General features: G+C 41.6%; 2 protein-coding genes across 4 annotated transcripts; one reads left to right on the top strand and one right to left on the bottom strand.

The window, feature by feature from the left end:
* Window positions 1-67,825: 67,825 nt before the first annotated feature.
* Window positions 67,826-87,419, top strand: LAS1L (LAS1 like ribosome biogenesis factor). 3 transcript variants are annotated; one of them, XM_047764147.1, is made up of 14 exons: window positions 67,826-68,157; window positions 68,926-69,051; window positions 70,051-70,120; window positions 70,920-71,001; window positions 71,812-72,096; window positions 72,363-72,409; window positions 73,241-73,350; window positions 75,129-75,214; window positions 75,553-75,603; window positions 75,891-76,097; window positions 76,453-76,600; window positions 81,618-82,153; window positions 85,022-85,172; window positions 87,079-87,419. In XM_047764147.1, exons 1-14 carry the CDS (start codon window positions 67,967-67,969, stop codon window positions 87,200-87,202), a joined length of 2,214 nt encoding a protein of 737 aa, XP_047620103.1. In that variant the 5' UTR covers window positions 67,826-67,966; the 3' UTR covers window positions 87,203-87,419. The 3 variants fall into 3 exon arrangements, with proteins under 3 accessions (XP_047620103.1, XP_047620105.1, XP_047620104.1); XM_047764149.1 differs by lacking the exon at window positions 68,926-69,051; XM_047764148.1 differs by lacking the exon at window positions 75,553-75,603 and having other exon boundaries at window positions 67,827-68,157.
* Window positions 87,420-95,305: 7,886 nt separating this feature from the next.
* On the bottom strand, window positions 95,306-143,815 carry ZC3H12B (zinc finger CCCH-type containing 12B). The gene is made up of 5 exons (XM_047765594.1): window positions 143,062-143,815; window positions 100,803-100,942; window positions 98,651-98,885; window positions 97,889-97,995; window positions 95,306-96,731 (listed from the first exon to the last, which is right to left on the bottom strand). The coding sequence occupies exons 1-5, from the start codon at window positions 143,667-143,669 to the stop codon at window positions 95,311-95,313; spliced, it is 2,511 nt and encodes an 836-aa protein (XP_047621550.1). The 5' UTR covers window positions 143,670-143,815; the 3' UTR covers window positions 95,306-95,310.
* Between the last annotated feature and the right edge of the window lie 364 nt (window positions 143,816-144,179).

Genomic DNA, 144,179 nt, shown 5'->3' with positions numbered 1-144,179 from the left:
TATATATACACAATTGAATACTACTCAGCCATAAAAACGAATGACATCATGCCATTTGCAGCAACATGGATGGAGCTAGAGAATCTCATCCTGAGTGAAATGAGCCAGAAAGACAAAGACAAATACCATATGATATCACTCATAACTGGAATCTAATATCCAGCACAAATGAACATCTCCTTAGAAAAGAAAATCATGGACTTGGAGAAGAGACTTGTGGCTGCCTGATGGGAGGGGGAGGGAGTGGGAGGGATCGGGAGCTTGGGCTTATCAGACACAACTTAGAATAGATTTACAAGGAGATCCCGCTGAATAGCATTGAGAACTTTGTCTAGATACTCATGTTGCAACAGAAGAAAGGGTGGGGGAAAAATGTAATTGTAATGTATACATGTAAGGATAACCTGACCCCCTTGCTGTACAGTGGGAAAATAAAATTAAAAAAAAATTTAAAAAAGCAACACAATTAAAAAAAAAAGAAAGAATGTTGGTTGAGGGACAGAAAGGATAATAATAAGATACAAAATGAAGAGCCTTTAGTAGTGACAGAAGCTTAGGACTATTTTGTGGGCTGGGGGTAGAAGTTATACAGGTAGAAGTTACACAGCCAAATGACATTTAAATGAAATGATCTCGAAAACTGATATCCTAGTTGGTTTGAAACTCCTAGGAATAGAGCAAGACACCCTTCCTCAAACCAAGGAATCAGACTACAATTTCCTCTTCCATCTTCCCTCCTCCTCAGGACCAGAGCACAATATGACATCATTCCCTGGAGTTGTCCCTCCACCCCCAGAGAGGTGCTGATTCTGGGTCTGGGGTGATTTTTTTTTTTTTGTCTTTTGTCTGTTTTTAGGCCCACACCCACGGCATGTGGATGTACCTAGGCTAGGGGTCTAATCGGAGCTACAGCCGCCAGCCTATGCCACAGCCACAGCAACGCAACACAGGATCCGAGCCACGTCTGTGACCTACAGCTCATGGCAATGCTGGATCCTTAACCCAATGAGCGAGGCCAGGGATTGAACCCACGACCTCATGGTTCCTAGTCGGATTCATTTCCTCTGCACCATGGCAGGAACTCCTATCTGGGGTGATTCTAATACATTGTCTAAGCTTTTTACATCCATGGAGTATTCCATATACTTCAACTACCTTTCAACATCTAGCACTCAGAACACAGGGGCAATTCGACCATGACAGGTTGCCACCTGGGTGGCCATCAAATCAACACCCCATAGCTCTGTGAGGTTGGTAGGACAGGAAGAGTTATTTCCATTTTAGAGATGAGGAAATTGAAATTCAAAGGAATGAAGTTAACTGACTCAGGATCTCAGTGCTGGAGGAATTTAACAACACTCTAGTTAAAATCACCTCTTGATGCTCAAGTCCCAGGTCCACCTCCTACCCCCTCAGGCAATGCCCATGTCCAATGACTGAGTAGTAGTACTTGAGCACCTTTAGCAACTTGCAAATAACTCTGATCTGAATTGAGACAGACTTTATCAAAAGCCCACAGCCTATTGGTATGGGCCCTGAAGTATGAATGAACAGCTTAGGCTGAGTTTAGAGAAGAGCTTGCACCTGAGCTTGAGACAGTTGCTGTTTCCCAAATTGGGGGCTCTTACATAGATTTAGCTGGTTTGCATCATATATCCTCACATGTAATGGCAAAATCAATACCCAAGCAGGGAGAGGAACAAACCCATCTAAGCAAAGAGAAGAAATAAACATGGAGTCCTGAAAATAAGCCTTTATACTGAGCAAGGATGAGAATGGGAGGGGTGGAGTGAGGCTAGTATGGGAGGGAAAATGGAAATCGAGCCAAATCCATGGAACCCAGAAGACTTGAAGAATATCCAGCTAGCGTGAAAAGATTAGGAATTTGGATGCTGGTCAGAAGTGGCTTCATGTGGGTCTGATTCCAATTTCAGGTGCTACACCAGTTGGACCAATTTGTAAAGCCCACCCTGGTTAGCAATTTCCATGTTGCAGATAGACATATCCTTATCCTTTGCCAAAATGTCAAAGATTGAAATAAAAAAGGGGACTCCAGCTCTCCTTCTAGCTCTGAACTAGTTTTGGAGTTGAGTATAGGGATGAAGTCATCCAGAACCAGAGAAGCTAGTCCTAGAAATGATTTTGTTAGTGTTGTTATTATGTAAGCAATAGTCATTATACATAGAAATACTACTAATAGAATAACCAGAGCCCAGAGGGAAGTTATGATGTACATTAACATTAAAACTGAGCAGACTATTTGGTCAGTTTTGGTCAGCTTGATTCACTTGATTGATTTCGTGGAAAACAATTAGCTAGTAGAGCTTCTTGGCATGAACTCGACCATATAAACAATTTTTCCAGCTGAAGTTTTTGCTTCCAATCCCTTATTTTAGATTTATGGAGACACTATGTCTGTGCCTGATTTGGTTTTCAGGTGTTCTCACCTCACCTGGATGCTCAGGGTACAAAGAAAAGAGGCACTCTTGTGTCCATCCCCTGCCTACAGCAGTTCCCTCTGCCCATCCTACCTTTGCCAGGCCAGGACCTCACCTGAAAACAAGAATAGAAGCCTGTGGAAAACAGCTTGGAGCCTCTCTCTCTCTGTCTCTCTTCATTCCTTCTTCTCTCCTTCTCTCTTTCCTATGGGCCTGTGAAGAGCCATAGACTCTTAACCCAGGGACCATCCTTCTACACACTGCTTCCCCTCTGCTAGCATGGGCTCCATCTTATCAAGCCCACCCATTCATCACCCACTCACTTGTTTTGGCAGTAATCATCTGTTCCTAAGGAAACCCAAGGAAGCGGTGGGAATTGAAATGATTTTCCTTTCCTTTTCTTGACTTAGGGAAACACTGGGGGAAGGGAGAGCCATTTCCTTGCTGTGAAAAGCAGCTCTCTAGTTCCTTACACCGCCTCCCTCTTGAAAGGCACCCTCTGGTGAGGGAGTCTTTGTTGAACTTAAAGGAAACCAAGGGATTTTATAAGGAGCAAGAACTAAATGAAAGGGAAGGGAAAAGAAGGGGGTGAAGTTGGTCAGCTAGATCTCTAGACTCTCACTGGGACCTTGGTTGAGTTATGGAGACTCTGGGAACAATGACTTATTCTACATTTGCATCCTCTCCACCTTGCTTGGTTCCCCCCCCCCACCAGGAGTTAGAGAGAGACATATTTTGTACAACTGATGCAACTGAAACATTTGTGAAAACTCATTTTGGATACGTGGGGCCAGGGAGTGACAGGCAGAAAGCTAAACAATGAAAGAATGGTAGGGAGAGCTGTTGGAGAAAGAGAGAGGTAACAGTAAAGGGAGAAAAGAAGTTAAGGGGAAAACAAAGGAGAGTAGGTTGTGTAGAGGAAGCTAAAAGAAAATCATGGGGTTGAATCTGCAGCAAGGCACCCCCACCCCTTGTGAGGCTAGATATAGTCCAACTAGAGGATGTAAACCTCAACAACTAGATTGATAGGGCCTACCTCCTCAGTGACTAGGGGGCAAAAATGTGAAGACTCTTCAAATTTCCATGAAAACACTACACCAAAAGGGCACCTAATAAATACGGCCCTGCTAAAATATGAATTAGTGCGATAGACCCATACCTGGAAAAGGGACCTCAGGGTTCATTTAGCCCATCACCCCTCTCCTCTCGACCATCACCACCTTGAGGCTGAAGAAATCTAAAGAGTAGGTACACCAGCAAGTTAGCTATGGCTATACTCCCCTAACTTGGGGGAAGAAGGGAGAAAAAGGCTACCAGTGGTTTTTTGGTAACCATGAATCCTTAACACAAAGGAACAATTTCTGAAAATGGATTTTCAGGCACTCCTGTGGTAGGCTAGTGGTAGATAGATTGGGGATAAAGGGCCCATTCAATGACCCTATACCCCCCTCAGAGGATGCTTGAGTAGACTGCCCTGAAAAAACAGACTCGTTGTCCCCATCCTGGCAATCCAGATTACCCACTGCTAAGGCCTTAATTCCAAAAAAAGAGGGCCATTCCTTTTTTACCCAGAACCCTGGAAATAGTACAGGACAGAAAATTGACAGTTTGTTCTGGAAAAATTAAAATAAAAACAAGGAAGGAAAGGGTTTAGTCATTTTCCTCCAAGCCAGAGGTTCCCAGATGTTATTTGAGCAACCAGAGCCAGCCTCAAAAGCCCCAAAGAATGCAGTAATAATTTGAGAAGGAGCTTAGGGTTAGAATTAAGGATTTCCCTAAAAAGGCAATATTCTGTGAGAAGAGCTATATGGAATATTTCAAAATTCATCTGTGCTGCTAGCTCAAGACCAAAGCAATAATTTGTATATTGCTATGCAAGTACATCCACCATCCAAATACAACATTCAGGGCTCTGATTTCCACACTCTAATTTCTCCAAGAAATCAGGTCTATAGGTCATCTTGCTTATTTCGCATGCAGATATGCCTCTGTGAAACCCTGAAAGACCTTCTTCCAACTGCCTTGGGAAGAAGGCAGAGCAAGTTACAGTAAATCAATTTTAGAGCTGAAGGAAACTAGGGCCATAGTGGCAAAGAGATTTGTTTAAGGTGGCAGAATTGGGAAGAACCAATCCTAAATTTTTCAAACTCCCAAGCCAGTGCTCTATCTCCTGTATTTTCATTCCTATAATAGAGGAGAATATAAGACCATCCAGAACTTGGACTCAACTCAAAGAATAGGAGAAGGAGGGCTATAGGTATAAGGTCCTGAAAGGTGTAGGTGGTATTAAGGAGGAAGCCCTTGGGCCTAAGTACCTATGTATGTATAAGGCTGCAGCTGTGTAAATTGAGCTGTTTGCAATGGATATAGCCGATGGCCTGGGAGAGGAAAACATCCATTTTGCAGAACATGTTTTCTATATATGAGAAGGAAACAAGGTAAAATTGGACCAAGGGTTAAATCTCAGCTTACCTTTGAGACAATCCAGGGTGCCATCTTCCATGCCATGGGTCCCTGGCATGGGCTTCAGGGTGCCAAAGAAGTTTAAGATAATCCAAAGTTCAAATTCTTACTCAAAGCTTTATCCAGTCCCAGCCCTTAAATTCACCCTTACAAAGTACTTGCAGACATTTTACAGAGACAACAGACCTAGATCTCAGGCCATCTGGTGAAGGAGATTCTGGAGTTCTGACGACTAGAGGAAATTGGTGCATTGGAAGAAGGCGGGTTGGGCATCTGTACAGCAAGTAAAGGGGGCCAAAGTGAGGGAACTGGACAACTGCTGTGGCCCCAGGCAATGAGAATCCTCTAACTCACACAGACCTCCTTCCCCATCTTCTGAGTAAGATGAGCCTCTAGGCCAGATCTAACCAAGGGAAGTGAGATGGGGAGAGAGGAAAAGGAAGTCCTTAGACAAGAGGACTTTGGGTCCTGGAGGAGAAGAATAGGCCTCAGTTAGGTGGGCCTCAGACAACTTGGGTTTTTATTTAGGAATCTATCTAACTGAGTCCCCAGGAGGAGGGCCAAGATTTTCATGGGACTCCCCCCCCCACCTTCCACAGCCTTACCTGCATGAAGAAACAGACAACAGCCCGCCAGAAGGAAATAAAGTATCCAGTGACTCTAGAGGCCAACTTGGAGATTGCTGCTAATAGAAATTGGGTGGTGTTGCTAGGAGGAGAAAGGGTCAAGAAGAAGGGAACATAAGGGAAACTAGTTTATAACTAGTTCAGCTTCACTGCCTCCTTACTCTTGTCCATGAGGTAGAAGAGCAAGTGAATGAAGGTGCATGAAACCTGATTGTGGAGAAAGGAAATGTCCTTCTTGTCCTCCTGACTACCTACCAAATTTGCAAACATAGTGATGGCTCTTCCATAGACACAGTCTAGCTCCTGTGAGGAGTAAGTACTGTATGCCCAGGACCTTTGCATGTCTCAGCCCCAGCACAGCCATGCTAGCCCATATCCATAGCAATTAACCTCTGCCCCCCAGGACAGAGGAATAGGACGTAGTATCCTTAGACTCATGGCCCTGAGTGACAACATTCTCCTGGCATGCACACACATTGAGTCATCCAAATTTACCAATACACATTCACATTTAAATTGCTCCTTGATCAGACACTTGCACCCCACAGATGTGTGTGTAGTGTGTGTAATATGTGCATATATACACAGAATAATAAATATCCACAATTTACACCCCTGGACATACAGACTCTCACACAATCACATATACACACACTTACCTAAACCCTTCCATGCACATGAGCCATACTCACAGTGTTTACCCTCATCCCTTTTAGGCATCCATAATCTGTCACACTCATACCTCCTTTGCATATACACACAACTATATCACTCTATAAACCCATAATCTAGGTATGCCCATTCTCATGTACTCTCACCCTCTGTGCTTACCTACACACATCCAGCAATTCTTTTACACATACCCAGCATACTGGTTTCCAAGTACTAGTGCTTTACACTGCTTTGTAAACATGACTAGGTCTTTTGGATGATATTCTTGTTTTCTGCTTCTTGCTGCTTGTCTTGTACATTTTTCTTGTTCTTTTTTTGAACTTTTCTACATGGAAATTTTCAAACATACAAAAGTAGTAAGAACAGTAAAATGAACACTGTGAATCCATCACTCAGTTTGAACAATTAATTATACATTTAAAAAATTTTTATTTATTTATGTAATTATTTTGATTTTTTTCATTATAGCTGGTTTACAGTGTTCTGTCAATTTTCTACTGTACAGCAGGGTGACTCATTTACACATACATGTATACATTCTTTTTTCTCACATTATCATGCTTCATCATAAGTGACTAGACATAGTTTCCAGTGCTACACAGAAGGATCTTTAATTTTATGGACACACCCATAGAATATGGATTTTCCTGAGCCAGGGATTGAATCCAAGCCACAGCTGCGACCTACATTGCACCGTGGCAGGCCATGCTGTGGCAGGCAGGGGATCAAACCTGTACTTCTGCAGGGACCTGAGCCACAGCAGTCAGATTCTTAACCCACTATGCCATGGCAGTAACCACTACTTATGCATGTTTTAAATTCAAAAATTCAACAGATATTTACCATGTGCTAGTACACTGCCTGTGTATGCTGTTGGGTGTAGTAGTGGGCTAAAATATTAATAAATATTTGTTGAATTGAAAATACCCAGGCAGTAGGCAGACATTTGGGATTAAAGAAAACATGAACAAGTTACTGCCCCTGACCTTGGTCTGATAGAATATAGAAATATGAACACCAAAATGCCTATAATTCATATGTCTCAGTGTTACACTAGAACAGGAGTTGGCAAACTACAGACTAGGGGCCAAGTTAAACTGGTTGCCTGTTTCAAAAATAAAGTTTTACTGGTACATAGTCATGGTTGTTTATTTACATATTGTCTGTGGCTGCTTTTGCTCTATAACTGTAGAGTTGAGCAGCTACAATAGAGACCATATAGCCCACAAAGACCTATCTGGTGTATTTACTCTTTGGCCTTTTTCAGAAAATGTTTGACAACACCTGAACTAGAGAACTGTGAAAAAGACTCTGGGAGCTCATTTAATTCTGCCTTGGAAGGGGGGCTCTAAAGGAGAGGGACAGATGAAGACAGCCAAAGTGGCATAGGAACTTGCAGAAAACCTCTCTGAAGCAGAGTGTGAGTCTCCATTTCTCTACTACATACTTGCATACTTGGGCTCTACATACTTGGGCCTTTGGGCAAGTGCTAGCTAAACCCCCAAGGAACATTCTCACAGAGCTCCCTGAACCTCTATGTACACATACAGTCATTCCTTTCCCATGTTTTTTCCACATCAAAGAAGGACCTTACACAGAGAGGTGTATCAAAAACCAAGTGCCCATGCAATACTCGCCCAACTGGTAGAGTGCTTACCCAACTGGTAGAGTACTCACACTTGCTCAAATCACCTTCTCATTGGTCTCAAAGAGCCCATTCAAGAGGGCTGGCAGGTAAGCCTGAAGGAGTTTACACTGGATTACCCCTCAGAGATCCGTGGATCTAAATGCATCCCTTTCTATTTACACATGGTAAAACTAAGGTCAAAGGAGAGGTTGAGATTTCCCAAGGTCACACAACCTTGTGATGGCTGAACTAGGTGTCTTGACTCTTTTTTTTTTGTGTGTGTGTCTTTTTGCTATTTCTTTGGGCCGCTCCCGCGGCATATGGAAGTTCCCAGGCTAGGGGTCGAATCGGAGCTGTAGCCACTGGCCTACACCAGAGCCACAGCAACGCGGGATCCGAGCTGCATCTGCAATCTACACCACAGCTCACGGCAACGCCGGATCGATAACCCACTGAGCAAGGGCAGGGACCGAACCCGCAACCTCATGGTTCCTAGTCGGATTCGTTAACCACTGCGCCACAACGGGAACTCCTGTCTTGACTCTTGAAACAAAGTGCTAGGCATCTAGTGCAAACCCTTTACAGATAGGGAAAATAAGTTCCAAGGAGATTAAGAAACCTGTCATGGTTACATTGCATGTTAGGTACAGATCTTGGATAAGAATTCAGGGTGGCTGCATCTCAGATCAGATTTCTTTCAAAACCCAGAAAGTTTTCAAAAGCCCAGAGAGAGGCCCGAGATCCCCAAGTCTTAGTGGAAAAGCCAAGGGTCTTTCTATTAAGCCATACTGCCTGCCTATCATGGAGCACTCTAGTGCCTCCCCAACAAGGAGAAGGGAGTGATAAAGAACCTTACCATCCCATCCTCCCTAGTCCCAGAGGATGGCCTATGCCAAGAGGGGAATGGGCTAGTGGTGCCAGAGCATTCATACCTCATTTCCTCCCTCTACTTTTCTTCTCACTCTATATTTGGGTTCTCTGCACTCACCTTCTCCAAGGTGTGGTAGATGTTGCTGAAGCCATGCAGGCTCACCACTCTTATCATCAGGCTCCTGTCAGACATACATTTATAGGTAGTTCAATTCTAAGTCTTGAGGCAAGAGCTTAGACACCAGAGAGCTTCAAAAAACTCAGTCTCTGAAGTCTTTGGCCCCATTAACCACCTTTGCCAGGTTCCTTCACTCAGGCCTCTGTTCTTACCTTGATTTTTAAATTTTCACCAAGGAGACACAGATCTCAATTTAGATTACAAAAATCAAGTAGTGAGTGTGGGAGTGTGCAAGTGTGCAGTACAGCTCTCCTTTGAATAGAAAACCTTGGGAACAATGAAAGAGAACTGATTTTAGAATCAGGGGATTTGAATTCTAGTCCAGACTCTGCCACTGAGTCCCTCGGTGATCTGAGCAAGCCATTTTTCCTCTCTGGAACTTAACATTGACCTGCAGAAGACATCACCCTCTCTTTATTCCTCATCATTCTAGTAGTGCCCATTCACCAGTTGGCCACAAAGTCTCTCATCCTACTTGTCAGGACAGGCATGCAATTCTGGGAAATCAATAAAATCCTTCAGAGAGAGAAAGCTATCCAGAACATTGAGCTCAAAGATGCAATGGATCTGGGTGGTCAGAGTAAAGATGTTGTGGGAGTACATAGCCTTCATGACTTCTTTGTACCTTGGGACAAACTTCATCTAAAACTTGATATTCATGACCTGCAGGAGATAGGTAATCAGAGGGATAAAGCAGTCCCCCTGACTTGGTGGAGTGAGGGCTTCCTGGGCAGGAAAGCAGAAGGGTAAGTGCTGTCTTCGTGGGCTGCATAACTGAGAAAAACACCTAATTTCTCTGGTTTTCTCTGGACTCTGGACTCTGGACTCTGGAACCACTCTGGAAGAGTGGTTGCTGCCTAGCCTGCCATAGCTTTCCAGGTTGTTATGCAAAGTAGGAAAATGACATCTGTGAAGAGTTTAGAGTTCAGATAAGAGAAAGTCTGGCTGGCTGGTATAAGAGGGGTTGGCCCAGATGCAGGATCTTCCTTCCTCAAGAGATTCCCTGGATTCTGTCAGAACTCAAATATCTTTCTCCTATACTGTATAGAAGACATTTTTTTCCTGTACCCCTCTAGATTCTTTTGGCTGGTCTAATAATCAAAGTTACATAAGACAGATTAATGGGGGGGGGAACAAGCAGATTTAATTTCAGACATATTGAGGGCCCATAGGTATATAACTTAAGAAGTGACTGAGCAGACTGTTTATATACCTTTTTAGACAAAGAATCAATTATTTGTGAAGATTTTACAAGACAAAAGGGTTTTTGCTTGGGGTAGCAAATTAACTGAAAAGTAACAGTTTGTTTACTTAGCTTTCTCAGCCTCTAATTCCTTATCTCTGGTGATAAGAATGTCTATCCTCCCAGCATAGCAAAAAATACCTTCCCAAGGGAGATTTGGTCCTTGCTTTCAGAGGAACAAAGGAGGGTCAGAGTATTCTTCTTGTACTGCCTATTTCTAAAATAACTTTAATTCAAAGTAATCAAAATGCTACCTTGGTATATTGTGGGGAAGCCTGCCCCAAACCCCATCGTCACCAATTTTTATCTCCCAGCAGTTAGGAGATAACTTTTTTCCCAAGCTGCTCATCAGCTTGAGGAAGGGAGCACTGGCAGTAACTCATAGCCAGAGACTGAGTAAGGACTGTTGGCCTCCTGGATCTCCTCCAGGGATAGCCTTTTCTTCCAGTTTCTCCAGCAGCAGCTAGAGGACCTTGGGGCAGACCTAGGAGTTGGTATCCATTGCCTTTCTCAGCTCTGCTTAGTCACCATGGGGGCTGGCAGCACCCTCCAGTGAGTTCACGCCAGGTCCAGTGAGCATCTAGGAACACAAACAGGTCGTAGGACTGTTTCTTCATTAATTCATTCCACAAATATTCCCAGAACTCCTACTCTGAGCCAGACACTGTAGCCAGCATCAGGAACACAATGGAGACTAAGACCCAGTCTCTACTATAACACATAATAAGCAAATGCTCATTAATATCCTACATATCTTTGTCACATATCCTTTTTGGGAATGTGGCAGTGTTTGAATTAATACATACTACATGGAATATGCATATGTAAATATGTGTTCTGTTAGAGGGATGCACAGAGTGCTGGTGAATTTCAAAGGAGAAGAAGACCAGAGGTCTCAGAGACAAGAGGAAGTTTGAACTGGATCTTAAATGATGAGTAGTTTTCCATGAAAGGGGGATGAAGGAAAGTCTAAGTAGGGGAAATGCCATGTGCAAAAGCAGGCACAGAGCTTGGCAGTTTTCAGAATAACAAAAGATTCCATGGATCTATAATATGAAAGACAGTGTAGAGGTAGAAAGTAGAGGTTGGTTGAAAAGACTGGTAAAGGCTTAATTATGAAGGGGCTTGAATGCCATGCTAAATTTAGAATTTTTTCCTTTTTTTTTTCTTTTTACCTCACCTGTGCCTCACCTGTAGCATATGGCAGTTCCTGGGCCAGGGGTCAAATCAGAGCTGTAGCTACGGCCTTTGTCATAGCCATGGCAAAACCAGGTATGAGCCACATCTGTGACCTATGCTGCAGCTTGCAGCAATGCCGGATCCTTAACCCCTGAATAAGGCCAGGGATCAAACTCACATCCTTACAGAGACAACATCGGGTCCTTAACCCATTGAATCACAAGGGAACTCCCCAATTTTTTTTCCTGATAATAGCAAGGAACCAATAGAAAATATTTATTTAGTTTGGTTTTTAAAGCAAAGAATTATTTGAACAAAGGGGTTCCAATGTCTTTAATCATGACCGAATTCTTAAGCCCTCCTTAGAATGATGTTTCTCAAACATGGGTTTGAGAAATAGATGGGTGCTGAAATAGACTTTTAAAAGGTCAGCCTTTTTGAAAAAAGGAAATAGGAAAGAATAGTTAAGTTCAGAGTACATCACACATGGTGAGGATAGGTATTGTTTCATGAAACATTTGTTTAAGGTGTGTGTGAGTGTGTGTGCGTGTGCATGCACGCACATGCTCATGAAAGGGGTGGTATGAAAAGTATATTTTTTAGTGTGTGTATCTGTCAAAAAGTATGAAAACCACAGCCAAGCTAGGCTCTGAGATATGAGGAATACCAGCCCAAATCCTGAGGGAAGCCTTTCCATCATTCCTAGCCATCTCTAATCTTACTCTTTCCAGGAAGCCTGCTCCAACAGGCTGTGGCCAGTCAGACCCCAAGTCCAGTATCTGTTCATAGTAGCAGAGAACTTCAGAAAGGTATGGAAAAATTCGTGAATGTGGTATCAAGCCAGATGGGAGATGGCCTGAACATAGCACAGTCTCATTGCTTTGGTGATTGGATGAGGGAGAATTTTTGGTAAATCTGCTTGTCAATGTCAGTCACTTGGAGGAGGGAACATGAGCTGGATTTGAGGAAGATGCTTATCACCATCTACCCTCAGCCTTGCAGTTCTCTGAGGAAAAAAAAAATTGGATTTTTAGAAGTGCTGTGTGAAAGGGCATAGCACAGAGGATTTTTAGGGCAGTGAAGATACTTGTTAAAAAAAAGTGTACCATTCTGGAGTTTTGGCGGTGCCACAGTGCTTTAAGAATCCGACTGCAGTGGCTCGTGTTCCTGCAGACGAAAATGTTCAGTCCCTGGCCCCGGAACATCCATATGCCAATGCTGCATCCATAAAAATAATGTGCCATTTTTCATCATTCTGTGGTGAGTGATATTGATATGCAGAAGGCTATCCAGTGTGAGGACAGGGGGGTATATGGGAAATCTCTGTACCTTCCTCTCAATTTTGCTGTGAACCTAAAATTGCTCTTTTTTAAAAAGAGCTTTTTGCGAAAAAGTGATTTTTTTTTTCTTCCAGGAGAGAAATTATTCTATAAAAGCTTCTGGCATAAACTGAGAGTGGCAGAATTCTATGCTTATTGTCAGAAGCAACTTTTTCCAAGTCCATGATTTTCTTTTCTGTAGAAAGGTTCATTTGTGCCACTTATTAGATTCCAGATATAAGTGATATTGCATGATATTTTTCTTTCTCTTTCTGACTTACTTCACTCAGTATGAGAGTCTCTAGTTCCATTCATGTTGCTGCAAATGACAAGGAGGAGGGGGAGGGAATGGGATGGATTGGGAGCTTGGGGTTAATAGATGCAGACTATTGCCTTTGGAATGGATTAGCAATGAGATCCTGCTGTGTGGCACTGGGAACTATGTCTAGTCACTTATGATGGAGCACGATAATGTGAGATAAAAAAATCTATACATGTATGTGTAACGGAGTCACCATGCTGTACAGTAGAAAATTGACAGAACCCTGTAAACCAGCTATAATGGAAAAAAAAAAACAAAAATCAATATATATATATATATATAATGATTTTTATTTTAAGTTGTATAAGCAACTTTTTGAAAGTGGCTTGTTCAGAAGAGGATTAATAAGAAAGATCTCATTTCTTAGAAGATTTGACTAAGGAAATAAAAGTTAAGAGAGCAGTCTGACTCAAAGATAAGGTTTCAGGGAGTGGCTAGAAGAGTTCTTATGCTTAGGTGCTAATAGTTAAGGATTTGTGAGGAAGTACTAGTACCTTCCATACACATTCCTTGTACATTGCTCAAAAATTTCTGATATTAGTAAAAACATCAATTCATTGAAATGTCTTAATAAACTGATATATTATATTTGGGAAATGTGAACACTGATATGCTATTTGATGATATAAAGGAACTATTTAACATGTGACAATGATATATATATTTTTAAACGAGTCTTTATCTTTTTTTTTTTTGGCCACACCCATGGCATATGAAAGTTCCTGGGTCAGGGCTAGAACCCAAGCCACAGCTGCAGCAACACTGTTCCTTAACCCACTGCTTCGGGCTGAGGATCCAACCTGCTCCTCTGCAATGACCCAAGCCGCTGAAGTCAGATTCTTAATCTATTGCACCAAAACAAGAATTCTGTGTCATTATCTTTGAGAAATACACAGTGAAGTGTTTGTGGATGAGGTACTAAGATGTCTAGAATATTCCAGTGAGGAGGGTGTTATAATTAAGTCATTAAAAGAAATGGCTGAATCACTATACTTTACAGTAGAAATAGACTCGATACTGTAAGTCAGCTATACCCTAATTAAAAAAATAAATTAAAAAAGAAATAGAAATGGAGATGAGAACTATACAACAAATGTTAATAATGATTATCATTTAAAGTATAATTATGGTTAAAAATAATAATTGAATCATTAGTTGATAATTATTGACGATAGGTGGTAGATATATGAGGTTTGTTATGTTATTCTCTTTACTTTGATATACATTAAATTATTTCCACAATAAAAAGTTTTAAATAAAAATTTTAAAAGAGGGTTTTGATGGGAACATATAATAAATGGCCAGAAAGATATGACAGGCGTAACCGAGGGTCACCCTGTTTTTTGAACCAGTTTCTTATAACAAAGTCCTTGTGCTGGATTTGATAGTGTTCCCTCAAATTCATATATCTCCCAGAACCTCAGAATGTGACCTTGTTTGGAAATAGGGTCATTGCATATGTAATTATTTAAGTTAAGGTCTTACTGGAATAAGGTAGACCCTTAACCCAATATGCTTGGTGTCCTTAAGCAGAAAAGAAAAGAGGCACAGAGACACACAGGAGAATGTCATATGAAGACAGAGACAGTAATTGGAGTTATGCCACCACAAATCAAGGAATGCCAAAGATTGCTAGCAACCACCAGAACAGGAGAGAGGCATGGAATAGACTCACCCTCTAAGCATCCAAGAATGAACCACCACTCTGATAGCAGATTTCTAACCTCCAGAACTGTGAGAGAATAAATTTGTGTTATTTTAAGCCACTCAGGTTATTGTACTTGTTTACAGCAGTCCTAGCAAATTGACATAGACACCACTGGCTGAATGTGCTCCCCTGATGGCAGCATAACCTGGCTGCAGACCAATAGCCTGAGCCTTATTTCTCCAAAGTGTGGCCAACACACCTTCCAGAGAACACAACGGCACTGCATGTGCATGGCACGCTAGGGAAGGGAAATGAAATCATAGGCTAAACATGACCCATCTTTGGAGGACATTGATTTCACTCTGTGGATAAATAATTTAAATTTCTATTTTTATACTAAAGGAAGCATAGATATAGCATGGAGTATAATGAAAAATTGGCATGATAGTTAAGATAAAATAAGAGAATTCAAAAAAAAAATGTTGACACCTCAGCTGGCACAAAACCTCCTTCCCAGATCCCTAGGGTATCAAGGATATTGCCTTCTCCTCTGAGATGCCCTTTCATGGAAATGTTTGAAAATTACTGGCTTGAGGGAAATAAATAGATTTAGAAGTGTTAAGCTTGGAAAATTAAGTACAAAATTAGTACATACCAGATTCTAAGATTTAAATATTAAGAAAGAAAGAGAAAGAGACTTTAAATTACAAGAAGAAAGCCAGGCAAAATTTCTATAAATTCTTAAGTGAAGATACTCCTTTTTTTAGGTTTTTATTTTTCTATTATAGCTGATTTACATTTTTCTGTCAATTTCTGCTGTAAATTAACCCAGTCATATATATTTTTTTTTCTCAGATTATCCTCCATCGTATTCCATCACAAGTGACTAGATATACTGTGCTATACAGCAGGATCTCACTGCTTATCCATGCCAAATGCAATAGTTTGCATCTACTAACCCCAAACTCCCAATCTATCCCACTCCCTATCCCTCTTCCTTGGCAACCACAAGTCTGTTCTTCATGTATATGAGTTTGTTTCTTTTCTGTAGAGAGGTTCATTTGTGCTGTATATTAGATTCCAGATACAAGTGATATCATATGGTATTTGCCTTTCTCTTTCTGACTTATTCCACTTAGTATGAGAGTCTCTAGTGCCATCCATGTTGCTGTAAATGGCATTACTTTGTTCTTTGTTATGGCTGAGTGGTACTCCATTGTGTATATGTACCACATCTTCTTATTCTATTCATCTGTTGATGTATATTTAGGTTGTTTCCATGCCTTGGCTATTTTGAATAGTACCGCAATGAACATAAGGGTGCATGTATTTTTTCAATAAAGTTTTGTCCAGATATATGTCCAGGAGTGGGACTGCTGGGTCATGTAGTAGTTCTATATTTAGTTTTCTGAGGTACCTCCACACTATATTCTGGAGTGGTTGTACCAGTTTACATTACCACCGACACTGTAGGAGGGTTCTCTTTTCTCCACACCCTCTCCAGCATTTATTATTTGTTGTCTTGTTAAAGATGGCCATTCTGGCCAGTGTGAGGTGGTACCTCATAGTAGTTTTGATTTGCATTTCACTAATAATTAGTGATATTGAGCATTTTTTCATGTGCTTGTTGTCCATCTGTCTATTTTCTTTGGAGACATGTCTATTCAGGTCTTCTGCCTATTTTTCAATTGGGTTGTTTGGTTTTTTGGTGTGAGTTGTGCAAGTTGTTTGTATATTTTAGAGATGAAGCACTTGTCTATTGTATCATTTGAAAATATTTTCTCCCATTCCTTAGGCTGTCTTCTTTTTTTTTGGTTTCCTTTGTTGTGCAAAAGCTTGTCAGTTTGATTAGGTCCCATTGGTTTATTTTTGTTTTTATTTCTGTTGCCTTCTTTCTAAACACTAAAATTCAAAAGCCATCAAAGAAAAGATAAAAACATTTTACTACATAGAATTTACAACTTCTGCATAACATAAATGTATAGGACATAAAATAGGGACACAAACAACAAACTAGGAACATATATTTATGTAAAACAGGGAAGGAAGGGACTACTTTCCTCCACAACAATGAAATCATATAAATCAATAAGAATAAAGTGGATAACAGTACAAATGCAAAAGGGGTATGGACAGAGAGTGCACAGAGAAATGACTAATAAAAATGTTCATCTTCAATGTCTTGGCTATTGTGAATAGAGCTGCAATGAACATGCAGGTGCATGTGTCTTTTGCAAGGAAAATTTTTCCGGATATATGCCCAAGAATGGGGTTGCTGGGTCATATGATAGTTCTATGTATAGTTTTCTAAGGTATCTCCTTACTGTTCTCCACAGTGGTTGTACCAGCTTACATTCCCACCAACATTGCAGCTCTATTCACAATAGCCAAGACATGGAAACACCCAAATATCCATCAACAGACGATTGGATTTGGAAGATGTGGTATATATACACAATGGAATACTACTCAGCCATAAAAAAGAACAAAATAATGCCACTTGCAGCAACATGGATGGAACTAGAGACTCTCATAGTGAAGTAAGTCAGAAAGAGAAAGACAAATACCATATGATACCCCCTATATCTGGTATCTAATATACAGCACAAATGAACCTTTCCACAGAAAAGAAAATCATGGACTTGGAGAATAGACTTATGGTTGCCTGGGGGAGGGGAGGGAGTGGGATGGATTGGGAGCTTGAGGATAATTGATGCAAACTATCACTTTTGGAATGGATTAGCAATGAGATCCTGCTGTGTAGCACTGAGAACTATGTCCAGTTACTTATGATGGAGCATGATAATGGGAGAAAAAAGAATATACATGTATGTGTAACTGGGTCACCATGCGGTACAGTGGGAGAAAAAAAATATACATGTATGTGTAACTGGGTCACCATGCGGTACAGTGGGAAAAAAAAATTGTGTTGGGGAAATAACAATAAAAAAAGTCCATCTTCAATCATAATGAAAAAATTCTATTTAAAGTGAGATATTTTTCACCTATCACACTGACAAAGATTAATAAGTTTGATAATATTCAGTGTGAGTGACAGTATGAAGAAACAGTCACTCATTCATAGCTAGTAGGACTACAGATTGTGCAATCTCTTTAGGGAGGCAATTCATCAGTATCTATCAAAAATGCTGGTGTGCATACTCTTTGACACAACAATTATACTCCTAGGGATTTAGCCTGAAAGTGTATCACATCTGTGCATGGTCCTGAGCAAGGAGAGTTACTATAGCGTTTTTTCTAGTGGCAGTGATTAAGGAAGGCAATCCCTAAATATTCACCATTTGGGGGCTGGTCAGTTAAATTAAGGTATAAACCTTACCTCCAACTACACCTTCATTAAAAAGAATAAAGTAAATATGTTAGCACAGATATAGAAATCTGTCCAAATACAGTTAAGTAAACAAAGCAAGGTAGAGAACTGTTCTAGTATTAGTCCATTTGTGTAACAAAAATGTTTTCTTCTACATAAACCATCAACATTTTCTGAAAAAAACACATGATAAACTATTACCAGTGGGTACCCCCAGGGAGTAAACTGAGAAGTCTAGCTGTTTGCACTGTTTAAATGCTTTATTATGTGTATATACCACTTTTAAATTAAAAAGAAAAACTAGTTAATTTAAAAATAAGTTTTGCCTACTGCAAAAAAAAAAAAAATTAAGTGAGTAGAGTCATTCCAAAGTGTTTTAGTGATTGTTTTTGCCACTTCCACTGGGAGATGGGTAGGACTAAAGTCTAAGTGAACCTTGGTTAAACTGAAACAGCTTTACTTGCTCCGGCCAACCGGTATAATTTAGCAGGGACTGGAGGCAGAGCACTGCACATAGCATCCTTTACAGATGCATTCTAAAAGACAAGAAAGTCCTGTTTTACGGGACTCTCATCCATGTTGGCACAAATGAATAGAGCTGTTGCTGAACTCCTTGTAGTATGTGACTTCATCCCTTATAGTGAGGGGAGGTGTCTCTAAAAAGAATATCTCACCCCATCTGGTGGCACCCAAATACCTTAAAGATTCTGTCTAGCATCTCAGCAGCTGTATGGGTATAGAAGATCAAGCTGTCCAAATTATCATTTTTTATTTTTTTTTTATTTTTAGGGCTAACACCTGCAGCATATGGAAGCTCCCAGGCTAGGGGCTGAATCAGAGCTGCAGCTGCTGGCCTATGCCACAGCCAGAGCAACACCAGATCCTAGCTGCAAGTATGACTTTCACAACAGCTTGCTGTAATACTGGATCCTTAACACACTGAGTGAGGCCAAGGATCAAACCCACATCATCATGGATCCTAGTAGGGTTCTTAATCTGCTGCCACAATGGGAACTACATATCCAGATTATCAAGAAATATTTTCATGAAACCTCTCACCTGGAGCCAGACGAAGTGTTCTCCAAAAGCCTGGGACACACAGGAACATTGCTTGTATGTGAGTAAGCAGGAGTAGTTGAGGTCAGTGGGCCATTCCTTGGGAGGAAGAGGTGAAGGGAGTAGTGACCTCTCTCAGGCTTATTGGTCCCAACCTTAAGAAACAAGGTTGCAAGGTGAAGATGTAAGGCAGAGGCTGGTCTGTTTCCCTACCCCTCTTCACCCTCACTGACACAGAGACTCAGAATGTCAGAATGGAAAGGATCACAGAGTTTACTTCCTCCTATATAGGTCAGAGAAGGAAAGAAACTTGCCCATGTGATACAGAGCTGGATCTAGAGCCCACAACTTCTGGCTCCAAGTCTAGTGCTCTTTCCATAATAGCAGGTTGCCCTAGCAACTCAAGAGAAGACAGAGAGAATGTCCCACAAGTTTTCAAGGGAGTCTAGCTAAGATTCTACAGTTCTACCAAAGAGGGGATAAAAGACTGAATCACTCCAGCCTCCCCACTTCATCCTAGCAAGTTTTGATCATAACCACTATATTTACAATCTGGGTGCTGTTTGTAAACAACTACCTAGATGGTTCTGAGATCCACTTTTCCACTTCTAAAGCCACCTCTGACTGGCTACCAACATGATGAGGATTCTTCTTCTGTTTCTCTCAGTTTGGACTCAGCTTTCCAGAAGAGCCTTGCTAAATAGCCCCAGGAATGCTGAGACTCTGAAGCTGACTTCACCCTTCATTCAGGTCCTACTAAATCCTGAGGCTTGGCATCAACAGCCTGCCCTGAAATATCACATTTTCCTTTCTTGGCCTGAGTTCCCATTAAGGAGCCCCCATTCCAAGGAAAGGCTCTACCCTCACATCCCCTCAACCCTACCACCAATTCAGAGATGGGGTGAGACAAGGTTCAGGAGATAGTGGTCTGTGGACAGGGCTGTGGCCTTCAGTCAAGTAACAAGAGGCAGCCTACACTTGCTTCCTTGCCCTAAAAGGACTCCTGAAGGACCCTGAGAATGAAAGGGAGGTGTGATAGAACAAATCCCAGGGTCAAGAGAGAGTCTCCTAAGATGGAGATGGATAAGTCCTCTAACTTAACAACTATGGTTCAAGTTCTTTTCTGCTTCACAGCAAAGGTTTTCACAGAACATTGGACAGTCCAAATCCTTGTATGACAGAGGGAAGAGTGAGGTCCACCATGGCTGAGTAGGTAACTAAGCCCAGACTTAAATCCTACCCGTCTAATACACCACAATGGTGTAGACATAAAACACTCCTTCCAAGGCATATAGATGGTGTCTTCCTTAGGATCCCTACAGAGCATCACCTAAGCAGCCACCAGCCATGTGTTATCTTGATGAACACCATGGTATACTAAAGAGAGAAGAGCTCTTTAGTCTTAGGAAGATTTTTGAGACCCTACAATTGAGTCCTGTGGAATTTCCTTAGAGAAATCAAGTGACTCTTTAGGGAGGAGGTCAGCATTCCTCTGTGTGGAATTAGATTATGGATGTAGGCATTATGTGTTTGGGACTGATATTTGGGTACTATGCACAGGTAGAGCTTTAGAGGTTTTTAAAATATTGAAAAACCTCTGTACTGATTGGTATCACCTTTCACTCCCACCACCACCCTGATCCCTCCATTGGGACACTGCCCCACTCAGACCTCCTGAAACAATCCAGCAAGCAAAGGGTTAATGCCTAGCATACCAAAGGGCCTCTAGGACTCTGCTCTAGCATTAAGACCACTAAAATGTGAGCTTGGTCAAAATCCCTGCCAGATGTTAGATATTTTAAGTATCATCTCATTATTTCCATTTACCCTGAGGAGAAACTGAGGTTCAGAGGGCGAAATGACTTGGCCAAAGCCACGCACTTAGTGTTATGGGTTGAAATCTGTCCCCCTAAAGTTCATATCTTGAAACCTTAATCCCCAGTACCTCAGAATGTGACAGTATTTGGAGATGTGATTAAGTTAAAATGAAGCCTTTATGGTGGGCCTTAATCCTATCTGATTGGTGCACTTACAATAAGAGGAAATTTGAACAGAGATATCAGGTAGGTGCTTGCACAGAGAAAGGAAAGTGTGAAGACACAAAGAGAATGTGATTATCTGCAAGCCAAGAAAAGAGGTCTCAGAAGAAACTAAATGAGACAACACCTTGATCTTAGACTTGTACCCTCAAAAACTATGAGAAAACAAATGTCTGTTGTTTAAGCCACCCAGTCTGTGGTGTTTTGTTAGGGCAACCCTAGCAAACTAATAAAGCCAGAAAATAGCAGAGCTAGGAATTCACCCCTGACCCCTCCCCCAGGCTATTTACCTCTAAGGCCCAAGTTCTAAGCTGCTCTTGCTTCCTCTGCTCCTACAATGAAGAGAATAAGCTCTTAAGAGAATCCAATGAGACAAAGGGTTTGGGACCCATCGATCATGTCAAGAGATATGACTCCTCAGAAGCTATTCCTATCTGCCAGGAGCAATACTAGAGCAGTGCCTTGCACCATAGTAAGTATTCATGGAATGTGTGTCGAGCTAGATGAGGAAGCCCTTTGGCACAGGGCCTAAGGAAAGAAATAGCAGTTTTCTTAAAGAAGGAAAGTTATTTCTTTTTTGAGTGCCCGCATCCCAGAGACTGGTGCTAAAAATAATTCAAAGAAAGGGGTTCACTGAGCAGTATGAACTAAGGGGTATAACTAGGGCTGCCCAAGTAATCCTCAACTAATTCACTCTCCACATTCACATACTCACACTTACCGACACATGAACTCCCTTAACCCCATCCCTGAAACTTTCCTCAAACTTTCACATGCACTCTTACTCATATACAGATATACTCAGAGCACACATGAGCTTTTATAGACACATCTTGCCCACTCTTTCACACATATTTCCCTGCAGTCTTGTTCCCCACACTCTGTTACAAATGCTTTCTCCCATTCATTCACATATATTCCACATACAAAAATATCCACTACACCTGTCTTTCCTTTGTTCACATTCACACACACACTGTCACATACCTGTGAATATTTGTACATACAAAGAAAGTTGTCTGGAATCCTGCATGTCAAACCATTTCCCTATACCCATGGGAAGTGGGTATAGGGGGTGGGTGGATGTTCTATATTTACATCAATCTTTTCCTTATTGTTTGAATTTTTCCCCAATGAGTATGTGTTTCTTTAACAATTCAAAAATATATGAAATTTTGAAGAAGATTATACCACATCTTAATCCAATCATCTGTCAGGGGACATTTATATATACACACACACAATGGAATACTACTCAGCCACAAAAAGAATAAAATAATGCCATTTGCAGCAACATGGATGGAACTAGAGACTCTCATACTGAGTGAAGTAAGTCAGAAAGAGAAAGACAAATACCATATGATATCACTTATATCTGGAATCTAATATATGGCACAAATGAACCTTTCCACAGAAAAGAAAATCATGGACATGGAGAACAGACTTGCGGTTGACAAGGGGGAGGGAGAGGGAATGGGATAGGACTAGGAATTTGGGGTTAATAGATGCTAACTATTGCCTTTGGAATGGATTAGCAATGAGATCCTGCTGTATAGCACTGGGAACCATGTCTGGTCACTTGTGATGGAGCATGCTAATGTGAGAAAAAATAATTGTATACATGTATGTGTGACTGGGTCACCTTGCTGTGCAGTAGAAAATTGACAGAACACTGTAAACCAGCAATAATGGAAACAATAAAAATCATTATAAAATTATATGAAATGTGATAAATAACTCACTATACTCTAAACTCCTAGTATAGCATTCCAGGACCTCTAAGATCTGGTCCCCACTTAGATTTAAAAATCTATGTCCAAAACAACCCAAATCTATATCCCTCATCTTTCTCATCTCACTTGATCCTCATAACACCCCCTGGAGACAGGCAGGGCAGGAATCATTGTCCCCAAAATCAATCTCGAACTCCCTGACCCCAATTCTTTATCCATTTTTCCTGCTTCACCATGCTTTCCCACTATCCATTCTGCAGTGGTTAGAATTAATTCTCAATTCCTTTTTTTTTCTTTTTACGGCTGTGCCTATGGCATGTGGAAGTTCCCAGACTAGAGGCTGAACTGGAGTTGCAGCTGCTAGCCTATACTACAGCCATGGCAACACTGGATCCAAGCTGTATGTGCAACCTACACAAGAGCTTGGGCAACACCTGATCCTTAACTCACAGACTGAGGCCAGGGATCAAACCTGAATCCTCACAGAGACAGTGATGGGTTCTTAAACCCATTTAGCCACAAAGGAAACTCCTCAATTCGACACATTCTTTAAGGCCTACTTTAAATACCACTTGTATGGAGTTACCTTCGTGGCTTAGGAGTTAATGAACCCAACAAGGATCCATGAGGATGTGGGTTCGATCCCTGGCCTTGCTCAGTGGATTAAAGATCTGGTGTTGCCATGACCTGTGGTGTAGGCCACAGACATGGCTCCAATCCCGTGTTGCTGTGGCTGTGGTGTAGGCCAACAGCTGTAGCTCCAATTTGACCACTAGCCTGGGAACTTCCACATACTGTGGGTGTGGCCCTAAAAGGAAAAAAAAATTTCATTTGTTTCAAGAAACTTTCTCTGACTTTCAGAGATCGGAATGATTTTTTCATTTTTTGTGTTCCTTTGGCCTCTCTTACAACACTTATATTTTGTCTTGAATTTCAGTTCTGGAGGAACCAAATTCCAGAAATATTAAAAGACTTCCCAAGAACACATTGCTAGTAAGAGGCAAAGACCTAAGTGGGAGAGGTACTTATCTCATTGAGGGCAGGGACTCCATCTGATTCATTTGTTTTCTTAGTGCCCAGCAAAAAAATTTGGCATGTAGAAGGAAAGCAGGAGAGAAGAGGAGGAAAAGATGAAAAGCAAATATGTTTCTGGGCTTAGCTTGGCATTTGGCACTAGTTGCCTGCCCTGCCTACTTCTCTAGCATGACGTGAGTCTTCAGGAAGGGAACTAGCAGACAGAAGGACACTTTACAAAGATCACGAACCAGATCATATTAAGGCATCCTCAACCTAATAAAATTTAGCAAGTCAAGGAGGAGGCAGCAAAGCAAAGTGAAGGAGATTCCAAAGGAAGCAGAAGGTCCCAGAGGGGCCTGAGAGTGATGAAAAGGCAGAAAGAAGCCTGAAGTACAAAGAGGCTCAGCCAGATTCACATTATAGCAGAAGTGCTCTGTGACAGGCTTGAGAAGGAATGTATCACCCTAGCCATGCACCAGCACTCAGAAGAGTGCAGAACTCATCCAGTGATTCAGTTGCTAAAAGTGAGGGGAAAGAGAATCAAGAGAGAAAGGCCCGAATTTCCCAGCACCTTAGGCCCCAGTCAGGCCAATGCAAGCAACTCAGTCCTGCCTGGTACCCTGAAGCAGCTGGAGCCAAGCTAGCATGGGCCCAGAGGAAATTTAAGCTAGCTAGAGCCAAGCTAGCATGGGCCCAGAGGAAATTTAACCCAAATAATGAAAGGCTTGAGATAGGCTCAGAGTACTTGGTCAACTTTTAATTATCTGTATGCTAATAACCAGTGGATTATCCACAAAGGTTTATGTTGTTGGTTTTTAATTCAAATCTAGTTTTAACCATTTTACCTTTCCCCCTCCTATCATCTCTAATAGACAGCCAGCATCCCCCAGGAGTTTAACTGTGACTCCTACTGGTTCAGGGAGGCCTTGTCAGGTATGAACCTGAACCTTGCTAAAGTCAAGATTCTCATGGGAAGAAGTCTTGGAGTTCCTGATCCAAGACCTTCATTATCTACTCATAAAGAGTCTGACAGGGAAAGATGGATGATCCAGGGAATGGTTGGGACCTCAGGCCCTCAGCGGAGTGACCCTAGGTGTGGGATAGGATGAGAGGACAAAAGGAAAAGGAAAGGGTATTAAGTTACTGAGTTCCTGTCAGATGCTAAACGCACATTTTCTCTTTTCAAGTTTTCCTCACAAACCACCCTAAGAGTTAGCATGTATTTAACCCCATTTTACAGGTGAGGAAATTGAGATATAGAAGGGGAAATAATTTCAGCCAAGGTAATAGAGCATTTAAATAGGAGGTGAATTTTTTCTTTTTTTTTTGTCTTTTTGCCATTTCTTGGGCCACTCTCATGACACATGGAGGTTCCCAGGTTAGGGGTGTAATAGGAGCTGTAGCCGCTGGCCTACACCAGAGCCACAGCAACGCAGGATCTGAGCCGCATCTGTGACCTACCCCACAGATCACGGCAATTCCGGATCCTTAACCCACTGAGCAAGGCCAGGGATCAAACCCGCAACCTCATGGTTCCTAGTTGGATTCATTAACCACTGCGCCACAACAGGAACTCCCAGGAGGTGAACTCTAAACCCAAGTTTCTCTAAGTTCCAAGTTCAAGTTCTTGCCATTATATCTGCTATCTCTGAAAGGACTTTCAAATCACAGAGAATCCCTCTTTAATCAGCCCATATGCCAATGTATATTGTTTATTTCTGTCCTTTTATTTTTATTTTTATTTTTTCCAAACTTTTGATTTTTCAATCTACTTTTTTTTCTTATCACCCACCTTCCATCCATCTTCTTTCCTCTCTTACTTTACATTTACATTCATTTCTTACTATGGCAATGCCTGCTGTAAGAATTCTGGAGCTCAGGTAACTCTGTTCTCTAGGAGTTTCCAGTGTACTACCCAAAAATACATGTCCATATGGTCAAAGAATCACATGAAATACAAATAAATATACCCTGCTGCTTTTATTATAGCATAGTGAAAAGAGCACATGAGATGGAAATCTTGAAACCTGGGTATCTGTCCCTGCTTTGTCACTTACAGTATAACCTTGGGAAAATCACATAACTTTCTTGAGCTTATCTAGAAATCCTTATATAGAAAGTGGAGACAATAAATCTTAGTCTGTATACTTCACAAGGGGGCTATATATGTATATACATGAAAATATTTCTTTCCTGTTCTTCCTTTCTTCCTAAACTTCCTCAAACCAAAATGACTTGGGACAGCCATTCATTCACACAACATGTTAGGTGGCCTTAGTCAACACAAAATACATATATAGAAATATACACATTTACACATAGTATACACAGTATTTATATACATGTGTTAATACTCATATAAATATACACATTTATTTATATACTCACCACTCCTACTTATAAGCTCTACCACTTACAGTGTGAATAGATATTTGCATTTATCATGCATTCCTATCCCACAACTCACCTCCTGCCAAGCAGAGAATCTGATAATTGGATCTTTCTACCTCAGTCTTGAATGAATTATCTCCATCAAGTGTTAAACGAAGGCTACAGGTTTCCCTGAATTTCTTTCTAGAATCCTAGCACCAGGCGCCCTCCCTTCCCCTCTTGTCCCTCCCTGCTCTAGGCACAAAGGAGTCATTCCTTGACTCATCAAGCCTATACATTAGCATAGGACTGAAGTATAAAAGGATTTCAATCTAAAATGGAACCAGAGGGTATGAAATGGAGAATCTCATGTGTGTGTCTTAAGAAGAACACAATCTAGGAGTTCCCATCGTGGCTCAGTGGTTTAACGAATCCGACTAGGAACCATGAGTTTGCAGGTTCGATCCCTGGCCTTGCTTCAGTGGGTTAAAGATTCGGCATTGCCATGAGCTGTGATGTAGGTTGCAGACTCGGCTCAGATCCCGCCTTGCTGTGGCTCTGATGTAGGCTGGTGGCTACAGCTCCGATTCGACCTCTAGCCTGGGAACCTCCATATGCCGCAGAAGCAGCCCTAAAAATGGCAAAAAACGACTGAAAAAAATGAAGAACACAATTTAAGAATGGAGAGACTGATCTCCCATAAATGCATGATTGACAGAAAACTGATACTAATCTCCTGACCAATGAACATCTATCAAGAATCTCTCCCCATCCTCAAGCCAATGAACTTAGCTGCTTCAACTCTGCCTGGACTTCTCCCTCTTTGCACTCCTTGCCGTTAAATTCAGCCCCAAAACCTCAATGGACTCACATGTAGCTTGATACATCATGCATTTCCCAAGTTGCAATTCTTTTGCTATTCCTGAATAAACTCAATCTCAGGTAATTTGGGCTTGCTTCAGTTTACTTCTTTATTTAAGTTGACAGAAACATCCCCCAGAACCCTATCCATTTCCACTTCTACCTTACCCACCCTCAGAAAAGACCTCAGAATCTTCCAAAGTTACATTTCAATGAAACTGAGGCTTGTATGGCCTCAGTCATGGAAAATAGGAGACTCTAGCTCTATGAGTATACACCACAGGCAGCCGAGGAAAGACCAAAACTCAGAGGGGTCTGAATTTTAGAAAGAGATGGCCAGCCTACCCATGGTCAGGTCAGTCAGCTAATTAGAGAGTTTATTTTGTTTGGAGAGGTTGCTATGTGCTTAGTCAACTAGTCAATATTGAAGGCTTAGTTTATGGGTAAATTAGTTAGGCTTAATGAGTCAGGCTTTAGTAAGTCATTACCAGTTAATTGAACAGTACGTTCCAACTCAGTGAAAGGTAGTAATTTCAATAGGATATCCCAAAATATGCCTCTTTGGCATAAGAATTATTTTGAGAAACTGTAGATACAGAAGAAGCTCTGAAAATAGTGTAGAAGAGTAGGAGTTACCCTTTTGTATGAGAAATTTACATTATAAAGGGAGCCTGTACCAGGAAGAATGCTATTACCAGTGATAACTTTTTCATCTGAGAGACTTACCTGCATGGCAGGGTAATCTTTCTTTACCATATATTTCTTCCTCTTGCCTTCCTGTGAATTGCCTTCCTCTCCTTTGAAGCCTCAGACCCCATCCTTTTCCTTAGCTCAGGATGAGCCTCAATTGCCCGACTGCCTTTTGGGTCTTGTATTTATGTGGGACCCCTGTATGGATGTTATTAAATTTGTTTTTCCTCCTGCTAATCTGTCTTACAACAATTTAATTATTGGACCAGACACAGAACCTGAAAGGGAAAAAAGGAAATTTTTTTTCCTCCTCTGCATCACCAGTCTGTGTTATCAGTTGGTTTGAGTTAGTTAATTGGTCAGTTCCCAGTGAGGACTAAGCCATCCAAATTAGTCCAAGCCAGCCAATTGTAATCGTCGGTTTTGTTAGGGTTAGTCAGGCCATGAGTTGTGAGTCAGTGAGATTGTGAGTCAGCTATTTAGTCAGCCAGCTTGTTTGTCAGCTGAGGATTACTCACCTGTGTATTGGGTGGTGTGATATTGTGATTTATAATAAAAAAAAATACACATTTGGTCTTCTTCTCCATTTCTAGAACAGAGCTTCTAAAACCTTCGGAGCTTCCTAAGTGAAAAGAGCAATAAAAGTGTTTTGATATTCATAACAAACCCCTTTCAGCTACAACTGAGTTTGTATTAATGACGTGACTTCTGGACCAGTCTGGTTGCCAGGGGAACCAACCTTATAATTAGAGGGCTGGAACTTTCAGTACCACTTCCCCATGACTTCCAGGTAAGGTAGAGAGGCTAGAGTTTGAACCAATTGGCCAATGGCCAATGATTAATCAATCATGCCCATGTATTGAAACCTACATAAAAATCCAAAAGGACAGAGTTTGGACACCTTCCAGGTACTTGAGCATATGGAGATTCCAGAAGAGTGGCACACTCAGGGAACATGGGAACTCTACACCTCTTCCCATAAATCTTCCACCTGGTGGTTCCTGAATTATTCCTTTATAATAAACCAACCAGCAATCTAGTAAGTAAAATGTTTCTCCGTGTTCTGTGAGCCATTTTAACAAGTTAATCAAACCCAAGGAGAGAGTGTCATGGAAACAACCAATCTTTAGCCACTGGGTCAGTTATACAGGTGACAACCTAAACCTGCAATTTGCATATAAAGTGGGGCAGTTTTATAGGACTGAGCCCTTAACCTGTGGGATCTGATGCTATCTCTAGTTAGATAATGTCAGAATTGTAGGACACCCAGCTGGTGTTGAAGAATTTCTTGATGGTATGGGAAAAAAGCACACATCATAGGTGTGTTTATCCTAAAGCAATCTTGTTGCTACAGGATCTCCAGTGGTGGCAGTGTCAGAAACCACTGGATGCAAGAGGCCAGAAGATATTGGTTTCAAGTCCCTGATTTGCCACTTAATAGTTAGACAGTCTTGGCAAGTCACTTTGCTTTTCTCAGCTGTTCCAGAACTCAGGTTCAGCTGCTCACCACTCAAATGCCAAAAATTGAGAGGCAAGTATCAGAAAAAGGAAAGATGCTTTATTCAGAGAAGCCAGAAATCTGGGGAGAAGGTGAACTCATTTCCCAAGACCAACTCTGAAGATTCTGTTTAGCCATGACAGTTTTTGAAAGGAAGAAGGGAAAAAGAATGTTAGTGAATCATTGAGGCAGGAGGTTAGGTTCTACATCATTCTCCATTGCATGCAGACTGGCTGACTCTTTCTACAGATTTTATCTTGCCCATGTGATCTGCCTGCAGGATTGCTAAGGGGGCTATCGGGGATAGAGAACTAGTCATTCTTTAACTACTTAATTCTTCATTCTTCTTTTGATCTAGGAAAAGAATCAACAGGTCAGGCAAGGCATGGTGTACATTCAGGAGAGCAGGTCAGGTGTTAGGTTAAATTGCCTAGTGATCTCATTCCTATAATTTGGTTCTTTTAAGGTTAGAGGGGAACAGAAATGGGCAAACAGGAAAGTAGCAAAAAAGCTTCTTTCAATTCTCCATTGTCAAACATAATTCTATTTCTATGGGATTAGGGGCTAATGTCCATTTTCAGTAAGTGCTTCATGCTGAGATAGGGCTTTGAAGTCTTGAAGTGGAAGATATTGATTTGGATTTGAAGCATTTCATTGTTGACAATTTTGGTTGCCCACTTACATATATGGGTAGAACAAGCTATAATTATTTTGATGCCCACAAAGATATAGATTATTATGGGAGTTTGGGGTTAATAGATACAGACTATTTCCTTTGGAATGAGTAATAATGTTAATCCCCTTCTCTTGAGGCCAGTTCTTTGAATTGTACTAGACATAGAGTCAGTACTACTCAAGAGGTAGCAGCTTATGCCATGGCTATAGTCTGACCATCATGCAGTTACCTTTTTTCCTCTGGTGGCAGTTATACTATCTGTAAAACAACTAAGGAATGTACATCAGACGCTGAGTCTGTGACTCTATTGTCCTAATCATTAACTGCTGAACCTGCTCTTTTGAGACTCAGGGAGGCCTTGGAGACTTCAGCTTTTCTACCATCCAGAGGCAGGGGACATAGAGGGGTTATTGTACTTAGTGTGGGGGAGGGAACTGCAGGGCTCTTCTTAGTTCCAGCACCTCTGTTTCTTCCTTGTAAAGTGGATAGAATAAGGTCTTTAGTCATTACTTCAAAATGTCATTGTGAAAGACAAATAAAATGATGGATTGGAGAATGGTTTGTTATTGGACATGTTCTATAAACGAGTGAGAAGGATCAGTATTATTGCTGAAATGGGCTTGAACAGCTAAAATGGCAGGCTATAAATTTGTCTGCAGTCCCTAACTGCAACCAAAATACTTAACAGTATCATGTTCCTTTTGGAAATCCATTCTTTTTTCCAAACATTCAATGATACTCCAATTTTGACCAAAGATGTCTAACCAAATTCATTAACTACTCACCCAGAAAATTTTCCCTATTCTCTTCCCATTCCCATTTTGATAAATGCCTTCACCAGGCTCAAAATTGGTCATTGGAGACACTGCCAAATCATCTTCAGTATTAGATAATATTAAGGCATTATTACCTTTATTAAATGTAATTAAATACATGTGTTATGGAAAAACTCATATTTAGAAACACATAATGAGATAGTTATTGGTGAAATGATAAGAAATCTGGAATTTTCTTTAAAATGTCCTTGCCAGGAGTTTTCTTATGGTGAAGCAGGTTAAGGAACTGACATTGTCACCAGAGAAACTTGGGTTGTTGCTGTGGCATGCACGAATTCAGTCCCTGGCCCAGGAACTTCTATATGCCACAGGCATGGCCAAAAAATAAATAAAAACCAAAATGTCCCTGCCATAACACAAAGAATGTTCCTAATCCCAAAATGTAGAGAGGTAGTTGAAACAAGACTGTCAAAATGTTGGGAAGTTCCCATTGTGGCTTGGCAGGATAAAAACCCAACTAGTATCCATGTGGATGTGGGTTCAATTCCTGGCTTCTCTCAGTGGGTTAAGGATTTGGCATTGCTGCAAGCTGTAGCATAGGTCACAGATGCGGCTTGGATCTGGAGTACCTGTGGTTGTGGTGCAGGCCTGAAGTTGCAGCTCTGGTTCAACCTCTAGCCTGGGAGCTTCCAGTAAGACAAAACAAAACAAAACAAAACAAAACAAAAACAAAACAAGGAATTCCCATTGTGGCGCAGAGGAAAAGAATCTGACCAGGAAACATGAGGCTGTGGGTTCAATCCCCGCCCTTGCTCAGTGGGTTAAGGATCTGGCATTGCTGTGAGCTGTGGTATAGGTTGCAGACGCAGCTCAGATCTGGTGTGGCTAAGGCTGTGGCATAGGCCAGCAGCTTTAGCTGCAATTAGACCCCTAGCCTGGGAACCTCCACATACGCGGGTGCAGCCCTAAAAAAAAAAGCAAAAAATCTATTGATAATTGTTAAAGCTGGGCGATAGGTACATGGGGATACATTATACCGTAGTTTTCACTTTGTGTGGATGTGAAATTTTCAATAATAAAAGTAAAAATAATCCTTTTCAACATATCCTTCCCTTCATTCTCTAATTGGTTGTAATAGGCTGAATAATGCCCCCTTCCAACAAAGATGTCCATGTCTTAATCCCCGCAAACTGTGTGGCAAATGGGATTTGCCTATTTGATTAATGATCTTGAGCTGGGGGAGATTATTATTTCAGATTATCCAGGTGACTTTAATGTAATCACAAGGATCCTTACAAGAAAGATACAAGAGGGTAGAGTAAGGGAGAGTGGAATATTCTGCATACTGTCTTTAAACATGGAGGAAGGAGCCAGAAAACAAGGAATGCAGACAGCCTCTAGAAGCTGAAAAGTTAAAGAAATGGAATCTCCCCTGAAATCTCCAAAAGGAGTGCAGCCATGGCTATACCTTGATTTTACAATTCTTTTTTTTTTTTTTTTTGTCTTTTTGCCATTTCTTGGGCCACTCCTGCGGCATATGGAGGTTCCAGTGCTAGGGGTCAAATCGGAGCTGTAGCTGCCAGCCTACGCCAGAGCCATAGCAACGCAGGATCTGAGCCGCGTCTGCGACCTACACCACAGCTCATGGCAACGCCAGAACCTTGACCCACTGAGCAAGGGCAGGGACCGAACCCGCAACCTCATGGTTCCTAGTCGGATTCGTTAACCACTGCGCCACAACGGGAACTCCGGTTTTACAATTCTGATCTCCAGAACAGCAAAGTAATAAATTTGTATTGTTTTGAACTGAAGAGGGGCAAAATATGCCACCCCCAAATTTACCACTTCGGGAAATGGATTATTTTGAGCCAGATCAAATCAAGGCTTAGCAGATTCAGGAAAAGCTTTTTACCTGCCCTTTAACTGTCTGAAATAATTAAATAGGGGTCCTGTGTAAGGAAGAGAGCTATTATTGTAGATAACTGTTTATATCTGACTTATCTGAATGGCAGGGTAAACATCTGCTCTACTCAACTTCTTGTGAATTGCTTTCCTCCCCTTTGAATCCCCAGGTCCCTATCCCTTTCCTTAGCTCAGGGTGACAAATAAGCCTTAATTTCCTGACTGCCTTTGAATCTCATATCTTTGTTGGGCTCCCATACATAAGCAGGAAATCAGATTTGTTTTTCTCTTGTTAGTCTGTCTTTTTGTCACAGGGAAAGTTCTCAGCCAAGAAAGTAGATATATTTCCTCCCATACAAAACCACTAAGTTTGTAGTAATTGCAAGCAGTAATAGGAAACTAACACATTGGTAGTTTTGTATATTTTTCTTTGTGGATACATTTCTGATCTTTCTAGCATCTCCCCTCCTCTCCATTATCCCTACTGATAATACACTGGGCCAGGCAGTTTTCACCTCTAATCCATTTTTCTTCTTCCTCTCTCTTTTTAGTATACTTTTCTTTACTGCTACCAGACTTTCTTTCAAGGAGCCTTTTATTTGATCATATAACAACTTCTACTTAAAAACTATCAATGGCACCTCACTTAGAGATACCAAATTTATACTAGCCTAGCCTAGAATTACCTGACTAGTTTCATCTCCTGACATTCCTGTCCTCTAGCTACCAGGCATGAGTCTTCAGCTACAACCAGCCACTCCACACTTCCCAGGCTCCCATGCCCTTCCAGGCCTTGGAACTTTGGTAACAACTTTTCTCTCAGACTTGATTGCCCCTCCTCATACTTTTATCCACTGGGCCAGTTTGTGCTCATCCTTCTAGATCCAGTCCAAATGTCATTTATTTGGAGAAACCATCATAATCAGCCTTTCTTCCACCCCCAACTGAGCTATCGGTCCTTCCTGGTTCTTCCACAGGCCCCTGTATTTCCCATGATCATACTATTTAGTCACATTGCAGTGAAGTTCTCTATTTGTCTACGTAACTATGACCCTATGAACTCTCTGAGGTCAAGGACTGTGTATAATTCATTCTTGTGTCCCCTGGGTTTGGCATAGCATTTAACACTTGATAAGCCTCATGTGTGACTGGGTCACCATGCTGTGCAGCAGAAAATTGACAGAACACTGTAAATCAGCTATAATGGAAAAAATAAAATCATTATAAAAATACTTTATAAGCCTCAAAAGTTTGTTGAATATTTTTTTAAAATAAGTGAATATTATTGCTCCAGTTTTATAGTCCTGGTTTGGGACTATAAAATCTGCTAAGAGGTACAGGGGACCTCTTCTGTCTAAACAAGGCCAGGAGAGGAAAGAAAGCTTGCCCATTCAGAGTGATTCTAGGTTTGGGGTGAGTGCACTTTAGACATATAGAAAAATGAGTCCTAGAGTAAGGAAACGGGTCAAAACCCAGGATTTCTGGCTCTTCAATCTCCTGCAAGCCAGAGGAATGGGGAGATGTAGACTGGGGAAGGTTAAGGGGGAAAGGGGCAAGTGGCTGTTCTGAAAGTAAAAAAAATATATATATAGGAGGTGGCCAGGTGGCCAGCCAGGGCTGAGAGGATGTCCTGGAGGCGTGAAGCCATGTGGCTGTAGTGGACCAGTAGGGCGCAGCCATTCTGGGGCTCTGTGGGGGACAGGTCCTAGTGAAGGGAAAAATGCCCACTGATAGGCTCATGGCCACAGCAGCTGATATGCTGGATGGCAAAAGGGCCAGTATCCTCCCACCAACTGCCCCCCTTGACTTTTCCCCATAAACCTCTCCAGGTAATTCTACAGAGCTCATACCAAAAGGAAACTTGGGTCACAAGTACGAGTTCAGAATCTATGAATCCTTGGAAAACTTATTTCCTCAGACATGAAGAAGGTCAAGGGCCTCAGACCTATGTGCCTGTCCCTAAGAGCTGGCAATTTACAGAGGCACAGAAACTGTGCAGGTCCTAAATATGTCCTAGAATCTCAGCCATTTTCAACTTCTAAGTGAGAGCTATGGTTGCAGAGCAAACTATCTTTCCCTCATGAGCAGGAAGGAGGCCATTGTAAATACCCTCTTAATTAGGATATAACTAGATGGTCGATTGGAAGAACTCAAGCCCTCCCCATCCCCAACTAACAATGGGAGCCCTCTTTGGGACTAGCTCCAGGATAGGCCTGAGTGAAGATAGGAGGTGGGGCCTGGAAGGACAGGATGTTCCCAGAGGTCAGTTGTCCGAAAACTCCCCTCCCCCTGGCAATAGTGCACACTGTGAATCCATGTAGGTCACCTGGTTTAGAATATTCCTGCTAAATTCCTCTACCACAACACAAGTCAAATCCAGATATCAAGAAGCTTTCAATTCTACAGTGAGGGCAAAGCCCAAGGTGGCAGAGAGAGAAGGGAACCAAATGAGCGCATGGACAAGAGTTAACTTCTGGCTCCCTTTCCCGCCATACCTCTCGTGATGAAACAAGCTTGGGTTTGGGACTCATGTATTTTCAATGTTTTGACCTTGGGAAAATCACTTTCATTAGGAGCCTCTGTTTCCTCAGCTGTAAAATAGAAGAGAAGATCCTCTGCCCTGGGTAATTGGGAAGATCAAGAGGTATGTGAGAAAATGCTTTGTAAACAGCTAAAAGAGTGCATATGAAAATTATTACTTGCTTATAAACCTATAGGATTATTGTTATTATAAAGAGAGGACAAGTGGAGCTGCTTAAAGACCTGGATGTATCAAGCCTAGCTGGGGGCTTTTTGCACTGACACTTGCTACCTCTGTCATCTTGGGAAAGTGAACTATCTGCTTTGAGCCTCATTTATTCCACTTGTAAAATGGTTATAAATATGGTCCCTACATCATAGGGTTGTTATGAGAAATAAATGGTGGCTTATGTAATAATATATAACTTCTTAAATGCCAGGCACTGTGCTCAGCACATTATTTTTTCTTGAGTTACAAATGAAAGAAATTGAAGCACAGAGAGGGAGTCACTTGCCCAAAGTCACACAACTAATAAGTGGTAGAGCTGGATTCTAGTCCAGACCATCCAGTTCCAGGGCCCAAGCTCTCATCTGTTCTGCTGGTTTGGTGAAAGTCCAGTGTTCAATAAATGATCGTTACTATAATTATTCTTAATAATCACAATCACTTTTGAAAGGACAGAATCCCAGAGGCTAAAAATCAGAAACTAGAGCAAAATTTTTATGCTGACAGACATCTCAGGGATCCTGTGAAGCAGTCCTTGTGTTTTACAGAGAAGGAAACTGAGACTCTGGTAGGCAGAGTGGCTTGCCCAAAGACATGCAGAAATTGAGGGCAGAGCTAGGGTTTATCTACGTTCTGTTGAGTCTCAAATCCATTCTTTTTGTACCATCTCAGGCCTCTTCCCCCAACCCCCAAGCCTAGAAACCATTGATAGAGTATAAAGAGGAATGCCAGAAGGTGGAACAGTCTGGAGTCCTCACCCTCTCCCCGCCCAGTACTCACTTCCTACTGGCACACCTATTGGAGAGACATCTTCAGCAGGCTGCTGATATGTTCCTACACTAGGTGGACATTATTTGACACACCAGGACAATCACATAGTACATACAAATGCTGTCCTAAAAAGACACCCAGAACTGTAACATAAGCCCAGGGGCAGGGGAAAAGGAACAGAGAAGGACAGGCTACCTGCAGACAGAGAGGGATCTCAAGGCTCCCAGAGACTTATAGAATGAGTCACTCTACAAACAAGTTCCCAGAACAAGTGAGATGCCAGCCTTCTTCCATTGCTCAGTCCACTCCCATGCAAAAAGACACCATGTGGGTAGACAGCACTCTGGCTGAGGATGCAGTAAATGCACAACCCTGGCCTCAGTCCTTACAGGAGAAGTCCCAAAAAGTTAAGAGTATAGTCACAAATCAAATTTTGAGGGGTAATGGGGATTGCCATGGGAAATACATTGAACCTAGTGTCATAAGCCCTGGTTTGCTTATCCATCCCTGACCCATGCACCATGGACAAACATGGATCTAAGGCAAGCTATCTAATCTTCCTGAGTCATGGATACCTTATTTGTAAAATAGGCTGATGATTATCTTCCTCCCAGGGCTAAAGGGAGTATTAAACCAGATAATGCCTACAAAAACCTTTTTTTTTAAAGTGATTTATAAATACAAAGATGCAATGCTGGTGAAACATGCCAGTCTCAGGATTAAAAAATGCAGATTCTGTTTCCTCAAGAAGTAATATCAACTGTCTGAAAACTTGAGGTTCCCAAGGGAGTACAAATGGTGACAGGAAAGAAGTAGGAGAACTAGGATGACTAAAAGTTCTGGTTGCCCAGGACAGAGAGGGTTTCCCAGGACTCAGGATTTTCAATGCTAAAGCTGGGAAAATCCTGGGGAAACCAGGACAAGTTGGTCACCTTAAAAGAACCCTGTAGAGAAGGTCAGAAAGAAGAAAGGAGAAGAATATTTGAGTTCCTACTGTGTTGGGTACTGTCTAGACATTTTTCCTTGTATTCAAATCCCAGAAATTTACCTTAGACAAGTTTCTGGACCTCATGAGGGTTAAGACCTATGAAGTCCCTCCCAGTTTTAACTTTCTGGGAATCCTTTCCTTTAAACTCAGGTGGCATTTGAGGCCTAGGGAGGTACAGCCCACCCAGCAGACTGGAGATAGTTGAGTATGGCCATGCCTCTCCAACCCCTACCCCCAACCATCCCATTCCCATGCCCCCTGCTCCCCTTGACTAACAACTCTCTGGTAGAGTTGTATCCACATTTGTTGAACTCCTATTGGAGTTCTGTCATCTGGATTTTCTCCATAAGCATCTTCAAGGACATTTCATCAACCTGAGAAAACACGCTTAGATTTCAGGAATCAAGGCAGGCTAGAAAGGATCTCACAGGTGTGCAGGTCAGCTTCCTGCAGTAAAGTATAGGGATGGAAACTGGGGCTAATGTATGGTGGTTAGGAGGCTTACTTGGAGTCCTAGCTTAACTCAACTGGGAGCAGTTTCAAAGGCCCTTCATTTAGGGTGGAGATTAAAGTGCCAAGACTGGGTTGCTAAGGGCAGAGGTAGAGTCGATTGTGGTTGTCTCAGGAACATAGGCCTGCCCCCCACACGGGAGATTGAGATAACCTGAAATGGTGCAGAATCCCTTCCCAATTTCCTGGATAGGTACTTCAAGGGGAGCTCTCTTTCTGACAAAGTTTACTGGTCCAGGACCAGCTGAACCTTATCTAAAGTGAATTACTCTCCCCAGATTTGGAAAAGAAATAGCTCCAGGCCCCTCTGGTCATGTTTTTTCCCCCTCTGCTCCCTCTGGGCTGACAGATCCAAGGCCCTCCCTCCTCAGCTCCCCATCTACCACCATCCCTACTCCCCAACCTAAGCCCCAGGGGCCAAGAGTAAATAGGGGCATAGTTGGGCACTTTTCCTGGGAACATTACATCCCTAAGAGCAAGAACGGCAATTTAGGCTTTGTAGGGAGGACAGGGCTCAGGAAGTGAGGGATAGACAGTGGATTTAAGAAACTTTAGGCCAGAGGCAAGGTACTTATTGGCTGTGTGGACTTGGATGCATCACTTGTACTTCTCTGAGTCTCAATTTCTTCCTCAGTATAATAGGAGGTGTTGACTTAAAAAATATGCACAACCTAAAAGTTGAGAGTTAAGTTTTATTTGAGACAAAATGAGGACTATAGCCTGGAAAGAAGCATCAGCTCTGAACTACCACTCCAAAAAGGCAAGGGGAATTCAGTATACATGAAATTTTGGTGAAGGAAGAAGGTACATGCAACCAAACACACATTTTTACAGAAGTTTACTGCTGGTCTTGTGAAGGTTATTGCTAGTCACAAGGAGTAGACATCACCATGAAGGATTTTAGTGCTTTTCTAGATATGAGGAGATACAAGGATTGAGCTCATAAAATCTCCTGAAAATATCTAACTATCTGAAGACCTGTTCTTCCAGTTTTCCCAGAGCACAGATGAGCCCCACTCATCTCCACCCTGAGCTCCTTTCAGAAGGTGTTGAGGATCAGCAGCTGCAGTGGATCATGATTCAAGCCTTATAGAGGCAGATGGCAAGTGCCAATCTCCAGTTCACAGTCTATTCGCTTCAAAGTGCTGGTGTTAGCAACAAAGATGTAATAGACATGGATTTTGTAAACTGCCAAGTTCTCTACAGATGTTTGCCATTTATTTACTTCTCCCTTATAAACCAATTGAATAGAACATATTGATTGAGTGCTCACTAAATTCCAGGTACTGTGGGGACTGCAAATATGAATAAGACAGGATTCTCTGAAGATACCCAAAGGCCAAATATTATGTTAAGGTAGTGGAACTATGGATAATTTTTCCTTTTTTTCCTCTATTTTCTACATTTTTTTGCTGCAATATGGCAATTTTAAATTTTATTTATTTTTTGGCCATGCCCATAGCATGTGGAAATTCTTTGGCCAGGGATCAAACCCAAAACAGCAGTGAAACTCTCGATCCTTAATCCACTGCACCACAATAGAACTCCTAATATGGTAATTTTTCATATAAAAAATGAATAGCTACTATGTGCCAAGCACTATGCTGGACATATACCACACAATATTATATTTAATCCTTGTGACAAATCAAACCCTTTATAGGATTATCACAAAGATTAAATGAGATTTTTACAAATCTCTTACACCATTTTACAAATACTGGACTCAAGATATTAAGCCACTTGTTGAAGGTCATATAGTTTAGCCAATAAATGAGTGGTAAAGCCGAGTTTCAACCCAGCCAGACCTGTAAATTCCAAAGCCAGTGCTCCAAAGACAAATCCACCCTCCAGGAGTTACCACTCTTAAGGGGTAAGTAAAATATACAACACAATGTACTCTGATACTGACAGTGCTAAGTTTCAGAAAAAAAGGTGCAAATTTGTGTGCACACAAAGAGGAACAAGAAGTAAACACAAAGGGGATAAGTCTGGGAAAGAGAAAGAATTAAGAGAGAGAAATAAAGAAAGAAAGAAGAGAAAGAAAGAAAGAAGCAAAAAGAAAATCTCAAAACATTTTGGAATCAATCCTTTTAGGGGAAACAACTGACACTTTTACTGATGGTAATCTAAGGAGAGAGGTGGGTTCTTTATAATCAAAATGAGTTTGAAGGCTCAGTCTTTAGCATCTGGGGCTCATTCAATTGTTAATTTATCTAAATAGTCCCTGAGGACCTGCTCTGCTGTGAGTTTAAAGCCTGTTCCTGGGGGATCAGAAAGGATTAAGACAGTTTTTGATTGATCTCATTTAAAGTCCTTTTTTTTTCATTTTTTAAGTTTTATTGAAGTAGAGCTGATTTACAATGTTGTGATAATTTCTGCTGTACCACAAAGTGATTCAGTAATATATATTCACACATATATTCTTTTTCAGAATATTTTCCCATATAGATCACCACAGAATACTGGGTAGAGTTCTCTGTGCTATGCAGAATGTCCCTGTTCACCTGTCATTCCATACACCACGGTGTGCATATGCCAATCCCAAACGCCAAATCCATCCTTCCCCCCAACCTGTCCCCTTTGGTAACCATAAATTTTTCAAAGTCTGAGAGTCTGTTTCTGTTCTGCAAATAAATTCATTCATATCCTTTTACTTTACATTCTACATTTAAGTGATATCATATGATGTTTGTCTTTCATTGCCTAACTTCACTTAGTATGATAGTATCTAGGTCCATCCATGTTGCTGCAAATGGCATTATTTAATTCTTTTTTATGGCTGAGTAATAGTCCATTATATACATTATACATGTGTATGTATATATATATATATACACATACACCATATTTTCTTTATCCAGTCCTTTGTCGATGGGCATTTAGGTTGCTTCCATGTCTTGGCTAAAGTCCAGCTGGAGGGAGAGTGTCAAAGATGGTGGAGTAGGACGACCATGAACTCAACTCCTCCCAAAGGCACACCAAAATTACAACTATTTAGAGAGCAACTATCAATGAGGAAAATTGGACGACTAGAAGAAAATTTTCCTACAACTAAGGATATAAAGAAGATGGGTAGGAAGGACAGAGATGCAGTAGAGGTAAGACCCACACCCCTGGGCAGGCAACCCTCATGAAGGAGGATAATTACAATTTTAGAGGTTCTCCCCATAGAGCAGGGAGTGAGAGCCCCACATCAGGCTCCCCAGTCTGGAGGTCCTGAACCAGGGAAATGAGCCCCTGGAATGTTGGCTTTGAATGCCAGTGAGACTTACTTTTGGGAGAACCAGGAGGCTGTGGGAAATGGATATTCCACTCATAAGGGGCGCACACAAAATTTTACATGTTCCATGACATAGGAGAGAACCAGTAATTTGAAAGGAGCCTAGGTTAGACCTACCTGCTGATCTTGCAAAGACCTCCAGTGAGGCAGGAGGCAACTACAGCTCACCCTGGGGTCATAGACGCTTTTAGTAACCCTCTTGGGAACTCATTCCACCACATGGACACTGGTGCTGGCAAGTGCCATTTTGGAAGCTTTTTTCTAGCTTATTAGTACAGGGACCCAGCCCCACCCAACACAGGGACACTTCAGGCCTCTCTGAACCAACACAGGGACACTTTAGGCCAAGAAACTAACCAGGCAGAGACTAGACAGGAAGCCTCACCCACCAGCAGACCTGTTGCCTTAAGACCTCCTGAACCCACAGCTACCCCATTACATGGCCCTGTCCATCAGAGGGCCCAGGACTTGGCCCCATACATTAATGCACTGGCACTAGAGACCTGCAGCCAGAGACCCTAGGACCTGGTTCTGCTCAACAGTGGGCCAGCACTAGCCCCAGGATCATCCTCACCTACTAATAAACTAACACCAATTCCAAGATGCAAGTGCTCTGGAGGCAGAGACTCCAGGACCCAGCTGTGGCCACCAATGGGCTGACAATAGTCCCAGGACAGCCTCATGCACTGGCAGTAGGACACCAGCCCCAGGATATCCTAGACCACCACAGCTCTGCAGCCTGTGACGCTAGGACTAGTCCACTCACTAGCAGGCCAGCACCAGTCCCAAGACACCTGAGTCCCAGGCTTGCCCACCAGCAGGCCAACACCAGCTCTGAGACATACTGGGTCCCTCATAGAGCATCCAAGGATCCAGTCCCACCAACCAGCAGACCAGGATCACCTTTGGGAGTCATCAGATATCGTAATAAGCTACATCAGGAACTGGCCCCATCCACCAGCAGGATGATACCACTTTGGACTGCCAGGGCACCGATTCCACCCAACAGTGAGCTGACACTAGCTCTGGGACCTCTTGGGCCCCAACCTCACTCACCAGCAGGCTCTGGTCTGGCCCACCAGCAAGGCAATATCAATTTCTAGACACCTTGTATCCTCCAGTCTGCTGCCCTGGGATCCAGCACCACTCACCAGCAGGGCAACAGCAACTCTGGGACACCCTAGACCCCACAGCTAACCATGTCAGGAATTGACCCTGCCCACCAGTTGGCCACCACTAGATCTGGAAACCCTGGGTGTGCAAGCACCCATTCCAGAACTGAGCTCTACCTACTAATAAGCCAACACTAGCCCAAGGACACCCCCATCCAGAGCCCCACAGCCAGCAGCCTCATGAACAGACCCTGCCCACCAGCAGCTGGCGACCACCACACAAGGCATAGCCTGGCAACCAACAAGATTGGGGTCCAGTCATGCCTATCAGACCACCCCCAGTAGTCAGCCAACCACAACAGAAGGACCCACACAGCCCAAGTAGGGAGTACTCCTAGAGCATATAGCTCTGGTGCCCAGAAGGAAGTGCTCTGCTAGAACACATAGGAAGTCTCCTAGAGAAGGCCTCTTTTCCATGGTTAGGAAACATAACCAACCTACCAGATAGAAATCAAAATAGCAAGTTAGGCAAAGTGAGGTGACTGAAGAATATGTTAAGACAAAGGAACAAGATAAAACCCTAGAAGAAGAACTAAATCAAGTGGAGATAGGCAATCTAACCAAAAAAAAAAAAAAGAGTTCAAGGTAATGATAGTAAAGCTGTTCAAAGAACTCAAGAGAAGATTGGATGAACAGAGTAAGAAGTTAGAAGTTTTTAACAAAGAGTTAGAAAATATAAATAAAAAGCAAAGATGAAGAATAAAAGAACCAAAGTGAAAAATACACTAGAAGGAATCAAAAGAAGACTAAATAAAACAGAAGAATGGATTCGCAAGCTGGAGGGCAGAGTTGTGGAAATCACTGACTCTTGAATAGAAAACAAACAAAAAAAAATACTGAAAAGAAATGAGGACAGCTTAAGAGACCTGTGGGACAACATCAAGTGTACTCATATTCCCATTATAGGAAACATTATAGGAAATACTAGAAGGAAAATAGAAAGAGAAATTGGCAGGGAACATATTTGAAGATATAATAGCTGCAAAATTCCCTAACTTGGGAAAGGAAAAACATCCAGGTACAGGGAGAACAAAATCCAAAATAGGACCAACTCAAAGAGGACCACATCAAGACACATTGTAATTAAATGGTGAAAATTAAAGAGAGAATATTAAAAAGCAGCAAGGGAAAGGCAACAAGTTGTATACAAAGGAAATCCCATAAAGCTATCAGCTGACTTTACAGCAGAAACTGCAGAAGGGAGTGGCATGATATATTTAAAGTGATGAAAGGGAAAAACCTACAACTAAGGCTTTCATTCAGATTTGATGGAGAGGTCAAAGTTTTACAGACAAGCAAAAGCTAAAAGAGTTCAAAATCATCAAACCAACTTTAGAAGAAATGTTAAAGGGACTTTTCTAAGCAGAAAGAGCCACAGCTATAAACATGAAAATTACAAAAGGGAAAATCTCATTGGTAAAGGGAATATACAATAAGGTAGTAAGTCATCCATGTATGAAGCCGGTGGGAAGGTTAAAAGACAAGAGAAGTAAAGTCATCTATACCACAATAAGTAGTTAAGGGCTACTCATACACCAAAAAAAAAAAAAAAAAAAGATGTAAAATATGACGTCAAAAACAGTAAACATGGGAGCAGAATCCAGATGGTGGAGGAGCAGGATCTGGAGCTCACCTTCTCCCACAAACACTGCATAACTGTTTTATTTTTGTTTCTTTATATTTTTTTTTCTACTGCACAGCATGGTGACCCAGTTACACATACATGTATACATTCTTTTTTCTCAAATTACTTGTTCCATCATAATTGACTAGACAGAGTTCCCAGTGCTACACAGCAGGATCCCATTGCTAATCCATCCCAAAGGCAACATTCCGCATCTATTTATCCCAATTTCCCAGTCCCTCCCACTCCCTCTCCTTCCCCCTTGGCAACTAAAGTCTATTCTCCAAGTCCATGATTTTATTTTCTGTGGAAAGGTTCCTTTGTGCCATATATTAGATTCCAGATATAAGTGATATCATATGGTATTTGTCTTTCTCTTTCTGGCTTACTTCACTTAGTATGAGAGTCTCTAGTTCCATCCATGTTGCTGCAAATGGCATGATGTCATTCTTTTTTATGGCTGAGTAGTATTCCATTGTGTATATATACTACATCTTCCTGATCCAATCATCTGTCAGTTTTCCTATTTATTTAATTTTGTATCTACACGAGATGATGGATGTTCACTAAACTTAAATTGTGATAATGTATGTAATTCAAATCATTATGCTGTATATCTTGAACTTATAAAGTGCTATATGTCAATTATATCAGTAAAACTGAAGGGAAAAAAAGTCTATCTGTACAGACATAGTGACATAGATAGATAATGTCTATGTTGTTACAAAATAATGCAAAAAGGCAGAAGCAAAGACACATAGCAATGATATTAGCAAAGTACCCAGGATAGTAGAGGACAAGGGGAACTTACCTTTAACCTAGCCACATTCCAAAATTGGTTTTGGAGTACAGAAGAGGACAGAGGTGGGGTAACTGGGAATGGTTTATTGCTTCCCTGATGAGTTGCTACAACATCCCTAGAGGTCCCAAAATTCTTAGAACTTTGCAGAATGTAACAATGATTTTAATAGATCCTAATAGCTAAGCACACCTTCAGTGTATGTGCCGGCACTAAGCTAAGCACTACCTACATTATATCACATAATCCTCCCAATAATCCAGTGAGGTGAGTGTAATAGCCCCCATTTTGCCAACTAGAGAAATTAAGCCTCAGAAAGATTAAGCAACTCATTCAAGTTTACAGAGTTAGTTCAAACTGGAGGTAGAATTTTCATATGTTGGTCTCCAAAATTCCTGCTCTTTATTTCATTCTTTCATGAAAACCACACACAAAAAAAATCCCAACAAGCATATCATACACATGGTGTCTAAAATCACAAACCATGGGACACATGTCCTGGAAAAAAAATGAAAGAAGCTGCTTGGACTTTTCATCTAAACACATGCTGCTGACGTGTAGCAGTAGCTTGACACTTAAAGAAAAAAATGTAAAATAAAAGTCAATTATTTAATTATGCCAGGCTAGGCAAGTGAGTTACATTCAGGCTCACACCTGAAAATGAAAGCCACTGAGGCATCAGTCACCTCACTAAACCCTCTGATGATCTCGCTTCCTCTGTTCCCACTCCAAAGCTGTCCCGCTGGGGTTGGGCACTTGGGTGAAGGCACTAACCTTTCCAAGGATCATCAAACTGCTTTTCAGCTCAAGGTATCACATAGCTAGACTCCTGGCTGGAACTTACAATCCCTTCATCTACATCAGGGCTAGGTTAGTGTTTGGGAAGTAAGAAGTCTTCTGAATGATCATTTAGATCCCAGCAGCTGTGGATTCTAGTATCAGGCTCAGTCCCAAACTTAATAAGAGATCTTGTGCTAGGCAATTGGCCTTTATGGTTACCCTTGTCTATCCTTCTCTAAGCTTAGGGAGTTAAACTGGTGATTTTCTGAAGGTCCTTCCAGCTTCAACAGTCCATGCTTCTAGGAGAATTTACCTCAGAAGTTCTAAGTTAAGAGTGAATCCATGTGAGCATGCTTCCTCATCCCTTCTGAGGTCTCTCTGGATAGCCAGGGGCCAGAGAGTAGAAATGGTAAAGAGATACACAAAAGAACATAATTCTATGACAGCCTTGGACTTCAGAGGGGAACAAGTAAAATTGTGATGAGAGTGGGCAGTTTCTATTAGGCAAACATCAGCACTAATAAATCATGGCCTTTGATCAAAAGATACTCATGGGAAAGATGTGAGAAGTTCAGTTCTACTGTAGGTACTAGGAGAAAATGCAAGTTTATTTTCACGATGCTAAGGCTAGAGTGAGGATAGATGTTTAGGACATCAAAATGAGGGCAGGAAGGAGAGCAGAGAATATGGATAAAATATTTTCTAGCAATTATCAGAGAAAGTCACAGACTTCCCTAAAGAAAATTCCTCATCCCAGAAATGAAAGCTTCCTTCCAAAAGGCCTGGTGGACCACTAAGAACTCCTGATGCCAGACCACTAAGCAAAGCTTTCCAGGGGCAATTTCTTTTTGGCAGGAGTTGGGGTAAAGTGTTGAGGATTCCTGGGAAATTATGGTGCACCAAGGAACTATAAGTTCCAGAATGGCATAGTGGATTTGCTGTCTCTTTTCTGCCTCAAGTTATCCAACTCACCTCTCTTTCCCCAACTCCTCCTACTCAAGGGTAGTGCCTCAAAAGGAGCCAAGACAGTCTTGCAGATGCACCTTCCTAGGGCTACCCCATTCCTTAATACAATCTCCCTATTCTTGGAGAGTATCTTGCTGCTGCAGAGTATACTTTGAAGAGGCTCACTCAAGCCCATTTGATGCTGAAGGCTTTGGGCATGACACATTCAGAATCATATGTCCATACTCTCATCAGCAAGCTATTGGCTGTACCTTGGGCCAAGGACATAGAGAGAAGACCCCAGTGGGATGGGAGTCTGGACCATCGTATGAGGTTTTTGGAAGGGCTGAAACAATATTATCTCCTTTGAGTTGATTTTCCCAAATGCTAGACCACCCTACTGCACTGAGTCTCAGTTGCCTATTCAAGGAAATAAGGATATTACTTTTGTAAAAAATTAATATACAGAAACTTCAATTAAATGGAGTCAGGAGACCAGAGGGTGAGTTCTCACACCCTATGACATGGCAGAGCCCAATAGGAAGAGGTAAAACTCCCTCTTCTTGCCTGGCAAGAGCTCAGTCAATGAAAGCCAGCCACAACTCAGCCAATGAAAACCAGCCATGGTCTGTTGGTTTAACACAGCCCTACCAACTTCCTTCAGCCCTCTAAAAAAGAGTTATCCTCTCTATATTTGCTAAGGACTTGTACGTGTATGGTAACAGACCCCAAATTGTAAATCTTTGCTCAACCCAAATGAACCCTCCCTTTTCTTTTTCTCTTTCTTTTCTTTTTCTTTTTTTCTTTTTCTTTTCTTTTTTTTTGCTGGAGAAATAACTGGTAATCTATTTGTTTTCGATCAGCACATTTGTCACAGGCCTGCTGCCAGGATCAAGTAATATGTGTAAAGTGCCCAACACAGTACCTGACATGTAGTACATACTGGTGGTGTCTTTTTTTTTTCTTTTTTGCTTTTTAGGGCTGCACCTGTGGCATATGGAAGTTCCCAGGCTAAGGGTCAAATTGGAGTTGCAGCTGCTGGCCTATGCCCCAGCCACAGCAATGACATATCCAAGCCAAGTCTGTGACTTACACCACAGCTCATGGAAATGCCAATTCCTCAGCCCACTGACCAAGACCACGGATCAAGCCCACATCCTCATGGATACTAGTCAGGTTCTTAACTCACTGAGCTACAGCAGGAATTCCCTGGTAGGGTCTTCTTTGACTAGAGTTACATGCTGAATTGCCCAGGACCTTCTTGATTTTAGCACTGTAAGTCTCACATCATAGGAAACTCCTTGAATTCTGGCAGACCAGGCAGTGACCACCTTATTTTCAATCCTTTCCTCTCAATTCACCAAATGAAGGCATAATCCAAAACATCTAATATCCTCATTTGTTTGACTCACAAAGCAATCTTCTGTATTTCTCTAATCGAAACTCAAAAAATTGGAGTTCCTGCTGTGGCACAGTGGAAATGAATCTGACTAGTATCCATGAGGATGCAGGTTAGATCCCTGGCCTCGCACAGTGGGTCAGGGATCTGATGTTGCCGTGGGCTGTGGTCACAGATGCAGCTCAGATCCCATGTTGCTGTGGCTGTGGCTTAGGCAGGCAGCTGCAGCTCTGATTCAGCCCCTAGCCTGGGAACTTCCATATGCTGTGGGTATGGCCATAAAAAGAAAAACATATTCTAAAACTTTGTAAAAAATTACGTAGGCTCAACAAATTGCTATGTGCTTCTAATGTCCATTCCTCCTAATAACTCTATGTTCTAGGACAATGCTTCTCAGCTGAGGTGATTTTACCCACAGGGGATATTTGGCAACATCTGTAGGTATTTTTTATTGTTACAACCTAAGGGGAGAAGAGTGCTACTGTCATCTAGTGGATGGGGGTCAGGGATGCTGCTAAAAGTCCCACAATGCACAAGACAACTCCAACAATGAATTATTTGGGTCAAAATGTCAATAGTGCCAAGGTTGTGAAGCCCTGGTTTAGTGGATATTATTAGATCAATAGTGCTACAAATGAAGTCTCTGAATCTGAGTGAAATAAGTAGCTCAAGGTCAAAATGCTGGAAAGGGGCCCAGATAGGATTTAAACCCAGACTGGTTGACACAGGATCCAATTCTTTTCTTACAATAATACAACCTTCTGAGAAACATTTTGTTTCTCACCTCATATGGGTTTATTGCATTCCTGGTATGATAAGGCACAGCCCTTGTTAGAGATGGGAAAGTGGAATCTTCAAAACTCAGGTTGTTTGCTTCTTAATTATTTTCAGCTTGTACCCTGCAGCCTACCCCCCCATCCCCCACCCTCACACACAAGGCACAGGATATGATGGCAATGAGTTTGATCATGGACTGGGGCCTCTGAGAGGCCTGGAGGTGAATGATAGCTGGGGACCAGTGTGGTGATGCAGAGAGAAGAGTGAAAGGTCCATCCCTATGAAGATAGTAGTTAGACATGTGGAGACAGAAAGCTCATTCCTACAGCTTCTTGGAATCCTCAAGAGTGTCCCTAGGCCCTGTTCTAAAACCAGTTCCCAAGGGCAGCTACATCTTACATTATAGAGCACATAAAGGTGGCCTTTTGATGTAATCTAGCCCAAAGTTCCAATTTTACAGATAGAAAAAAAATGAAATCCACAGAATATTCTGGCTGTCTTGAAGGAGAAGAGAGACAGGAATACTAGGGTGTCCTGCCACCTAGTACAGAGCTCATGTCACTACATTCTTTGGAATCAGGCTTGCAGGCCAAGCAGGCCCTTCCACATTAGTGCTAAATGCAGGCCAGTAATACACCTCCTCACACCTCTGTCTCCTTAATTCTCACCCAGCAGGTTCTCTTAATACACTGGAATTTGAGGATTCTGAGACAGATATTAGGATGTGGAAGTGATCTCAGAGAGACAGCAGTGAGTGATGGTTGAAGTGAGATCTTAATTCCCTGATTAGGAATTGAACCTGGGAAGCCTGAGCGAAAAGTAGGAATCCTAGCCACTAGACCAGCTAGGGGCTAAAAGCAGAGTTGTCCTGATTTTTGCCCTTGTTGAAAGCAAGAATATTTCAAGGAGGCAAAGACTGTAAAAACAGGTACAGAACTTATTATTAGAGACATAGTACAATACGTGGGAGATCACACAGAGAAACAATTTATTTATTTAAGACAAAAGCAAAGCAGTAATACACACCCAAATGAGGAGTACAGGTGCAGGTGTCCTCCTGAATGAGTGTACCAGAGAGGTGATTTAAATCCCTTATATGGGGCAGTTCTTCTAAGTGTTTGTTTTCCTTTGGTCAATTATCTTGTTTTATTTCCCTTACCAGACCCATCCTAGGGCCCTCCCTGATATGCGTGCACATCTTTTGGCCAAGAGAGATTCCAGAGCAAGGGCCTATGAAAAGGTTACTAGGACTTATTATGGCCTGGTGCCCCCTCCCTTCCTGACCCTGAGGTCTCTATACATGTGTAGTTGGGGTCTCTTGATCTTTTGTCCAAGCAGGTCTTAGCCCTTCTCTGCCCCTGCCATTACCATTGTTTAAAGTGTCCACAGAAGGAAAAGTCTATTTACCTAGTTCCTGTAGTTATTTCTATCTCCAAGTATAAATAGGTGCTGGTTCTAAGTGTCTACCCTGGAGCCTACCTGTCTCCTGCCTCAAAAAGTATAAACAGGAGGCTAGTTGTAAATGACTAGTCTAGACCCCATCTATCTCCTGACTCAAATCTCCCCAAAGAGACATAGACCCTTCCTACCAAAATCTTTACTGTGAAGATGATGGACAAAGGTCTATCTTCTATAGCTTCTTTAGGCTGGCATGGGGATGTAGACCCTACCTAATTGGGGCTACAGAGTTCTTGCCCTGTCTTATCAAGGGGCCCCAGGGTGACTTCTATTGTAGTTCCTGTAAGATCTGTTATGAGTGGCTGGAGTTGCCATTATCTTGATGTGAAACTTGAAATCTGGAAGAGACAAACTTAACAAGTAGATTGAAAAGACAGAGGCCAAAGAACTATTGTAACTAGAGGCCCAAACAAGGTTAAGAAGAACTAGGTTATGTTTGGTAACATTTTTATCTATAGTCTAGATAGGGTCAGCACTTGGATTACCCTGTATAAAGGAATGAAGCCATTTAGCATGGTCATATATATTTTGATGTCTTTTATTAGGCCACTGGAATTGATGTAGGTGTAACAGACTGAATTAGAAGTAATTGGGAGAGCGAATGCTAATAGACAAAATAGACCTCATTTCTTTTCAGGAGAATCAGCCTGAAACCCAGTATGGACCTAGCATTTCAGAGAGACTTGTAGCCAGGTAGTCAGTTGTCTAGTTTTATCTAAGTAAGTTTGAACCTTTAAATGTGGTATTAACATAAAAATAACAACAGCCACTGGTCATTATATATGTCTCTTTTCTTTTTGTTAATATATGCTCAAAAGCAATTTCATTGTCTAAAAATGCAATAGTTAACAAGAGAAGACCTTACAACATAAGGTTTCAGCTATCAGCTGATACTCCTTTGAGCATGGCTGGTGGCATCAATTCTAATATAGCTCATAAACTTAAGTTCTCAGCAATAAAAAGACTTGTGTTAAATCACATCCCTACTCTCACCTAGTATTAGTTTGGATGTCTCAGCCACAGCTACTCCATTGTAATTCTAACTTATTTCCCCCTAATGGCCAAGGTAGGTGTCACTGTTAATGATTTTAGTGCTTTTCTAGGTGTAAGAAGATGCAAGAATTTGGGCAGGAAAATATTCCCTCTTGTTGCTTCTTCCCATATCTACAATTACACAATTATGGTCATTGATCTCATATGGGACTATATACTATCATTTTATTAGAGGCTCAGTCATATGTTTGGTAACATAAGAAAAAATTTTGCAAAACAGGCAATATAAAAAATATAGCTAGCAGTATGAGTAAAGTCATAAGTGAGACTTTAAGTCAAGAACTTTCATTAGGTATGGTCCAGTATATCCCCAGGTTGTCTGGCTTAGTCTGTTTTGTACCAATCCTTATCTTTAAGGGAAACTATATATATTGGTACTGTTCATAAGGCATTCAGTCCAATTTCCTAGTGTTACTAGGGTGGTTATCCCTGGCGTGGTTTAATTGTTCCTAACATAAGAGAGTCTTTAACTTAAATGACCATAGCCTGGTGTTAACCACATAAATTTATACTGTAATTGGGGAAGTTATATTCCTTGGCTGAAGTCTTGCTTAGTGAGATGCAGTTTGAGTAACTTTAGAAAAAAAATATATTTATGGCCAGGGTCAGAGCAGATATTAATAATTGGCCAAGTGAGGGGATCCCACCTAGTAATAGTGGCTTGAACAGACTTACATTTTTTTCTAGAAAAAAAATTTCCAATGGGCCAACTAATAAGAGCTTTGGAGGGGAGAAACCCACCAAAAGTAAACCCCAAAACTACTTGAACTGATTAATAAATTCAGCAAAGTAGCAGGATATAAGATTAACATTCAGAAGTCAGTTGCATTTCTGTATACCAGCAATGAAATATTAGAAAAGGAATACAAAAATATAATACCTTTTAAAATTGCACCTCACAAAATCAAATACCTCGGAATACACCTGACCAAGGAGGTAAAGGACCTATATGCCGAGAACTATAAAACTTTAATCAAAGAAATCAAAGAAGATGTAAAGAAATGGAAAAATATTCCATGTTCCTGGATTGGGAAAATCAATATTGTAAAAATGGCCATACTACCCAAAGCAATCTACAGATTCAATGCAATCCCTATCAAATTACCCAGGACATTTTTCACAGAACTAGAACAAACAATCCAAACATTTAGATGGAACCACAAAAGACCCAGAATTGCCAAAGCAATCCTGAGAAACAAAAACCAAGCAGGAGGCATAACTCTCCCAGACCTCAAGAAATACTACAAAGCCACAGTCATCAAGACAGTGTGGTACTGGTATCAAAACAGACAGACAGACCAATGGAACAGAATAGAGAACCCGGAAATAAACCCTGACACCTAGGGTCAATTAATCTTTGACAAGGGAGGCAAGAACACAAAATGGGAAAAAGAAAGTCTATTCAGCAAGCCTTGCTGGGAACCCTGGACAGCTGCATGCAAAGCAATGAAACTAGAACACACCCTCACACCATGCACAAAATACACTCCAAATGGCTGAAAGACTTAAATATACCACAGGACACCATCAAACTCCTAGAAGAAAACATAGGCAAAACACTCTCGGACATCAACCTCATGAATATTTTCTTAGGTCAGTCTCCCAAAGCAATAGAAATTAGAGCAAAAATAAACCCATGGGACCTCATCAAACTGAAAAGCTTTTGCACAGCAAAGGAAACCCAAAAGAAAACAAAAAGACAACTTACAGAATGGGAGAACATAGTTTCAAATGATGCAACCGACAAGGGCTTAATCTCTAGAATATATAAACAACTTATACAACCCAACAGCAAAAAAGCCAATCAACCAATGGAAAAATGGGCAAAAGACCTGAATAGACATTTCTCCAAAGAAGATATACAGATGGCCAACAAACACATGAAAAAATGCTCAACATCGCTGGTTATAAGAGAAATGCAAGTCAAAACTCCCATGAGATACCACCTCACACCAGTCAGAATGGCCATCCTTAATAAATCCACAAATAACAAGTGCTGGACGGGGTGTGGAGAAAAGGGAACCCTCCTGCACTGTTGGTGGGAATGTAAACTGGTACAGCCACTATGGAGAACAGTCTGGAGATACCTTAGAAATCTATACATAGAACTTCCATATGACCCCACAATCCCACTCTTGGGCATCTATCCGGACAAAACTCTACTTAAAAGAGACACGTGCACCCGCATGTTCATTGCAGCACTCTTCACAATAGCCAGGACATGGAAACAACCCAAATGTCCATCGACAGATGATTGGATTCGGAAGAGGTGGTATATATACACAATGGAATACTACTCAGCCATAAAAAAGAATGACATCATGCCATTTGCAGCAACATGGATGGAACTAGAGAATCTCATACTGAGTGAAATGAGCCAGAAAGACAAAGACAAATACCATATGATATCACTTATAACTGGAATCTAATATCCAGCACAAATGAACATCTCCTCAGAAAAGAAAATCATGGACTTGGAGAAGAGACTTGTGGCTGCCTGATGGGAGGGGGAGGGAGTGGGAGGGATCGGGAGCTTGGGCTTATCAGACACAACTTAGAATAGATTTACAAGGAGATCCCGCTGAGTAGCATTGAGAACTTTGTCTAGATACTCATGTTGCAACAGAAGAAAAGGTGGGGGAAAAATGTAATTGTAATGTATCCATGTAAGGATAACCTGACCCCCTTGCTGTACAGTGGGAAAAAAAAAAAAAATAAAAATAAAAATTTGACACTTGGGAAGTTTATTAAAATATCAAAAACTTTTAAAACATTTGGTCAAATAGAATTATAGATCATTGTGAAATAATAACTTATTTACTGAACCAAAGTAACAAAAATTTAAAAAGCAAACATAAACCACTTAACAACAAAGAAATTTATATGATCTATTACCAAAGGCAGCATTCCCAGAAAATCTTGTTTTCTTAAAAGGGAGACCAAATCCAAGTCTTAACAGAGAGACCAAATCAAAATCCTCAGCCCACTCCCAACAAAGTCCACGTATTCATCCAAACTTCCCTTTTCATTTTCACAAACCTTATGCAACTTTCTACATCCCTATCATTTTGTCCTTTAATTCCTTTTTATTCAAAATCATCCAGCTCTAAGGCAAAAATCACTCTCTTTTTCCCTTAAGAAAACGCAATGCCATTCCTCATACCTTTTGTCCAAGCCCAAAGTCTCAGGCGAAACAGGCTATTATATTTCAAGGACATAATAAGAGTTACTGGTTGGAGTAGGGGAAGCTCAGTCTCCCCACTGAGAGTTCTGATAGTTGGAAGAAGTTAGAAGGAGATCCTTTGGAATGTTAGGAGAGTTTTTGATTCCTCAGGCATTTGATTATAGGAGCCACATAGAGTGAGAGTCTAATAAAGGGCCAGAAAGGCCTGAACATAGGGAGCCTCAGTACTGTGGCTGTAAAGATCCAATTGTAAAATACTAGACCCATTTTCAGGCCATTTTTCCATCCACCAAATTATGTAAAGTCCAGGCAGTGTTAAGACCTAAGACCTTCTGACTTAGAAAAGGGATCTTCCCAGAGTTCCCTTTGTGGCTCAGTTGTTCACAAATCTGACTAGGAACCATGAGGTTGAGGGTTTGATCCCTGGCCTTACTCAGTGGGTTAAGGACCTGGTGTTTCCATGAGCTGTGGTGTAGGTCGCAGACGCAGCTCGGATCCTGCATTGCTGTGGCTGTGGTGTAGGGTGGCAGCTGCAGCTCCGATTAGACCCCTAGCCTGGGAACCTCCATATGCCACAAGTATGGCCCTAGAAAAGACAAAAATACAAAAAAAAAAAAGAAAAAAGAAAAGATAAGGGATCTTCCCATGTTAAGGAACCTGCAACCCTGAGAGATTCCTCCTAAAAATGATGTCCATTATCCTGAAAACATTACCTAGGAGGCTTATGAAGGGGATTCAGAGCATACCTGAATTCTATTCATTCTTAATGCCAGTGGGGTTTGGCATGTTCTCTAGTTCCCCCACTGACTCCTGACCAGAGGTATCTCTGGTCGTCCTTAGTTCCTTGTAAGAGGTGCTCTCCCTTACTACCTGAAAAGAACATTTGTACAAGTGCTGAGTAGTTGCCAGGACTTCCTTCAGAGGGGAGAGGGTTGGGGAGGGTAGGATCTGTTGTCTATAACAGTACACAGATTACCAAAGCCTGGAGAAAAGGGGGAACTCCTGGAGGAATTGGACTTAGCCGCAATGGAAAATGCCACGGAGGTCAGGACCTGAGGACCAAATAGTGGGAATATTCCCATAGAGGATTTTGGACATAGGGAAGAACCCCAAATCTGTCACTCCATTTGCCAGCAAAGGTAAAATCGAAGGGGATGTAAGGATTTTACCTGACAATAACAATGAATTTGGCAAGGAAAAGTGAGCAGTTTAGAAATAAGTTTCAGAAAAAAATTTCCCAAGATGGCACTAAAGTATCAGGTGAAAAAGAAACCTCGCCACACAGATAAAGCAGGAGGGAAAGTCACAGAGGAGGGTGAGGTGTGGGGTGCACATGGAAAAAGATGCTCAAAGACAGTGAAGGTGAGGAGTGGAACGTGTGGGCCACTTAGCAAACAGGAGGTTGTAAGAAGAAACCCTGGGGGCCTGGGAGTGTAATTCTTTGCCCCTGCAAGTCAATGAGTGGCATGTAGCAGAGTGCAACTTGCTCAAAGCCCCGCCGAATGTTTTCCCCACAGGATGAGATGATACTGGTGATGTATGCACTGCTTGGGCCCATGGCATTCTGGGGGTCATAGGCAGAAATGGAGAGCCAGTGAATTTACCTGACAGCAGGAGAAAGGGGGAGAAAGAGAGAGAGAAAGACCCCTTGGGCTCCTTCGCAGTTGGAAATCATGTTTCTGAGGCAGGAGATAGATAGGTCCCAGGCTGGGAATCTGGAATCTGTACCCTCAGGACAAAGAATTCAAGATAAAGTTTCTGGCAATAACAAGGAGGAGCCGAGTCTTTCTTGGATAAAGATAAAGAGACCACATATTTCTCATTCTTGAGGTCAAGGAGACTTCCAGAAGACACATGACCCTCAAGGGTCAGAGAATGGAGTGGCACCAGACCATAGCACACCCTGTCAACTTCCCAGAAACTATGGTGCTGCTAGAATCCATCTTGGCTAAAAGATGCACATGTACACAGAAGAGGGCCCTGAGTCAGGTCAAATATGGACTCAAGACCAGACAAAGCAAGATGACTGGCCAGAGAAATCCCAGAAGAACTGCCCCCATACAGGTGATTTAAACCTCCCCTAAAGCATGTGGTATTCTCTTTCTCTGTCTCTGTCTCTCTGCCCTCCACCTCCTGAGCCAGCCAATCCTTTCTCTGCATGTATCTTCTCTCTTAATAAACACTTGATTTGCCTCACTACCCTCGGTGTCTTTGCTGAATTTTTTCTCCATAGGGAGAAGGACCTACATCAATTCTGTTGGCCCTTGAGGTCTAGTGGTTAAGGTTCAGTACTCTCACCCTGCAGCCACCTAAGAACATTTTCACCAGCCTCCAAGGACAGTGTCAGCTGCCACCCAAGTGTCATTTGAATCTGCACTGCTTGGGAAATAGCCCTGCCACCCTTAAACTTTAAATAAGGGGAGCCATAACACAGTGAGCAGATAGAGATTATGCCCTGTGGGCCTTAGAAAGGAAGCAAAGCAGAGAGTGAGAGCAAGTGAGTTTTGTGGGGGTGAGAGTGAAAATCAGGGTTATCCTACCCACAGATGGGCAAGACCTCCAGTTTACCTTGAAGTTCCTGTATTTCAAGAACAAATCATCTGAAGAATAATTGAAGCAAGATTTTAATTCCCTGCTTAGGAACTGAAGCTGGGCAGCCTGGGTGAAAACCAGGAGTCCTAGCTGCTACAAAAGATATAGGCTGAGGGCTAAAATCAGAGTTGTCCTGATTCTTACCCCCACTGAAAGCAAGAATATTTCAAGGAGACAAAAACAGTAAAAATAGGCGCAATATTTATTATTGTAAGCACAGCGTATGTGGAAGAGTATACAGGGAAGCAGTCTAGAAACAAAAGAGTACACCCAGAGAGGGGTGTTGAGAGGAGTATGGACAATTCCTGCTAGTGTGCCAAAGAGGTGATTTAAAAGACTTATATAAGAGCAATTCTTCCAGGTCTTTGTTGTTTTCCTTTGGCCAATTAATCTTGTTTCATCTCTTACACCTGATTGAACCCAGATTCCTCCTCAATATGTGTATGTGCATCTTGTGTCCAAGATGGATTCCAGAGCAAGGGCCTATAGAAACTTTTCCAAGACTTATTATGGCCTGGTCCGCCCTCCCATCCTGACCCTGAGGGGCCTTTCCATACATGTGTAGTTGGGGTCTCCCTGACTCCAAGGATGGAAAATACATGACCTCTTGATCTTTTGCCCAAGCAAGGCTGAGCCCCTCTCTGTCCCTGCCATTACCATAGTTTAAAGCATCCACAGAAGGCAAAGTCTATTTACCCAGTTCCTGTTGTTATTTCTATCTCCAAGTATAAACAGGTGGCTGGTTGTAACTGTCTAGTGTGGACCCCATCTATCTCCTGCCTCAATAACTCTTATCATTCTCTGAAATTATATCACACAGTATTTGTTTTCCTGTAGGTTGTTTCTCTCCTTTCACTAGAGTGTAGGCTCCATGAGGGCCAGGACTTTGTTCTGTTCACTGCTGCATCTGCAGTACTTGGAATAGTGCCTGGTATATATAAGAACTCAATATTTCTTTAAGAGTTATTGAATTCATGCATACCACCCAGTCCCCACATTTCTTCTTTGCCCTTATCATATTAGAAATTCTTACACCAGGGTAACAGAAGGCTCTAAAGGAACTTGTATCTGGAGTATTGGAGCTACCCTCACTATCTACAATAATTGTACAGTTATGGTTCAGACCCTTAGAATAGGTAATTAAATTTAAAAATTATTTAAGAAATTTCTAAAAACTGACAAAAGTAGCTTTAACAATTATTAACATACAACAAATCTTGTTGAATCTAAACCCTCTACTCTTACCCATCCCTTTTATTAATTTCGCAGCTTTAATGTGGTATAATTTTCATACAAAACTCCATATATTGAATTGATGAGCTTGATGTATATGTATGCTCATGAAACTATGGCTGCAATCAATTATAATGAACATATTAATCACCCAAAAATGTAAAACAGTGGGGTTTTTTTGTTTATTTTTTTCTTTTAATTTTATTGGAGTACAGTTTACTTACAATGTTGTATTAGTTTCAGATGTACATCAAAGTGAATATATATCTCCATTCTTTTCTCACATATAGGGTATTACAAACTATTGAGTAGAATTCCCTAAGATACACAGTAGGTTCCCATTAATCATCTATTCTATACAGTAATGTGTATATGTTACTTCCATTCTCCCAATTCCTCCCTTCCTCCCAAGGATTCCCTTATGGTAACCATAAGATTGCTTTTGAAATCTGTGGGTCTGACTCTGTTCTACAAACAAGTTCCCGTACATCATTTTTTATTAGACTTCACATATAAGTGCTATTATATGACATTTACCTTTCTCTATCTGACTTACTTCACTCAGTATGATAATCTCTATGTCCAACCATGTTGCTACAAATGGCATTATTTCATTAATTTTTATGGCTGAGTAATATTCACTGTGTATATGTAACACATCTTCTTTATCCATTCCTCTTTCCATGGGCATTTAGAATCTTCATGTCTTGACTATTGAAAATAGTACTGCAATGAATATTGTGGTGCACTATCTTTTCCAATTATGGTTTTCTCTGTCCAGAAGTCGGATTGTTGGATTATATGTAATTTGTTTTTAATTTTTTAAGGAACCTCCATACTGTTCTCCATAGCGAAGGAGGAGGGTTCCTTCTCCCACCAAAATTGTAGGAAGGTTCTCTTTTCTCCACACCCTCTCCAGCATTTATTGTTTGTAGACTTATTGGTGATGGTTATTCTGGCTGGTGTAAGGTGGTACCTAATTGTAGTTTTGATTTCCATTTCTCTAATAATTAGTGATGTTGAGCATCTTCACTAATTATTTCTGATTTCTTTGGAGAAATGTCTGTGTAGATCTTCTGCCCATTTTTTTTTATTTCTCCAATACATTATTTTTTTCCCCTACTGTACAGCATGGTGAGCCAGTTACACATACATGTATACATTCTTTTTTCTCATATTATCATGCTCCATCATATATGACTAGACATAGTTCCCACTGCTACACAGCAGGATCTCATTGCTAATCCATTCCAAAGGCAATAGTCTGCATCTATTAACCCCAAGCTCCCATCCTTCCCACTACCTCCCCTCCCTCTTGGCAACCACAAGTCTATTCTCCAAGCTCATGATTTTCTTTTATGTGGAAAGGTTCATTTGTGCTATATATTAGATTCCAGTCATAAGTGATATCATATGGTATTTGCCTTTCTGTTTCTGACTTACTTCACTCAGTATGATAGTCTTCAGTTCCATCCGTGTTGCTGCAAATGACATTATTTTGAAAAAATGCTCAACATCACTGATTATTAGAGGAATTCAAATCAAAACTACCATGAGATACCACCTCACACCAGTTAGAATGGCCATCATTAATAAGTCCACAAGTAACAAATGCTGGAGGGGGTGTGGAGAAAAGGGAACCCTCCTGCACTGTTGGTGGGAATGTAAGGTGGTACAGCCACTATGGAGAACAGTATGGAGGTACCTTAGAAATCTATACGTAGAACTACCATATGACCCATCAACCCCACTTTTTGGCATATATCTGGACAAAACTTTCCTTGCAAAAGACACATGCACCCGTGTGTTCATTGCAGCACCATTCACAATAGCCAAGACTTGGAAACAACCCAAATGTCCATCGACAAATGTTTGGATTAAGAAGATGTGGTATATATACACAATGTAATACTATTCTGCCTATTTTTTTATTGGGTTGTGTATTTTTTGATATAAAGTTCCACGCTTTTTTGTATTCTTTGGGGATTAATCTCTTGTTTTCTTCATTTGCAAAGATTTTCTCCCATTCTGAGAGTTGTGTTTTCATTTTGTTTATGGTTTCTTTGATGTGCAAAAGCTTTTAAGTTTAATTAGGTCTTATTGGTTTATTATTTTTTTAATCTTCATTACTCCAGGAGGTGGATTGAACAAGATATTACTGCAATTTATGTCAAAGGGTGTTCTGCCTATGTTTTCTTTTAGGAGTTTTATAGTATCTGGCCTTACATTAAGGTTCTGAATCCATTTTGAGTTTATTTTTGTGTATCATGTTAGGGAATATTCTAATTTCATTGTTTAAGTACAGTTTTTCCAGCACCACTTATTGAAGAGACTAGCTTTTCTACATTGTATTGTTTTGCTTCCTTTGTCATAGATTAATTGGCTATAGATACATGGATTTATTTCTGGGCTTTCTATGCAGTTCCACTGACCTGTACTTTTGTTTTTATGACAGTGCCATAGTGTTTGGATGATTGTAGCTTTGTAGTGTGGTCTGAAGTCAGGGAGCCTGATTCCTCCAGTTCCATTTTTTTGTCAAGGTTGTTTTAGCTATTTGGGGTCCTTTGATTGGGATTGCATTGAATCTGTAGATTGCCTTGGTTAGTTTAGTTATTTTAACAATATTGATTCTTCCAATCCAAGAGCATAGTATATCTTTCCATCTGTTTATGTCATCTTTAATTTCTTTTATCAGTGTCTTGCAGTTTATAGAGTATAGGTCTTTTTGACTTTTCTTTTTGTGTGTGTGTGTGTGCTTTCTAGGGCTGTACCTGTGGCATATGGAAGTTCCCAGGATAGGGGTCCAATCAGAGCTGCAGCTGCCAGCCTATGCCACAGCCATAGCCACACCAGAACTGAGCCACATCTGCAACCTACACCATAGCTCACAGAAATGCCAGATCCTTAACCCACTGAATGAGGCCAGGGATGAACCTGCATCCTCAAGGATACTTGTCAGATTCATTACCACTGAGCCACAGTAGGAACTCCCCCTTTTTACTCTGTAGGTAGGTTTATTCTTAGGTATTCTATTCTTTTTGATGTGATAGCACGTGAGATTGTTTCCCTAATTTTGCTTTCTGACCTTTCATTGTCAGTATATAGAAATGTAAGAAATGTCTGTGTATCAATTTTGTTTTTTGCTGAACAGTGTTGTTGTTTCTTTGTTTTTTTAACTGAAGTTTACCACTCAATAGTCATTTGTGAAATCACTTCTGGGATGATTGATGAAAGACAGCTCTACATAGGCTTGGCGCCTCATTTTCTTCCCCTTAGTAGTTTAGCTGAGAGCTTGGCTATGCTGTAATAAACCAGTTGCAGAAAGACAAAGCCTTTAGTTAATATCAGCATTCCTGGCTGACTAGGCTCTTCTGAGGGGTCCCTTTGTATATTAACCTTGGCCCTGGGCATGCACACTCCCTAGCATTGTTCCTGATATGGGAGATCATTGATACATTTCTAGTTACTTAATGAAACTTAGTGTCATCTTAGCCCCTTTCCCCAGTGTAGAGGCAGAAATTAAGTTTTTTGGAGTGCTCACAGTGGCACATTCAGCATGAAATCCAAGCAGAACCCTCGTTGCTAGGACTTTGGCCTTTGTACATACAGAACTTCAGTGAATGGACTATGCCATGGAACAAGGAGATGTTGGGAGACTGTGTGCTCTACTACTTCTTGGCTTACTTGTAAGTTTTCCCCCAACAAGCCCCATGTTGATCTGTACCTTGTGACATATCAAAAGCTGGCTTTACAAATATTACCAATACGGCCTGTTGATAAGACCAAAGTGAGTTTATTGCATGCAGGGGAGAAGGAAAACTCCACTTCTGCAAAGCTTCACCAAAGTTGTCTCAGAGGGAGGGAAGGCAAGCTAGAACTAAAGAAATAAAAGTTTGGTTTGAGGCAGATCTTTCAGTGAAGGGACTGAATTATAATTAAGTAAGGATCATTATATAACAGTCCAGGATTGATGCAAACAGTAAGAGAAGGAATTTGAGGTAAAGGATTTAAAGAATCTTAGAGCATTTCAAACTCTCTGTTGTAGTCTATTCAAGAGTTAGTTGTGATTTGGGGGATGGTCTAGTAATGACCATTTGCCCAGGGTTGGGGGAATGGATCAAGGAAAGGTAAAGTCATGCTAATGAAGATGGTAGAATAGCAAAATCGAGTTAGTGTAGACAGTAAAGTATAATTTCAGTTTTCAGTGTCCAGGCTAAGTATGGGAATAGAAGATTTTGGTTCTCAGGTATTAGTGGTGTGTGTCCTTGATCCTTTCACATGACCGTGATGACTAGTTTTTTTTTTTTTTGTAAAAAGAAACTAAATAAAATTGAATTGTTATATAGTAAGGGTGAGAATTGTTTTTTGAAATTTTGCTTCAGTTATACATATATAAGTGTGAAATGAGTCATGAAATGAAATGTATTTCTTACAGTAGGTCTGGATCCAGAAATGTTCAAAATGTAATGCCTTAGAAAAATGCTAATAGACCCCTAAAAGGGATGGCTTCCTCTCTCAGCCAGTTTGCATTGCTCCAAGCTAAACTTTCATGCTAATAGTAGAGGTGTGTCTGGATATATTAAGGAGAAATACACAATCTAAGAATTGGAGCAGAGGCCCTGTCTAGGTAGATTAAGTGGGAACTCTGAATCTGTAAGGCTGTCCAGTATTTTGGCAGAAAGCTGGAAGAAGTAGTGTTATTACTGCAGTACAAAAGATGGAGGCTAGACACAAATAACACCTTCTTACTGTGAGCATTGCCAGGGTATAAAATCAATCCTTAAGCAGGAATAGGTTCCCATTTGACTGAGAAACAATCTATTTAGACAGGGGACTGGATTAAGATTTATTATGGGATACCCTCCATTGGGAGGATCCTAAAATAGAAGCAGCCAGTTAATTTGAGCTGTGTTTTCTGGCTATTACCTCCCAATACCTGATTCTGAATGTTGTTGAATAGAATAAATGTGACACAGTGGACAATGATGAATTTCCATTCTCAAGTGGGGTTGGTTGTCTACTTCTCTGAGGAAATTCTGCCAAGTCTATAAACTATAGTTTTACAAGGTTAGAGGTTTTTGGAGTTCCCATAATGGCTCAGCAGGTTAAGAACCCAACTAGTATCCATTAGGATGTGGGTTCAATCCCTGGCTTTGCTCAGTGGGTTAAGTATCCTGCATTGCCCCAAGCTGTAGTGTAGGTTGCAGATGTGGCTCAGATCCCGTATTGCCGTGATTGTGGCATAGGCCAGCAGCTGTAGCTCCAATTTGATCCCTAGCCTGAGAACTTCCATATGACACAGGTGCAGCCCTAAAAGAGAAAAAAAGGTAAAAAAAAAAGGCTGGAGGTATTGGAAGGGACATTAGTCCTACTGCCCTCTTCCCCCCAGCCCTGAAATTCCTCAAAAGGTTCAATTTCTATGGATAAGGCACTGTCTTCTCCACTTAAAATGTGAATTCTCCTTTGGCTCAGAATTTTAGCCTTTCACTCTGTTTTTTTTTTTTTTCTTTTTCTTTTTTCTTTTTTACTGCTGCACCTGAGGCATCAGGACGTACCCAGGCTAGTGGATGAATTGGAGCTGCAGCTGAGGCCAAGGCAATAGCTTGAGGCAATGCTAGATTTTTACCCCCCTGAGTGAGGCCAGGGATCAAACCTGAATCCTCACAGAGACAACAGAGTGGGTCCTTAACCTGCTGAACCACAGCAGGAACTCCAGCCTTTGACTGTTTTTCCTACTTATCAAAAAGAGGATTATTTATTATTATTTTTTTTAGATAAACAGCAATACTACCTTGGTAAGAGTTGATGTGATTTACTCAGGAATTCATTCAGCAAACAAGCATTAAGGTTAATTGGAGCCCTGGATTTCTGTGCTTTTGAAGCTTTCATGGTCTGAAGCAGATCTGTAAACAGGTAAATATGTCTGACGTTATGGAAAGCCTGGACTTCAGAGCCACAACAGACCTGGGAAGGAATTAATTGCATCTCCCTCCCTTCTTCTTATTTTACTTTATTTTTTCCCTCCTTTCTTGATAGTACCATCTTAGGCCATGCAGGTGAGCTTTGGGTTTCTCATCTGTAAACTGATGGGAATAAAACCAACTTTGTAGAATCGTGAAGACCATGTGAAAGATAAAATGCATGGGACAATTAAGAAGGTGAATTTATTCAGGGTATAGCCATATGGAGAAGGCTTAAAGAAAAGAAAGTAAATTTAGGGTTTCATAGAGGCAGATAAACACAGGAGTCATCATATGTCTATGGGAGTCATGAGGAAGTTTGGAAAGGGTCTTATCTCAGAATATGCCAGGGCAATGTGGTCCTTTACAATTAGCTTCATTTTTAGAATATGAAAGAGTGAGGGAGTTTTTCAACTGTGGCTGCTTTCTTGGAGCCCAGGGCTCATATAAAGATTAATGTCATCAAGCACTTAGCATAGGGCTTGTGTTTCTTTCTTTCTCTTCCTCCAACAGAAGGGTATACAAAGTTGTGTGATGGTTCAGAGAAGGGCTTGGCAGATTTAATCTGCTTGAGAGAACTGGATTTGGCAAAGTATGTTGAATCTTAAAGATCAATAGTGGTTTGCCAAAACGAGGGAAGGAAGAAGAGCATTCTAGATAGTGCTGACAAAATAGAGAAATGCATAGAGGCTTACAGGAGATGCACATATTCAAAGACCAGTTGTAACTTAAATGTGATATAAGGAGTAACTGGATATATGGTGGGTTAGAACCAAATTGTAAAAACTCTTCCAAAGCCATTTAATGCCTACTGTTTCAGGAAAACAGTCCAGGAATTTATGATCCAAACAAGATTAGGTTCCAGCTTATGAGATCCCCTTCCCTCCTGTGTAGGGAATGGAGGCAATGAGTAGTACATGATCCAGAGATCATGTAGGAAAGTAGTACACTATCCAGAGAGATTCAAAGCCTGAATTAGTGCAATGGCCATGGAGATGTCAAGGAAAGGAGTGATTAAAAAATAGTAGGTAGAGAGTTCCTCCATGGTCTAGTGGTATAGGACTTGGAACTCTCACCACTGCAGCCTGGGTTTGATCCCTGGTCTGGGAACTAATATCTCACATCAAGCTGCTGCATGTAGTGGACCAAAAGAAAAAAGAAAGAAAAAATAAATAGATAAATAGTAAGTAGGATTTACTAGACAGATTATGTAGTTGTGGGCAAAAGCAGCATGGAGGCAAAGGAGGAAGTGGAATAGTAGACAATGATACTATTAAAAGCAATATAGCTTAATATTTCAAGTGCTTACAATGTGTTAGTAATATTTCTAAGGGCTCTACACTTATCTCTTTTAATCTACACAAAAATCTTGTAAGTGCTCTTTTTTCTCCATTTTAAAATAAAGAAAATGAGACATATAGAAGTTAAATAACTTGCTCAAGTTTTTACAGGTAGTTAGGCTAGAATTCAAGCAGACACTGTTTGAGTAGAGATTGAAGTATGATTGATCATTGGTGGTGTTGCTATTTACTAGTATTGAAGGATATTGGATGGAGACAGACTTATGGGGAAAATATTTTAGTTTTGGACAGATTGATATTGAGTGCAATAGGGAGATGATTAAATGGGTATAGAGTTTCTGAGAGAGATTAGGATCATAGTTGGAGGCTTGAAGGGCATCAACTTATAGGTAGATGCTCAGTAGAGGAGTTAGGACTGCCTTGGGTGATGGGATGCACAAGAGTGGGGGTGAGTAGAGGAAGGGAAATGGTGAGTAGAGGAAGGGAAACATATAAAGGGAATCATTAGCTCGGAGATAAATTTGATGTGTTTTAAGATTTTACAAGCAATGCCTCATATTTGGAGAGTGCTCATTTAATTCAAACCCACTGGTACAGCTGGAGGTGCCCCATACCACCACATGTGCAGGGATTTTTAGGATTCTTGACATATGCAAAGATGGATTCAGTAGTGGCTGTGGTAGGCTGAACCCCTCCCCCCCGCCCTTCCACAAAGACATCCATAGCCTAATTCCTGGTACCTGTGAATGTTACTTTATATGGAAATTTTTTAAAAAAAAGATATTTTATACAATAAAAAAATTTTAAGGTAAGTTTAATTGCAGATATATGTAAATTAAAGATCTTGAAATGGGAAGATTATCCAGATGGGCCCTAAATTCAATCACATGTAGTAGAGGGAGGCAAAGGGAGATCTTACACAAACAGAGAAAAAATGAAGTGAAGACAAATCAGAGAAACATTTGGAGATGCTGGTCTCGAAGATTGGAATGATGTGGTTACAAGCCAAGGAATGCCATTAGCCTCCAGAAGCTGGAAAAAATGAGGAATGGATTTTCCCCTGCCAACCCACCTGGATTTCAGTAAAATAATACTGATTTTAGACTTATGACTTCCAGAACTATGAGAAAATTTCTTTTATTTTAAGCCACCAAGTTTGTGGAAATTTGTTATAGCGGCACAGGAAATTAATATAGTGCCTCTTCAAATCAGACTTGGTCCAGTAATTCCTCATTTGCAATAGGTCTCAGGCTTAATTTGCCACATATTAGACATGATACTCTTTTTATGTGCTTTGGTCAAGTTTTCTTAGAACACGTGGAATAGAGAGAACTTCAGATTTGTGGGGATGGAAAGGGGAAGGATAGGGCCCTTAACCTGAAAAGTACTAACCAAAAGTAATGTCTAAACCACCAAAATGTTCATGAATGATTCCTGCAGACCTGACAGCTCCTTTGACTGGATTGGATCATAAAGAGTCATATAAGTCATTTCCCTGTCTTTGCCTGAACACAGTCAATATCCCAAATGTGGAAAGGTTATCTGGTTTCTTGAAGACACTTGACCTACTGCTTGGCATGTTTACTCAGGATAGAATGACTATCATTCAATAATCGTGGGCAGACTAGATCTTAGGAGAAGCTGGCTGGAGAAAGAAGTGCATATGGAGAATGGAGTGGAATTTATTGTTGTAATGTGAAAAAGAGTTACTCCCAGTGATGCTGGTAGAGTGTTATTAACAGTTCTCTCAAGTGTTAGATCAGAAAATAATTCTTGTGAGAAGGATTGGGACAGTTTTGAACATATTTTAGCCAACCTGTAAAATCAGAAGGGCTAAAATCATACCTGTAAAATCATAATATTGCCACACACACACCCCTGCCCCTGAACTCCAGAATCTCAAGGAATTGTGCAGAAGAACTAAGTCTAACTTTGTGGATGTTGAAACCAACATAGCAGTGGGATGCTGGCAGAGTAAAATCTGACAATTTTCAGCTCTGGAAAACAACGTAGAGATCACCCAGTCTAAGTCCCTCCTGTACAAATGTGAAAAACCAGACAATTTTTTTAACCCAACTTTGGATACTTAGATACTTCATTTTATTTTTTATTAAAAAAAAAAATTTAGGGCCACACCCATGGCATATGGAAGTTCCCAGGCTAGGGGTTGAATCCCAGCGGCTTCTGCAAGCCCATGCCACAGCAACTGGCCAGATCCGAACTGCTTCTGCTACCTACACAGCAGCTCGGGTTCACCCAGGGATTGAACCCCGAATCCGAAACCTCGTGGATACTAGCCGGGTTCGTTACCTCTGAGCCACAAGGGGAACTTCTAAAATACTAGATATTTGCTCTGCAGTCTTGCTTCAGGGTCAATATTGTTTTATCAGTCAGGAACTGATTCATAGCAATGAAAAAACATCAGTGCATTTCCAGTACACTGGACGACCGCAATCCCTACCCCCTCCTGCCAAGGAGCGCAAACTAAAATTCCTCCTGCACTCCCTCTGGGTCTGGGACAGGAGCCTCTTAACCAGGAAATTAGCGGAACCTTTGAGACTAACGCCTGAAGCTGATACGGTTGCTTTGAGGAAAGAACACTTCCTGTCGTTTCGGCTAGGCTGTTCCCGCAACTTGCGGTTCGGTTGGCCTCCAGTTCTCGCGTTTCGATTTGCTACGCTAACGCTGGAAGGCGGGCTTGCGTCGGGGTCACGCTCTCCCATTGGCTGGTGGTGGGGCTGGAGTGAGGGTAGCACGTTGAGCTGAAGTTAGTTCGGAGTGCGGGGGCACAATTTCTGGCGTCCGGCCCGGTGTCTCGTGGGGATCCTGGACTGAACCGGGTTTGGGTCCTCTGGGGATGGATCGCGTGTGGAGTGCTTGGTGCGGAAAGTCCGTCAAAGAGAAAGGGTTGTCGCCACTCTGGGCCCAGCGTGTCGTGGTCGCTTGGCTTAGTAGGGCCGAGTGGGATCAGGTGACCGTGTATCTGTTCTGTGACGACCATAAATTGCAGCGGTACGCGCTGAACCGCATCACCGTGTGGAGAAGCAGGTAAGGCGGCAGGCTTAGTTAGCCCTCCTTGCAGCGCGCTGGTGGTACTTCACCTCTTCATTTGTAGGATTTGCTTAAGGCTTTCTTAACCAATCTTCTAAATGCCTAGTCGTCCCCCTACAAGTGGTTTGGACATCGCCCCTCTCCCAAGTTCCTGTGGGAAGGTCGCAGCCAAGCTCTGGCACTAATCCCGTTTGCGGAAAGAAAAGGGGTGTGCCTCGACAGCCCTTTTGTCAAATCAGTGAGCTTTATCCCTAACCTTCTCCCATCTTTGGGTGGGTTCTGGAGGGACCCGTGTGGCTGAGCCAGCCAGGGCTTAAGGAGTAGCACTCTAGAGTGGATTTTCGATTTGAATTAAGAAGGTGGGGATTGGGGGAGCTTGCCTGCAAAACCGTATTTGAATGGGGTGCTTCAGTACAGAAGGTAAGATTCAGTTGGGAGCAGATAAGGGGCTAATGTATCTAAGAATAAGGTCTTTTTTAGCTGAATGAGTTGAGGGTTTCAGGGTGAAAGAAAGAGGAGTACCCAAACTTAATTGTTCATTGATTGTGTAGCAGTTAGATATCCTGTGTATATCTTAACCAGCCTCTCATGCCGTATGTAATTGCTGGACATAACCCTCCCTCTTCCTACCTTCTTAATTTGTGTCTGTCTATATGCTTTTGAGCCAGTATATAATTGGAATAGCCTACAGAAACCTAGGCCCTGAGGTGGAGGGTGGGCCAGTATAAGGGACCTTTATGATGGTGCTGGACTGTGGCCCTTTAGGTTAGGCAACGAACTCCCCCTGGCAGTGGCTTCTACTGCTGACCTGGTACGCTGTAAGCTCATGGATGTAACTGGTGGCTTGGGCACTGATGAACTTAGACTGCTCTATGGCATGGCATTGGTCAGGTAAGACTTACATGGGTAGGGGTAGGGGGTGGCTTTGCGGGTGGGAGTGTGGGGGTAGCACATGATAAGCAAAGTCTGGTTTTGGTTGCTACGTGAAGCAGAAGGTATTGTGTGTCCCTGTGTATGGGTCACCCTGTGATTGCTTAACTTAACAGCTTTTGATACCCCCTGTTAACAGACATTCATCCCTCTTCTTTCCTGAAAGCCTTCTCTCTTCTGTTTTTTTTTCCCCCTTTCTTTGGAATGTAGGGTGGGGGTGAGTCAGACCAAGTGATCTCTGTGGGTCTCTTCTAGCTTTGACAGTGTATTTTTCCCCCTTTAATTCTTTCACCTGAGGAAGTTTCCTAAATGGTTCAATGTCCTTAATGTGGATTTTCTAATCCTATCCCAATCTATACCTAGCACTACTCTTTTCCCATTCTCTCTACAAACACTGAATGATTGCTGAGTTGTGGAAATGGCCCGGGAGTTCCTGACTTACAGAGTGACTCAGAGTGGTTCTAGCTGTCTCATGCACATCAGGAAAAAGGTTGCCTCTGAGTCTTCTCATCTGTCAGAGTCTTTTTGCTTATCTAATACTGTTGTTCCCTTTGTCTGCCTTGAGGTCCTCCCTAGCTCTTTTTGCCTTCTCCATCATTTAGCTGTGCCTTCTCCATCATTTGATATAGTCCTCTGTTCTAGCATTTATAACACATTATGTTCTAGGGTAATGTGTTGTATTATGTTATGATTATTTATCCTAAACTGAACTCTTCAAGGCCAGAGCAGTGTCTTTATTCATCTGCATGGCTTCAGTACAGGGCAGCCTCTCAGTAAATGTTGACTGGATGGAACCATTCCTGCTCTGGCTGACACCAACTATAAGAACAGGACAGAACAGTCATTGGAAAGGTTGTGAAAATTCAAGGTGTCAGTAACTCAGCAAGGTGCTTTGAAGCCCCGTTGGTTTGAATTAAACAGTTACTTGGGCTGTGCCACTTATTTCTCCCCCAAACTTAGGTTTGTGAACCTTATCTCAGAGAGGAAGACAAAGTTTGTCAAGCTACCCCTCAAGTTCCTGGCTCAGGAGGTGCGTATGAGTAGCCTTGCTCAATTCTCTCTCCCCAACAGGACTCACTAAATGGGGCATGGGGTGATGTGGGTACACAGTCACACTAGCTCATCTTACCATTATCAGCCAAGTCCAGCAAGAACCCCAGAGCCTCAGCTTCCACCTTGGAAGTGGTCTTTTACCCTTGCTCATGGCTGCTATCTTTAGTGGGCTTGGCCTGCCCAGCTTGCTGGGAGTAGCCCAGGTGAAGCTGAGGCACCCCAATGAGCCACTAGAATGGGACAAGAAAGAGATGGCAGTTAAACTGCCTGCCCTCTGGTTGCTGACAGTGAGGGAGGAGACAGACTCAGCCAAGCAGGGTGAACATGCCGGACATCCCTACCCTGAGTGAGTATGTGAAATGAGTAGAAACCTAGAGGGCAGCCAGGTTCTCAGCCATCAAGAGAAGCTTCCTGGAAGAAGTCTTGGAGGAAATAAGGAGGGAAAGGGTGGTAGAGGGTACCCTGGGAGAGGGACTGGTACAGACAAGGCAGAGGGAGGCTGGAAAAAGTGATTGTTAATGCTCATTCGCAGGACTCTCTTCGTTGGAGGAGGGTAGTTGGCAGTGTTTTCTGATTTTCAAGATCACCTCTACAGTGCATAAAAAGAATCAGAAGACCTGGTTTCTAATCTTGGCTCTGCTTCTAAGATCGGAACTTTCTCTCAGGACCTCACTTTCTCTGTCTATGAAATGAGGAGAAGGCAGGCTAATTAATCTCTGTGGTCCATTCAGCTTTAATATTTTCTAATTTCTACACTCATGCCCTCCCCCAATCAGGTGAACATTCCAGATTGGATTGTTGAACTTCGCCATGAGTTGACCCACAAGAAAATGCCTCATATAAATGACTGCCGCAGGGGTGAGTCCCCAGGGAGTATACCTAGCTAGTATAGCTAAGCCCAGATGCCTGGGCTGGCTGACACTATGGGAAGAGAGAGAGGGAAGGAGGGTCTTCACTGGGATCAGAGCCAAGACTAGGCTGAGCCAAGTGAGGCACTTACATTGGATACAAATTTTAAAAGGGTGTCAAAAGCTCAGTAATCAAGATAAATAATATTTTAATACAGAAAAAAACTCCATGATGAATAAAATATCAAAAATTTTAAATAAAAATACTTTGTATTACTGATTTCTCCTTTTGCTTTGAGCTCCAATATAGCTTGGTAGGGTACTCTTCTGATCCTGTTTTGACTCAGTTAACTTTAAATTTTGTGCCTAAGGAGGGAAATGGAGGTGAGTGGGTTGAGAGGTGTGAGCCGTCAAATGTATTGAACCCAGAGGTTTTTGGACAACCTGTCCCAGCTAAGAAACCCTGATTCTGCCTAGCCCCTTCATGTTGGGGAAGCAGGTCTAGAAAATGAAAGACTGGGCTAAGGCCATGCAACTAGCTGGTGGTGCTGTGTCCCTATTCTACTTGCTAGCCCTCTGCCATTTTTAGCATCCCGTGTTCAAGTCTTGTGTTAGTTTTTTCTAGGAAATGTCTGGTGAGTGAGAGGAGGCAAGGAACAGGGGGCTAAGCCAGAGCAAGAAGGGCTATTTGTAGATATCTGAGATTTGTGCCTTCTTGGATCCAAGCCTCTTCCCTGGGACAAATGAGGCTGGGGACCAGCTAGGAGCTGCTTGCCTGTGGCTGCTACTGTGGCACTGCCTGCCTTCCTCTCCCCCTTAGGCTGTTACTTTGTCCTGGATTGGCTTCAGAAGACCTACTGGTGCCGCCAGCTAGAGAACAGCCTGAGAGAGACCTGGGAGTTGGAGGAGGACAGGGAAGAGACAGATGAAGAAGAACAAGAGGAAGATAAAAACATTGTTGTTGATGACATCACAGAACAGAAACCAGAGCCTAAGGATGAGGAGAAAGGTGCAGAGCTGGATGTCAGGGCTGATGGAGACAGCGAAGGCAACAAAGAGGTTGATCCACAATGGCAAAAGGCTCAGAGACATAAAGAGTTGTATGGTAGGTGTCCTTGGAAGTGCAGAAAGGGGCCCATGAGCTTGGAAGACTCAGGCTTATGGTTGACACTGGTTATTTCCCTGGCTCATCATTTCCTTTGGGAAAAAATTGTGGTCACAGACCATCTTCCTTGAGCCTGTGAAGCATGAGAGCCAAGAATTTGAGTTTCCCAATTTACAGCTCAAGAAATGAGGTGAGGGGGCTTAAAATTCCATCAGGAGCAGGGCCCAGGGCTGGCTGCCCTAACTATTTCCCTATTGCGTTTTCAGAAAGAGCCCGAGAACTGCTTGTATCCTATGAAGAGGAGCAGTTTAAGGTACGTATGTGCCCTTGATTTGGCCTGTTCTTACCTGCCCCAGCCATATCTTCTCTCTTTCCAGCTACCTGAGAAAAGTCCTGAGAAGGAATTTGAAAGAAAATGATTGGAAAGAGAGAGGGGGGAAATAGGAAGGAGACAAGAGGAACAGAGTCCAGTTGGCTGATCCACCAATGGAAGGGAGCAGATGATGGGAGTTTTTGGATAATCATCCCCACTGGGTGGTAGGGAACAACTGGGTGTAGGTGATTGCATTGCCCTGCAGTACTGCAGCTGATCAGCAGATGGCTCCCAGGGGAACCTTCCTAGATCAGGTGAGCTTGAGGGATGCTGTTTTAGCAGGAAGGGAGGTAGCTTAGAAGCTCAACCCTTCCTTCTCACAGATGAAGAAGTTGATGCCATGGATGAGTGAAGGGATTGGTCCAAGGTCACATATGCAGTTAGTGATAGAACCAAGATTAGAACCTAGGTCTCCTGATTCACTTTCTCCCATAACCCATTGATTATTTCCCTTCACCCCTTGATCTAAGGGTTTTTCCCCAACTCCAACCACATGCCCTCATTGAATATCTCAGTATTGGGTTAACTGGTTATTAGGATCCTTGGGGAGTTTGGGGGGATGGGGAAGAAGGGAAATAAGAATGCCTGGAGTTTAACAGTCAGGATATCTTAGTTGAGGGGCCAATAGGGGAGTTATGGGCCCACCTCTGCATCCCCTGCCCTATCCTCTAAAGGGAGGTGCTGAGATGTCCTGTGAGAAGGGATCCTGGAGGGGCGGGGGAGGGTTGCCTGGCTGAACCATCCTCCTGATGGAAACCTCTTTGCCTGCAGGTGCTGGAGAAATTTAGGTATTTACCTCAGGCCATTAAGGCATGGAATAACCTGTCCCCACCTGTAGAATGCATCCTGGCAGAGCTCAAGGGCATTACATGGGAGAACAGGTGTGTAACTAAGTAATTCAGGGCTGCCTACTCTCTAGGGTAGAGCATAACAGTCTCACTGAAATTGGTTTTCATATCCCAGCTTCCCAACCTCTGCTGTAGGCAATCCCAGGGGTAATCCTGACCACCCCCCCCCCCCCGCACCCCTGATGGGTGACCATGCATTATTCATGATCCTCTTCCCCAAGCCCTGCCAGCTACCAGGTGGGGGTTGCCTATTCTGAGTCACTGAAATGTCCAGGAGCAGCAATGTCTACTGTCATCAATTCCCTGGCCACCTTTGTTCTTCTTTGTCCCGTGGTATATGGAGCTCCTGGCAACTAGGAAAAGCCCTTAATCCTTTGCTTTTTTGCCGCCTCTCCCTTGTCTGATTTTGAGGTAAAGATTTTGGGGTTGGCACTGCTCATCTCTTCTTTTGAACTGCTATTGGAGAGTATCATCATCCCCTGAATAGTTGTGGTTGGGTGGGCGGGGGGCGGGGGCACAGAAGAACGGCTTTTCTAGGGCCTGGATCCTTGAAAGAGTAAGTCTCCACTGGCCCACCCAGCATGGCCACAAGCCTTCTTTTTTCCTCCAAATAGTACATGGTGCAGTCTAGAGCAGACAGTGTCTATCTATCCATTTGTTTCCTTCTGGCTCTTTGGGACTTGCTACCTAAATCCAGCTGGAAAGTCCTTTGGAAAGAGGTTAGAAAGAATCTGGGATAGAACAGAGAATATAGGAAGTGATGTAGGTGGCAGAGTGGGCCTCGGTGGGAGCTTGCAGTGCAGGTTAGGATTGCCCCTGGCATTTTCTTTATTTCCAGGATGCCACTGGCTCTAAAGGTGTTTTATCAATGTCTTTTAGTCCAGGTTTCTTGGCTCTATCTTTCAGCAAAGGGATACACACACACACACACACACACACACACACACACACGTAAAGCAAACATACATACAGCAAAGGGATATATACAGACAGCAAATATATACACATAGCAAAGGGATACACACACACACATACATACATACATACTGACCTGAGGAGATGAAAGATGGATGGAAAGATAGCTGGTAGAGGGGGGGATCTGAGCATGATGACCCTTTAGACATTTAGATATCTTGGGAACTCTTGTTCTCCCTCTCTGCCCAGTCAGCTAGCAGACCTTCTCATAGGGAACTTCTGCCTCTGGAGGAGACAGCTACCTGGCTGTTGCTGGTTTTGATTTGAGCCTAGATAGAGATGAGGGATTACCTTTACAGCTTGTGCTTTCAACCTCTGTATCTTAGTTCTGGGTTCTTGGAGTCCCTAGGAATGAGGATAATACTTAGTCTAGTAACTGAGTCTCCAAAGTTTCTGCTTCTAAGATCTAAAAGAGTGCAGCCAGGGAAAGGGGTAGGAGACTAGAGGACTGTCAAGAGAAACAAAGACTGAACAGGAACTATAGTGTAAAAGCCCTTGAACCTGTGACCTCAAGTATTTAATTCCTTTGTGGGCCTGAGACTTTTTTCCACCTGTGCTTTCAGGCTTGTTCAGCCACTGCTGCCCTTGTTATAGTCCTTAGATTAGCAGGTGCTCAGTAAATGCTTGTTTAAAACCCATTGATCCCAGTCTCTGGCTCAGCCCCTGCCTCATATCTCAAGCCTAAGATCCATCTCTCAACTGCCTTCCTTCTCCCCTATCCCGTACTGGTTTTCCCTTTGACCCAGAGATATTAGCTGCCTTAGGAGGGGATAGGGGAGTTGGAAAGGATCTTCTGCCTGCTTCAGTTTACTTAATTAAGTGTCCTCTTGCTCCAGGGATGCTGTGCTAGATGCTTTTCTGGATGACGGCTTTCTTATCCCCACATTTGAACAGTTGGCAGCTTTGCAGATAGACTATGAAGGTAGGGTCCTGGAAGCTCACTGCAGCCTTAGGGTAATGTGTATCCTGGGCAAGAACATCAGGGGTGGGCTGGGTGGCCCTGGACTAGGGGGTAAGGGCTGTTTCTTACACCATTCCATACCTACTGGAAGCCCCTCTTGGCTGAACAGAACATGTAATCCCATTGATAAGCAGTTGTTGGGCTATTCTTGGAATTGGGTGGGATGGGGTGGGGTGGGGGTGGGGATCTTAATGTTATTGTGCTATGTTAATTGTGATTTAGCCACTTGCTAGAGAGCTAGAACAGCAAAACTGGAAGGGCCTTGTGAGGTCATCTAGTCCAACATCCTCATGTTACAGATGGGCAGACTGAGGTCCAGAGAGGGGAAGGTACTGACCCAAAGTCACACAGTGAGTTATTGGCAAAGCTAAAGTTAGAACGAGAGTTCTTTTTTCTTTTATACTCTCATTTTGAGTCAGTTGTTTGCCAAACACTAACTGGTTTTTCTCCCCACTGTTCTGCTCTCCTCTTTTCTCCTGTTCTGCGGTGGCAACTCTGTTGTTGCTGGTGGGGCCCTTCTTCTCCCTCTCACCTTCCCTCCCTCCCCTCTTTCCCTTTCTCGCCCTCTTCTCTGCTCCTCTCCTCCCTCCCTCCCTTCCTCCCCTTTTCCTGTCAATTGTTGTTTCTCATAAACCAGAAAACATAGACTTGAGTGACGTCCTGGTGCCAAAGCCATTCTCTCAATTCTGGCAGCCCCTGCTCAGGGGCCTGCACTCCCAGACCTTCACACAGGCCCTGCTGGAGAGGATGCTGTCTGAGCTGCCAGCCTTAGGGGACACCGGGATCCGGCCCACCTACGTCCTCAGATGGACTGTTGAACTGATCGTGGCTAACACCAAGACTGGTGAGGGAGATTAGCCCTAGCCCCAGGGCCTAATGCAGCCCAGTCAGGAGCATCTGCAACTGTCCTCAGCTCTCAGCTGTGTAGAACCTGGTGGACACATCCCTTGTTAAAGTGTTAGGTCTGCCCAAGAGGCCCTGCAGCAGCAGTGGACAAATCTCCCTTCACATTTTTCTTCTCAGAGCCAAGTAAACCGGGCTGGGGCAAAGAGCCCTGAATGCTTTGAGCATTTGGGAGGTATAGAGTTGGGAGTTGAAGTCTGGGGGTACGGGGAGGGATAGGGCCAATCTTTTCAAGGTACAAGATTGGGAGGGGGGCTTTCTAGTTCCTTCTCCTCAGGCCCTCTCTTCTCTCTCAGGCCGGAACGCCCGCCGATTTTCTGCAAGCCAGTGGGAAGCAAGAAGGAGCTGGAGGCTATTCAACTGCTCTGCTACCCTTGACTGGCCCCAGGTGGTCGAGTCCTGCTTGGGCTCACCTTGCTGGGCCAGCCCCCAACTCCTTCAGCTGTAAGTCTCTTGAATTCCATCCGGTAAGAGGGTGAGACCCTGAAAGCCTCAGGGCTACACAGCCCTGAAATGGCAGAGTTGGACAAACCCTTGCAAGGACACCTAGTTCTATCCCCCTCCTACTAACAGATGAGAAAACTGAGTCCCAGAGAGGGAAGGGTTAGGTTATTCTTGCCTAAGATCACACAGCCTGAGACAAGGCTGAACTGAGTCCAATATGAAAATGGGCAAGACATCCTCCCACCTGCAGAGTGCTTAGCACAGTGGCCTGTACAGAGTAAGTGCACAATAAATGGTAGCTGCTATTTATTATTGAACCTATTCTTCTGACTCTATGCCCAGTGCTATCTCTATTATTTTCCCCAAATATACCTCTTGTAGGTGCTTAACAACCCTTCAGTGGCTCCCTATTGCCTTCTTAATGATGTCTAGGCTTCTGAGCCTGATACTCAAAGATCTTTCTGATTCTGCCCCAGCCTATCATGATAACCATACCTCCTGTGATTCCCCCTTACCCAATCCACCCTGGGTGCTATGGTTAATCTGAATATTACACTGGTTCCTATAAATATATGTGGTTGTCTCCCTTTCCTTTTTTCTGTCATTTCCTGACCCAAGCCACTTCCCTCATACTCATGGAAGGCTTCATCACTCAGTTGTCTTCCTGCTTTCTGGAGCGATAGCTGTTTCATTTGAGTGACTCATCTGACACTGCAGCTCTTAAACTCCAGTGACCTTCATTCTCCACTACACTCAGAAACCCATTTCCATCACTCAGAGCTTTTCCACCTCTGAAAGCTTACATGCCAGCATTCCACTCGGTGACCACCCTCTCTTGTCGTTACAGTTCTTACTGTCGGCATCCCTTGACATCTGCTCTTTGCCTACATCCAGACCTCCATCTCTTCATTTCTTACCTTCCTCAACCTTGCTTACCCTCAGTCCTATCTGTGGTTGATCACTTTAGCCACCCGTCATCAGCACCCTCAGCTCTGCCTATCCTTTGGCTTATCTGACGTGCAAACCCCTGAGCTGGAATTGATCCTGCCTACTCTGCTTCTCCCACTCCTCAGCCCAGGTAGCTGAGCTCTGCTGGAGAAAACTACATAGCCCTGCGGATTGCTGCCACTGCAGAGGTATGATTTTAATCTTGGGCCAGGCCTCAGTTCTGCTTGTTTGTCTGAACTTTTACTTGTTTTCTACCCAATTTTTCTCCTGTTCCCTGACTGTTCTAAACCCTTTCCACTTACCTCCAGCCCCTCCCCCTCTCCCATTTCACCCTAGCTTCCTAGAGCACATGAGGGCCTCCAGCAGGGGCCCCTCCATGAGTTCCAGCCCTCCTGAACTGATCTGCCGCTACTGTCAACATTGTTGCCAGTCTCCGGATGAGGTGGCCTTGCCCAACCTCAAAGGCTACTCCTTTACCTGTGCTCTGGAGCTACCTCTGCCAGCATCACTGGGGCCTCACCCCAGCCTCTCGTTTGCTCTACTGGCTCTTGCTTTTTCACCTGCGAATGCGCCTGAATTTTTGTCATCTTAAAACAATTGACTCCAACACAAGCAAAATTTTTTTTGACCCTTCATCCCTCTGTTTGGTTATCACCAGCTTATCACTCCTTCCCCCCTCCCATCAAAACATCTCAAAAGAGTAGTCTATACTCAGCAGTCTCAATTTCCTCACTACCTTCTTACTCCTCAAGCTGCTACAATTTGGCATTCACCTCCAGAGCTGCTTTGACCTAATTTACCAAATTCAGTGGGCCTTTGTCCATTGCTGTGTCTGCTGCATTGATGCTTTTTACCAATCCTTCCTTGAAATGCCCGGGCTTTTTTTTTTCCTAGTTCCTATAAAGTACCAAGGCCTAAATCTCTTTATCTAGTCCAGTCCCTTCCCCCAAGATTCAGCTGCTTGTATTTGATTGCATACCAGATATCTCGCCTTGGATGGCCTCCAGGTACCTTACTGTGACTGAAAGAGCATTGGTCATCTTACTCCACCTCAGCCACAAAGTGATCTTCCTCCTCTGCTCCATCTCATTCAGTGGTGAGATCTACCCTGTCATGTTGATTCTCTCAAGTACTTCTCAAATCTGAGATTTTGTGTTGCTGTTTCTATGTCCCCTAGTGTCTCCTTTCCTCTGTTAGACTAAACTTTCCAAGGGCAAGAGCTCTGCATTAGCCATCTGTGCCCCAGCACACCGTACAAGTCCAGGCCCCAAATGGTCCTCAGTAAATGTTGTTGAACTAAACTGTACTCTGCTGTCTTATTGCCAGCAGAGCTGCTTGGTGGGAGCGGACTCCATGCCTGAGGAATAAATGAAGTGGGAGTCTGGATGCTAAGACTGTCTTAGTCCCCTGATCTTCCCATGGAATCAGAAAGTCTTTCTCGAACCTTGATGACATTTGGGACACAGTAGTAGCTTATAAGAGAAAAAAAAAAGTAGCCTTGTTGACAAAATCACTTAGTGCAAGACAGGAGATGGGACTGAACCAAACAGCCAAATCTCCCGTTTTTGTGTGCTCTAGACTGGAAGTGATATGAATGGGTGGGAAATTGGGAGGAGAACCAAAAAGTCTCAGAAGCATTTGGGTACTTCCAGCAAGAAAAAGATAAAGGAAATTTCAAAGTCCAAAAAAAAAGAAAACATGGCATGTGTATGTATGTAATGGGGGGAGGGAATGAAAATAGCAGCATGGAGAGGTTTAGATAGGTGGCCTTCAAGGTACTTTCCAATCCCAAGTACCTGCAGAGTGGAAGCTGCTGGTCTTGGAGAAGCCTGGACCACAGAGATCTCCAAACCCAAGCATAACAGAGGGATGCAACACATGCCAGCAATAACAGTGGCTCACTTGGGTACAGTTTCTTGTGCACAGATCCTGCCTTTCCCAGATCATAAGTGAACCTAGTCATGATCACCCCATTACACAGATTGGGAAATGGGATTTTCCCAGGTATTATGCTGCAAGTCAGTAGCAAGTCTGCAAGTCAGAGCTAGGGCCAGAAGCCAGAATCTACATATCCTGTGCTTACTCCTGTGCTCTTTCTACATTAGATTACACATACAGAACTTGACATTTGTTTTCCCCAGAGGAAAAATAGAAGATACCACTGGCGATTAAGTGTTAGGCATGGTACTGTGTTTGTTCACAGAAGCTCTTTCATTTCATTTGACACAACAGTCTTTGGAGGTGGAGATAGTTACACTCTTATTTGACAGGTAAGAAAGACATTGAGTCTCTGCTGGTGGTGGGACAGGAACTTGGGCCCAGGTCTTGTGAGTCCAAGATCCGCTTTCTTTCCACCAGCCTGACCTGTGACCTTCTCAGTCCTGAGCTATGACCAGACAAACCTGAGGAAGTAGGTAGATTTTAAGATTCTTGTCACCCCTGAACCTCAGTGGTCAGATTAGACAGCTCAAGAGTGGGTAGGTAATAATAAACAGTGGTAATATGGCATCTTGCCTGGGAATATTTATTATTAATCATGCTAATGGACCATAGTAAGAGGGAAGAAAGTTCCTCTCTGGCTTTTCCTCTTATTAACAAGGCTGGCAGGTTTTTGAGAGCTTCCCTCAGCCAGCCCATATCAATTTAATTTGAGCCAGTACCCACTTGGAATATGAAATTAGCCCTGCCGAGAGGGCCCCCTAGTCTCCCAGTGGGGTCAGTAGCTCCCAGCCCTGCCCCCAGCAGCCAGTGACCAGCAACCACACCTGTGTAGCCAGGCTACATCTGGGGCCCACTGAGCACGTGACCCTTCTGTGAACAATCTGGTTCAAACTCAATACATCTAGAAGGAAACTGTCCATCTGTCCACCCTACCCATGCCTCTAGCAGTGATCAGGTGCCTGGTAGGTGCCTGGTTCTCTGTGAGACTCTGTAAGGCGTACTCACACTCTTCCTCCCCAGGAGCTCTCCTTCCTAACGGCTCTGTATCTTTTGGTGGTTTTGCTGTTAGTGCCGTCCTTTGTGTGCACGATGTCATCATCTTTAACTCTCTTCTCCTTGCCCCTTACCATCTGGTCACCAAGCCCTACTCTCTGTCTGACTGTCTTTCACAGCTTTTCTCACTCCCGTCTCCGCTGCCAGTGTCCTGGGTCAGCCCTCAGCCAAGTCTCCCTGGTCTCCCTGTCTCCAGGCTGCCCTACTCAGGCTATCTTCCACATGAACACCATGGTAATCTTCAGAAATGCAAGCCTTCACCTGTGCTCAGAGATGTCAGGTGACCCCCTCCACCAACACACACACTTAACCTTCACAGGCTTCTCTTGCTCTCCCACAGCTCCTCAGCACAACCCTTTCCCTTGAACCAGGCTACTTTCACCTCATGCACACAGCCCGGTGTGCTTGCTCTTGTCTCTGCACGAAGCTCTCCCTTGTTCTCCTGCCTTCCTTGTGGTCTATGCCTCCCCTCAGCCCCTGTAGTGTCCAGATCTGCAGTGCTCATCTGACCTCCCTCCCACATCCTGCTGTGTCTTGTCAGCTGGTGCTTTTTTTTTCTTTTCCTCCATTCCTGGCTGGGCTATAGATGCTCCCAAAAAGGGATCATACTTTGTGTTCCATGCAGAAGGAGCACGGCACACGTCCAGGCATAGCTTTGGAGCTTAGGATAGATTGCTCAGCTAAAGAGAAGGATCTGCCGTTCTCATGTTCAGCCGTGCAGGCCTATTTGCTGGCTTGTGTATTTGCATAACATTTCAGTACGGATTAATAGCTATCATTTATTGCATGCTCACTATGTGCCAGGCATTCTGTGTGATCCATCTTATTTACGTTTCTCAACAACCCTCTAAGTTAGGTGTTGTTATCATCCTCATTTTACTGAGAATGGAAATGAGCCACAGAGATGAATTATATGAAGTCCACGGTCCTCTTATATTTGTGTTCTGTCTGATCTACTGTACCACCTTTCAGAGGCAGGTCTAGAAGCTCAGAGAACAAATTCAAACTAAAGTGTTGGAGTATAGAGTGACTTGAGATTTTAAATCTTTCTTATCCCATCCCTCCCTTTGCTCAGCATCTTCAAAGCCATGGGTCAGGTCCTGCCAGACCAAGAGCAGGAGAAACTGCTGCGCATCTGTTCTATTTATACCCAGAGTGGAGAAAACAACCAGGCACAGGAGGGCTCAGAGGCTTCCCCCATTGGAAAGTCTCCATACACACTAGATAGCCTGTATTGGATCCTCAAACCAGCTGGCTCAAGCTCTGGGCCTGAAGGAGAAGCCCAGCAGCAGGAGAAACAGGGCAGCTTTAATGATGTCAAGGAAGATGAAAAGGAGGAGAAAGAGGTCTTGGAAGACCAGGCGGAAGAGGAGGAAGAAGAAGAAGAAAATAATGAACAGAAGTGGGAGGAGGAGGAAGAAGATGATGACGATGATGACGACGACAACGATGATGATGATGATGATGATGATGATGATGACGAGGAGGAGGAAGACAGGATGGAGGTGGGGCCTTTCTCTGCAGAGGAAGAGTCTCCCACTGCTGAGCATACAAGACTGCTGGCCCAGAAAAGAGGAGCTTTGCAGGGCTCTGCATGGCAAGTTAGCTCAGGTGAGAAGCCTGATAACCACTTTCTGCCCACATCTTTCTTCCCTCTCTGGCTGGCTCTTGAGGCTTCCCTTTGCCCAAGAGAAAAGATGGGAAGTAGCCAGAGTGAGGCCAACCTGGGAGGCAGCCTGGTGTATGTTTGACAGCAGACTTCCCTCCCCCTTAGGATGGAGTATGTGAGCGCCAGGGACCTTAACACCATCATGCTGCCAGCTGCCTCATTCAGAGAGTACATTCAGAGGGATTGGTGTGGGTGTGGGCATTGGGCAGCAAAACACAGAGAGCGAGAGTTAGGCAGTGGATATTATGTATGATTCTGTGTGTTTTTCATGTGCAGTGATCAGGAGCAGGGAGCCCAAGAATAGTGCTTTCTATGTATATGTGAGTGTATGGGCACGTGGCGGCCTGGTGGTAATGTGACAGGATTTTACTATGTGTATGAGAAAGAAGGGACCCAGGGACATTCAGTCAGAGGAAGTGGAAGAAAGATCAGAAGGATGAGAATAAGGAGCAGTGCAGTTTATTGGTGAGTGTACAAGTTAGTAAGATAAAGCAGGGAAGGAGCAGAGGGGTTGGATGTTAGTTGGTGGAACTTGAATCTGGTCCTCCCAAGGGTGGTTTTTCGAGTGCTCTCATTTAGGTTGGGGAGCAGGAACCTTAAGGCAGGGGGATGCAGAAGGAATGAACAGTCTGTGCGCGCATGGGTATGTGTATATATGTGTACATACTGGAAGAAAGGGTAGACATGGGGCACACCTGTGTGATGGAGCCTGGGGAAGGGAGGACAAACAGCCAAGCCTGGGTGTGTTGGGTGGGAAACTAGTAATAGAGAGAAGTGGGAAGGCAGTGAAGGAACTTAGGGGAAAGTTGGAGTCTTTGCCCTTATGTGGACCTGTGTGTGAAAGGCCTGGGACATAAAGACCCTGAGTGCTAGGGTTGAGGGGAACATGTTTATGTCTGTGTGTGTGAATGGGTGTGTTCCTGCATATGCTGGACAAACCAAGGCACGGTGACTGAGAAATCTCTTAGGGCAAGGAGGGCTGTGTTTGTGGATCTTTGTAATTGGCCAAAGGAAGAGTCTTTGACTCAAGCAGAATTGTGATTGTGTGTGTGTGTGTAAGTAGGGGTTGTGAAAAGAGAAAATGTGAATTAGGCTATATGTACATCTGTGTATACTTGCACACATGGTCATGTATGTTTTTGGAAGAGGAGGCAGAGTTGCTGAGACCCATGGGGACCAGGAGATATCTGTATGAGGGAGAGAAGTGGATTCAGTGAGAGAGAATGGAAAGGTGCGAGAATAGGCAGTGAGACAGCCATCCAGAGATAGTTTGTATGGTCTGTGCTATCACTGAGAGGACACATACAAGTGTTATCAGACTGGAGAGGCAGGGGCAGTGATACAGACAGGGCTGGGAGTGTTAGTAATGGGGAGGGAAAATGTTTAGGTCACTGACAGACATGAGGGGAGTGGTCCCTTATACAAGGTGTCTTTGTATCCATAGGGCAATCCAGGAAGTTAAAGATACCACTTCCTTCATGTAAGAGAGCCAGAGGTGGGGGGATATGCAGGCAGTGGTACAACCTTTCTTCAGGGGATTCTTTGAGTAGCATAAAAAGCTAGTCCAGAGTTGATAATTTCTGGAATACCAGGGGCATTATGACAGGGAAAATTCTTTGGATACCAGGGAGATAGAGGAGGCCAGAAACTGGATCTACTTGGAAGGGCTCACCAGTGAAGGCTTCACTTGAAAACATTGGATGTAAAGAGGAGGAAGGGACTTAATGTAATACTGGGTGGAGGTTATTTAAGTCATAGGGCAGAGGGTGTGGGGAGTATGGTCCATTCTGAAGTGGAGTATCTAAGAAGTGGGTGAGGAGTGGTTTGTGAAAGTGGAAAGGCTAGGGCATTGAAATCGTTCCCTCTCCTCCTTGCTGTTGCTTCCTGTGTATGTGTATATATACATATATGGAGATGCAGAGATGTTAAGCTTCCTGTTTTGTGTGCCTGTGCATGAGAAGTATGAGAGGGAAGGAATAAAACTAGGAGCATTTGTTGAGTGGAAGATATGGTCTCTGTGTTTATGTATGTATATTTAGGCAGTATAAGGATATGCAGTGGGAGAGCCCTTCCCTAGAGAAGGGATGTTTGTGTGTGCATTTGTGGGCAACAAGATTTTGCAGGGGGAGCATAATACCTCTTTTTTGAGTGTTTACCCTGAAGTGGTATGTAGGCAGGTATGTATATCTCTCAAAGCAAAGCCAATAAGAAATGATACATCACTAAGACATGCGGGGGGGGGGCAGTGCGGGAGTGGAGGTTGTGTGTAGATGTGTAAGATATGTAGGACATTCAGATACACTAAGGTATCTTTGAGTCTGGGAAGGAGGTGCAGTGAGAATTCTGGGGCATTCAGACTTTCTAGGCTATATGTACATGAGTGTGAGTGTGTATGTAAACAGGGATGATGATGACCAGTTGAGGCAGTGATACAGCCAGGTATGAAGATGTCATTGTCTTTTTCTGTGTAGGAACATGTTTGGGGAAGTGGCAGAAGAACAGAGAGGAAGAAAAATATCTGTAGTTGTGCATGGTATGCAGGGTGGGTGGGTTGTGGTGGGGGTGCTGCATATGAACACGTAGAAGGGAAGAAGGGCCATGAAGAGTGTAAGGAGGAGTGTGGAGGGTGGGAAACACAAAGGTACAGAGGAACTCATGAGAAATGGCACAGAGAGGAGTGAGGCTGGAGGTGCATAGAGATCCTATGCTGAGCAGGCTAAGGTAGGTGGGTGGATGGACAGGGTAGGTGTGCCTGTATACCCATCTGAGAACTAGCTGATCAGCCCTCTCTTACCCCTTCTGCTCCACAGAAGATGTACGATGGGACACCTTCCCCTTAGGCCGAATGCCAGGACAGACTGAGGACCCAGCAGAGCTTATGCTGGAGAATTATGACACCATGTATCTTTTGGACCAGCCTGTTCTAGAGCAGCGTTTGGAACCCCCAACATGCAAGACTAGGTGAGTACCCATAGCACTAGGATTTCTCATCCCTTTCTCTGCCTCCTGTAGGAGATAGGGTGGAAGGGATGGATGAAGGGAGGGAGACAAGGAGGGAAGGACACAGAGTAGGGTAGGTGGGGGAGGCAGCTATACCCAGTCAGGGCCTAAATCAATAGAGTGTAAGCTCCAATGCCTGACTGGGCCCTTGCCAGGTCTCCCAGCCCCTATTGTGGAAGACCAGCGAGGCAGCCACACATAACTGCCTCTCAAATTGCATCCAGTTTGTGGGTGTTTATGTGTGTGTGTGTGTGAGAGAGAGCGAGCAAGAGAGTTTGTGTTTATGTATGTGTGTGCATACATTTTAGGAAAGGACAGGTCCATAGTTTTGAATAAATTTCTCTAAAGGGTCCACCACTCCTAAAAGATCAAGAACAGCTCTAGTCCAACTTCTTCATGTTCCTAAGGAGAAACTGAGGCCCAGAAAGAGGAAGGGATTTGTCCAAAGGTGCACAGTATAATCATTAGGTCTCCCTGCACTGTCCAGACATCTTGGTAGCAAGGCCTATGCAGGGCTCCATGCTGTCCCTCAAAAACTCGCCTCTGGATCACAAGCATAGGAGCCCTTGTGTCATCAGGGAGCCAGGAACCAAGCAGCTCTTGCTGAGGGGCTCTGCTGGTAACACAAAGAGCCCGTTCAGAGGGCCTGTACATTCCAGAATGCAGGGCCATTGTGACCAGGAGAATCTTGTGAGTACCAGAGAGAGACCTCTGTGGGCCCATGAAACAGTGTCTGTCCCTTTGCCACCTGCCCGCTTCCTGGGAGATGAGCCCCTTTTCCTTTAGACATTTAGAAAGAGGGCTGTGGAACCCAGAGGCCAGGCGCAAGGCAGTGTCATGGACTCTCTGTCCTTGACCAGGGGTAGTAGGCCTCTTACAGAGGAAAGGAGGCAGGTGGGGTATCCATATGGTCTGTAGTTGGGAGTGGGGTCCACATGTATGTCTTAGAGACAGACCTCCTCCCTCTTGAGTCAGGCTGTCTTGATGAACATCAGGGTAGGTAGGGATATTAAATCCAGAAGGCCCAGTCCCACACCCTGTAGTAGGGAGACCTAGCTAGAGTGAGCATGCCCACCTGTGCTCCTTGTTTCAGCTTTACCCCCGACTTGGCTACGTGGCCTTGAGCAAGTCCCTTTTCATCTCTGAGCCTCAGTTCCCTTGTCCATGAGATGGTGGGTGATGGGAGGGGATGGGGCTAGATCATCTCTAAGGGTTTTTTTAGCTGCAGTGGTATAACCTTGGATTTGCCTGAGGGGAAGAGTGGTGGCTTTGCTCTCAGCTGTCACCCTCATCTACCTGAGAGGACTTTTGACCTGCAGGAAGCAGGGGAAGCAGGAGTGTTCTGAGCAGGGCCAGGGAAGGGAGAAGCCAGTCTTCTCCCTAGAGTAATTTTGCAGTCCTGGGTTAGGATCTGAGCCTATCCCTGCAGCTTAAACCTGGCCTTGGGCCTCTTAACCAGCTATTGGAGTGGAAGAGGTCCAGCCCAGTGTCCCCAAGATAACGGTCTTGGAAGAAATACTGTTAACACAGCCACTTTCAGTATACCGTCCTGGAGGTGGGGTGGTGTGGGTCTCCCTTTCCTACCTCAGCACAAATAGCTCTACTTTAATCTGGTTTATGTACTGAGGTTCTATATAAAGTTTCATTTGAAAAGTTCCATTCATTTTCTACTCCCCCAACTGATGAGAAGGCAGAGCTACCCCTGGGGCCCATCTTGAAGTGGTTTCTTGGGTTTGTTCAAGTATATTTGTAAAGTCAGGCATATGGGGGGGCCTCCTCATATAGACATAAACATCAAGCACGCTTAGGCCCTCCAAAGCCTAATGCTGCCTCCTTCCCTGACCACCCGCCTCCCCTCTCTCTCCAGCACCCTGGGCCTGAGCTGTGGTGTTAGCAGTGGCAATGGCAGCAACAGCAGCAGCAACTTGGAAGGCCTTCTCTGGAGCCAGGGCCAACTTCACAGACTCAAAACTGGCCTGCAGCTCTTCTGATGCCTGCCCTGGTGCAGATGTTCACCCAGTGCTGCTGGGACCGCAACCTCCCCCTTCTCCCCCCTCCCTTTGGTGCACCTGATGCTCCATGAAACAACCTAGGAAACAGCCTGCAACAGCTGCATCAGCTCAGTTTTCCATCATAGTGGAATTTTGAATATGTTTTGTTTTGAAAAACAATAAATAGGCAACTGTTGTTTTGGTGTTGGTGAGGTGAGGGGCTGTGTACTTTTTCCTTTATTCTGGGGGCTCCAGAGAAGATGGGATCATAACAGAACTTTGAGCAGGAGCTGGGTCCTTAGGCTCCTTGGGCTCACTTCCACTCATACCTTTTTTCTGACAACAGTTTTCACTCCTCATTGAAATGCCATGTGGAGCCAGCTTAGGAAGCATCAGGCCCCGGAAGAGACATTATTGGCCATAGAGCCCAGTCAAGCTCAGAACTTCCCTGACAGCCGGAAGACCCAGATCGCTGTTGCTCGCTTACCCAGCAGGATTCTGGCTCATTTCCCTACCTGTTCTCACTTGACACAAAACAGCAGTTGAAAGCCAAAGGGAAACCTCTTTCTTTGTCACTTTTCTACTCCTTTTGCCTAGAAGAATGAACTTCCCTCTTGTGGGCATTGGGACAGAGAAATGTCTTAAGGAACGACTTAAGGAACACCCAGTTCCTTCAGACATTCAGAGTGCCTCCCTTGTCAGCCCAGAGCTGCCAAGAGACAAAGATGAATAAACTGTGTTCTCACCCTCAGAGCCCTCTGCCCTGTGAGACAGGACAAAGGGCATCAATTATGATAACCTGATGCCTTTGCTAAGTGCCTTAAGAAAACTCCAGTATGCCACAAGTGCTTTGCTTTTCTCAAAGTGGTATTTCAAGGATAGTGGTTGACAGGTTAAGACTGGCTACAGTATCTCTCACCCCTACTCAGGAGAGTGATAGCTGGGTAAGAGAGTGGGCATCTCTGTGGGGCTAGTGTGTGTCCAGTTAAAGTGAAACAAGGGACAGAACTAGCCACATTCCAGCCAAGAAGCTGGCTCAAGAAGTGGTTTAGCCTAGTAATGATGGAGAGGGTGTATGCTATAAAAATGCCAATGGTTAGTGGAAATGTCCTGCCAGAGCCCATTCAAAGGTTTAAACTTGAGTAAGGACCCCTAGAGAGTCCCCAACACTTCAAAGTATATACTGCATGTCTTTGTGGGTATGTGTATATAATCATTTTTTTCTAGAGGTAGTCCACAGATCTAATCAGATTATTGCAGGGGTCCATGAACCCAGCAGCCCCAAAGGGTTAAGGCATGGGCAGAACAGTTTCCTGCACTGGTCAGTTTCCCTCCAACTCCTCCCTCTTTCACCAAATGCTAAGTCTTATCATTGTGGAATGTCAGAGCTAAAGAAGCCCTCAAGGAGCATCTAGGCCACATCTAGTCAAGGGATTTGCAAACGTGCATTCTGAGACACCAGCTCAGCATCTGTTCTATGGGGAGATGGTATTGCAAGCTCTTGATTCCCTTCCAGCACTTCTCTAGAGCAAGTCTGGATTTTATCCTTTGTATATGTATTGATACTGTACATTAGATTTTTATTTTTTCAAAATGGGCTTTGCTTGGAAAAGCTTGGAAATCCTAGTTTTAATCTAGCCCCTTATTTTATACATTGAGACACTAAGACTGAGAAAAAGGGAGGGAATTTGCCCAAGGGCACAGAACAAATTAACAGCTTGATGTAGATCCATGGTTTAACAGCATTACCTGGGTACTTGTTAGACATGCAAATTATTAAACCCCACTCCTGATTGGATCATAAAAGTTGAGGATAGACAGCAATCTGGTTTAACAACATTTAAGTGATTCTAATGCACTCTGAAGTTTGAGATGCTCTGGTATAGAGGGAAAAGCTACGTAAAAAACCTAAGTTCCAGGCAAGCGCCAGCACTAAATGAGAACAACCTTGGGCAAATCATGCCACAGTTTCTTCATCTGTAGAAGGATCAAAAAAGATAACAGATGTGAAATTGCTCTCTAAACATTTTCATGCTTTTTATGTGAGTAGTGTGAATTCATGCCAGGGTTGGCAGGCCTTGAACTCAGAACTCAGGTGTCCGTATAAGCTAAGACAAAGTGCTCTCCCCTGGCCCTCAAAGATTTACCTAAAGATGAAAAGTGAGCTACCTGGAGCTCATTTCTACTCCAGGTCCAGGGAGAATAAGAACCAAGGGTCAGTGTTCGCTGGGGTCCTCCTGAAACCTGGGATTTATAAAACCAGGTCCCTGGGAAGGGCTGCTTCTAATAGTGTGGGATGGGGGTAGCTGATGAGGGAGGGGGTGGGGGAGAATGGACCAGGAAGCAACCTTAGCCCAGAGCCCTTGGACCTTCTCCTTCTGTCTAGAAATCAGAGACTGATTAGAAAAAGTCTTTGAACTGTACACATTTAACTGGGGTACAGGATTTGGGGTCAAGGGAAAGGAGGATTGATTATACTGCTGTTCAAAAATAGTAATTGAGAGTCACCCCTCCTGTTACGATATAATTCATCAGTGATGAAGTACATGGTTCCTGTCCCTAAGGAACTTCTTGTTTTGTAAGGGGTGTTCATGTCAATGTAATTATAACAGAGTGACAAGTGCTAAAGTAGAGCTATTGTTGGAGATGCCTGCAAGCCACCCCCTCACCCAGGGGGGAAGGTGGACTAACAATGTCTGTCCAGTTTAATAAAGGAGGTGACATCAGCAGTAAGTCTTCAAAGGCAAGAGTTTTACTAAGTCAAAGAATAGAAGTAAGGTAAAAGCCTGGAAAATAAGAAAGAGCATGACAAGTTGGGGTACCAGGGAAGAGTCCAAGACAGTGGAATATGGGTTAAGTGAAGAACATGGGAGGTCCTGAGGCCAGAGGTAAGCTAGTGCAGGATTTGGTCAGACTATGTGATTTTCCACCTACTTGATTAGGGAGAGGCATTGACCATTGAATTGTCTCTTCTCAAAATTCTAATTATTATGTCCCCTATCCTTACACTGTCACTGTGCTCTAAGAAAGTCATAATTTATTAATTTGTTCTCTAAGCGTGTTTCAGTCCTTTACTACAGTGCAAATTCCAGAAGACAGGACCTGTTTCCTCCTTTTCTTTCCCTCCCTAGCCCAGTATAGGCCAAGCCCCTATTTGTTAATCAGTAATGAGAAATGTGAGAGGAGGCAGTAAGAGTAAAGAGACAGAAGAGGAAAAGGATGGGGAAAGATCAGCACTCTTAATCCCAAGTAGAATGATTTAAAAAGAAAGATACTCTCTCAGATCCACGAATACTAGCCCCTTCCAAAGTTTCCTAGGCTGGGCTCCCCTGCAGCTACTGTGTCCACTTCTGCCTTTAGAAGACAACTGGCCTCTACTGTGGGAGGATGGGGGGAAAGTGATGAGTTGGAGGCTCCAGAGAGGCCTAAGAGAAGAGAGAGCAAACACCACTGTGATAAAGGGCTCACAGGCCTGAGAACAATAAAACCTGGAGTTCTCTTCCTGGCTTGCCACACACTTCCTGTCCAGCCTTGGTCAAATCTCCACTTCTTGATGCCTCAGTCCCCATACACATAACCTGATGGAGTTCATGCAGCTTAGCACTCCCCCTGTGACTTCTCTGTGAACTGTAGAGGGGAAACAAGTTGTTTACAGAAATAAGCCTGGGCCCTGAGTCATCTACAGTGTTCTGACCCACCTGTGGGAAACACCAATTGATTAGCATTTATAGTTGTGTTAGTATACAAAAATTAAAGGGCATGTGTTTACTGTGATAAAATTATGATGAACTTATTTGGGGAAATGCAAAACCCAAGAACAGAAATCTAATTTTTTAGGAGCTGAGTGTGTGTGTGTATGTAGGTGTAGCATGGCTTTTATTGATGTTCTTAAAGAAACAGAGCCACTAGTGGTTAGTAAACAAAAAGTTTATGCAGTAATTAAGTGTGGTTACAATTAATTGTTGTCAAAGATAACAGCATTTCCCATCATGATTATAGGTGAAACAAAGTAAAACCTCATGAAGTAATCATAGCACATTCATGATAGTGAGAACATATTGCAAAGCATTGCACATGCATTTTAGGGGCAGACAAAACTGGGGACAGGATATATTTTCACTCACCTTTGATTGGCTTTGTGTATTTTGTCATTGAGACTTACATTATGTTTGGGTCAAACAAAAAACCCAAAGAGATATTATGAAAGTTTACAACCATTAAGCAGTATTATTTAATCCCACAAATGGATAAAGCAAACTACTATAGCTCAATGATATACAAACCAGGGCTAAAAGTAGTCAATCTACCTATGCATATAGCTAGCTACACTATGATAGATAACGGACTATGCTAAGTCTTTTGGCATCAACTACTGAGACAAGCAGTTTCCCAAAATATACTGGTTTGATTTCCAATGAAAAGTATGTGTAGTGTTATTTCAGTTGAAGATTATGCACTCCTCAATGTCAGATCTGAGGAGAAGCAAACCAGGGGAAGGCAGAGAAGGGTTGGAAGGAGACCTGAGCTGGGCTCTTTGGACAGGTTGACATTATTTTCCCTGTGCAGTTCCAGATCTGTTTCACAGAATTAAACAAAGTGTATTGAAATTGTTGGCCCTCAAAAAGGGTGTTTGTACAAAGTCCCATACTTAATGGTAACTAAGTGCCTTTCAAAATGAACTCTTCTATATTAGAAGAAAACCCAGTACCAAAGGTTAATGGATATCAGTATGTAAATTACTGTATAAAGATCATTTATTCTAAAATAGAAAAAATGGGTTTAGAAGTATTCTCCTGGAAACTTGCACAGAGAGAGAGAGAGAATTCACACACACACACATATATATACCATTACTTAGAAGAAAAAAACTTTTCTATACCATTTCCATAGGCATCGGTCATCCTTCCTTCTGTATTTGCACCTTGAGAGAGTGCAATAACTGTATGTTACCTTTGAAAAGGTTCCTTTTCCTTTGAGCTGTCTTACGGAAATTGTGACCTGGATTGACCATGCCACTCCACAGTCCCACTTCAGGTAGAAATGAAAATAACAACAATAACAAAATCAGAAAAAAAAATTCACAAAAATCTACAAAATCTAAGGCCTTAATAGACACAGACTTGCTATGAGTTCAGAAACTCAATGAAAGAATTAAAGCACCTCTTGCAAAATACACTTCTTGAAAATCACACAAGACACTGTGCAATAACCCCTGTTTAGTGCTTGGAGGTAAGTATCCTGAAGGACACACACTTAGCCCCAGGAAGGAAGCTTGATTTTATTATCAAGGGAACCAAAGGGATTCCAGCGTTTCTTTGTATTTGCTGTTCTATATTTACAGACAAAATGAAAAAGTCAAGAATTACACAGACCTCAATGTAAACAAAATGCATTCATAACTGTACAACTCCATTTATAGATTCTTGCAGATGAACCACTAACACAATTTTTTTACACAAAATCTCTTTTGCAAGGACATGTTAAATTTAATAGGCTGAAGAGAAATGTATGCAATATAATGCTTGAAACCTTACACACAATAACTGTTGCACATAGTAATAAAGAAGCCTTGAAAAATTGTCTTTGTCTATAAACCACTGCCCTTTGGAAATAAAAGCTCCCTCATGAACCCTGGGCTACTCCCTTGTGACACACAGTGCCACAAACATCGTAGTGAAAAGTCAGTACCAAACCTAGTTTAAGATGAGTTTTGTACATTTGTTTCTATATAATCAAGAAAAAAAAAGAGATACAATTTGTATCAACAGAAGGTCATTTCTGGTTATTTGAGGCATTGCTCCTAGCCGCTTTGATTCATACACATTTTATGAGAAGAATGACAGTTGTTTTTAAGAAATAAGAAATACACATGCTGCCTTAAAAGTATCTTCTGTATCGGGAGGGACTTACAATTTTTTTGAGTACTAAAAGATGAAGTACCGCTGACAAGATTAATGTTGCGCTTAACTGTTAATTGTGTAGCTAGTGGATATGCGGTGCCATTCACAATTTTGGTAGGAAGATGAACTAACTAGCACAAAGGCAGTAGAATCATCTAAGATTATCAAATACCCTGATTTAGACGTGCAACAGATTTAGAAGGTCCAAAGAGTTGAAGGTATAAAATGGTGTTTGTATGAAATAGCAAGCACTTCACCTGACAAAATGTACCTTTACACCTCAGTATGCTGGGGGATGGAGAGATCAGAGAGTAGGAGATGAATGTGAACTGTGGTCAACTGAAGAGAAACACTGAGATGCAGTTTTGATCAATTAGGACAGAGACAGACACAAAGCCAGAAAGCAGCATGTAAGCCATTATCAAACCACCAGAAACAACCCTGACTACAGTCTCACATTTGGAGTGTTTCACAGTAAGAAACATTTATAGGCAGTGTCACACCTTCTCATGAAGAAACAAAGGCCAAGACCAGGCCTTCTCAACTTTCATAAAAAAACGACCATAGAAATTAGCAAGTTTCAGCTCAAGAAATAGTGAGCTGATCATGGTTCAAAATGATGAAATATACCATGGATTCAAAAAGGGGTTCATTTAGTGAGGCTGTTAATAAAACAAAAACAATAAATGCCTTTTCTAGAGGCATTTGCTACAAAGGTTCCCACCCTGAGCAAAATACAAATAGCACAAATGGTGCCATCAACCCAAAGTCCTGCCTTCTTTAGTAATGCGTTTAAGAATAATCTAACATCAAGTGCACCCTCTTTGAGTGCATTTGAAGTGTGTAACTGAGCCAGCTATTAGCAAAGATGTAGCATCTCCTTTTGGAAGCTGCCTTTTTCTACCTAGATATCCCCTTATTTTGTTTCCTAAAAAAGTTCTGCTCCACCAATGATCAACCTTATTGCCCAAAGGGTGGATGGCAGGAGAAAATGGATTACATGGCTGTGCATTGTCCTCCATTACATTTCATCCTGTGATGTTCAACACTGCATAGGTCAGAATTCCAAAGAGCATCCATTAGTCCCTTCTTGAGTGCAGCTTTTGTGTTCCTCATTTAATGCCACATGAGTTTGGCCATCTCTCCCAGCGTTAAGGGAAGCAGTTTCTGGTAGTAAATCCCTTGGTCCTGGTCAAACTCTTCTGTGCTTCTCTAGCACACACCTATTAAGATTGGAACTTGAGCTTATCCATCAGCATCTCTGCAGAAGCCTGGAAACTGATCCTTAATTTACTGAGGTGAAGATACTTAAATGCTGAGAACTGTCAATAAAAGTTGACAAGTAAAAAGTGCAAAAGAAATAGAGCTAGTTTGCTCTGGTGTTTAAGAAAGCAGTGCTCAAATATTAGGATGTAGTTTCACTTTTAAAACTGGTTGTGAAATGTGACATAAAAATCATCAAGTCAGATTTGTGATTTATGCAGCTATAGACAAAGGACTGTGCAGAGCCTATCTTCTTATCATCACTATATAGAGACACACACATACACACACAACTCAAACTAAATACATACAGTCATACATGCAATATAAGTACTAACAATAAGTTTGAAATATAGCTGAAGAAGCTTCAATGTGACCCTATAGCTCAGTTAATAAAGATATTAAATAATGGGATATCCATGCAATAAAGTATGCATTTAATTTTTGAATAGCTTCAAATATTCCTATAAAAAATCCTAAAAGGTTAATTCAACATATGGATTGATTCTAATGTTGTTTCTCTCTAAATTAGATATATCCTCAATACTTTGTAATATAGAATGTGTGACTAAGTTGGTAATGGAATCCCTTGGGGTTTCCTGTATTTAGGCCTTCCCCCTGGGTATTGTCCTCCATTACCTGCATGGTGCAGTACAAAAGGACATAGGACTTGGAGTCAGAGACTTGGGTGTGAGTCTTGACGTGGTCACTTGCTAGCAGTATGCCTTTGGCAAGTCACTTAATCTCTCTGAGCTTCAGTTTCCTTGTCTAGAAAATAAGACATTAGTAAGACTTACCTCACAGAGTTGTTACGCACTTCAATGACATAAACACTCTGTAACTTGTAAAGCGCAGCACAAAATTATTAGTTACTATTATCATGGTATTAGTGCATTATTGTTATTCATATGTATATTTATATAAAGAAATAAATCCCATGTCATGTCAACGTGCAGCCCTAAGCTTAGAAACAATCAAGGCTGCCAGTTGCTGGGCATCTGCTGTGTGGGGATTCTTCTCCATCACTGCAAGGACGATGTTTGAAGGGAAAATATTGCAGAGGTTCTTGTAGGTCTGATACTGGTGCTCTGGGATCACATGCTCCCTGGAATCATTGCACATTCCAACCCAAGGATTCCTCCAAAGCTGCTCCATCTTTTCAGGCACGCTCCGTACCATGACTGGCTCATAGCATGGTTGCATGAGGCTGTTACTCAAGGGATAGGAGTGATATCCATAGGAGTCGGTTGCACAGGGCAGTGGGTCCCAGCTGGCATGTTGTTCCCGGCAGAGGGGAGGGCGTCTTTGCCTCATGGGGTTGCTCTCATATAGGCGGGAATCAGAAATGCTGTCCATCCGAGTCATCACCAGGGCACGTCCTGGCTGGGGGGTTGCTCCAGGATGGATATTGGGAGGCATGGGATAGTCTCCAGGACAGCTGGAGCGTGCTCCAGTTGCTGGGTGCTGAGCATGCAGAACTAAGTGGGGGACTGACTGCTTGTGGGGGGCTTGCTTAGAATCCTCTGGGCCATAGCTCTGCACTCGCGTTAAGGCTTCATGGTAACCGTGAGGAAAAGGCTGAAGATGGTTCTGAGAGGCTGAGCGATGCAGCTTCAAACTGCCTTCAGAGTGAGTATCAGCTACAGCCAAATACAGGTTGTTGTAAGAAGAATAGTTGTCGTTCCTGGTATGGCTCATACGATTATCAGGACAGAGGCTGGGATTCCGGGCATACAACCCTCGGTCTGCTTCAGCCATGTAGTAATCTCGATTATGCATGCTATTGATGCTCAGTTTGGAGAAGTCACCTAACACTGAATAGTAGCTATGGTCCCCCAAGGACTCAAACTTTGGGTATTGCTCAGCATAGCTAATAGGGGTCCCATGGCTATTGGTAACCAGGATGGGGGGATACTGCATGCTAGTCATGTGCTCCAATGAGGACTTCTGGTGGGAGAAATGAGAGGATCCTGGCACCGGGCTACTAGCTGAACGAGTGTTGAGTGCACCCACTGCATGGCTTTTAGGGGTTGGGATTGTGGGGACACTTAGAGCCGTCACAAGTGAGGGGACAGAACTGGCCTCAGGCTTACGAGCAATGGACAGCCATTCCTCAGGCTCCACAGCAACGGACCGGATGCTGGGATCCGATTGGCGCTTGGGGGCCACACGTTTGACTTCTGAGGTTATCTCACCTTTGGCACTGGACAGCCCTGTGCCACACTTGGCCAGAGTGCCTTCGCTCATGGTTTTCACTGTGGACAGTTTGGCACTGATACGGAGCTCATCAGCCACTGAACGCTGGGGTTGGTTGGCCCGCTCTGGATGGTAGTATTTGCACTTGTGACCATAGGTGCATTTTTTGCCTGAAAAATAATGCCTTGGGGTAAGACTCTCTCTCATAGTAGTGCAACTCTCTGTGCCAGAAACTGTTGTAACAATCTGGTCACTCAGGTTAGAATTTTACTGTTTGGGGTTAAGGTGGAAATTAACTGTTCATAAAGATAAGAGAACACAATACTATTGTGGCATCACACACTGTGAGGGGAGAAGAAATAGTGGAAGGCTGGGGAAGAAATTGCAGTGTGAAAGCTAAAAGCTGAGCCATTGAACAGCCTTCATTTTCCTGTAATTCACAACTTTGCTTAGGCGTAACCTGCATGCCGAGGCAGTGTAGAGTAACAGCAGACAGCATGGTGCAGTATGACTTAGAGTATGGCTTAGAGGCCAGTCAGACCTGATTGTTAATTCCAGCTATGTCACTTACTGGCCATGTGGCCTTGGTAAGTGATTTTGCTTTCTGTGCCTCATTTTCCTATTCTGTAAACAGGGTTCAAAATAGTGCCTTTATTATTGGATCATTGTGAGGATTAAATGAAGATAATGAATAAGAAACACTCCATGATGTAAATAAATGATAATTGAGAACAAAAACCAAGACGTCCTATACACAAATGATTATCCAAAAAGAGTGAACATCCAAAGTAGCCTCAGGCCAGGCAGCCAATGTATCACTGTTAAGCTGAGAACTTTGTATCAGAGGGACTTTGGGTAATCATGAAAACACTCCAGAAAATTGTATTTTCAAAGAAGAACTGAAAATAAAGTTTGGAAGAAAAGTGGAAAGTACAGTTGGAAGAAAAGGTATTATTAACCGACAAAGGGTGTAGTCACCTCCCTGACAGACACAACCTTCTTGGTGCCAAACCCAATTTGGCATTTCCCTTTTTGCTTCCATAGGCCAAGTGGGTTTCTATACTTCCATGCCCCCAGCAGCACTGCTCAGGACAGAGGCAGATAAAACACATGCATCATTTTAACTAGTGATAATTATTCTTCAATTCTGGTTACTTTCTCCTCATGCAGTTTCTAGGATGTTTCTTTAAATGCCTAACTGAGAATACATGAAGACACAAACTTTAACTCACAGGAAGTGGACAAGTCGGGATTTTTCCCTTTGAAAGGGAAACTTTGAAGAGAAATATATTCAGAATTCCTATGTTTCTCTTAGTACAGAACTCACCATAAGGGCATGGCTGCTTCTTGTGCTCAGGAACAACGGGTCTCTTTCTTAAGAAATTTTCAAGGCTTGGGCCATGGCGTCCTAAAGGATCATCTGGAGGCATAAATCTGAAAGAGAGCAAGCAAGAGGTAAATGTCTTCCATTCTGTCCCAACTACCCCTTATCAGGAGTTTAAAAATTCATTGCCTCTTGCCTATACTGTTGTCACAGCCTTCTAATTGTCCTTCCTACCTCGTCTGTCTTCTGCTAGGTCAACAGTTCTTCCCTCTGTTCCCACTTGAACACACACAAAAAAGGATTTTTTCCTGCACACCATTTTTCCATCAATTATATATTCCAGCCATACTGGCATGCCTGCTGTTTCCCCCAACATGCAATCTACTTTCATATCCTTATAGCTTTATTCATGATATCCCCTTTACCTTTAATATCCAGCAGCCCCCTTTCCTCTGTCTGTAAATTTCATGTCATATATTATCTCCTCTGTGAGGCCTTTTCCTATCATTTCACATAGACAATCAATTAAAAAAATTCTAACCATAGCACTTATTATGACACATTGTGGTAATCTCTCTCTCTCTTCTCCAGTACACTTTGAGCCTTTTAAAGGTGAGTCCCGTTTCTCCTTCAGCATTTTATCCCCTTGGCAACCAGCACAATTCACGGTATATTTTAAGTGTCTGGTAAATGTTTATTGAAATGAGATGAAATCTATTTCTAGTGGTAACTTGAATTTTCTATTCCTATTGGAAAGAAACGTACTTGTCATTCACAAAAGAATACATCAGCAACCGCTCCTCTATAAACTTCTTCCATTCTGGCTTTTCTACTTGAAGGTCTCGATAGTTATCATTGGATACAATGATGCCATCAGAATCAAAAGCCAGCTTGACTATGAACCGATCATCATAGCAAACAACTCTCCTGCCCTGGACCCTTCGGGATGGTGTGAAGACAAGAATCTTTTCTTTCTCCAGTTTACGTAGGATATCTTGATCTGTCAAAACATGGATTATATATCACAGAGTAGAAATCATCTTTGGAAATTAATAGCATTATCCTTATATTACAAATACAAAATTTGGTACTAGATTAAAAGTTGGTACTATATTATTTGCCCTTAGACAGAGAATGGCCTCTATTCCTGGCTATAGCATCAATTTGGGTTGTGACTTTAAGCAAGTTACCTTCCCCTTTGCACTCCAATTTTCTTTCTGATAACTTCTAAGTTTTAAAACCTACCATGTAGATTGAGAAATAACATTGATATTCTAGCATTCTTGAGGGTTGTTTTGCCCTTTGGCTAAACCACCAGCTTTTGGATGCTGAAGAAACCAGGGCAGTATGCTAAGGATGTGTCTGCCAGGAGAGCAAAGCATCCTTTCTAGGGGCTTAATTTTTTTTTTTTTTAGCTTTCCATGGCTGTACCTGTGGCAGATGGAAGTTCCCAGACTAGGGGTCAAATTGGAGCTGCAGCTGTAGGCCAACACCACAGCCACAGCAACGTGGGATCCGAGCCATGTCTGTGACGTACTCCACAGCTCATGGCAATGCCAGATTATTAATGCACTGAGCAAAGCCAGTGACTGAACCTACATCCTTATGGTTACTAGTCAGGTTCATTACCATTGCACCAAAACAGGAACTCCAAGAGACTTACATTTTGCCTTCTGTTGGAAGGAACGCCACAACTAAGGAAAAAATTTAATCTGTAGAATGTGAGTACTGACCCTCTTTCCATTTAGTCTCCTAATTACCTGGAAAGAAAGCTTGCACGCTGGACTCGAGCAAGGCCAGAATCCACTCTCAGACTGAGGCTTTACAACACAGTACTGACAGCCATTCACTAAACCTTCTGATTTTGCACATGAGGCAACATAAATACTCAGAGGACTGGGGTTAATATTCTCTCAAATGATGTAAAAATCTAGCTTCATATACTATTATAAGTGAATGTTGTGATCCTCTTGCCAATAGGGTCACATTATGACTTTTGTGGATTTTAGGCACAAACTCAAATAGTCTAGTTCAGTGCATTATTATACATTCATTGTTATATTCAATTTTAAAAGAAAATAAAATCAAAACATTTACATGGGACCCTAAAAGTATCTATCATGGCCCTAGGCACAGGGCCTACTGTGCCTTATGGATAAGTTAGCCCTGACTGCCATGGGACTCTTCTCTTTTTCTATTCTACCTCTTAATTTGCAAATGCCACAATCACTTATCCAATGCAGAATGAGATTAATTGTCTACTAAGGTTTTGTTAGACTTTTGGAAAACTCAGTCATGTTCATAACCAGATTCATCCCCCTTTAGTATGAAGTCTATGGTTGATTAGAAAAACAATTTTTTTTCAATTGCGTGCTTTATTCTTTGCTTGAAATTGAAGTTGTCTCTATTTAATTACCATATACCGCAGCACAGTGAGTGATAGTTTACTTGGATTAGGAAAAGTATGCTTTAAAATAAACTTAATAAAAGACATTTTAAGTATACTAAGTAAATTTCTTTTTTTTTTTTGTCTTTTTGCTATTTCTTGGGCCGCTCCTGCGGCATATGGAGATACCCAGGCTAGGGGTCTAATTGGACCCAGGCTAGGGGTCTAATTGGAGCTGTAGCCGCTGGCCTTACATCAGAGCCACAACAACGCGGGATCCGAGCCGTGTCTACAACCTACGCCACAGCTCACGGCAACACCGGATCCCTAACCCACTGAGCAAGGCCAGGGATCAAACCTGCAACCTCATGGTTCCTAGTCGGACTCGTTAACCACTGCACCACGATGGGAACTCCCATACTAAGTAAATTTTGAACAGCAATTATCTAACTTGAAACCATCAAGCACTCCTCAAACTATCTTGCCAGCTTTGCCTCTGAATGAGAAGAAATTTCTTATTTAAAGTAGTACCTGTAATTGGTGCATCAGGGCGGGATTGCTCCTTTCTCCATGCAGGCACAAATACAGTAATGTCTTTATGGCCTTTATCTAGAAACCAATCCACAGCAAGTTGTATTCCTCTGCAAGAGAACTCTTCTTTATTTCCATGACTTCAGGAAGATAGAGAATGAGAAAAGAGAGGATTGACAACAGATAGCACGTAAATACTCCAAACAGGCTTTTTCTTAGCAACAAGATATTAACAATGGACATTTTATTTTTTTGAGGATGTCAAAAATGTATTTTTAAAAGGAGCAAATCAAAATCTTTTTTATATCATCATTACAAATGTTGCCATTATTGTTATACATTCATTCAGGGCTTCAAGTGGATAATAACAACTCCCAAATCATAGCAGTCTTAGTGGTTATTTCCTATTATTATCTCCATTTTCTGTTTCCATTACCATCTTCTTTTAAAAGATTCAGGTATTTATCAGATGAAAAAAGAAAAAGTGTCATCAGAGGTTTAGATATAGTTCATATGGAGGATTAGTTGGAGATGAGTTTTAAGGACATATATTAAGCTTAAAAATAACATTGATAGGAAAAAAGACACACATAAATGCTGACTGAAAAATAGTTATCACATTTACACCAAAAAAAAATCATAGTCTTGAAAATTTTAAGATGTGGGAAATGCTCACAATATAATTTTAGCTAAAAGAGGAAAGAAAGGATATAGACTACATATAATGTAATCCAAATTTTATACAGGAAAGTCTATGTACCGTATTTCCTCCTTATCACAGTCTCACTATTAATGGTTTCAGTTACCCATGGTTAACCACGGTCCAAAAATATTAAATGGAAAACTTCAGAAATAAGATATTCATAAGTTTTAAATTGTGCACTGATCTGAGTAGAGTGATGAAATCTCATGCCATCTCACTCTGTCCTGCCTGGGGGGTGAATCACCCCTTTGTCCAGCCCATTGCACCCATTACTAGTCCCTTAGTAGCTGTCTCTGTTATCAGGTTGACTGTTGCAGTATCACAGTGCTTGTGTTTAAGTAATTCTTTCTTTTATGTTTTTATTTGTTCTGTTATCCTTTATTTACAAAGTTCGATCAATTTCTGCTGTACATCAAAGCGACCCAGTCTTACACACATATATATATATATATACACACACACACACATTCTTTTTCTCACATTATCCTCCATCATGTTTCATCACACATGACTAGATATAGTTCCCTGTACTATACAGCAGGATCTCATTGCTTATCCATTCCATATGCAATAGTTTGCATCTACTAACCCCAAATGCCCAGTCCATCCCACTCCCTGCCTCTCCCCCTTGGCAACCACAAATCTGTTCTCCATGTTTGTGATTTTCTATTCTGTGGAAAGCTTCATTTGTGTCATATTCCAGATATAAGTGATATTATAAGTGATATAAGATTCCAGATATAAGTGATATTATATGGTATTTGCCTTTCTGTTTCTGATTTACTTCACTTAGTATTAGAGTCTCTAGTTCCATCCATGTTGCTGCAAGTGGCATTATTTTTTTCATTTTTATGGCTGAGTAGTATTCCATTGTGTATATATACTACATCTTCGTAATCCATTTATTTTTCACTGGGCATTTATGTTGTTTCCATGTGTTGGCTATTGTGAATAGTGTTGTAATGAAAATACGGGTGGTGTGTGTGTATCTTTTTTTTTTTTTTTTTTGGTCTTTTTAGGGCTGCACATGCAGCATATGGATGTTCCCAGGATAGGGGTTGAACTGGAGCTCTAGCCGCTGGGCTATGCCATAGCACAACAACACAGGATCTGAACCATGTCTGCGACCTATACTGCAGCTCTTGGCAATGCCAGATCCTTAACCCACTGAGCAAGGCCATGTGTTGAACCCACAACCTCATGGTTCCTAGTTAGATTTGTTTCTGCTGCACCATGATAGAAACTGTTTGTAGACTTTTTGATGATGGCTATTCTGGTTGGTGTAAGGTGGCACCTCATTGTAGTTTTGATTTCCATTTCTCTAATAATTGGTGATGTTGAGCATATTTTCATGTGCTTTTTTCCCATGTGTCTGTATTTTTTAGAGAAATTTCTGTTTAGATCTCATGCCCATTCTTAAATGGATTATTTGCTTTTTTGATAAAAAGTTGCATGATATGTTTGTATGTTTTGGAGATTAATCCCTCGCCAGTCCCTTCATTTTCAAATATTTCTCCCATTCTTTGGCTTGTGTTTTCATTCTGTTTACAGTTTCCTTTGCTGTGAAAAAAACTTTTAAATTTAATTAGGTCCCATTTGTTTATTTTTGTTTTTATTTTCATTTCTCTGGGAGGTGGATCCAAAAAAATATTGCTAAAGTTTATGTCAGAGAGTGTTTGGCCTATGTTTTCCTCCAAGAGTTTTATAATATCTGGTCTTACATTTGGACCTTTCATCCATTTTGAGTTAATTTTTTGTATGGTGTTAGTGTTATAATTTCATTCTTTTACATGTAGCTATGCAATTTTCTCAGCACCACTTATTGAAAAGACTATTTTTCTTCCACTATACATTCTTACCTCCTTGGTCATAGATTAACTGACCATAGGCATGTGGGTTTATTTCTTGGCTTTCTATGCTATTCCACTGATCTATATTTCTGTGTTTTTTTTTCAGTACCATAGTGTTTTGATGACTGTACCTTTGTAATATAGTCTGAAGTCATAGAGCCTGATTCTTCCAGTTCTGTTTTCTTTCTTAGGATTGCCTTGTCTATTCAGGGTCTTTGTGTTTCCATACAAATTAAAAAATGTTCTAGCTCTGTGAAAACTGACATTGATAATTTAATAAGGATTGCCCTGAATCTGCAGTATAGTCCTTTTGAGAATACTGATTCTTCCAATCCAAGAATATGGTATATCTTTCCATCTGTTTGTGTCATCTTTGATTTCCTTCATTAGTATACTATAGTGTCCAGAGATTAGGTCTTTTGACTCTTTAGGAAGGTTTGTTCCTAGATAAACCTCTTTATTTTTTATTTTTATTTTTTTATTTTCCCACTGTACAGCAAGGGGGTCAGGTTATCCTTACATGGATACATTACAATTACATTTTTCCCCCACCCTTTCTTCTGTTGCAACATGAGTATCTAGACAAAGTTCTCAATGCTATTCAGCAGGATCTCCTTGTAAATCTATTCTAAGTTGTGTCTGATAAGCCCAAGCCCCCGATCCCTCCCACTCCCTCCCCCTCCCATCAGGCAGCCACAAGTCTCTTCTCCAAGTCCATGATTTTCTTTTCTGAGGAGATGTTCATTTGTGCTGGATATTAGATTCCAGTTATAAGTGATATCATATGGTATTTGTCTTTGTCTTTCTGGCTCATTTCACTCAGGATGAGATTCTCTAGCTCCATCCATGTTGCTGCAAATGGCATTATGTCATTCTTTTTTATGGCTGAGTAGTATGCCACTGTGTATATATACCACCTCTTCCGAATCCAATCATCTGTCAATGGACATTTGGGTGGTTTCCATGTCCTGGCTATTGTGAATAGTGCTGCAATGAACATGCGGGTGCACGTGTCTCTTTTAAGTAGAGTTTTGTCCGGATAGATGCCCAAGAGTGGGATTGCAGGGTCATATGGAAGTTCTATGCATAGATGTCTAAGGTATCTCCAGACTGTTCTCCATAGTGGCTGTACCAGTTTACATTCCCACCAACAGTGTAGGAGGGTTCCCTTTTCCACAGCCCCTCCAGCACTTGCTATTTGTGGATTTATTAAGGATGGCCATTCTGACTGGTGTGAGGTGGTATCTCATGGTAGTTTTGATTTGCATTTCTCTTAGAATCAGTGATGTTGAGCATTTTTTCATGTGTTTGTTGGCCATCTGTATATCTTCTTTGGAGAAATGTCTATTCAGGTCTTTTGCCCATTTTTCCATTGGTTGATTGGCTTTTTTGCTGTTGGGTTGTATAAGTTGTTTATATATTCTAGAGATTAAGCCCTTGTCGGTTGCATCATTTGAAACTATGTTCTCCCATTCTGTAAGTTGTCTTTTTGTTTTCTTTTGGGTTTCCTTTGCTGTGCAAAAGCTTTTCAGTTTGATGAGGTCCCATGGGTTTATTTTTGCTCTAATTTCTATTGCTTTGGGAGACTGACCTGAGAACATATTCATGAGGTTGATGTCCGAGAGTGTTTTGCCTATGTTTTCTTCTAGGAGTTTGATGGTGTCCTGTGGTATATTTAAGTCTTTCAGCCATTTGGAGTGTATTTTGTGCATGGTGTGAGGGTGTGTTCTAGTTTCATTGCTTTGCATGCAGCTGTCCAGGGTTCCCAGCAAGGCTTGCTGAATAGACTTTCTTTTTCCCATTTTGTGTTCTTGCCTCCCTTGTCAAAGATTAATTGACCCTAGGTGTCAGGGTTTATTTCCGGGTTCTCTATTCTGTTCCATTGGTCTGTCTGTCTGTTTTGATACCAGTACCACACTGTCTTGATGACTGTGGCTTTGTAGTATTTCTTGAGGTCTGGGAGAGTTATGCCTCCTGCTTGGTTTTTGTTTCTCAGGATTGCTTTGGCGATTCTGGGTCTTTTGTGGTTCCATCTAAATGTTTGGATTGTTTGTTCTAGTTCTGTGAAAAATGTCCTGGGTAATTGGATAGGGATTGCATTGACTCTGTAGATTGCTTTGGGTAGTATGGCCATTTTTACAATATTGATTTTCCCAATCCAGGAACATGGAATATCTTTCCATTTCTTTACATCTTCTTTGATTTCGTTGATTAAAGTTTTATAGTTCTCGGCATATAGGTCCTTTACCTCCTTGGTCAGGTGTATTCCAAGGTATTTGATTTTGTGAGGTGCAATTTTAAAAGGTATTATATTTCTGTATTCCTTTTCTAATATTTCATTGCTGGTATTCAGAAATACGACTGACTTCTGAATGTTCATCTTATATCCTGCTACTTTGCTGAATTTATGAATCAGTTCAAGGAGTTTTGGGGTTGAGTCCTTCGGGTTTTCTATGTCTAGTATCATGTCATCTGCATACAGTGACAGGTGTATCTCTTCTCTTCCTATATGGATGCCTTTTATTTCTCTTGTTTGTCTAATTGCTGTGGCTAGGACTTCCAACACTATGTTGAAGAGCAATGGTGAGAGTGGGCATCCCTGTCTTGTTCCAGATTGGAGTGAGAAGGCTTTCAGTTTTTCCCCATTGAGGATTATATTTGCTGTGGGTTTCTCATAAATGGCTTTGATTATGTTCAGGAATGTTCCCTCTATACCCACTTTGGCGAGGGTCTTGATCATGAATGGATGTTGGACTTTGTCAAATGCTTTTTCTGTGTCTATTGAGATGATCATATGATTTTTTACTTTTTTGTTGTTAATGTGGTGTATGATGCTGATTGATTTGCGTATGTTGAACCATCCTTGTGAACCTGGGATGAACCCCACCTGGTCATGGTGTATAATTTTTTTGGTATGTTGTTGGATTCGGTTGGCTAAGATTTTGTTGAGAATTTTTGCATCTATATTCATCAATGATATTGGGTGATAGTTTTCTTTTTTGGTGGTATCTCTGTCTGGTTTTGGAATGAGGGTGATGGTGGCATCATAGAATGTCTTTGGGAGTATTCCTTCTTCTTCAACCTTTTGAAAGAGTTTCAGGAGGATGGGCACCAATTCCTCTTTATAGGTTTGATAAAATTCACCTGTGAAGCCATCTGGTCCTGGACTTTTATTTGTCGGGAGTGATTTTATGACCTCTTCAATTTCATTTCTAGTGATTGGTCTGTTCAGTTGGTCTGTTTCTTCTTGATTCAGTTTTGGCAGGCTGTAAGATTCTAGAAAGTTGTCCATTTCTTCCAGATTGTCAAACTTGTTGCCGTAGAGTTGTTCATAGTATTCTCTTATGGGTTTTTTGTATTTCTGCTGTATCCGTTTTGATTTCTCCTTTTTCATTTCTAATTTTGGTTATTTGGGTTCTTTCTCTCCTCTTTTTAGTGAGTCTGGCCAGGGGTTTGTCAATTTTGTTTACCTTTTCAAAGAACCAGCTCTTGGTTTCATTAATTTTCTCTATTGTTTTTTGAGTCTCTATTTTATTGATTTCTTCTTTGATCTTTATAAGTTCCTTCCTTCTGCTGACTTTAGGACTCTTTTGTTCTTCTTTTTCTAATTGATTTAGGTGGAGGGTTAAGTTGTCAATTTGGGATCTTTCTTCTGTTTTGAGAAAGGCCTGAATTGCTATAAACTTCCCTCTGAGCACTGCTTTTGCAGCATCCCATAGATTTTGAGCGGTTGTGTCTTCATTATCATTTGTTTCAAGGTAGTTTTTAATTTCCTTCTTGATTTCCTCATTGACGTATTGGGTTTTTTAGTAGCATGTTGTTTAGTCTCCATGCAGTAGGTTTTTTCTCTTTCCTTTTCCCATGGTTGGTTTCTAATTTCATGGCATTGTGGTCAGAGAAGATACTTGAGATAATTTCTATGCTCCTAAATTTATTGAGGTTAGCTTTGTGTCCCAATATGTGGTCGATTCTTGAGAATGTTCCATGAGCATTTGAGAAGAATGTGTATTCTGCTTTTTTTGGATGTAGTGTCCTGAAGAGATCAATGAAGTCTCACTTTTCTATTGTTTCCTTGAGGATCTCTGTTGCTTTATTGGTTTTCTGTCTAGAGGATCTGTCCATTGATGTGAGGGGGGTATTAAGGTCTCCTACTACGATTGTATTCTCATCAATATCTCCCTTTATGTCTGTTAATATTTGTTGTATGTATCTGGGTGCTCCTGTAATTGGGGCATATATGTTGATGATAGTAACATCCTCTCCTTGGATGGATCCCTTAATCATTAAGTAGTGTCCTTCTTTGTCTTTCTTTATGTCTTTTGTTTTAAAGTCTATTTTGTCTGATATGAGCGTTGCGACTCCTGCTTTTCTGTCATGTCTATTGGCGTGAAATATTTTTCCCCACCCTTTCACTTTCAATCTATATGTATCTTTTGTCCTAAGGTGAGTTTCTTGTAGGCAGCATATTGAAGGTTTTTGCCTTTTTATCCACTCAGCCCCTCTGTGTCTTTTGATTGGGGCGTTCAGTCCATTGACATTTAAGGTGATAATTGATAGATGATTATTTATTGCCATTTGAACCTCGTGTTCCAATTGATTCTATGGTTCTCCATTCTTCCTTTCTTTCTTTTTTTTTTTTTTTTGTTTGATGGTCTCCTGTTATTATCTGCTTGGGTGTATTTTTTTTTTCATTTTTTGCAAATGCAATATTTGGTTTTGGCTTGTGGTTGCCCTGTTTTTTAAGTATGCTAACCCCTTCCCATAATTGTGTGTTTTAGCCTGATGGTCCTGTAAGTTCAAACACTTCATTACTATATTAAAATTAAGAAGAGAAACATACAAACAAACAAACAAAAAGGGTTATTTACTTCCTAACATCCCTTGCCCACATTTTATGGCTTTGATGACTCTTTTTTATTTTTTTCTTTTTAATTTTATTTTGTTTGAGGCCTGTTCATGATTAAATCTGTATGCTGGCTTATTTGAGTGACTGCTCTCTGATTGTGGTTTCCTCAGTCCTAGTTCTTCCTCTTCTTCATTTTTTTTCTTTTCTTTTTTCTTCCCTTTCCTTCCTTTCTTTTTGGTTTAGAGAAGCCCTTTCAATATTTCCTTTAACCTGGGTTTTGTGTTGCAGTATTCTTTAAGTTTTTGTTTGTTGGAAAAAATTTTATTTCCCCTTCTATTTTAAATGATATTCTTGCTGGATAGAGTATTCTAGGTTGCATATTTTTTCCTTTTAGCACTTTCAATATCTCTTGCCATTCCCTCCTGGCCTGTAGTGTTTCTGTAGAGAAGTCAGCTGATATTCTTATGGGGGTTCCCTTGTAGGTAACATTCTGTTTTTCTCTTGCTGCCTTTAGGATCCTCTCTTTATCACTATCTTTCACCATTTTTATTATGATGTGTCTTGGTGTGGGTCTGTTTGGGTTCAGTTTGTTTGGGGCCCTCTGTGCTTCTTGTATCTTGAACCCAGCATCCTTTAGATTTGGGAAGTTTCCAGCGATAATTTCTTCAAATATATTTTCCATCCCCTTATCTTTTTCTACTCCTTCTGGAATTCCTATTATGCGTAGATTGACCCGCTTTATATTATCCCATAGGTCTCTTATATTGCTTTCCAGTTTTTGGATTCGGTTTTCTGTCTGTTGACTGGATTGAGTGATTTCCATTATTCTATCTTCCATATCACTGATTCGTTCTTCTGCATTATTCATTCTGGTTTTTACTGCCCTTTGTTCAGTTTGCATCTCTGCAAATGAATGTTCTAGTTTTTCTTGGCTCCTCCTTATATTTTCTAGTTCCTTTCTGAGGGTATCTGCATTACTGTTCCTATCTTCTCTTAATTCCTTCAGTATTTTCACTATTTCTCTTTTGAACTCCAGGTCTGTCAGACTGCCGAGATCTGTTTCATTGTTGACTGTTTTAGGTGAGTTCTCCTGTTGGTTTGACTGGGGGTGGTTTCTCAGCTTCTTCATCTTGCTTGTTGTTTTCTTTCTCCTGAGGGAGTTGTACTCTCCGTGATCGGGCAATGTTTGCCTTGTCACTGCCGTGGAATATTTCCTGAGGGCTGGCGTTGTTGGTCAATCTTTTTTGAGGCAGTGTGGCTTTTCTGGAGTGTTGATGGGGCTAACAGTGTTTCTTTGAAGCAAAGGAGGACTTCCTGAGGGCAGACAGGACTGGGAGGTCCACACCACGATGGTAGCAGATTTCACTTGGTCATGCAGAGCTTGCTCTGGTGTTTTTAGGCTGTGGGTTTCTTGCAGGGGGTTGGCGGTGTTGGGCAGCTGTTCCTCAGGAGTGCAGCACCCCCTGGGGGCTGGAGCAGCTATCTGGGTCACTGAGAACCTAAGAGGCTCTTCCCTAGGGCAGCCCAACTCAGAAGGACAGCCTGAGAATGTAGGCGGATCTTTTCACAGTCTGGCCAAGCTTGTTGCAGCTTTTCTGGGCTGCTGGGGCTCTTCCAGGTGGCTGGTGGTGCTGAGCGGCTATTCCGAGGGGGTGGGGCACCCCCTGGGGGCTTGGGCAGGTAGCAGGGCCACTGGAAACCCAAGAGGCTCCTCCCCAGGGCAGCCTGACTCAGAAAGACCGTCTGAGATCTTTTCCTGACTCGGCCAGGCTTGTTGCAGCTTTTCTGGGCTATAGGGGGTCCTGCCTGGAGCTGGCAGTCCCATGCAGCTGATCCACTAGGGCACCCCTGGGGGCTTGGGCGGGTAGCAGGGCTGCTGGAAGCCGAAGAGCCTCCTCCCTGGGGCATCCCAACTCAGAAAGACCATCTGAGACCTTTTCCTGGCTCGGCCAACCTTGTTGCAGCTTGTTTGGGCTGCAGGGTGTCCTGCCTGGAGCTGGCAGTCCTATGCAGCTGATCCACTAGGGCACCCCCTGGGGGCTTGGGCGGGTAGCAGGGCCGCTGGAAACCGAAGAGGCTCCTCCCAGGGGCAGCCCGATCCAGAAAAACAGTCTGGGAATTAGGCAGATCTATTCACTGCCTGGCTAGGCTTGTTCTAGCTTTTCTGGGCTGTAGGCCTTTTCTCGGGGGCTGGTGGTGTTTGGTGCTGCTCTGCGGAAGTGTAGCCCCTCCAAAGGGCAAGCAGGCCTGTGCAGTGACCACCCCTGAGGTGGTAGGCTTCAGGCAATTCTTGAAGCCAGCCCTCCTGGATGGCAGGCAGCCCCAGGTTCGGCGAGAGTGTAGGGGGTGGTGGGGGTGGGGGGAGGGGGTGCACTGGGAAGCACAGCTTTCAGCTAGCTAGTGGGCCTGTGAGCTTGCTGTGGCATGGGGGGTATTCTATGGGGACCCACCCCTTCTTCTCTCCCCTCCCCAGCACAGGTGCAGACCAGGCTCTTCTCCCAGGTTCCCTCTGATGCGGCTTTCCACTTCCCTGCCCCTAGAGTATTGCTCCCTTCCTCTGTGACAGCTTTGTTTTCTAGTCTCCCAGGCAGTCTCTGCCCGGTCAAATGGTTTCTAGACCTCCCAAGCAGTTTCCGCTCTGCCCTGCTCCCCCAGCCCAGGGACTAACCTCTGGAGCCGAGGTCTCGGTGCCCAGCCCCCACCCAGGCGTCCCCCAGGCCCTTTCTCTGGGACTAACCTTCAGAGTTGAGGTCTCGGTGCCCAGCCCCCACCCAGGTGTCTCATTTTTTGGTGACTGTGCCCGTAGTTCAGATGGTCCGTTCGGTTCTTGATCGGCTCTTCCATACTCCAACTTACTGCTACACTCTTCTCTGCATCTGGAGATTCCTCCGGTTCATTTGATATTTCCCCCTTGTAGGTGACTTTCCAGGGTGCGGGATCTCTTTCTCCTTCGCAGTTCCCTTTCAGGAGTGCCCGTCCCGCTCAGATTCAGCTTCTCTCACTCTCCTCTTTTCTCCCATTCTGCCCCGTAATGTCACGAACTTCTTGCCATTATTGGAGTTTAGGTTCTTCTGCCAGTGATTGGTTGCTGTTCTGTGTGAGTCATTTATTCTGTAGATGTGCTTTTTTTTTGTTGTGTTTGTGGGAGAGGGCGAGCGTGTCCCCCTACTCCTCCACCATCTTGTCCTCTCTGTCTAGATAAACCTCTTTAGATCATTCTCTTTGATAGGATGATTAATGGGATTGTTTCCTTAATTTCTCTTTCTGACCTTTCATTGTTCATGTATAGGAATGCAAGTGATTTCTGTTTTAATTTTGTATCTTGCTGGAGTTTCCATCATGGCTAAGGGGTTAGTGAACCTGACTAGTATCCATGAAGATGCAGGTTTGATCCCTGGCCTAAGGATCTGACATTGCCATGAGCTGCAGTGTAGGTCACAGATGCATCTCAGATCTGGCGTTGCTGTGGCTGTGGCATAGGCCAGCAGCTACAGCTCTGATTCAACCCCTAGCCTGGGAACCTCGAGATGCCATGAGTGCAGCCCTAAAAAAACAAACAAAAAATTTGTATCTTGCAACTTTACCAAATTCAATAATAAGCTTTAGTAGTTTTATGGTAGCATATTTAGGGTTTCCTATGTATAGTATCATGCCATATGCAGACAATGATAGTTTTACTTCTTTCTTTCCAATTTGAATTCCTTTTATTTCTTTTTCTTCTCTGATTCCACAGCTACGACTTCCAAGACTATGTTGAATAAAAGTGATGACAGTGCACACCCTTGTCTTGCTCCTGATCTTAGCAGAAATTCTTTCAGTTTTTCACCATTGGGAATGATGTTATATGTGGGTTTTTTCATATATAACATTTGTTATGTTGAGGTAGGTTCCCTCTATGCCCACTTAATAGAGGTTTTTTTTTTTTTAATCAGAAATGGGTGTTGGATATTTTCAAAAGAATTTTCTTCATCTATTGAGATGATCATATAGTTTTTATGCTCCAATTTGTTAATATGGTGTTTCACTCTGATTGATCTGCATATATTGATAAATCCTTGCAAGCCTGGGATAAATCTCAATTGATCATGGTGTATGATCCTTTCAGTGTATTTTTGGGTTCACTTTACTAGTATTTTGTTGAGGATTTTTGCATCTATGTTCATCAGTGATGTTGCCCTGTAATTTTCTTTTTCTTTTTTTTGTGCTATCTTTTTCTGGTTTTTGTATCAGGGTGATTGTGGTCTCATAAAATAAGCTTGAGAGCATTCCTTCCTCTGCATTTTTGGGGAGCGTTTCAGAAGGATAGATGTTAACTCTTCTCAAAGTGGTTGATAGAATTTGCTGTGAAAGCACCCAGTCCTGGACTTTGTTTTTTGTTAGGTTTTTTTAATCACATTAATTTCAGTACTTGTGACTGGTCTACTTATTTTCTGTTTTTTCCTGGTTCAGGCTTGGAATGTTGTACCTTCCTAAGAATTTGTCTATTTCTTCTAAGTTGTACATTTATTGCCATATAGTTCCTTTTAGTAGTCTCTTATAATCCTTTGCATTTCTGTTCTGTCTGGTGTAATTTCTCCTTTTCTATTATTCAGTTGAATCCTCTCCATTTTTTTCTGGATTAGTCAGGCTAAAGGTTTATCAATTTTGTTGATTTTTTCAAAGAACTTTCTTTAATTTCATTGATCTTTTCTATTATTTTCCACACTTCTATTTCATTTTTTTCTGCTCTGATGTTTATGATTTCTTTCCTTCTACTAATTTTGGGCTTTATCTTTTCTTCCTTCTCTAGATGATTTAGGTGTAAGGTTAGGTTGTTTATTTGAGATTTTTCTTGTTTCCTGAGATAAGATTTTTATCACTATAAACTTCCCTCTCAAGAACTGCTTTTGCTATGTCCCATAGGTTTTGGATCATAGTATTTTAGCTGTGATTTGTCTCTAGGTATTTTTTTATTTCCTCTTTGATTTCTTCAGTGATCCATTGGTAGTTTAGTAGCATATTGTTTGGCCTCCACATATTTGTATTTTTTGGCAGTTTTTTTCTTGTAGTTGATTTCTAGTCTCATAGAGTTGTGGTTGGGAAAAAATGCTTGATATGATTCCAATTTTCTTAAATTTACTGAGGCTTGATTTATGACCCAAGATTTAATCTATCTTAGAGAATGTTCCATGTGCCCTTGAGAAAAATGTGTATTCTACTGCTTTCAGATGGAATGTTCTATAAATATCATTAAGTCTCTCTGATCTCATGTACCATTTAAGGCCTGTGTTTCATTACTGATTTTCTTTTTGGATGAACTGTCCATATGCAAGTTAAAGTCCTCCATTATTATTGAATTACAGTGAATTTCTTCTATAATTGTGGTTAGCAGTTTCCTTGATAATGTGCTGCTCCTACGTTGGGTGCACATATACCTAAAATTTTTATATCTTCTTCTTGGATCGATCCCTTGATCATTATGTAGTGAGCATCTTTTGTCTCTTTTAAGATTCTTTATTTTAAAGTCTATTTTGTCTGATATGAGTATTGCTTCTCCAGCTTACTTTTGATTTCTGTTTGCCTGGAATATCTTCTTATATTCCCTTATATTCAGTCTGAGTGTGTGTTCCTAGATCTGAAGTGGGTCTCTTATACACAGCATATATATAGGCCTTGTTTTTATAACCAGTCTATGTGTTTTGGTTGGAGCATTTTCACTCAGGGTAATTACCCATGTATCTATCTATCTGTCTGTCTATACATATATATGTACTTATTGCCATTTTCTTAATTATTTTAGACTTGTTATTGATGGACTTCCCCTCCCACTTCCCTTTTTTGTTCTCTTGGAATTCGATTACTATATTTAGTGTAGTATTTGGATTGCTTTTCTTTTTTTAATGTTTGTGTCTATTGTACATTTTTTCATTTTTTGTTTGCCATGAAATTTTGACATACCATTGTATATATGCAAAATCATTTTAAGTTGCTGGTATATTAATTTCAAGTGCCTTTTCAATATCCTGCACTTATACTCTCCTCTTCTCATGATTACTAGTATTGATATCATATTTGTGTGCTCATGATTTCCCACCTTTACTGTATATTTGACTTTACTAGTGAGCTTCCCATTTGTAATTTTATTGTTTTTAGTTGTTGCCTTTTATTTCAACCTAGGGAAGCTCCTGCAGCATTTGTTATAAAGCTGATTTGGTGGTACTGAATTCTTTTAGCTTTTGCTTGCCTGAAAAGCTTTTGACTTCTCCATTGTATCTGAAGGAGAGTAGAATGTTCTTGGTTGTAAGCTCTTCCCCTTCATCACCCTAAGTATATCTTGCCACTCCTTTCTGGCTTGCAAAGTTTCTGCTAAAAAATCAGCTGATATACTATGGTGTTTCCATTGTATGTTATTTGTTGTTTTTCCCTTGTGGCTTTTAATGTATTTTTCTTTGTATTTATCCTTGTCAGTTGATGAATATGTGTCTTGCCGTGTCCCTCTTGTATGTCATTCACTGTGCGTCCTGTGTGGGATTTTCTGTGCGTTCTCAACCTGTAATCTTGTTTTCAAGGTAGAGTTTTATGTGTCTATATTTCTTAATCCACATTTAAGGAAATCATCTCTTAACTAATTATGGATGTTGTCTGCCTCCATCTTATACAGGGAAGTCCAGCAGATTTAGTATTGTCATTCATTATCTAGTCAAATCCTTCACATGCTCTTTGAACCAATCAAATTTGGGATCTTCAACATTTTATCCCAATAAATAAGGTGTGGAAGGAATTAGAAGATGCATTCAATGAAGATATGTTTTTTCCCCTTGTTTCACTGGATGTTCAGATGCCATTTGAATTGGATTCAGAGGATGGGGAAGTATTGATGTTTGTTGCCATGAATCTCTTGACAGTAGAGATATGGATGGGAGACCGAGATTATGAAGAGACTGGCTTTTGACTTTAGAGCATTGCCATTTGCCTTGGTGGTGGAATTTACTGGATTGGAGGTGGCTGAGGTATTCTGGGAAGAGTTACTTGAAAGTGTTACAACAGTAGTTTGAGTTGACTAAATCTGTGGAAGTGAGAGGAGTGCCATAAGCAGAAGCCCCAGTCTGAGCCTGGCCACTCTCACTCTGCCCATGACCATACACTCTGTCAATGCTCTGCACACTTCATTGGATGTAGGGTGCATGGGGGACGGCTGGCTTAGGCAGGGGCAGGCAATTGGTTAGTCATTTCTCCAGAGAAGACATAGAGATAGCAAACAGGCACATGAAAATATGTTCAACATCACTAATTATCAGAGAAAGGCAAATAAAACTACAATGAGGTGTCATCTCATTCTGGTCAGAAAGGCTATCATCAAAAAGTTTACAAATAACAAATGCTAAAGAAAGTGTAGAGAAAAAATAACCCTCCTACACTGTTGGTGGGAACATAAATTCGTACAGTCATTATGGAGAACAATATGGAAGTTCTTTAAGAAGCTAAAAACAGGAGTTCCCATTGTGATTCAGTGGGTTAAGAACCCAACTAGTATCCATGAGATGCAGGTTCAGTCCCTGGCCTCACACAGTGGGTTAAAGACCTGGTATTGCTGCAAGCTGTGGCATAGGTCACAGATATGGCTTGGATCTGGCATTGTAGTGGCAGTGGTGTAGGACAGCAGCTGCAGTTCTGATTCAACCCCTAACCTGGGAACTTCCTTATGCTGTAGGTGCTGCTCTATAAAAATAAAACAGTAGAAAAGAAACTAAAAAAAGGAGCTACCAGGGGATTTCCCATCATGGCACAGTGGTTAAGGAATCTGACTAGGAACCATGAGGTTGCGGGTTCGATCCCTGCCCTTGCTCAGTGGGTTAATGATCCAGCGTTGCCGAGAGCTGTGGTGTAGGTTGCAGATGTGGCTCAGATCCTGCGTTGCTGTGGCTCTGGCGTAGGGCGGAGGCTACAGCTCCGATTTGACCCCTAGCCTGGGAACTTCCATATGCTGCAGGAGCGGCCCAAGAAATGGCAAAAAGACAAAAAAAAAAAAAAAAAAGAGCTACCATATGATCCTGCAATCCCATTCCTGGGCATATATTAGCAAAATACAAAAGCTCTAATTCAAAAGGATACATGCACCTCAATGTTCACTGCAGCACCATTTACAATAGTCAAGACAATGGAAGCAACCAAAATGATGCTCATCAACAGATGAATGGATAAAGAAGATATATATATCACATAATGAAATAGTAAGCCTGACAGAGAAAGACAAATACACATCATATATACATAGAATCTTAAGAAAATACAAATTAACATTTTACAAAACAGAAATAGACCTATAACATAAAAAATAAACTATGGTTATCAAAGGGGAAAGGTTGAGGGGAGGGATAAATCAGGAGGTTGTGGTTAACATATACACACTACTATATATAAAGTAGATAACCAACAAGGACCTATTGTACAGCACAGGGAACTATATTCAGTATTTTACTATAATCTCTAAAGGGAAATAATCTGAAAAAGGGTGCACTCTCTCCCACACTAACACGACATTGTAAATAAACTATACTTCAATAAAATTAAAAACAAATAAAGAGAAATTAGCTTCAATTACATTGTTGCCTTTGGGTGAATTCATACATAATCTCAGGGGCCTATTAATACATGCACTCCAAGAATCTCTACTGTCTTATCACTCTCAAGACAATGAAAAATTAATTAAATGTCCTAAGATTTCCAAACATGTGTTAAATAATTTTTAAAGTTTCCTGTGAATATCATAAAACAATTATACTACTCTACTAAAAGCTGAAGAACTTTTAATAGAATGGAAATATATTTAACTGCCAATACACTCCAGGGTATAATAAAGAGGGAGCTATCACCCATTTCTTCTGGAAAGTTGAATAATGGGTAAGTTGGGAAGACCATGGCTCTTAAAGGGTTAAAATTGGATGAACTCAACATGAAACAGGCAGGTAGGGAATATATCCAGCTGTGGTTTTTCCCACTTATAGCACTGGTAAGTATAAGTGTAAGATAAACTCCAGAAAGTCATCAGAATGTCCGTTAAAGCAAGAAGTTGGAGGAAAGGGATAGGATTACATTTCATTTGCTTCTGCAATGCTATAGAGAGTCTAAGGCAGAAATACCCACAAGAGTAACATTTGCTGTTGGATAACCCAACTTTAAATTTTATCCTATCAAACTTTTTGTTTAAAAGTAATTTAAAAATTATAAAAGAAATATATGCTTATAGTATAAAATGTGGAAAATACACAAAATGTAAAGGAAGGAAACCCTGCATAATCTAACCATTGCAATGTCACCCAGAGATAAACACTGTTCATATGTTCATACATCTGTATTATGATATTAATTTTTTAACATAGTGAAAATTACCAAGAAAAAGTGTAAGACACCTGTAATATTGAATTATTGAAAATATACTAAAATCATGCTTTTGGAGCATTCCATGAATTGCACAAAATGCTCAATAGGCATTTCAAGGTGGTGATGAAATTCTACATGAAGGCCCAGTATGCAACGTTTAGAACTCAATAAATATTTAAAGAACATATGATTAGAAAAAAGTGGAAAATATACACGTGCATGAAAGATGACTGTACTAGCCCAAATCTACAAAATGCTCTTTTGCAATTTTAAAAAGCTAGGACTTAGCTAGCCACAGCAATTAGACAAATAAAAGAAATAAAAGGCATCCAAATAGGAAGAGAAGAAATAAAACTGTCACTATATGGAGACGACATGATACTATACATAGAAAACCCTAAGGACTCAACCCCAAAACTGCTTGAACTGATTAATAAATTCAGCAAAGTAGCAGGATATAAGATTAACATTCAGAAATCAGTTGCATTTCTGTATACCAGCAATGAAATATTAGAAAAGGAATACAAAAGTACAATACCTTTTACACTTGCACCTCAAAAAATCAAATACCTGGGAATACACCTGACCAAGGAGGTAAAGGACTTATATGCTGAGAACTATAGAACATTAACCAAAGACATTAAAGAAGATGTAAAGAAATGGATAGATATCCCATGTTCCTGGATTGGAAAAATCAATATTGTAAAAATGGCCATGCCAACGGAAGCAATCTACAGATTCAATGCAATCCCTATCCAATTACCCAGGACATTTTTCACAGAACTAGAACAAACAATCCAAATATCTATATGGAACCACAAAAGACCCAGAATTGCCAAAACAATCCTGGGGAACAAAAACCAAGCAGGGGGCATAACTCTTCCAGACCTCAGGCAATATTACAAAGCCACAGTCATCAAGACAGTGTGGTACTGGTACCAAAACAGACAGACAGACCAATGGAACAGAATAGAGAACCCAGAAATAAACCCTGACACCTAGGGTCAATTAATCTTTGACAAGGGAGGCAAGAACATCAAATGGGAAAAAGAAAGTCTATTCAGCAAGCACTGCTGGGAAACCTGGACAGCTGCATGCAAAGCAATGAAACTAGAACACACCCTCACACCATGCACAAAAATAACCTCCAAATGGATGAAAGACTTAAATATGAGACAAGACACCACCAAAATCCTGGAAGAGAACATAGGCAAAACACTCTCGGACATCAACCTCATGAATATTTTCTCAGGTCAGTCTCCCAAAGCAACAGAAATAAGAGCAAAAATAAACCAATGGGCCCTAATCAAACTGACAAGCTGTTGCACAGCAAAGGAAACCCCCCCCCCCAAAAAAAAACCCAAAAAGACAACTTACAGAATGGGAGAAAATAGTTTCAAATGATGCAATGGACAAGGGCTTAATCTCTAGAATATACAAGCAACTTATACAACTCAACAGCAAAAAAGCCAACCACCCAATGGAAAAATGGGCAAAGGACCTGAACAGACATTTCTCCAAGGAAGATATACAGATGGCCAACAAGCACATGGAAAAAATGCTCCACATCCCTGATTATTAGAGAAATGCAAATCAAAACTACCATGAGATACCACCTCACACCAGTCAGAATGGCCATCATGAATAAGTCCACAAATAACAAGTGCTTGAGCAGGTGGGGAGAAAAGGGAACCCTCTCGCCCTGTTGGTGGGAATGTAAATTGGTACAGCCACTATGGAGAACAGTTTGGAGATACCTTAGAAAGCCATCCATAGAACTACCACATGACCATGCAATCCCACTCTTGGACATATATCAGGACAAAAGTTTCCTTAAAAAAGACACATGCACCCGCATGTTCACTGCAGCTCTATTCACAATAGCCAAGACATGGAAACAACCCAAGTCCGTTGACAGATGATTGGATTAGGAAGAAGTGGTATATATACACAATGGAATACTCCTCAGCCATAGAAAAGAACAACATAATGCCATTTGCACCAACACGATGGAACTGGAGACTCTCATCCTGAGTGACATAAGTGAGAAAGACAAAGACGAATACCATATGATATCACTCATATCTGGAATCTAATATACAGCACAAATGAACCTTTCCGCAGAAAAGCAAATCATGGACTTGGAGAATAGACTTGTGGCTGCCCAGGGGGAGAGGGAGGGAGTGGGAGGGATTGGGAACTTGGGGTTATTGGATACAACTTGGAATGGATTTACAAGGAGATCCTGCTGAGTAGCATCAAGAACCATGTCTAGATACTTATATTGCAACAGAACAAATGGTGGCAAAAAATGTATACATGAAAGAGTAACTTGGTTCCCATGCTGTACAGTGGAAAAAAATTAAAATAATAAAACAAGAAAAAAAACCATACTTAGAAATAAATTTTACCAAGGAGGTAAAACATGTACACTAAAAACTATGAGATACTGTTGAAAGAAAATGAGAGAACAAAAATAAATGAAAACATTTTCCATGCTAAAAAAGACAAAATAGAAATAGAAAGCTAGGACTTGGGGGTCGGGATTAAGATGGCAGAATAGAAGGACTGGAGCTCAACTTCTCTCCTAAAGACAACAAAATTCACAACTAAAGACTGCGCATTCTTCACCCAAATGGACTGGAAACCTTAAAAAGGATACCCTACTCCAGAAGAAATAGAGGAGGACACATCAAGAGGTAGGAGGGGCCATGTCATGATATAAGCATCCCCATACCTCCTGGGTGGGAAGCTCCACAGACTGGAAACTAACTGGTTCACAGAGATTCACCTACAGGAGTGAGAGTCCTGAGCCCCATATCAAACTCTCACGTGTGGGGATCTGGCACTGGGAGAAAGAGCCCCTGGAGCATCTGGGATTGAAGGCCAGTGGGGCTTGTGCACAGGAGCTCCACGGGACTGGGGGAAATGGAGACCGCATTCTTAAAAGGCACACACAGACTTTCATGTGCACTGGGTCCCAGGGCAAAGCAAAGTTTCCATAGGAATCTGGGTCAAACCTGACTGCAGTACTTGGTGGACATCCTGGGAAAACAGGGGTGAACTTGGCTTGTCCTGAGGGAAGGACATTGAAAGCAAAGCTTTTGGGCATGTTCAGCAGCCATGCCTTTATCGAGGTGGCTGTTTTGGGAAAATCTTGCCCCACCCATCAGTCAGCTGCTGAGAAGCCCCAGGGAAAACAACAATCCAGGTGGGACCACATTTCCACCCCTCAGTAAACAGGCTCCCTAAAGAACCCTCAGGCACACAGCTGCCTCTAATCCCATCCAGAGACTAAGCCCCACCCACCAGAGGGATTAGAATTGGCTCCACCCACCAGTGGGCAGGCATCAGCCCCTCCCATCAGGAAGCCTACAGCAAGCCCTCCATACCGACTTCAGCCACAGGGGGGCAGACACCAGAAGTAAGAGAGGCTATACAACTCTATTATCTGTAAAAAGGTCACCACACCAAAAACCTATAAAAATGAAAAGACATAGAACTATAATTCAGATGAGGGAGAAAGGAAAAACCCCAGAAAATCAGCTAAGTGATCAGGAGAGTCTCAGCCTCCAGGAAAAAGACTTTAGACTGTTGATGCTGAAGATGATGCAAGACATTGGAAATAACTGGAGGCAGAGATGGATAACTTACAGGAAACATTGAGCAAAGAGGTACAACGTATCAAACTTAAACAAGAAGAAATGCAAAGTGCAATAACTGAAATAAAAAATTCACTAGAAGCAGCTAACAGCAGGATACAGGAGGCAGAAGAACGAATAAGCGAGGTGGAGGACAGATTAGTGGAAATTATGGATGCAGAACAGAAAAGAGAAAAAAGATTGAAAAGAAATGAAGAGAGTCTCAGAGAACTCTGGGACAACGTTAAATGCACCAACATCCATATTATAGGGGTTCCAGAAGGAGAAGAGAGAGAGAAAGGGACAGAAGAAGTATTCCCAGAGATAATAGACAAAAAATTCCCTAACACGGGAAAGGAACCACTCACTCAAATCCAGGAAGCACAACAAGTACCACATAAAATAAACCCAAGGAGGAACATCCCAAGACACATATTAATCAAACTGACCAAAATTAAAGACTAAGAGAAAATATTGAAAGCAGCTAGGGAAATGATACAAATCACATACAAGGGAACCCAATAAGGTTATTGGCAGAAACTCTGCAGGCCAGAAGGGAGTGGCATGATATACTTAACATGATGAAAGGAGAAAACCTCCAACCAAGATTGCTTTACCCACCAAGGCTCTCATTCAGATTTGAAGGAGAAATCAAAAGCTTCACAGATAAGCAAAAGCTGAGAGAATTCAGCAACACTAAACCAGCCTTACAACAAATGCTAAAAGAACTTCTCTAGGCAGAAAAGAAAAGGCTGCAACAGGAAACAAAAATACCACAAATGACAAAGTTCACCAGTAAAGGTATATATGCAGTAAAGATACAAAATCATCCAAGCACAATTATGCCACCAAAATCTGAAATCATGGGAAGAGGAGGGTATGAATGCAGGACACTGGAGATGCACTTGCAATTAAGAGAACAACAACTTAAAACAATCTCATATATATGTGTGTATATATATATATATATATATATATATATATATATACAGAATCTTATATCAAAACTTCAGAATAACTGCAAACCAAAACTCTACAATTGATACACAAACAAAGAAAAATCACCTCAAATACAACACTAAAGATAGTCATCAAACCAGAAGAGGAGAGAACAAGAGAAGAAGGGAAGAAAAAAGAGCAACAAAAACAAATCCAAAGCAATTAATAAAATGGCAATAAGAACATACATATCAATAATTACCTTAAATGTGAATGGACTAAATGCCCCAACCAAAAGACATAGACTGGCTGAATGGATACAAAACCAAGACCCATATATATGCTGTCTTCAAGAGACCCACTTCTCTTCTAGGGACACATACAAATTGAAAGTGAGAGGATGGAAGAAAATATTTCATGCAAACGGGGATCCAAAGAAAGCTGCAGTAGAAATACTCATATCAAAGAAAATAGACTTTAAAATGAAGAATATTTTAAGAGACAAAGAAGGTCACTACCTAATGATCAAAGGATCAATCCAAGAAGAAGATATTACAATTTTAAATATCTACACACCCAACATAGGTTCACCACAATATGTAAGGCAACTGCTATCCACTTTAAAAGGACAAAACCACAATAACACAACCATAGTGGGGGATTTGAACACCCCACTTACAGCAATGAACAGATCATCCAGACAGAAAAACAATGAAACACGGGCCCTGAGTGAAGCATTAGACCAGATGGAATTAAAAGATATTTATAGGACATTCCATCCAAAAACAACAGAATACACATTCTTATCAAGTGCACATGGAACATCCTCTAAGATTGACCAATCCTGGACTACAAATCCAACCTCAGTAACTTTAAGAAAATTGAAATCATATCAAGCATCTTATCCGAGCACAATGCTATACGACTGGAAATCAACAACAAGAAAAAAACTGCAAAAAAAAAAAAACAAACATGTGGAGACTAAACAACGTGCTACTAAACAACCAATGGATCACTGAAGAAATAAAAGTGGGAATGCAAAAATACCTAGCAGCAAAGGACAACGAAGATACAACACTCCAAAACCTATGGGATGCAGCAGAAGCCATTCTAAGAGGAAAGCTTATAGCTTGTATTAGCCCACCTCAGGAAACAACAACAAAAAAAAAAGCTCAATTAAACAAGCTAATGTTACATCTAAAGCAGCTCGAGAGAGAAGAACAGACAAGACCTAAAGGTAGTAGAAGGAAAGAAATCATAAAGATCAGAGCAGAAATCAATGAAATAGAAACAAAGAAAACCATAGAAAAGATCAGTAAAGTGAGGGAGTTACAATTCTTGTGCAGCAGAAACAAATCTAACTAGTATCCATGAGGATGCAAATTCAATCTTTGGCCTTGCTCAGTGGATTAGGATCTGCCATGGCTATGAGCTGTGGTGTTGGTCACAGGCACGGCTCAGATCCTATGTTACTCTGGCTGTGGCATAGGCCAGTGGTTGTGGCATAGGCCAGCTGCTGTAGCTCTGATTTGACCCTTAGCCAGGGAACTTCTATGTGCCAAAGGTGCTGCCCTAAAAAAAGAAAAGCAAAATAAAAATAAACATAAAATTAGAAATGAAAAAGGAGAAGTTACAGCAGACATCAGAGAAATAGTAAGGATCATAATAGACTATTACAAGAAACTTTATGCCAATAAAAATGGACAAACAAGAAGATATGGCCAAATTCTTAGATAATACAGTCTTCCAAGACTAAACCAAGACAAAAGGGAAAAGACAGAGGAACCAATCACAGATATTGAAATTGAAACTGAGATTAAAAACTTTCAACAAAACAAAGTCCAGGACCAGATGGCTTCACAAATGTATTCTATCCAAAACTTAGAGAAGAGTTAACACTGATCCTTGTGAAACTATTCCCAAAAAATTGCAGAGGAAGGAACACTTCCAAAATCTTTCTATGAGACCACCATCACCTTCATATGAAAACCAGGCAAAGATATCACAGAAAAAGAGAATTACAGGCCAATTATCACAAATGAACAGAGATGCAAAAATACGCAACAAAATACTAGCAAACTGAATCCAGCAATACATTGAAAGGATCAGACACCATGAACAAGGGGGTATTTATCCCAGGGATGCAAGGATTTTTTTTTTCTTTTTAGTGTCACATGTGGCATATGCAAGTTCCCAGGCTAGAAGTTGAAACAGATGGAAAGACATACCAGGATCTTGTATTGGAAGAATCAAAGCTATCAAAATGGCTATACTACCCAAGGCAATCTACTGATTAAATACAGTACCTATCAAATGACCTCAGCTGCTGGTGTACACCATAGCCACAGAAATGCCAGATCTGAACCATGTCTTCAACCTACACCATAGCTCACAGCAATGCCAAATCCTTAATCCACTGAGCAAGGCCAGGGATTGAATCCACATCCTCATGGATGCTGGTTGGGTTCATTACTACTGAGCCATGACATGAATCCAATAACGATTTTAAAATATCCAAAAATCAACTGGTTTGCTATACCAAATGAAAAAAGTGAAGAATAATAACCATATGATCCTCTCAATAGATGCAGAAAAAGCCTTTGACAAAATGTAACACCCACTTCTGATAAAAACACCCTCTAGAAAGTGGGCATAGAGGGAACATACCTCAACATAATAAAGGCCATATATAACAAACCCACAGCAAACATCATTCTCAATGGTGAAAAGCTGAAAGCATTTCTGCTAACATCAGGAACAAGATAAGGACGTCCACTCAAACCACTACTATTCAACATAGTTTCAGAAGTTCTAGTCAAAGCAATCAGAGAACAAAAAGAAAAAAAAAGGAATCCAAATTGGAAAGGAAGAAGTAAAACTATCACTACTTGCAGATGACATGATACTATATGTAGAAAATCCTAAAGACACAACCAGAAAACTGTTAGAGCTCAACAATGAATTTGGTAAAGTTGTAGGATAGAAAATTAATACACAGAAATTGACTACATTTCTATAGACTAACAGTGAAAGATCAGAAGGAGAAATTAGGGAAACCATCCCATTGAAATTCACATCAAAAATAATAAAATACCTAGGAATAAACCTACCTAAAGAGACAAAAACCTGTACTCTGAAAACCATAGGATACTGATGAAAAAAATCAAAGTTGACACAAACAGATGGAAAGACATACCAGGATATTGGATTGGAAGAATCAAAGCTATCAAAATGACTATACTACCCAAGGCAATCTACTGATTAAATACAATCCCTATCAAATGACCAATGGCATTTTTCATAGAACTAGAACAAAATATTTTAAAGTTTTTTTGGAAGCACAAACGACTGGGAATAGCCAAAGCAATTCTGAGAAGAAAAATGGAACTGGTGGCATCAGGCTCCCTGACCTCAGACTATACTACAAAGCTACAGTCATCAGAACAGAATGGTACTGGCACAAAAACCAGAAATAGAAAGCCCAGAAACCCACACACCTATAGTCAACTAATGTATGACAAAGGAGGCAAGAAAATACAATGGAAAAGACAGTCCCTTCAATAAGTAGTTCTGGGAAAACTGGAAAGCCACATGTAAAAGAATGAAAGTAGAACACCATACACAAATATAAATTCAAAATCTATTACAGACCTAAATATGACAAGATACTATAAAATTCTTAGAGGAAAACATAGGCTGAACACTCTCTGACATAAACCACAACAATATCTTCTCAGATCCACCTCTTAGAGTAATGACAATAAAAACAAAAATTTTAAAATGGGACCTAATTAAACTTAAAAGTTTCTGAACATCAAAGGAAACCCTAAACAAAACAAAAGGTCAAATCAGAGAATGGCAGAAAATATTTGCAAATGAAGTGACTGATAAGGGCTTAATCTCCAAAATAGATAAACACTTCCTGGAGCTCAATAAAAAAAAATCATCAAAAATGGGCAGAAAAGATTTCCCATTGTGGCTCAGTGGTTAACGAATCTGACTAGGAACCATGAGGTTTCGGGTTCGATCCCTGGCCTTGCTCAGTGGGTTAAGGATCCAGTATTACCGTGAACTATGGTGTAGGTCACAGACGTGGCTCGGATCCCATGTTGCTGTGGCTCTGGCGTAGGCCAGCAGCTACAGCTCTGATTCAACCCCTATCCTGGGAACCTCCATATGCCATGGGAGCAGCCCCAGAAATGGCAAAAAGACAAAAAAAAAAGGGCAGAAGAACTAAACAGACAATTCTCCAAAGAAGACATACAGATGGCAAAAAAACACATGAAAAGATGCTCAACATCACTAATTATTAGAGAAATGGAAATCAAAACTATTATGAGGTACCACCTTACACCAGCCAGAATGGCCATCATCAAAAAGTCTATAAACAGTAAATACTGGAGAGGGTATGGAGTAAAGGGAACCCTTTTACACTGTTGGTGAAATTGCCAATTGGTGCAACCAATATGGAAAACATTATGGAGATTCCTCAAAAAACTAAAAGTAGAATTACCATATGATCCAGCAATCCCACTCCTGGGCATCTATCCAGAGAAAACCATGACTCAAAAAGATATATGTACCCTAACATTCGTTGCAGTACAATATACAATAGCCAAGACATGTAAGAAAACATAAACAGAATGAAAACACAAGCCAAAGAATGGGAGAAATATTTGAAAATGAAGGGACTGGCGAGGGATTAATCTCTTACCTAAGCTAGTTTACATAACAATGTGAGTTGTAATGTCATTCAATCTGTATCTTTCAGGTCCTAGGTTTTATATTGCTTTTTAGATAAGCTTTTAAGTCCTAGCTTTTTTCTTTTTATTACTCAAATGAATTGACCACATCTGTAGTTGTATAATGATCATAAGATCTTATTTCACAGGATTTCCATCCCACAGCCCAAGCACATCCCCCAACCCCCAAAACTGTCTCCTCCAGAGACCATAAGTTTTTCAATGTCTGTGAGTCAGCATCTGTTCTGCAAAGAAGTTCAGTCTGTCCTTTTGTCAGACTCCACATGTCAGTGAAAGCATTTGATGTGGGTGTCTCATTGTATGGCTGACTTCACTTACTTAGCATGATAGTTTCTAGGTCCATCCATGTTGCTAAGAATGCTGGTATTTCGTTCCTTCTAATGGCTGAGTTATATTCCATTGTGTATATGTACCACCTCTTCTTGATCCACTCCTCTGTCAATGGACATTTAGGTTGTTTCCATGTCTTGGCCATTGCAAATAGTGCTGCAATGAACATCAGAGTACATGTGTCTTTGTGAGTCGTGGTTTTTCTCTGGATAGATGCCCAGGACTGGGATTGCTGGATCAAATGGTAGTTCTATGTGTAGTTTTCTGAGGACTCTCCATACTGCTTTCCACAGTGGTTGCACCATTTTACAATCCCACCAACAGTGTACTAGGGTTCCTTTTCCCCCACACCCTCTCCAGCACTTATTGTTTGTAGACTTTTGGATGATGGCCATTCTGGCTGGTGTAAGGTGCTACCTCAAAGTGGTTTTGATTTGCATTTCTCTAACAATGAGTGATGTTGAGCATCTTTTCATGTATGTTTTGGCCATCTGTATGTCTTCTTTGGAGAACTGTCTGTTTAGATCTTCTGCCCATTTTTGGAGGGGGTTGTTTGATTTTTGGTATGGAGCCCCAGAAGGTCTTTATCAATTTTGGAGATTAATTCCTTATCAGTTGAACCACTTGCAAAGATTTTCCCCCATTATGTGGGTTATCTTTTTGCTTTGTTTAGGGTTTCCTATGCTGTGCAGAAACTTTAAAGTTGGATTAGGTCACATTTGTTTATTTTTCTTTTTATTGTCCATACTCTGATAGGTGGATCTGAGAAGATGTTGCTGTCGTTTATGTCAGAGAGTGTTTGGCCTATGTTTTTCTCTAAGGGTTTTATAGTGTCTGGTCTTATATCTAGGTCTTTCATCCATTTGGAGTTTCTTTTTGTGTATGGTGTTAGGGAGTGTTCTAATTTCATTCATTTCCATTTGGCTGTCCAGTTTTCCCAGCACCACTTATTGAACAAGAAGTCCTTTCTCCATTGTGTATTCTTGCCTCCTTTGTCATAGATTACTTGGCTGTAGGTGCATGGGTTGAATTCTGGGCTTTCTATCCTGTTCCACTGATCTAGAGTTCTGCCTTTGTGCCAGTACCATACGGTTTTGATGATTGTTGCTTTGTAGTATAGTCTGAAGTCTGGGAGCCTGATTCCTCCAGCTCCATTTTTATTTTCAGGATATCTTTGGCTATTCTGGGTCTTCTGTGCTTCCAAACAAACTTTAAAATATTTTGTTCGAGTTCTGCGAAAAATGTCCGTGGTAATTTGATAGGGATTGCATTGAATCTGTAGATTGCCTTGGGTAGTATAGTCATTTTGATAATATTAACTCTTCCGATCCACGAGCATGGTATGTCTTTCCATCTATTTGTGTCATCTTTGATTTCTTTCATCGGTGTCTTATAGTTTTCAGAGTACAGGTCTTTTGTCTCTTTAGGTAGGTTTCCCCCTAGGTATTTTATTCTTCCGGATGCAATGGTAAATGGGATTGCTTCCCTAATTTCTCTTTCTGCTCTTTAATTGTTAGTGTATAGAAATACTGTTGATTTCTGTGTATTAATTTTGTATCCTGCGATTTTGCAAAATTCATGGATGAGCTCCAACAGGTTTCTGGTAGAGTCTTTAGCATTCTCTAGGTATAGTATCAAGTCATCTGCAAATAGTAATAGTTTTTCTTCTTCCTTTCCCATATGGATTCCTTTTATTTCTTTTTGTTCTCTGATTGCTCTGGCTAGGACTTCCAAAACTATGTTGTAGGGTAGTCCGAGAGAGGAAATCCTTGTCTTTTTCCTATTCTCTGCAGGAATTATTTCAGCTTTCCACCATTGAGAATGATGTTTGCTGTGGGTTTGTCATATATGGCCTTTATCATGTTGAGGTAGGTTCCTGTTATGCCCACTTTCTGAAGGGTTTTTATCAGAAATGGGTGTTTGATTTTGTCAAAGGCTTTTTCTGCATCTATTGAGAGGATCATATGGTTTTTATTCTTCAGTTTGTTAATGTGTATCATACTGATTGATTTGCAGACATTGAAGAACTCTTGCATCCCTGGGATAAATCCCACTTGATCATCATGTACAATCTTTTTAATTTATTGTTGGATGTGGTTTGCTAGTATTTTGTTCAGGATTTTCACATTGATGTTCATCAGTAAAATTGGCCTGTAGTTGCCCTCGTTTGTGGTATCTTTGTCTGGTTTTGGTATCAGGGTGATGGTGGCCTCATAGAATGAATTTGGGAGAATCCCTTCCTCTGCAATTTTTTTTGGAATAGTTTCAGAAGGAGAGGTGATAGCTCTTCTCTAAATGTTTGATAGAATTGGCCTGTGAAGCCATCTGGTCCTGGACTTTTGTTTGTTGGAAGTTTTATAATCAGAGTTTCAATCTCAGTTCTTGTGATGGGTCCATTTATCTTTGCTATTTCATCTTGGTTTAGTCTTGGAAGATTGTACTTTTCTAAGAATGTGTCCATTTCTTCTAGGTTTTCCATTTTATTAGCATATACTTGCATGTAGTGGTCTGTTATGATTCTTTGTATTTCTGTGATGTCTGTTGTAACTTCTCCTTTTTCATTTCTAATTATATTGATTTGAGTACTCACTCTTTTTCTTCTTGATAAGTCTGGCTAAGGGTTTATCAATTTTGTTGATCTTTTCAAAGAACCAGCTTTTCGTTTCATTGATCTTTTCTATGATTTTCTTTGTTTCTATTTCATTGATTTCTGCTCTGATCTTTATGATTTCTTTCCTTCTACTACCTTTAGGTCTTGTCTGTTCTTCTCTCTCGAGCTGCTTTAGATGTAACATTAGCTTGTTTAATTGAGCTTTTTTTGTTGTTGTTGTTTCCTGAGGTGGGCTAATACAAGCTATAAGCTTTCCTCTTAGAATGGCTTCTGCTGCATCCCATAGGTTTTGGAGTGTTGTATCTTCGTTGTCCTTTGCTGCTAGGTATTTTTGCATTCCCACTTTTATTTCTTCAGTGATCCATTGGTTGTTTAGTAGCACGTTGTTTAGTCTCCACATGTTTGTTTTTTTTTTTTTTTGCAGTTTTTTTCTTGTTGTTGATTTCCAGTCGTATAGCATTGTGCTCGGATAAGATGCTTGATATGATTTCAATTTTCTTAAAGTTACTGAGGTTGGATTTGTAGTCCAGGATTGGTCAATCTTAGAGGATGTTCCATGTGCACTTGATAAGAATGTGTATTCTGTTGTTTTTGGATGGAATGTCCTATAAATATCTTTTAATTCCATCTGGTCTAATGCTTCACTCAGGGCCCGTGTTTCATTGTTTTTCTGTCTGGATGATCTGTTCATTGCTGTAAGTGGGGTGTTCAAATCCCCCACTATGGTTGTGTTATTGTGGTTTTGTCCTTTTAAAGTGGATAGCAGTTGCCTTACATATTGTGGTGAACCTATGTTGGGTGTGTAGATATTTAAAATTGTAATATCTTCTTCTTGGATTGATCCTTTGATCATTAGGTAGTGACCTTCTTTGTCTCTTAAAATATTCTTCATTTTAAAGTCTATTTTCTTTGATATGAGTATTTCTACTGCAGCTTTCTTTGGATCCCCGTTTGCATGAAATATTTTCTTCCATCCTCTCACTTTCAATTTGTATGTGTCCCTAGAAGAGAAGTGGGTCTCTTGAAGACAGCATATATATGGGTCTTGGTTTTGTATCCATTCAGCCAGTCTATGTCTTTTGGTTGGGGCATTTAGTCCATTCACATTTAAGGTAATTATTGATATGTATGTTCTTATTGCCATTTTATTAATTGCTTTGGATTTGTTTTTGTTGCTCTTTTTTCTTCCCTTCTTCTCTTGTTCTCTCCTCTTCTGGTTTGATGACTATCTTTAGTGTTGTATTTGAGGTGATTTTTCTTTGTTTGTGTATCAATTGTAGAGTTTTGGTTTGCAGTTATTCTGAAGTTTTGATATAAGATTCTGTATATATATATATATATATATATATATATATATATACACACATATATATGAGATTGTTTTAAGTTGTTGTTCTCTTAATTGCAAGTGCATCTCCAGTGTCCTGCATTCATACCCTCCTCTTCCCATGATTTCAGATTTTGGTGGCATAATTGTGCTTGGATGATTTTGTATCTTTACTGCATATATACCTTTACTGGTGAACTTTGTCATTTGTGGTATTTTTGTTTCCTGTTGCAGCCTTTTCTTTTCTGCCTAGAGAAGTTCTTTTAGCATTTGTTGTAAGGCTGGTTTAGTGTTGCTGAATTCTCTCAGCTTTTGCTTATCTGTGAAGCTTTTGATTTCTCCTTCAAATCTGAATGAGAGCCTTGGTGGGTAAAGCAATCTTGGTTGGAGGTTTTCTCCTTTCATCATGTTAAGTATATCATGCCACTCCCTTCTGGCCTGCAGAGTTTCTGCCAATAACCTTATTGGGTTCCCTTGTATGTGATTTGTATCATTTCCCTAGCTGCTTTCAATATTTTCTCTTAGTCTTTAATTTTGGTCAGTTTGATTAATATGTGTCTTGGGATGTTCCTCCTTGGGTTTATTTTATGTGGTACTTGTTGTGCTTCCTGGATTTGAGTGAGTGGTTCCTTTCCCGTGTTAGGGAATTTTTTGTCTATTATCTCTGGGAATACTTCTTCTGTCCCTTTCTCTCTCTCTTCTCCTTCTGGAACCCCTATAATATGGATGTTGGTGCATTTAACGTTGTCCCAGAGTTCTCTGAGACTCTCTTCATTTCTTTTCAATCTTTTTTCTCTTTTCTGTTCTGCATCCATAATTTCCACTAATCTGTCCTCCACCTCGCTTATTCGTTCTTCTGCCTCCTGTATCCTGCTGTTAGCTGCTTCTAGTGAATTTTTTATTTCAGTTATTGCACTTTGCATTTCTTCTTGTTTAAGTTTGATACGTTGTACCTCTTTGCTCAATGTTTCCTGTAAGTTATCCATCTCTGCCTCCAGTTATTTCCAATGTCTTGCATCATCTTCAGCATCAACAGTCTAAAGTCTTTTTCCTGGAGGCTGAGACTCTCCTGATCACTTAGCTGATTTTCTGGGGTTTTTCCTTTCTCCCTCATCTGAATTATAGTTCTATGTCTTTTCATTTTTATAGGTTTTTGGTGTGGTGACCTTTTTACAGATAATAGAGTTGTATAGCCTCTCTTACTTCTGGTGTCTGCCCCCCTGTGGCTGAAGTCGGTATGGAGGGCTTGCTGTAGGCTTCCTGATGGGAGGGGCTGATGCCTGCCCACTGGTGGGTGGAGCCAATTCTAATCCCTCTGGTGGGTGGGGCTTAGTCTCTGGATGGGATTAGAGGCAGCTGTGTGCCTGAGGGTTCTTTAGGGAGCCTGTTTACTGAGGGGTGGAAATGTGGTCCCACCTGGATTGTTGTTTTCCCTGGGGCTTCTCAGCAGCTGACTGATGGGTGGGGCAAGATTTTCCCAAAACAGCCACCTCGATAAAGGCATGGCTGCTGAACATGCCCAAAAGCTTTGCTTTCAATGTCCTTCCCTCAGGACAAGCCAAGTTCACCCCTGTTTTCCCAGGATGTCCACCAAGTACTGCAGTCAGGTTTGACCCAGATTCCTATGGAAACTTTGCTTTGCCCTGGGACCCAGTGCACATGAAAGTCTGTGTGTGCCTTTTAAGAATGCGGTCTCCATTTCCCCCAGTCCCGTGGAGCTCCTGTGCACAAGCCCCACTGGCCTTCAATCCCAGATGCTCCAGGGGCTCTTTCTCCCAGTGCCAGATCCCCACACGTGAGAGTTTGATATGGGGCTCAGGACTCTCACTCCTGTAGGTGAATCTCTGTGAACCAGTTAGTTTCCAGTCTGTGGAGCTTCCCACCCAGGAGGTATGGGGATGCTTATATCATGACATGGCCCCTCCTACCTCTTGATGTGTCCTCCTCTATTTCTTCTGGAGTAGGGTATCCTTTTTAAGGTTTCCAGTCCATTTGGGTGAAGAATGCGCAGTCTTTAGTTGTGAATTTTGTTGTCTTTAGGAGAGAAGTTGAGCTCCAGTCCTTCTATTCTGCCATCTTAATCCCGACCCCCAAGTCCTAGCTTTCTATTTCTATTTTGTCTTTTTTAGCATGGAAAATGTTTTCATTTATTTTTGTTCTCTCATTTTCTTTCAACAGTATCTCATAGTTTTTAGTGTACATGTTTTACCTCCTTGGTAAAATTTATTTCTAAGTATGGTTTTTTTTCTTGTTTTATTATTTTAATTTTTTTCCACTGTACAGCATGGGAACCAAGTTACTCTTTCATGTATACATTTTTTGCCACCATTTGTTCTGTTGCAATATAAGTATCTAGACATGGTTCTTGATGCTACTCAGCAGGATCTCCTTGTAAATCCATTCCAAGTTGTATCCAATAACCCCAAGTTCCCAATCCCTCCCACTCCCTCCCTCTCCCCCTGGGCAGCCACAAGTCTATTCTCCAAGTCCATGATTTGCTTTTCTGCGGAAAGGTTCATTTGTGCTGTATATTAGATTCCAGATATGAGTGATATCATATGGTATTCGTCTTTGTCTTTCTCACTTATGTCACTCAGGATGAGAGTCTCCAGTTCCATCGTGTTGGTGCAAATGGCATTATGTTGTTCTTTTCTATGGCTGAGGAGTATTCCATTGTGTATATATACCACTTCTTCCTAATCCAATCATCTGTCAACGGACTTGGGTTGTTTCCATGTCTTGGCTATTGTGAATAGAGCTGCAGTGAACATGCGGGTGCATGTGTCTTTTTTAAGGAAACTTTTGTCCTGATATATGTCCAAGAGTGGGATTGCATGGTCATGTGGTAGTTCTATGGATGGCTTTCTAAGGTATCTCCAAACTGTTCTCCATAGTGGCTGTACCAATTTACATTCCCACCAACAGGGCGAGAGGGTTCCCTTTTCTCCCCACCTGCTCAAGCACTTGTTATTTGTGGACTTATTCATGATGGCCATTCTGACTGGTGTGAGGTGGTATCTCATGGTAGTTTTGATTTGCATTTCTCTAATAATCAGGGATGTGGAGCATTTTTTCCATGTGCTTGTTGGCCATCTGTATATCTTCCTTGGAGAAATGTCTGTTCAGGTCCTTTGCCCATTTTTCCATTGGGTGGTTGGCTTTTTTGCTGTTGAGTTGTATAAGTTGCTTGTATATTCTAGAGATTAAGCCCTTGTCCATTGCATCATTTGAAACTATTTTCTCCCATTCTGTAAGTTGTCTTTTTGGGTTTTTTTTGGGGGGGGGGGTTTCCTTTGCTGTGCAACAGCTTGTCAGTTTGATTAGGGCCCATTGGTTTATTTTTGCTCTTATTTCTGTTGCTTTGGGAGACTGACCTGAGAAAATATTCATGAGGTTGATGTCCGAGAGTGTTTTGCCTATGTTCTCTTCCAGGATTTTGGTGGTGTCTTGTCTCATATTTAAGTCTTTCATCCATTTGGAGGTTATTTTTGTGCATGGTGTGAGGGTGTGTTCTAGTTTCATTGCTTTGCATGCAGCTGTCCAGGTTTCCCAGCAGTGCTTGCTGAATAGACTTTCTTTTTCCCATTTGATGTTCTTGCCTCCCTTGTCAAAGATTAATTGACCCTAGGTGTCAGGGTTTATTTCTGGGTTCTCTATTCTGTTCCATTGGTCTGTCTGTCTGTTTTGGTACCAGTACCACACTGTCTTGATGACTGTGGCTTTGTAATATTGCCTGAGGTCTGGAAGAGTTATGCCCCCTGCTTGGTTTTTGTTCCCCAGGATTGTTTTGGCAATTCTGGGTCTTTTGTGGTTCCATATAGATATTTGGATTGTTTGTTCTAGTTCTGTGAAAAATGTCCTGGGTAATTGGATAGGGATTGCATTGAATCTGTAGATTGCTTCCGTTGGCATGGCCATTTTTACAATATTGATTTTTCCAATCCAGGAACATGGGATATCTATCCATTTCTTTACATCTTCTTTAATGTCTTTGGTTAATGTTCTATAGTTCTCAGCATATAAGTCCTTTACCTCCTTGGTCAGGTGTATTCCCAGGTATTTGATTTTTTGAGGTGCAAGTGTAAAAGGTATTGTACTTTTGTATTCCTTTTCTAATATTTCATTGCTGGTATACAGAAATGCAACTGATTTCTGAATGTTAATCTTATATCCTGCTACTTTGCTGAATTTATTAATCAGTTCAAGCAGTTTTGGGGTTGAGTCCTTAGGGTTTTCTATGTATAGTATCATGTCGTCTCCATATAGTGACAGTTTTATTTCTTCTCTTCCTATTTGGATGCCTTTTATTTCTTTTGTTTGCCCAATTTCCATGGCTAGGACTTTCAAAACTCTGTTGAAGTGAAGTGGTGAGAGTGGTCATCCCTGTCTTGTTCCAGATTTGAGTGAGAAGGCTTTCAATTTTTCTCCATTGAGTATTATATTTGCTGTGTCTTTGTCATAAGTTGCTTTGATTATGTTAAGGACTATTCCCTCTATAACCACTTTGGCGAGAGTTTTGAACATGAATGGATGCTTGAGTTTGTCAAATGCTTTTTCTGCATCTATTGACATGATCCTATGGTTTTTGACTTTTCTTTTGTTAATGTGTGGTATGAGTTTGATTGATTTGCATATGTTGAACCGTCCTTGTGAACCTGGGATGAACCCCACCTGGTCATGATGTTGTTGCATTTGGTTGGCTAAAATTTTGTTGAGAATTTTTGCATCTATATTCATCAAAGATATTGGCCAATAGTATTCTTTTTGGTGGTATCTTTGTCTGGTTTTGGAATTATGGTGATGGTGACATCATAAAATGTCTTTGGGAGTGTTCCTTCTTCTTTGACCCTTTGAAAAAGTTTAAGGAGGATGGGCACCAGAACCTCTTTGTATGTTTGGTAGAATTCGCCTGTGAAGCCATCTGGTCCTGGACTCTTATTTGTCGGGAGTGATTTTATGACCTCTTTAATTTCATTTCTAGTGATCACTCTGTTCATTTGGTCTGTTTCTTCTTGATTCAGTTTTGGCAGGCTGTACGATTCTAGAAAATTGTCCATTTCTTCCAGATTGTCGAATTTGTTGGCATACAGTTGTTCATAGTATTCTTACATGTTTTTTTTTTATATTTCTGCTGTATCTGTTGTGATTTCTCCTTTTTCATTTCCTTTTTTTTTATTTGGGCTCTTTTTCTCCCCTTCTTAGTGAGTCTACCCAGGGTTTTGTCAATTTTGCTTACCTTTTCAAAGAACCAGCTCTTGGTTTTATTAATTTTCTATATTTTTTTGAATCTCTATTTTATTGATTTCCTTTTTGATCTCTATAATTTCCTTCCTTCTGCTGACTTTAGGTCTTTTTTATTCTTCTTTTTCTGATTCATTTAGGTGTTGGGTTAAGTTGTCAATTTGTGATCTTTCTTTTTTGAGGAAGGCCTCTATTGCTATGAATTTCCCTCTAAGCACTGCTTTTGTGGCATCCCATAGATTTTGAGAGGTTGTGCCTTCATTATATTTGTCTCAAGGTATTTTTTAATTTCCTTCTTGATTTCCTCAGTGACCCATTGGTTTTTTAGTAGCATGTTGTTTAGTCTCCATGTAGTAGGTTTTTTCTCTTTTCTTTTCCTGTGGTTGATTTCTAGTTTCATGCCATTGTGGTCAGAGAAGACACTTGAAATAATTTCTATGCTCCCTAAATTTGTTGAGGTTAGCTTTGTGCCCTAGGATGTGATCAATCCTTGAAAACGTTCCATGTGCACTTGAGAAGAATGTGTATTCTGATTTTTTTGGATGTAGTGTACTGAAGATGTCAATGAAGTCTAACTTTTCTATTGTTTCCTTTAAGAACTCTGTTGCCTTATTGATTTTCCATTTGGAGGATCTGTCCATTGATGTGAGTGGGGTATTAAAGTCTCCTACTATGATTGTATTCCCATCAATTTCTCCCTTTATGTCTGTTAATATTTGTTGTATGTATCTGGGTGCTCCTATATTTGGGGCATATATGTTGACTACAGCAATATCCTCTTCTTGTATGGATCCCTTAATGATTGAATAGTGTCCTACTTTGTCTTTATGTCTTTTGTTTTAAAATGTATTTTGTCTGATATAAGTATTGCAACTCTTGCTTTCCTGCCATGTGTATTGGCATGAGATATTTTTTCTCACCCCCTCACTTTCAATATATGTGTGTCCTTTGTTCTACATGAGTTTCTTGTAAGGAGCAGATTAAAGGGTTTTTGCTTTTTATCCACTCAGCCACTCTGTGTCTTTTGATTGGAGCATTCAGTCCATTGACATTTAAGCTGATAATTCATAGATGATTATTTATTGCCATTTCAAACCTCGTTTTCCAGTTGATTCTATGATTCTCCATTCTTCCTTTCTTTTTTTTGTTGGATTGTCTCCAATTATTTTCTGCTCGAGTGTTTTTCTTTTCATTTTTTTGTGAATGCAATCTTTGGTTTTGATTTGTGCTTGCCCTGTTTTTTAAGTATGTTAACCCCTTCCTATAATTGTGTGTTTTAGCCTGATAGTCCTGTAGGTTCAAACACCTCATTACCATACTAAAATTAAGAAAAAACAAAGAAAAATTTAAAAGAGTCTACTTACTTCCTTACTTCCCTTGCCCACATTTTATGATTTTGATGACTCTTTTTAAAATTTTATTTTGTTTTAAACATATTCATGGTTAAATCAAATCTGTATGCTGCCTTATTTGAGTGAATGCTCTCTGATTGTGGTTTCCTCAATCCTTGTGTTCCTCTTTTTTCTTTTTCTTTTCTTTTTGGTGTAGAGATGCCCTTTCAATATTTCTTTTAGCCTGGGTTTTGCATTACTGTATTCTTTTAGCTTTTGTTTGTTGGAAAAAAAATTTATTTCTATTTTAAATGACATTCCTGCTCTATAGAGTATTATAGGTTGCATATTTTTCCTTTCAGTGCTTTAAATATCTCTTGCCATTCCCTCCTGGCCTGTAGAGTTTCTGTAGAGAAATCAGCTGATAGCCTTGTGGGAGTTCCCTTTTAGGTAACATTTTGCTTTTCTCTTGCTGCCTTTAGGATCCTCTCTTTATCATTAATTTTTGCCATTTTTATTATGATGTGTCTTGGTGTGGGTCTATTTGGGTTCAACTTGTTTGCGGCCCTCTGTGCTTCCTGTATCTTGAACTCAGTATCCTTTAGATTTGGGAAGTTTCCATTGATAATTTCTTCAAATATATTTTCCATTCCCTTATCTTTTTCTACTCCTTCTGGAATTCCTATGATGCATAGATTGGCCTGCTTTGTATTATCCCATAGGTGTCTTATATTGCTTTCAGGTTTTTTGATTTGGTTTTCTGTCTGCTGACCTGATTGGGTGATTTCCATTATTCTATTTTCCATATCACTGATTCGTTCTTCTGCATCATTCATTCTGGTTTTTACTGCACTTAGCTCTGTTTGTATCTCTGCAAATGAATGTTCTAGTTTTTCTTGGCTTCTCCTTATATTTTCTAGTTCCTTTTTGAGGGAGTCTGTTCATATCTTCTCTTAATTCCTTCAGTATTTTCACTATTTCCCTTTTGAACTCAAAGTCTATGAGACTGCAGAGGTCTGTTTCATTGTTGACTGCTTTAGGTGAGTTCTCCTGTTGCTTTAACTGTGAATGGCTTCTAAGCTTCTTCATCTTGCTTGTTATTTTTTTTTTCTTGGTGGAGTTGTAATCACTGTGGCTAGGCAGGATTTGCCCTGGCACTACTGTGGAGTTTCCCAAGGGCTGGTGGTGTTGGTCAGTATTCTTTGAGGCAGCATGGCTTTTCCTGGGGGTGGGCAGGGCTAGCAGGGTCTCTCTGAAGCAAAGAAGGACTTCCTGAGGGAAGGATGGACTGGGAGGTCTGCACTGTTATTTAATCAGATTTTGCATGGCTGGGCAGAGATTGCTCTGGTGTTTCTGGCCTGTGGGGCTCTTCTAGGGAGCTTGTGGTGCTGGGCACTGATCCATGGGAGTGTATCACCTCCCGAGGATGGGAGCCACTAGCCAGGTCACTGGGGGACAAATGGGCACTTCCCCAGGGCAGCCAGAACTGGCAGGACCACCCCACAATGGAAGCAGATTTCCTGTGTCCTGCTGGTGGTTGCTCTATGTTTTCTGGGCTGTGGGACTCTTCCAGGGGGCTGGTGGTGCTGGTCAGCTGTTCCATGGGAGTGTAGCACCCCCCGAGGGTGGGAGTGACTAGCTGGGCCACTAGGAAACAAAGGGGCACTTCCCCAGGGCTTCTGGGACTGACAGGACTGCCCCACAATGGAAGCAGATTTTGCACGGCTGGGCAGAGATTGCTCTATCATTTCTGGGCTGCAGGACTTTTTCATGAGTCTAGCAGTGCTGGGTGCTGCTCCATGGGAGTGTAGCCCCTCCAGAGAGCAGGCAGGCCAGGGAATGGAAAGCCCCTGAGGTGGTCGGCTTCCTACAAGTGGTGAGGCCAGCCCTCTGGGATAGCAGGCAGCCTCAGGCCAGGTGTGCATGTGGGGTAGGGGGAGGGGGATGCACTGGGAAGCACTGCTTTCTGCTAGCTGGCAGGCAAGTGCCCTTGCTGTGGCACAAGGAGTATTCTATGGAAGTCCACCCCTCCTCCTCTGCCCTCCCCAACACTGGCACCTTGTCTCTCCTATGGGTCCAGCTAATCTCCCAGGTTCCCTCTGTGTGGCTTTCCAATCCCAAGCCCTTAGTGTATTTCTCCCTCCACCCATGACTCCCTGCTTCCTAATCCCTCAGGCTGTCTCTGTACTGCCAACCCAACTGATTGCTTCCTGGTCCCTCAGGCAGTCTCTAAAACACCCCCCCCAGCCCACTCCTGGGCACTAACCTTCAGAGCTGAGGTCTCAGTGCCCAGCCCCCACCCAAGCATCTTGATTTTTGGTGACTGTGCCAGTAGTTCAGATTATCTGTTCAGCTCTCATTCTGCTTTTCAGATTTCGGACCTACTGCTGTGCTCTTCTCGGCATCTGGAGATCCCACCAATTTGGTTGATCTTTCCATCAATTAGGTGTGTTTCCAGGGTGTGGGATCCCTTTCTCCTCCACAGTTCCCTTTTGGGAGTGCCCGTCCAGTCCCAATTCCCCTTCTCTCTCCTCTTTTCTCTTGTTTTACGCAGTTATGTCATGAGATTCTTGCTGTTATTGGAGTTTAAGTTCTTCTGCCAGTGATTAATTGCTGTTCCGTGTGAGTCATTTAACCTGTGGGTGTGCTTTTTTGTGTATGTTTGTGGGAGAGGGCGAGCACGTCCCCCTACTCTTCTGCCATCTTGCTTTCCCCCACTTAAATAACTTTAAATGTTGTAAAATCAATAAAATATTGAATCATTATGTTGTACACCTGAAACTGACATAATAATGTAAATCAACTATATTTAATAAAAATATGATATTTGAAAAAGGAATACTGTAACTACATTTCTCTTACAATAGAAATTATGTCAAAATTCTAAATAACACTAACAGCCACACACTATTGCATGATATTGCAGAAGGAGCATTGGAGTCAGATTAAGGTTTTAATATTATCTTTGGCATTTATTACTTGTAAAATCTTGGGAAGTTACTCACCCTTGAATTTGAGTCTACTCATCTGCAAAAATGAACATATTTTGTTCATTTTGTACTATTATAGTGGGGGTTAAATCAGATGTGCAGAGCACCAAGCACAGAGTATATATTTATAAATTTTAGTTTCATTTCATTCATCTGAAGCTAGATGACTTAAGTTCAAGTCCTCATTTTGCTACATATTAGCTATATCAAGTGATCTCAAGGAAGTCATTTAATTGTGCTAAGCTCTAGTTTTCTCATCTATAAAATAAAGTTGCTATGAAAATTATATAGAACTATATCTTAAAATGTACCTCCTGCTTAGTAATTCAAGTGTACAGTAATGGTAATACATGCTCCTATCCCCGTGGCTGTGAGAGCATCCAATACTCTGCTAAGTTCTGTGGGTAAAGCAAGGGAGGCATAAAACAAGGTCCCTGCCCTCAAAGACAATGGGGGTAAGCAAATGAAAAACTTTCTATTATAATGTGTTCTGATTGTTTATAGTCTAAGAATTCTAGTAAGTTAATTAAGCAATAGGGCATCTAAGTAGGCTCCTGATCACTGGGAATTTTCAAGTCAAAGCTGGATGATGACTCATTTTAGAAATATAAGGAGAGTTTCCTAAGGCTCTCTGATAGGAAATAAAAAAGTATATAAAGTCAGTATGGAATAAAGAATGAAGGCACTCTTGGTTCTATATCACTTTCCTATTGGCTGCTAAAACAAATCACCACATATTTAGTGGCTTAAAATTATACCAGTTTATTTTCTTACAGTTCAGGAGGTCAGAAGTTTAAAATCAAGGCATTGGTAAGGCTATGTTCTTTCTGCTGGCTTCAGGGCAGAATCTGTTTCCTTGACTTCAGTTTCTGGAGGCTGCCCCCCATTCTTTGCCTCCTGGCTCCTTTCTGACATCACCCCAAGTTTTTGCTTCTGTCTTCACATCTCCTACTACCCATTTTGATTTTTCTTCCTTCTTTTGCTCCCTCTTATAAGGACTCTGTGATTACATTGAGCCTATCTTAATAATGCAATATAATTTCTCCCATCTAAAAATCCTTAGCATGGAGTTCCTGTCATGGCTCAGTGGTTAATGAATCCAACTAGGAACCATGAGGTTGCGGGTTTGATCCCTGGCCTTGCTCAGTGGGTTAAGGATCCAGCATTGCTGTGAGCTCTGGTGTAGGTTGCAGACACGGCTCAGATCCTGCATTGCTGTGGCTCTGGCATAGGCCGGCGGCTATGGCTCCAATTCGACCCCTAGCCTGTGAACCTCCATATGCCATGAGAGTGACCCAAGAAATGGCAAAAAGACAAAAAATAAAAATAAAAAAATAAAGATCCTTAGATTAATCATGGTTATTTTACCATGTAAGGTAACATATTCTCAGATTTAAGGGTTTGGATGAAGACATTTTAGAGGACTATTATTCAACTCAGAGATAATCATTAGGATAAGAAAAGTCAGGCTGGTGCTCATGGAGGCAGTATACATTGAAGGATATGGAGATAGGGAGGTGGTAACTCTTAGGTTGGAAAATGACATAAACACATGTAGTGGGGTAGAAATCACCATAATTTACATGGGAGACTATTAAAGGGATTTATACAAATGTAATAGGTGTGAGGGATGCTAATCAAATGGGAGGAGGGAAAGGTCAGATCACAGAGTCAGGCAAAGGGGTCCAAATTCGGGAAAATGGCAAATGGGAGTTACTGCAAATTCCCAAATAAGCCCCCAAGTAACTTTTTTTTGGTCTTTTTAGGGCTGCACCCACAGTATATGGAGGTTCCCAGGCTAGGGGTCAAATTGGAGCTATAGCTGCCAGCCTATGCCAAAGCCACAGCAACACAAGATCCAAGCCTGTTCTATGACCTACACCACAGCTCAGGGCAACGTCGGATCCTTAACCCACTAAGCAAGGCCAGGGATCAAATCCACAACCTCATGGTTCCTAGTGGGATTCATTTCCACTGTACCATGACAGGAACTCCCCAAGTAACATTTTAAAAGCAGGATTTTTAGGATGATTTGTTTATCTAATAAGAGATGGCAGAGGCGACCTCAAGAGGAACAAATGCTGAATTATTACATCTCCTCTGAAGAATTTCTGATATCTAAGGTGGTTTTACAACACCTGAAAACAAGATGGCAAGAATTTCAAAGGAGAGAGAAAAGTCCAGGCAGGATCATTTTAGCCTCTGTCCACCTAGTGGTGCACAAGCCACAGCCAACAACCAAGGGACTTTCATATTTCAAAAGAAGACAATTTGTGTGAGTTTAGGGCAGTTTTTAGAGAAAGAGACAGAAAACATACCAGTCTTACCTCATTGCCACATTACTTCCATCTATGACAACTGGCCTTAAATTGTCACTGTTGTCTATTTCATTTTCAAGAGACAATTCAGGACTTGCAATCTCTCTGGAGCTGGGCCCTCGAGGCATTGACACACTCAAGTTGACCTGCCCTTCCAAATCACCTTTGTTCCCAAGTCTGACAAGCTCTGCCAATACATCATTAATAAGTGATTCTGGACCCAACTTATTCAGCACTGATTGAATCTGTTCTTCTGCATAACCCAACTTTAAAGCAAAATCCATCTTGGCTTGGTATTCTTTTTCCAAGTCAAGCTTCCCATCCTGTAGAATGCTGCTCTGGGAGAAGCTTGGATGATCTAGGCAGGGTGATCTGCAGAGCTGACGATGTGACTTAGAGGGAATCTCCTTTTTCTTCAATTGAACATCTCCAAGTTGGCAGCTGTTATCATTGTTTATACTTTTAAGGTTAAGATGCTCAGTATCAGTCTCAGGGCTCAACCACTCTTCATAATCAGCATTACCCTGCTCTGTGCTATCTTGCTTAGGCTGTTGCTTCTCTTCCTTGGAGGCACTCTTCTTCATTTTTGGTGTTTCCACTGCAGCGGTGGCCGTCATCCCGTTTAGTGGACAATCTGAGGTCTAATCAGTTCCTTTTCTTTTTAGCTTGCTTGAAATCCATGTACAGTGTCATTCCTTTGTGTAAAATGTGGTGGTAGTGATGGTGTAAGAGTTTGCTTGTTTGGTTTGTTATGTTCAGATGTTACAAGTTCCTACAAACAAACACATATCATAATCATGTTTTAGACTTATGGAAAATTATTTTAGAATACATTGTTTGCTTTCTAAGAAACTATAGTTGTCTGATATTGTATTTTTCTATTGAAAATTACTGGACTGCTGAAAGAATATCAAGCGCCTTTGCAGACCAGAACAGTATGAGACTATAAAATCAACTACAAGGAAAAAACAAACAAAAAATCAAATATGTGGAATATAAATAGCATGCTACTAAACAACCAATGGGTCACTGAAGAAATCAAAAGGAAAATTAAAAAATACCTTGAGATAAATAAAAATGTCAACACAATGGTACAAAATCTATGAGACTGAAGAAAAGGAATTTTA

This window comes from Phacochoerus africanus, chromosome X (assembly GCF_016906955.1).
Source record: "Phacochoerus africanus isolate WHEZ1 chromosome X, ROS_Pafr_v1, whole genome shotgun sequence".
NCBI classification, from domain to species: domain Eukaryota; kingdom Metazoa; phylum Chordata; class Mammalia; order Artiodactyla; family Suidae; genus Phacochoerus; species Phacochoerus africanus.
This window is presented reverse-complemented; position numbering and strand designations above follow the sequence as displayed.

Bases quoted from the DNA above. Each gene is read 5' to 3' on its own strand.
- LAS1L (XM_047764147.1), top strand. From the start codon at position 67,967: ATGGATCGCGTGTGGAGTGCTTGGTGCGGAAAGTCCGTCAAAGAGAAA. The intron at 72,097-72,362 runs GTAGGTGTCCTT...TTGCGTTTTCAG, and splicing joins GAGACATAAAGAGTTGTATG to AAAGAGCCCGAGAACTGCTT. The intron at 75,215-75,552 runs GTAGGGTCCTGG...CTCATGTTACAG, and splicing joins TTTGCAGATAGACTATGAAG to ATGGGCAGACTGAGGTCCAG.
- ZC3H12B (XM_047765594.1), bottom strand. From the start codon at position 143,669: ATGACGGCCACCGCTGCAGTGGAAACACCAAAAATGAAGAAGAGTGCC. The intron at 100,943-143,061 runs GTAAGACTGGTA...ATCTTCCTGAAG, and splicing joins GGAAGTAATGTGGCAATGAG to TCATGGAAATAAAGAAGAGT. The intron at 98,886-100,802 runs GTACTACTTTAA...ATGTTTTGACAG, and splicing joins CCCTGATGCACCAATTACAG to ATCAAGATATCCTACGTAAA.